The sequence below is a fragment of the Pholis gunnellus genome (genome assembly GCF_910591455.1).
Source record: "Pholis gunnellus genome assembly, chromosome: 20".
Classification (NCBI taxonomy): domain Eukaryota; kingdom Metazoa; phylum Chordata; class Actinopteri; order Perciformes; family Pholidae; genus Pholis; species Pholis gunnellus.
The window spans coordinates 5,604,132-5,748,310 of record NC_136547.1 but is presented as its reverse complement, the minus strand read 5'-3'; the positions used below and the strand labels follow the sequence as shown (position 1 = coordinate 5,748,310).

General features: G+C 42.6%; 1 protein-coding gene across 1 annotated transcript; it reads left to right on the top strand.

The window, feature by feature from the left end:
• Positions 1–62,400: 62,400 nt before the first annotated feature.
• Positions 62,401–130,693, top strand: LOC306711900 (cadherin-20-like; the record flags this gene model as incomplete). The annotated part of the gene is made up of 12 exons (XM_079180982.1): positions 62,401–62,467; positions 109,282–109,584; positions 113,636–113,930; positions 114,250–114,369; positions 117,004–117,171; positions 119,031–119,218; positions 119,445–119,698; positions 124,016–124,152; positions 126,323–126,444; positions 127,284–127,401; positions 128,349–128,600; positions 130,179–130,693. Exons 2-12 carry the CDS (start codon positions 109,369–109,371, stop codon positions 130,691–130,693), a joined length of 2,385 nt encoding a protein of 794 aa, XP_079037108.1. The 5' UTR covers positions 62,401–62,467; positions 109,282–109,368.
• Between the last annotated feature and the right edge of the window lie 13,486 nt (positions 130,694–144,179).

The window sequence follows — 144,179 nt, the reverse complement described above, 5'->3', positions numbered from 1 at the left end:
GAAAAGAACTCTGTGGAAATTGAATTTTGTTGAAAGAGTCTGTGATTTGAATCGTATTCTGTTAATATTCACACCGTTATGAACGTCAAATATGTTTCACCCCCTACTTTCACATGTAAATAAAAGGCTACAATTAAGTTTTCCATTTTTGACACAGCGAATTGTTACCACAGTCGGTGGCCTACCTGTGTGTGTGTGTGTGTGTGTGTGTCAGGAACAGGTCTGGTGTGCTTACACTGAATCCTGCACGCGAGACTAAAACACCCCTAACGCAAAGTGACACCTTAAATAGTCTCATTTCCTTTCAGCTCCATTCACGCATGAAGCCCCTGAGATATTGTTTATGAGACCTTCCAAAAATATGGATCAACTTCATAGTCACAAGTTTTCCCCTCTTGCCTGCATCTCCCCTAACCGAGCTCCTGTCTTTCCTTCCAGAGCTGCAACATTTGAAATGTTGTCGCTGTCACAAGTGTTTTAAATGTCACCCGGTGTCGCTGCTTAGTTGGGTGTCAGGTGAGAAAGGGTACCAGCAATAAGAGCAGAGCTAGCTGCCAGCTCTCACGTCCTTTTCCATATTCATCTCTCTATAGTGGAGCCGGAAATAAACTGATTAATCTTTGCTTCACCTCTCCGGGGATGTGTTGTTTTGAAATACCTGATATTTTAGTGCTTTAGTGTGTGTGTGTGTGTGTGTGTGTGTGTGTGTGTGAGTGAAGTGCTCGTGTGCAGCGCTGTTTGTTTTGCATAAAGGTTTATGGAATGAGTTTAACACATGGAAGGACTACTGAACGGGTCTACGAGCATTCGTCTGAAGTGACTGTTGACATTTATGGTTGCAGAGTCAATGAAACGGCAAAACACAAAACGACAACAAAGAGATGCTAAACACCAAAAGGCCACAAAACGCATAAAACCCCCAAAAAATAGATGCTATATGAGCACATAAAGACATACAACAACAATAAAGAGATGTAAAAACACCATAAATAGATACAAAATGACTAAACTGACTACAGAGATGCAAAACAACCAAAAACAGAACGACCTGAAAGTATGCAAAATGACCACAGAGAGAACCGCAAACGTCCAGAAAAAGCGCAAAACTACTGCAAAGAGAAGCAAAATGACTCCAAAGGGATAACATTTCCATTAAGAGACCCATAACAATCAAGAAAGAGCACAAAACGACTACAACGAGATTCCACACAACAAAAAGTCATTAAACATCAACGAAGAGAAGCGAAACAACTACAGAGATGCAAAATGACCACAAAGACACATCAAATTGAAGCAGAGAAGCAAAAAAAAACGTGAAGCTGAGTGTCCATGTAGCGCTCTTGTTATTTTGTCCCCCTATTGTTCCCATTGAGGAGAGAGAGAATGCTGCAGAGAAAAAGCGCTGCACCCAGCGTCTTATTTCCAGAGCGCTGCAACCTTTGTGTACAGCCGCTCCGAGCGCTTCTAAACGAAGATCTCTGAACTCAGAGAGCTGCTGGCGTCCCCAGCGCCTGCAAGGGCTCTTCTGATGGCAGGAAAAAGCTGTGTGGACAGAAAAAGAGGAGCACAACATCAACAAAGTGACATAAAAAAGCGTTGTGCCTCTGTTAGTCTGGTTCTCATCATCCGATCATTAACAGCATGCAGACGATGACAGTCAGTGGTGTTAATCCCACACAGACAAACACACTCACATGCATGCACGTGAAGTAGGGAAGTGTTCTGTCTCTGCAGGCCTCCAGCTCTCACCTCGGCTGCTCGCTCTGCTCTGCTTGTTAATACCACTGTCAAGGTAGCACCCCCCCCCCCCTCCTTTGGACCAGGTGATTAGGAACTTACAGAAGTTCCTCGTTCTCTTTGCACTTTCTCATTCCTTCACCTCTAGGCATCAAGGGAAATGAAGGTAATCCACTGACAGTTTGCCAGGCGAGGTGAACAATGGGAGAATGGAAGGAAGAGGAATGTGGATGTGATTCATCACGGGGCTCCTTTCATTTTGCGGGTGTACGCCTGGCACAGCTGTTTGAAATGGCACCCCTCGCCTGCAGACTTTGGGGAAGGGCGCTTTATGAAGATGCATGAGTCGGAACACAGACTATTAAAGTTAGTGAGAGTTCATTAACCTTGTAAAAGTAGGCTCTGGCTCCCATAAAGCGCCATATTTCAGGATTTCGCCCGTCATTTTTTATCGTAAGTGCTCTTGGTAGTTCATTTCGCACGTGACAAGCATTAAATGAGACAAAGACAATAGGAGTTGGAGCTACGCACACGTGAAGGCTAATGACTGATTTTGTGGCCTGTTATCAAAGAGGAACTAAACTCAGCACTAACCTCTCAAAGTGTGGGTTTTCTTTTTTTAAACTCAAACTTAGCAACACCACAAGCTGAGTCTAAATTAGAAAACACAGAAGGTAATTGCAATCACGCGCGTTGTTGCCGGGCTAACATGTCTAATCATGGACGACTCGTTGGGGGGTCCTGCGCGTAGCGATACGGTGCTATTGGTGCACGAGGAAGGCGTCGCAGAGGAAACGGGAGCAATGAGTGAACCAGCATGGCAGCTTTGACTCAGAGACAGAGCGATTATAGTTTCTCTGCCATCTGGGTGAGTCGTCTGCTCTCTCTCTCTCTCTCCATACCGGGTTCTTATAACCATCATCATCATCACCATTTACACTGCCGGATGTTCCCCTTTGGACCGACTCCACTTCTGATTTGTTTTTATCTTCAGAGCATCACTGTCACTGCTGCTGCTGCTGCTGCGAAAAAAGAAGTAGTTAAAATTGCATGCTTTGAAAATACAAAGTCTGGAGAGTCTCAGAGTTTACAGCCAGCGTTTATCGCGGTGCATCAGGGCGACCTCTGCCAAATTACGGAAAGAAAATAAAGACTAATTCTGAGTACAAGCATGATTAACAAATAAAGTTAATGTATGCAAATCACGGCTTGGAATGCGAGAGGGTAAATAGCAGAGAGAGCTCGCTGCACATTGTTTTCTTGATGTGTGATTTCTGGTTGTAATCTCCTCTGGGCCCTCGTGACTGAAAATCAGCAGCCCGCGAGCCAAACAGGCCTGTAATTGAGAAGTCGACTGACGTCTTTTTTAGCAGCGGGGCCGGCTCCCTCTCACCGCGCCCACAATCAGCATCGACAACCAGTTGAGACAAATGGCGGCCGAGGCGCAGGAGAGGCTGGGTGTACTGTATGTGGGGTGCTAATCGCTCGGCGTGCCCCCCCCCGCCCCGCAGCTTCCTGGGGAAACTCCCACTGTGGCGCTAAACAACCGGCAGCTGCATCTGTCTCTGGGGAGCGACAGAGGTTGGCCGTCCAAAAGTGGGTTTAGTCAGCAGGCTGATAAATAGACAACGCACGCACGCACACACACAAGGAATCATGAGAGCTGCACATGCACATCTTTGTGAATGTCCCTGTGTGTGGGTTTATGTGTGTATTTGACTGTAAGAGTGTCTGAAAGTGTTCAATTATGTTTGTATGTGTGTTTATGCTGTTACAGACTTTTATAAGTGAAAATATACATGTTTTAATGTGTTTATTGCTTATTTTTAAATACGCTTAAATATTAAGTGCTTATTATTTATGCTGTATTACTATTAGTGGTAGTGATCGTAGATGTTTGTAATACATTGTTTTTGAATATTTATGTTGTGTATGTACCCCAAGGTCCATTTGATGTTGACTTGAGTGCATTTGACTCGTGTTTAATGATGATGGTGTTGATTCATACTATTGTCATTATTTCTATATGGTAATACAGAAGCTATTTTTTTTTCAAAGTACTTCAAAACGCCGGTAATGCTGCCAAAAAGATAGTCGGGAAACTTCTAATCCACCAGACAAGCAGCCGTGTTGGGGAACACAAAGCACCGCTGTGTCCAGAATGTGAGTGGAACTGGTCTTATGAGCCGCCGGTTGTAGACAGAAGAGTGGTTTCACTTCATGGGAATAAACACAGCGAGCAAAACAACAGCAGGACTGTTTATAATATGCTAAAGTCCACCCTATTCCCTTTCATCATTTAAAGTTGTTTAATTGAAGGTTTCCGCATGAGACAGAGCGATGTTTGTTGTATTCCTCGGTGAACGCGACTCAGATCTGCACTTACCTCGCCAAAGCTGGACGCCAGCTCGTTATGCACATCCCTTGCACTCATTTGCGTGAAATCAGAAGATGAGAGGAATTAGTTCCCTGTCTCTTTTACCCCCCCCCCCCCCTTCATCCTCCTCTTCATCTTCCTGTAGGAGTGCAGATGTGGAGGGTCCTTTGAGGGCCCATCTGTTGTGCTGTCGTAGCTTTGGCCCAGCCGCTGTCTGACTGGGAGCCAGATGATTAGGCTGCCGTCCAAGGCAATCCACCCAGGTAAGCCGCGGCGCCATCGCCCTGGCCGGCCCTATCGAGGAGAGGCAGGAGACGGATGCTGCAACAAACACATCATGCAAAGCCCCGAGTCGAGCAACAAAACCAGAAAAGGTTTGACACGGATATACTCGAGTTGATGACGAGAAAACCAGAGGAGGTGCAGCGCCTCTGCTCTTTCCACTTTTAGCGCAAAGCACACCGACTTTTCCTGCATCTGCCAACGAAGCAGATGTCTTAATATGAGTGCTGAGAGAAAACATGGAGGGATGACAAAGCCACTGCAGCCTAAAAGGGATATGAAGTGCACTTTTTGATGTCTGGCAGCGATCAGAAACTCTTCAGTCAAATATACAAATGAAATGAAATGAAAACAATATCCCATTTTATTTTGTTACACTAGTCTATTTTATTTCTTCCAGCTGTGACCAACAGACAAATTAGCAACCAAAAAGCCGTGATTCATCATCATAAGGGCTAAATAGGCTAATAACGGCCCGTTTAGACTAACAAATGAAGGGGCCGCACGGACAATTAACAAGTTCAAGAGACCTTGTTGTGTAAGTGGGAGATCTATTCAATTTATCATTGCTTATTATTTAGTCTTTTTGTGGTATTGCTTTTAGTTTTTATTTCATTTCACTCTTATTTTACTTAATTAACATGTTGCTGTTTTTACCATGATCAATTTATTCTGTTTTTTAGGGTTTTTTCTAAACTTAATTTGTTGTGCATTACTCACTTCCTCTTCTCTCCCTTTTTCCTGTTTTTCTAATTGAACATCCTGTTTGTGCCAATCATTTGTAAAGCACTTTGAATTGGATTTGATTAGTTTGAAAGGCGCTCTACAAAAAGAAACTGGATTTATTGATTGATTGACTGACTATCCTAGAAGAGGCAACTTCACACCGTCACACCAGTATACAAATAGCTTTTGAATAACTCATCATAATACATGTATCCAACTATTTCCTTGTGTGAATCTCCATCTGTTCTCACACTAGCTAGGACATATCGTCCCCTTCACCGTCATATCTCCACCAAGTCTGATGTGTCCCGATTGGAGACTCGCAAACAAAATCCCCAGCAGAGGTCTGATCCGCCTCTCCGTGCTCCTCTCGACAGCAGCAGCTGCTTCAGTCTGAGGTGCTTCTAGATCACTGAGCTCCCCCGGGAGTCGTGGAGAGAGTGTCCAGATGCCCTACAGAGAAACCTCTTTTCGCCATCGGCGAGGGTCAGGATGAAGATTAGAAGCAGATTCGAGAACAGCGGCATTTTTCAGCTTGGCTCAATGTTTAGTACAGAGACTACGGCTACAGAAGACCAGCGATGAAGCTCATGATCAACAGACTTCAAAGTTTGATTTTGTGGAACTTTTGTACATCTGTTTAATAGTAGAGCACATTTTCAATTAAATCCATGACAAAATTGTGTTTTTGAAACAAGAACCGTGAATTTGTTCTGGGGATTGGTTCCAGACCCAAATCGGACATTCTGAACTTGGCTAAGGCCTAGAAATACAAATAATGACTCCAGAATAACAGAGCCTGTTTGAACGCCTGTGCTGCAAACGTTGTTAGGGAATAAAAGGCTGTTTTTTTATTTGATGGTGAGAGCGTTCATGGGTTTACTTGTGTTCCCCAGATGGGATGCTTTCCACCTGACTCTCATATCTAACCAAATAAACTCAGCAGGCCACAATTGCATCCACATCTCTTTTTACTCAGAACAGAACTACAGACTGGACTTTTCAATAATATTTCATCTTGCACCTTGTTTTCTGAAGACAGAACGCCAAAAAGAAGCACTAGAAAGACTTCTGTCATCATCTCCAGCCGTGAGTTATAGATTCCACCACCAGACATGTCATTGATCCTGGGCCTCTCTGTTGAACTTTTTAATTGCTTTTTCAGTCAGTGCACATACAATACTCTGGCCTCGGTCAACACGGATTGACCATTGTGTTGTCTTGATCAATTCCTGGGAAATGTTTAAAAGTCATTGGAACCACAGGGTTGGTGCAGGTGCCCCGATCCATCGTGTTGCATCCATCAACGCTCTTAGGGAAGCAGAAACAAAATAACCTTTCGTTATATTGTAAGAACTGCTGTAGGAGGAAACGTTGATGGGCGGCTGTGGCTCAGCAGGTAGAGCGGCTGGTCCACTTATCGGGAGATCAGCTGTTTGATCTGATCCTCCAGTGTGCATGTCGAAGTGTCGTTGGGCAAGACACCGAACCCCAAATTGCTCCTAAAGGCTTTCCCATCAGCGTGTTAATGATTCGAATCTGATGTGCAGGTGACACTGTGTCTGCTTTTAGTGTATGAATGAATGGCTATATGTTGACATGTAGCGCTTTGCGTGCTCAGAGGACTAGAAAGGGGCTCTGTAATTGCAGGTCCATTCACCATTCTTTGTCATGTTGTTCTAGACTCACAGGCTGCTGCAGATTGATTCATCTTTTTTGCTTTCAATAAGGACAGCTTGCATGGAAAATGATGGGATTTGCCTGTGCCGGGCAGCAACTTTGACCTCAACAGAACACATTAATGATATAATTGAAATCATCGTGGTGTTTGAAGAGACGCTGCTGTCCTGCAGGTGTTTTATGTTTTCATTTCAATGTTTTCATTTGTGTGTATCTCTCCCCAAAGAGAGCTTCTAATAAAATCGTGGCTGGGTATCTGGCGATGCATTTTAGAAAGGATATTATGCAGGTTAAATGGTTGAGTTTCATTGGCTATTAGCATTTATTGTTCTCTGTCTGCCTGGACTGAATACTGGGATCTCGGTGGTGCCGGCTAACATTTTCAAAAATGTACAACTATTGGCCGAACCACGGCAACATATTAGGTAATATATGTCACAACAGGGCAATACATTTGTTAATAATTGACCCAGGAGGAGACCGCAGTGGAAACAAATCGAAATGTTTACTGCTGCAAGTTGGTTCCCCTGCGAGAGTTGCTTCTTTTTCTTTCAGACATTTAAGTGTTGTCTGTATTTTAGTTTTTAACATTAAGAAAGCAACATCAGCGTAATGTCTTAAAATATACACCACAAACCCCAAGTTAAAGTGTCAACTGTCATTGACTCCCATTTTTTTTATTATAATTGGTTTGCAGCTTTCTCCCAAGAAGCATAGACACTTTTACTTTTCTGTATTTCTTAGTTCGGTTATTGAAACAAATCAAATCACAAATCACGTTAAAAGACCAAAACCAAGATTGTGTTGGTTGGTACATCTTGACTTCCCTACGCTGTCTATGGCCCCAAGTCCATTCCCTCCCACTGACGGTCTAAATATCTAAAAACAGCTCACACATGCATAGTTTCCTTCTCCAAAAATAGCCTCAGTCATTACATATTTGGGGGACTATTTTCAGTGGTGGATTAATCCACATTGTGTGGCAGCAGGACGGTGTACTGAGTCATAATAAACAGCGTGTGTTAATAATAACCACTGCAATCACTGATGTGTATTTACTTGCGTTCAGACAACAATGGAGCTCAATGGTACAAAGGAAGAAGATATTTCAGAAAACCGACACAATACTTGTTGGAAGGAACGATTAATTTTGGTCTTTTCATCGGATTTGTTGATGCAAAAAAAAAAAGAATATTTAAGCCAAAGTATGACAATATCCACAACATATTAACGTATTTGCTGTTATTGCATGTGACAAATAAACAGAAAAGTCGAGTAGCAAACTCATGACCCCCGAAGAAAAACAGGAATCCTGAAGGTGCTTCCTGCTGTCGCCCCGGGCAACTTTACCACCTAATCAACCTCAGACAAAGTGACTCTGACGGCCTGTATGCTACTTTACCCACAAACTCATCTCACAGCTCACAGCTCCACATCCCAGAACTGCTACAAATGTAGAAATTACGGGACACCAACATGACTGTTTACCTTCCAACTGGCAGCAGTTTGTGGACAACTCACATTTTTTTTGAGGAGACTTTAGCAGCATTAATGCATTTGTGTTAATTCCCTGAAATATTATATTCTCCATGCTCCCCTTAAAAGCAAAGGTGCATTCGATTCAGAGGCCCAGAGGCACAGATTATGCATGAATCACAGATTGCCACCTCAGTCATCTTCCCTCAGCTCAAGGGCATATTTACCCACGGATAATGCAAACAATAATACACAAGTAAACATCTTCGTTTACAGTCATTTCTGAAGCATTATATCCTTTCTCATGTAAATGCAGAGGGGGTGGAATATTTCCTGCAGCTTTTGTCTGAGGTTGCTGTGTGTGTAGAAATTGCGATCATTTCCATTCTTCCCTGTGAATGCGGCGTCTCTCCAGTGGGACCTGATTTGGCACCACCCCTGTCGAATAGGGCCCTGAACACAAAGGTGGTGATGCTGGTGCTTTCGGAGGGTCTCTTTGTTAAGCAGGTGGGAGTTTGATTTTCCACGGGAAAGAAATAAGGAGGCATTTCACAGGGAGCGTGGCCCTGTTTTGATTGCCCTTATTGCAAAGCATAAGCTGCAAACAGGAGCCTGGGGGGGGGGATTGAGGAGGTCAGGAAGCCTGATCAATACACACATTTTCACAATAAACGTGTTGAATATGTATGAGAGCGGTCTGCCATGCAGCATCTATTTCCCCTCGTAATTCCTCGTTGAATGACACGTTTGATGGCGCGCCCTGGCACCGGCCCATGTCCTTCGTAAATGGTTCGATTTGGAAGTGAGATATGTGCGCCGCAGTGAGAAAAGCCGATATTTGAACACCCACCTGAACGCCACATCCTTCACAGTAACTGAAGCATCTTGTATGGATTGACTTCCTTTTGACAAAAGACATCATGGAATAAGTGGAGTGGGATATTTCTTCTCACTCATGGTATGTGTTCATGAACAACAACTTGGGGGTAGAGATGAAACTGGATTTAATATCTAATCCATACAATAACCAGACTTCAATGTCAGTTTTTTGTGTAATCCATTGCAATCCTTCATTACATTGATGCAAACGGTGTGTTAATGCAACATATCATCATAATGCAGTCCTATTTGACCCCTATGTTTTGTACATTTTTTTTCAGTACAGGAAATATTTTTTAGTTTTTATGAGAAAGACAAAAAATATATATCTTTGATATAGAATTGGTCAAACGTAAAAATGATCAGCTCAGTCTATAATCTTTAAAATATTGACACAGGCCTTGAAAAATCCATTTCCACCAAACCCACGGGCACTTGGTTTAATTATGAATTCAAAGTGGAAAGCTCCTCATTGGCTGTCTGATCCCCTGAGACTTCTCTCTTGGCATTTAAAAAACAATCAACCTGTGGGAAACTTTCAAAATATCACCGGATTTAAAAAGAAAACACCCTCGAGCTCTCGCGGCGCTGCGTGCAGCGCACCCCTCATTCTGCATGTCGTTGTCATTTTCGTATCCTTCCGACTGCGCCTCAGGCGTTTTAATAATTGAATTCATTATATTGACACTGTTGAGTATCCTCCTCTAATTATAATAGAATTGCTGGGAGGACAAGAGTGTCTGTCAGAGTCCGAGCTGCTCACCTGGAACCCATCTGGTCTCAGTCGGGACACGTATGAATACCAAAACAACAGAGAGGCTGCAGACGAGTCCAGCAGTGTCGTATAAAATTGAACTGTGTGAAGGCGGATTCCTACTGTGTGCGTGGGCATTCAGTACGCGCTCCTGATGGCCTGTTCGTACATGTTGTTGTATGCACTCGCTTTGGCTTTTGTTTATGTAAACAACAAAATCCTATTTATTATTCTTATGTTGAGTTCTTATACCACCTGCTGCATAACTGCTGGAAACACAAAACAGTCTCACGGTCTGTTCTGCAAATGACCTACCAGCAGTTTGCCCACTTTCACGAGATGCTGTATGAGCAACAACAGGAATCTCAATGTTGATTTAGTCCTCCATAAATTATCAATAGAAAGTCCTTTATATGACTTTTCTGTGGTCCAAACAAAAAGAAACGCGAGCGCCAGTGCACCATCAGATTGGAGCTCAGAATATGTGGGTCCACACTTTACATATTTCACAGGCCTGGTCAGACAGAGATGGATATGTCTTGTGGTCAAAGGTGCATAAACACGTTTCATTTCCTATAAAAATGTTATTTTTGCTGCAAAGTCTTCCTCCCTGCAGTATTAGCAGACTCGTTTCATTGAAGAACAGCAGTTAACAAAGCACCTCTCATTTGGTGATAATTATCATGTTATTTTGCTATTTAAAAGCTTGTATTCTGAAGTACCGCATTCAGGAAAGCTTGGGTTTTTATTAACATGACTCGGGTCCCGGTTTTTCTTTTCTCTTCCCTTTGCTATGATGGCGACCTACGTTGACCGCATGAACTGTTCGGATTGCCTACTTGCTGTCCAGAACTCACTGAGATCTGAACTCAATGTGGCACGTGGTCTGGCCAAAACACCGAACTCAAGGTTTCAAAGCATCAGTCCACAAACCAATGGATGACGTCTAGACGACTATGTCCACTTCTTATATACAGTCTGTGGTTATAATTGGCTATCTGATCCTGGCTGGGTGACACCTGTCTTTTTAATGTGACTTTTGTTTTCCAATCATGGCAGAAAGCATTAACTCTCAAGTTTGTGGACTGATGCTTTGAAGCCTTGAGTTCGACGTTTTGGCCGTCGCCATCTTGTCTATTTTGCAACCGATGAACGGAAGTGACCATATTTGGATGGCAGATAACTGATGTAGAGAAGGCAGTGGCGGGCCGTCAGGGCCTTCAAAGCCTTCTCTGCTGGCCTAAACAGAATCACAAAGTTATAGCTATTTTATAATTTAATATTTTTTCTTAAATACATTTAATTTTTTCTTATATGTATTATAATTTATAAAAATATTTTTCCCATTATCTTATTTTCTCATTGCACAGCTACTGTGCTCCTCAGTTGCTCTGCTTCCAGTGCAGCTTGTTTTAAGTAGAGCTTTTATCCAATCAGATTTCACCTCTGTGTCTCTAGTAAGAAGAGAGGCCCCAGCCTGCAGACTCACCCAGTGCTGGCATGTGCAGATTAAGTTGAATGGGGACGATATTGTTGATCAACCAATCAGATCTTTAGTTTGAGATTCATGGCCGGCACCAGAGCGGTTTGCAGGCCTAGTTACGTCAGCATTACTGCAGCTCAATGCCTCTCTCCCGCAAGGTGCAGAGTGTGCTGTGATTGGTCAGTGGGCGGGCACGTGACTATGTGCCCGCGAAACATGATTGCTAGCAGAGCTTTGTAGCAGACAGAGTTCAAGTGGAAATATTTGAAAGACATTTTACCTAGCTTTGTTTTTTTAATATCAAATGGCGGAAGGAGGAGAAACGGATTTAGTGGTGGAGTTACTGGGAACGCTTTTCTCAAGAAGGACATTTCTGAACAAACTGGACATAGTAAGAAACGACCCCACAGCTAGCAGCCCTGACCCAGCCAGGAAAAGGATCTGTATGCAGCGTCGGAGAAGCGTTGCACATGTTATGGCTGGGAATGTGTTTCATTTTAACTGAGCGTCGGTACTTTTGGAGAGACTCGAGTGGATCTACAACTCAACGACCACGTTCGCAGGGAAACAGCTCCACAACCGCGGCCCGCCCTTCACCGGTCCACGGCCGGTCCACGGCCGAAGACGACCACCGGCGGTGGAAGACTGACTACCATCGGCGAAATATAACTGGGGAGGCTCGACTGGCGTCGATGAATCGAGTAGGACTTCTTACTGGAACTGATGTAATGGGATTAAACTCTTTGTCAACAAAGAAAGGAGGATAGACTGCATTTGGTAAGTGAACTTCGTTTGTTTACCTCTACTGTTCACTTGTCTATCGTGGCGTTTTTATGAATAATATTTGAATGGTGGGTGCTGCTGATCGTAAGAGGAGCGGCTGTTGCCGGACCTTCGTTGGCGGGGGCGGTGCTTGCGGGAGAGCGACTGCTGCGTCAGGCTGACTAATTAGCTGGCGGAGTTTTGCAGTAGCTTGCGCGGTTCACTGTGCATACGTGGTGACCCGTGTGTTAGAAAAGAATGGCATGCGATCTACCGGCACTACCTCTGCGATCGCGATCGATGTATTGGGCACCCCTGATTTGGACTGTATTGTCCGGTAATGACGCAGCGTCCCGTCATGCTCGTATTCATGTATCTGCACTCTGCATTTCGTGTTTTGTATGATAGGTGTTGAACTTCATGTAACATTTTATTTCATTTGTCAAATGTTGCAGTGTTATGTGAATATGCGGCTTTTACACGAAACAAATAATAACCCGTAGCTGTGACGTCAAAATGAGGTTATTAGAAGTGTAGAACAGCACTGAAGGCCCAGGTATAAAATCCACGGCCCGCCACTGAGAGAAGGCGTATCCAGCTCTGTTTGGGTAGAGACCTGACAAGCAAAAGGTACCCCTAAAGCATACCCTGCTTTATGGTCTGTTTGACTCTAAATGGACCATCATTTACTAAATGAACATCATGCTGTATTAAAGAAGACTTGAAACTAGAGATTGAGACCATAAACTCATGTTTACAATGTTTACTGAGCTTATAAATCAAGAGAGAAGTAGAGTAGTTTCTCATAGTGCTGAAGGCTTGTTTTGAGAACTCACCGTCAGAAACATAAATCGGATCGACCATGATCAACCTTTTTTCAAGATCTGGAGACCAATACAACTAATTAGCAATAGTACATTTTATATTGACACTGCATTCCTCCAAAACGTACAATCTTGCAGTATAATTAATAAATGACTACATTTCTATGGTTATATAAAATGACTTAGAGCATAAGATACAATATGAAGATTTAACCAAAACCACGATCTTTATAGAACTTTAAAGCTTTAAATGCTTTTTTTCTTTCTCATTTCAGTGTGAAAGACTTTTACCAACATTACAGGTGAGCCACAACTTCCAAACAGAAGTCTCACAGCCTCTCGAGAAACTCCTTTCTTTTTAGTTTTGATGAGCTGTCATCCAGCCAGGTTAGAGATTTTGTCAGCAGGGGGTAGCCAGAGGAAGCCGATTAATTCCACTCCTCTTTCTTAAGTATGACGGACTTATCTGCACTCTCTGCTATAACTTCCAAACTTTGATATTCACACCGGTTGGTAAGTGTGTTGATCATCTCCACATCTGCAAGTCTGCTGCCATGAGGAAGTCCTCATTTACCAAAGCATGCTGTGATTCCAGTACGTGGGCATAGTTTGTAATTCATGGGTGTCAGTTGTATGAAAGTGAAAGGCAGGAATAAAGTGATTTGGATAAAAGTCACCTGAAAGAGGAGATTTAAAAGATGAAGACGAGGCGAGTAGTTCCAAAGCCCTCAGAGTCCTGACAGGAAAAGCTCTCTCACCTTTAAATGCCAGGTCTTACCTACTTATACTCATAATTCCTTGCATTATGGATTGTTTTATACTATATTGCTACAGGGCAAACACAGGGTTAAATGTTGTCCTATATGGCACAGACGCACAGACAACCAGAAGGTATTTCTAATGACCACAGGGGCTGATAACAGGGGCACTCTGGGGAAACCAACGGGCTTTTGTGCCAACAGTTCCTTTTAATGTTATGTTTTCAAAGAAATGGTACACTCAAGTGTCCCTGGAGGGCACAGACTTTTCCTATTTATAAGAAAAAAAGCCTACCAATGTAAGCATCTTAACTTTTTTACATCGTTTGTGAACATTTCCAAATGCATGCTGCAGATTTGTAAAGTCTTGTTTGTATTAGGTCAAAGTAACAATAGCACACTGTGAAATCACTCTCATTACAAATGAAAGCCCGGCCTTGAAAAGTCTGCACAATGTATCAGAAATGACCCTTGTGAGTGTAACATTATTATTATATGATAGGTTTGTTAGTTCTGTTGTACTCATGTGACAGTAAATGGACTAGAACATTTACTCCTATGGTCCTTTATAACCAGTTTCCAAGGACACTTCAACACTTCACCCACTTGTGCATCGCTTTCTTCTCATTTCTAATAAACATCCCTGCAGTTCACCTCAAAGAAGCCAAGAGACCTTTTGCATTTTCACACGTCGACTGTGGTTATTTCAGTGCAAGGTCTAAAATGAAAGCTCCCAAATGACCCAATGGGCCATTTCCATAAAGCAAATAACAAAGCCGACGCCAAACACGCTCGCGTGGAAGCACGCGTGTGGATTCATTTGTCTAAAAAAGCAGAACTCACCCAAAAGGTTAACGCCTCCAATGTTCAGCCACAGGACAGCTGCTTGTTTGCGCCAGACAAAGTGTCATAGTGCATCATGTCCAAGGTCCTGGGGAGAGGGGATACAGCAGACACCCAACTGTAATGGCCTGTAATTAGAGAGCTGATTAGTAGAACTAATGACCCAATAAATGATCCTTCTCTCGTATCTCAATGTCTTTGGAACGAGGCTGGAGCGGGAGATAGGGGACGAACAGCGTGGCTGGACGACGCCGAGGACAACCCCCCCCCCCCCCCCCCCGCTCTCGTTAAGCTAATCCACACAGGTGAATACGTGATGATGGAACATCATGGGGCAGTCCGGAGGTGTTTTGCGAGATTTCAGGTGACAGCTGGGCATCTATTGCTGTCTTTTTCTAATATTACTTTTTGCACAAAAGGAAGTTCATATGACAAAGATCCACCAAGGCCACAAACACATGCTCTGTTTTTGGATGTTTTTTTGTATTAAAACCTCTGCACTCCCTCCATGTCGAGCGAGGATTTGGCGCCGCCACAAACAGAGAGCTCCCCCTCTCTGTATTCAGCAGAGTGCTGCAGGCCACGGGGTAATAGGTGGCTTGGGGCACATCAGATGGGGAATAACAGTGGTGATTATCTTCTCTACCTCCTTGAAGTAATAGATGAAAGCCTCGCCATCGTGTAATAGGCTACTTAAGTCTGTCAAGGCGGGGAGAACATTTTTTGCCCCGTCCTTATTTGCCTGGCTCTTCTCTCTCTCCCCTCTTTTATGGTTAAATACGCTTTGTCTGAATGCCCCTGACAAACAGCACAGGGCCTTTTCTTCCTCCGTCCCCCGACATGATAATAAAAAACCACACAGGCGATGTGCTTTTAGCTCCCTTCAGGCTAAATCCCTGCAATCAAGAGTCATTTAAGATATGACACATCCAGGCGCTAAAGAGCGGCCCCGGCCAGCCAGGAATAATCACACTGTTATCCATACTTTGACATCATTAATGAGGCGGAAGAGAGGGACAAACCCCGAGGTGAGGAGGAGTAGAAACGAGGCAGATAAATGGGCTTGTTTTTCAGCGAGATCATATAGCTGATGTTTATGCGTGATCATATCATTTAGCCCTCTGCGGCTGCCTCAGCAGGAGCTGTTGTTTGGCTGTTTTGGAAGAGATGAGGCTGGTTGTTAGCAGCAAGCAATGACACCTTCTGTATCTCTGCAGCAGTGATCTGAGAGAGCGAGTTTTTAAAAAAAAACAGCTCACCTCTAATGACTGCTGATGCCTCAGAATTTGGTTTTAATTTGCATCAAGCACCACGCACCCATATGCTAATCCCACAGCACCTGCTGTATCTTTGCATAATTCTGCATAAAATCCTTATCTTACTCTTTCACGAGATGCGGAAATGTCCTTTAATGTTCTTATTGGAACGACAACGCAAACGAACGTGTCGGAATCAACTTTGCAGAGCAGATAAAACTATCTAAATGCAAATAAACAGCATAATCGTGGTCACAATCGATTCAGAGTTTATCATACGGCGGCTCCTGCAGGGCACATTGTTTTAAATCAGACACTCTTTTGCTTGTATGATCACAGCTACATCATTGTTTGCTTTGTTTATTTACAGAGGACCATCATTGCGCCATAGCCAGCAAATTGTAAACCAAGGCCTGCAACGCAATGAGAGGCAGCTTCCATCTATTCTTAATCCGTCTGATCCTCTGCAACTCATCTTGCTTTTCTCTGTCCATGCTGATTTTCCAACCCCCCCCCCCCCCCCCCCCCCCCCCCCCCCCCCCCCCCCCCCCCAAGACACCCCAGGCAAAAACATTGTTTTTCATGCACTGGTCCATTTAAAGATTGTGCTATGTGAGGCTATTTTGCTTCCATAACGTGTCTTCTCTTAGACTAGTGGAAAGGAAACTTCCAAAATACACATTCAGGTGTTTATGCTACTACTTCGTCTATCTGCGTCTGTAGATTTCACCAAAAGATACCATTAGTTAATGCCTCTTTTGCATATTTAAACATAACATTTCTGAAAACAATTTGTCTTACTGTAACCATATAGATCATAGTTTTTACGATTTATGATGAAACAGATTGAAACTTTGAGATCAATAAGATCCAGGTGGAGATTTTTTTACACTAAATTGATTATTATTGATTATTATCTCCCCGCGATGGCGTGCGTGAATGAGTGAGCACCGCTGTCTCTGTCCACGGCTAATCGCGCATTCTGCTGCAGAAAACTGATTCATATTTTTGGGTGCCCCAGATATGGCTGCATGCTCAAAGACAGCTCGTGGTAGGAGTGACTCAGACTTTCTAAAAACACCTTTTATTGACTGTTTTAATAAAGTTATTGACAGCCTGCTGTTTCCTCACTCGCTTATCTTAACTGGCCTGAGTGAACACCCAGCCGCTCGTAGAGGGAAAACTGTTTGCTCACTTTTGGATTTGAAAGGTGTGTTTGGCTAACGGAGCTAACGGAGCTAACGGAGCTACACACTGCCGAGTGTGGAGAATTTAAGAATTAAAAGCATTATTTAGTAGAATTTATAGCACCCCTAGTGGTGAATAAAATTGTCACAATGATGAGAATGTAAATTATGTTAAGAGTCACAATATATTTACTTATGGAATGTAATATAGGTTTACAGGATGTTTACTTATAGAAGATATTATATGTTTGCAATAAGTTTACTTGTAGGAGTCTTTTAACATAATCATTGGAAGTGTTGAACCAAAGTACAGTCACATAGTTATGGGGGTTCTGAGCCATGAGGCAGAGACATCAAAGGGGACACAGAGGTGCTGGACAAATGGCCAAGGAAGGAGGAGGAGAACCGGAGACAACTGAAGGGAAGCAGACGGCCATAAAACAGAGAGCACTCCTGGGTAAGACCATGCGGTCCCAGGTCAGAGGTGATGTCAGAGGTGATGTCACAAGGGGTCTAGCCATTGAGATGAGCAGTGGATCGATGAAGGAGGCGTCAGAGCGATTGGAAGCCAATCACTGACCCCCAGAAGACGGCCTTTGTGTTTTACGACAGATTTCGGACACTTTCCGACCATCAAAGGACATAAAAGGACTGTTTGCGAGGACGTGCGCCAGGCCATGGTAGTTCGCTTTGCAGGATCCGACTTGGTCGGGCCTGTGAGTGGAGTTGCACGTGGTCTCTGCTCTCGAGATGCATACTATCGATAGTGTATTATAGTTTGTAATTGTCATCATCAGTTTACAGTCGTCATTGTTTAATTAAATACTGTTTTGAATTTGGACCGGATCGAGTTACTTTATGATGCGCCTGCGCAGAAAGAAGTAAACACAGCAGCGGCCTTGCGCTTCCTCCACCAGTTTCAGCCTCAACAATTTGGCGCCCAACGTGGGGCAAAGGGGCTTCTTCTCCTCTGGGCTGCTTTTCAACATGCGGCCTTCCACAGTTCTGAGAGGTTCTGAACCTAACACGAGTACTTCGTCGCCACTCAGCCTTGGCGAGTTTCATTTTGTTCATGGCCAGATTGTATGACGCTCGTTTTCGAGTTTGAATGAAATGTGTTTTACAACGCCTTACAGCGCTTTAGTTTCTCGGTGTGGGCTTTTATTCGTTCAATCACACAATACAGCAGTATTTGTTACACACCTTGTTGACACACCTGGTGGAGATACCAAGTGCACATTTTCTAAACATAGCACAACAAGTAAGGACATTTGTGTTTGGTAGATTATTTGCCAAATCTTTCATGGGTACAACCCACATACTCAGCTCTGCTGCTTATCCCACAAATGCATGTTCCTTACAAATGTGGCACCATAGAAGGGAAATAAACAGGCTTTCCAACGGTATAAGATTTATTGCCAAGAAGCATTGTTAAAACAAAGAAATAATCAACCAAACACAAATTTCCTTACTTTTTGTGCTATGTTTAGTTAATGGTTCTATTACAAAGACTTAACATCCACAGGGGCAATTGTTTAATGGCTTTAATTCACAACAAGCATAAAATAAATGGATGTGGCTTAAGGTTAAAGTTATCAAAGTTCAGAGTTCATTGGAAACGGTGTTGTGAAGAATATGATTCCCTTTGTTGGCTATTTTGTGTTCACGGCTACAGAGATGTCAAACACGACGCTGAAGCTGTTTTTTCTGGCTATTTACCCAAACCAGATTCTCAGATGTGATTTGGTCTTGTAACTGATCTGAAGACAGTTTCCCAGTGTCGTGCTGGCTCAGCTAGTGCTCATTTGATAAACAATATCTGTATGTGTACATATTTATTCAAAGCAGCTATGAAGGGGAAAAACAGGGTTTGAAAAACACATCTGACTGCAGCGCATTCAGACAGCAGGGAGAGGAAAAATAAAAGCACGGATCTGAAATGGGAGAGAAACTAATGTAACTGGCAGCGTGCTTTGTTTTTGTGCACAGAGAGTTTGCCCTCACAAAGGCCTCCCGCATGTGACCGGGGGAGCTCATCAGCAAAAAGTGAAAGCATTAATTACCTGAATAAAAGCAGCCGGCGTGGCACTTTAAAAGAAATCCTCCTCTTTCAAGATACACGCGAAAGAAGAGAAGAGATTCCAAAGTGTATTGAGGAGGGAGCAATTAAAAAGTCATTATTCTTTACACAGTTGACGGAATTGCAAAGATGATATGATTGAAAGGAGGTGACAACAATAACAGTTTCCAGTTTATTTTCAGCTAAATCACCTATTAGCAGCGCGACAAAGAAAATTTCCCTTGTTGCAGTGCTGAGGGGCAAGTTTCAGCATTTATTCTTTCCGACTGCTTCTCTTGTTCATAAGAGTTTATGATTACTACTTGCTTCCTCCTGCTTATGACTTCTAGTTAAATTGGTTTTGCACCCAGTTCGCTTCTCAAAATGAAAGCTTTCATCCCAAAACGATCGTCCTTTTTAGGAATATATGAAACAAACTTATCATTCTGTAGTTTCATCAATGGAATCTGGTTGGAGAAGATCTGGCAACACAGTTGGTAATAACTGTTTCTACTCGAATGAGTTGCTTCAGACAAAAAAGAGACGATTGCACGAACCTGCCACTACAGAGCACAACTCACACTGCATGTCGCCGCGTGTAATAAAGCTGCCACGATGCTGTTTCTTGGGTCCCACGGTGTCGTGTAGCCACTCATTACATGTCCTGGGTTCCAACAGGCACCTGTAGAGGAATCACGCTGCTGCAGTAATGGAGCTTCAGCGGTGGGAAGAGTCGGGGGACTTTAATGGTCACACATATCAAAACACACTCCTCCAAGTACATTTGAAGGAGCTTTCTGTGTATTGAGATCTACAGCCGTATTCACAAACATTCTGAGTGTGGTCTCAGAGGAACCTTCTAGCGAGGAGGAGATCGAACCTTTTACCTAGATAAGGAGGTTTGGTTGCTAGGTGACATTGTTTTAGAGAGGTGTGATTGTTTGATCAAAAATAAGAAAATTGCACTCTTGATGATAACGAGCCGAGAAGGAACAGGGAGATCGATAGAATTCAGTCTCTATTTAGATGGTGTAAATATGAATACTATTTTAATGAAAGGACATATACTTGTTGAATAAATTGCCACAGGCCTGCTTTAAAAGTAGCCTAGAAACTGTTTGAAGACACTTGTTCAGTAGCCTATTCAGCAGCGTTGGTCAGCATGCAACTCTACAAACCAGGAACAGTTTTTTTCCAATTGCGAAATATCTCAGCGCTGTGACATCTTTCATTTCTGGTGTTACAGCGTTGGGTTTGAGATGGGTGCACATCTCTACGAAAATCGACCATAAACATCATCCCTGCACAATCTAGTCTGTAGCGTTTCATTAAGTCACCGTGTTTCAACAGTTGGAGAATATTCCTCCCACTTTTTTGTCTTTCCCTTATTTCCTCCTCGCTTGAGCCTCTTAAAACTCCTTCTCCCTACTCTGAAACGTTCATCTAAGGAGCTCTCTTCAGGGCTAAGATGCTTTCTGAATAACTTGTTTCTTCATCAGGATCTTGTCGGCTAAAGGCAAGTGTTAATCTTCATCTTTAGCAGGAACTGGAAAGGTGAAATTCTTAGAAAATAATTCTAAGTCACAATGGAACTCACAAGGAACTCTTTAGCCGTATGATTTGAAAAGGACTCTGGAAATACATTTAGAGAAGTCTTTCAAAGATTGCCAGTTAGTAAGAAGCACACACTGGGGCTAGTTGAAGGCCAGGTCAGATTGAGATGCTGCTTTTCTTTATTCTGCTTTGTCTGTGTGTCCAAAAGTAACCACGACCAAACATAATAACCATCTCTTTCAAAGGTCACCAATTATTTGGACTGAGCAGAGATGCCTGTTAACCAAGCAAAACAGGAAAGCTGCTATTATATGACGCATGGGCTGCTTGTCTTTTTTTCTTTTCATGTGCAAGATGCCCCATAATCAACAGGCAGTAAACTGGAGAAAAACAGCACTGAGAGCATAAATCACCCCGATGTACTGTCACAAGCAGGCTGGGCTAGCATTAAAGCCTTGTTAGCATCTATGTCAGTGCCCATTCAAATACATTATTCTGTGTGTGCAATTAGTAGCAATAAATTCAGTTAGCACAGGGACTGTTGCCTTATGTCAGTGATATGTCCCTGTGATATAGATCACAAACCTTGAACACCTTTTGTGGAAGATGAGAAGTACAAGTAGTGGGATTTTGAATGTCTCTTATAGAATATAATGTAAAAGCGGCTCGAGTCACATGCTAGGTAGCCGGGAACAGCTAGCATAGCTAACAAAATAGGTTTATAACTAGCGTGAGGTTCAGTGCCTCTGTCAGCCATCAACTCTTCCTAAAGAAGAGTCAATTTAGTTTGAGGGGTTTTGAATTATTTCAGAACCACTGGGGATTTTCTATGTGAAACATGTGCAGGAAGTGTTTAATTTCATTACAAAAATGTGCAAAACAGAACAGACTGGATTTAATTAGTGATTAAGAAAATCATTTTAAAATTTTGATTTAATGAAACAGGGCTCTAACATCAGCCTGTTTCAAATAAAGGCAGCTGCAGTCGGGAAAAGCCTCTGTCACTATTTGAGCGTTTAGCATAACCTGTGAAATACAGACCCTAATAAAAAATGAATTCAAACAACTACAGTGTACCAAGTAGCGTGACAGCATATAAACGGTACATTAGTGCTAATAAAGATCCCCCACACACCCTGCAGACTCTCTGATGAGTCAGTCACCTTCAGATCAGACTGCACAGCGAGGAACCAAGAATCAAATAAACATTCAGTGCAGGTGAAAGTCTAACTTCACCTCAAGTGAGTTGGATGCAGAAGTCAGGCCTTAGTGGCAGCCTGTGTCCTCCCAATTCCAGTAATCAAAACTCTGTAAATTACAATGCCTCGGGAGATGAACTGTTTTGAAACCTTGCCATGGATCAAATGGGCAAACTTGATTGAAGCCAACTACAAAATTAGCCAGGCAGTTTCAGTTGTTTTTCTTTTCTTTTCATGTTCTCCTTCCAGAGAAAAGTCCAATTTAATTTCAGCCCAGAGAGGTCGCTCAGACAGTGTGATCAATTGATAATACGGGCCAAGCAGGATAGAAGTTTCATTTTTAATTCTGCCCTCAAGCACAGAGTTACATGGATTCAGGTGAGCAGAGTATATATCGATTACATACATGATTAAATGTAACAGCACTTTTGAGGACTTCTGGGAATTATAAACAAAAACTAATTGTGAAACATACGTCATGAAGCCGTGAGTCTGTCAAAGCCGATTTGAAATGTATTTGTTGGGCTTTGTTTTCCCATGATGACTTGAGAGCCTTGTTGTTATATTCTCAGTCTTATTGCTATGTGTGCGGCTGTTTAGAATACATGAAACAACTGTTAGTTACTTATTTATACTGCATATTACTGTAGACTATGAGCTCGGAGGATGAATCACAAACTTTGTTTTAATGTTAGCTGTAGTATAAAGTATAATGAGCTGCTTGGTTCCCTTTTGTTTCTTCGAAACCTGATCAGTGTGATGCACAGCGTGAAAGAAAACAATTCAGTGGATTGAGACCAGCCCCCCCCCCCCCCCCCCCCCCCCCCCCCCCCCCCATTTATGTCTGAAATGAAAAGCTAACACTGGCAACAGACTGCATCAGTGGAAATACTTCTAGGGCTTTACTGAACGTTATTTTCTCTTACATTTTGCATAGATTTGAAGCTTTTATTGGGGTCTTCAAATGAAACTTTGAATGTCTGTTGCATATTTTTGTATTTTATAATGATAAAATTCTAATTTTGTGTTAAAGTGGGTATATATAAAAGTAATGTATGGTGCTGTTAGATTGCTGCTAGACCGCCCCTACAGGGGGAAGAGCAAACAGTTCCTCAATAACAAATATGGATGGAAGCAGAATATTTGATTAGATAAACACATGTTGTGAAATTTGGAAATGATTACATCTATCTTTCAATAAATGTTGACTTTTGTACTGAAGACAAGTTAGGGATTCATCAAAGTTATTTCATTTCTTTCTAAGGGGGACATGAATATCTGCACCACATTTCACGGCAATCCATCCACGTGAAAAATGTAGGCTGATAAACAAACGTGATGTACAAAAGTATGAGAATCCCACAACATTACACTCGTATGTGATTATTCAACTGAAACGTTTTAGCACAAAACAAGCTACAAACGGCTTCCACTCAGCTGGTAGAGGGGGTCAGCAACTCATTACAGGGTCAAAGGGTCCTTGAGCAAGACACTGAACTCCAAATTGCTCCTGATGTATGTATATATGTGTGTGTGTGTAGGTGTGTGTGTGTGGAGTGTGTAGGTAGAGGTAGGAAAATTCAAGATGTAAGGCAAATAAATGTAATGCTGCGTAATGTAATGTAATGGATTTGCAGCCACAAGAGCATGAGTGAGGTCCAAGACTGATGTTTTAAAGATCCGATCTGGCTCACGGTCCAGTTCATCACAAAGGTGTTGTTTGGTGTCAGGGAGCTGTGAAGGCCAGTGGACAAAGGTGTGCGCTTACTTTTCCAGTAGCTGGCTTTCCTACTGCAGAGAACGTAGCCCATGTTGGAAATAAAGTTGTTAAACAGCATGTTGTTGTCAATATTTGTACCGCCAGTATAAAAATAGGATATAGACAATTGAGCAGGGCACCAGCACCGAGCCCTCAGGCCTCTTTGGTGAGTCAGTCTAAGTTTTAATATAAGAAGCACTCACAGGAAGAGGCAGGGTACGCCTTCAGGCTAAACAGAAAAAAGCAGGGAGAAGCTCTCATTTGAGGAAGGTGCTTCATCTCAGTGTGGTTCTGAGCTGGTAGTTCTTAGCAGCTTGTCAATATATCACTTCATCAGTGATGGTTTCTTCCTCTCTACCATGGTGGGCCGCCGCAGTAAGAACATGGCCACGTATTATTAATACGTAGAATCACATCAAAATGGCTACAAAGCCTTTTGGAGCAGCAGTCACTATGAAACAAGCATCTGTCCCTCATTTCTTCTATTGTGGACACCTGGACATCATTCAACTCCCCCGGATCACACTGCACCATCTCATAGATCAGATAACAAGCTCAGAAAAGTTAACTTCTCCTTTGGAATCTTTGAAAATCTGACTTTTCCAATTTGTTCACTACACTGAGCTGAAGAGTGAAATAAAGCCTTTGACATTTGAACTTGTTATTTGACAAAATAATGATGTATACCGTTTGATTATTCACCTTTAATAGGTCACATACACATCCACCAACATTAGCTTTTGCTTATCAAATGGACAGAACTGGTGTAAACACTGCAGGTTTATTCTCACATCTCTTAACCTTCGTTGTGCTTGTGACCTGTATATTGTTTTTAGTCTATATTTCAACCTTGCAAATCATTTGTGAGAATAAAGTCATATGGAGTCAACCTTGTGACGAAGGTTACCAAAGTAAGAAGCTTATGTATAGTGTTAATGTTAGCACAAGCTGAGTCATTGTTAGCTCTGCTAAGTTTGTGAAAAACTGAAAGGGTTAGTTTGGATTTATTAAAGTGGGATTGTATGTTTACTCCCGTCTTCTGCAAGTTAAATGACTAAATTAAATGCAAGTTAAATGTTTTTGTCAATGAAGTCTGGTGAATTAATCAAAAGCTTAAGTAAATGCTTCTTCATTGCATACATTACAGAGTTCCTGTAGCTTTTAATACTGGATTCAAACAGAATGTGTGATGGTGTTCTTTCACACAGAAGAGTCTCCAAAGTGGTAGATATTTCTGATTGTGAAGACATTCTGAAGAAATCAAGACCTTTCTAACAATAGCAAATCAAATGTTTCAATCTACTACTTAATCAACAGCATACTCCAAATATCAAGTGCGGTTTAAATGCTGATATTTTTAGTGGAAACTTTCCAGGCCAGACAGAAGCTGTGCAGTCCAGACACACACTTGAAGGGCATTTAGTTATTTTCATAATCCTACAAGGACACTGCAAAAGCTGATTTAGGAGCATTATTAATATTCCTATGAGACCGGTCCAAGTGTCTTTATAACTTGTCCATTAGAGAAAATAAAATCCTGAAGACAAAAATAGAGCCAGAGCAAACCAATCTCTCAAACACTCAAATTCATCCTCATATTAATGTGTTGTTGCAGTGATGGCCAAGCACCTAAAACACTCTTTAAGTCTGTCGAATCCATCTCCAAACATTCGGCCTTACAATAAGACAAGACAAGAAGGTTGCAAGACAAAGTGAAGACCACACATCATTATTTAAGTCACCTGAAATTACTCTCACTTAGCAAAATGACTGTCACCCAATTTCACCCCGATGGAAAACAGCCAGAAAACGCTGCGGAATTAGTAGATGAAAAAGCATTAATGAAAGACAGTCGTCCTTTTTTGACAAATGTCAGAAAGAATGAATTTGTGGAGAGAAAGTCGTGGATTCAGGACAGTGAGACGAACATCAGAAGTCTGGAAGTCAAAAAAATGAAAACCTTGAAAAACATTTTTTCTTGCCTTCAAGCACTAGAATCACACTATCATGCCAAAAGCTACTTTGTATGAAATTGCCCCAAAATCACAGTCTTTGTGATATCAAATGCAGTTCATCCGACAGGAAAATACAAATCTTTGAATAAAAAAGTATATTCTCGGAGCTGGAGGGGATGACGGCATCGTGAATCATGGTTTTGAGATGCTCTTAGTAACCAGTTTGGCATTGATTTTTGCCTTAACATCACACTATAATACTTCAAATATGTTTTTATACTGACAATTTATCTAACAGTGTACACTCTCATGAGCTCTTAACTGAGTTAGTGGTAGAGTTATGTTTAATTGAGGTCTGTTGGGAAGTTCAGAGAGAGGCTGCTGTCGCTTTGGGCTGTGGCTCAGTATGACATCATGCATTAGTTAGTGTGTTTTTTCACTGTGGGGATCATGCTGCATCCTGTTTGTACACAGTAGCTTACTGAACATTTCCACTGCATGTTTACTTTACTTTTGATAAACACTTTTTTTTAAGATTTTACGTAAAATACATATGATCTGCTTATAAAGCATGATCGGTTGGTCGGTCTGCCACGTTGGTCTGGGCTGAAATATATCAACAACTATTCGACGGATTGAAATTATATTTTATACAGACACCCGTTCATACCCGATAAATATTAATGGTTTAGTGATCCCGTGACGTTTCCGCTAGTGCTTGATGTTGATTTTTTTGGCTTGTAGCAGAGATGGGAAGTCATTGCTTCAAGTGAACCATTAGTCTAAGCACTCAAGTCCTGAGACAAGCTCCAAGACAAGACCAGGCGTCCACCGACGGGTCTGAAAAGTGCCTCAGACTCGCATTCCTTCTGATAGCCAGTAGGGGGCAACTCCTCTGGTCGCATTAATAAGTCGGAATGTATAGAAGTCTATGAGAAAATGACCCTACTTCTTACTGGGTTTAATACGCCAGTAAACATTGTGAACATGAGTTTATGGTCTCATTAGCTAGTTTCAAGTCTTCTTCAGTAAAGTAAGATGTTCGTAAAAGCAGGGCATGCTTTGGTGATTGACAGGTCGCTGTCACGGCGTGGTCCGGTCTGGGAGTTGTCCGTAATTTCGTCTTACATCTTTCATGGTGTGTTTTTAGTTCGCAAAAATTCAGTTAAACCTTTTGATCTTACTCAACATTCGTTTGTCATTCATGTGTACGTGGCTCCACCCCTCTTGTGACACTTCTAGTGGCCAAAAACCAAGATGACGACAGCCAAAATGACGAATGTCACGGTGACTACGTCCACTTCTGATACACATTCTACGTGAAAGACTCACAAGTCCCAAGTCAATCCCTAAGTCAAGACAGGAAAGCCCCTAGTCAAGTCTCAAGTCTTAAACTTTGAGTTTCGAGTCCTAAACAAGTCATAATGTGCTCTTTACCATGTGTGAGCTATACAAAAATAAATTGAATTGAATGTGTGGCAAACTTTTTCTATCATATATTTTTGAGTTTGGGGGAAGGTGTCCAGTATTTTCAAGTCAAGAGGCTCAAGTCCGAGTGAAGTCACATATCAATGGTGTTAAAGACCAAGTGGAGTTGCAAGTCTTTTTTTTGATTTTGTAAAGTCGAGTCTAAGTCATCAAATTTGTGACTCGAGTCTGACTCTAGTCCAAGTCATGTGACTCAAATCCACACCTCTGGTTTTCAGTGAAATGTCTCCACAGCAATTGGATGGATTGAAATGGAACTTGGTAGAAACATTCATGTCACCCTCATGATAAGAGCTGAACTCTTAACTTTTCTTCCAGCACTTACCAGCAGGTTACAAATACTTATTACACTATTGACATTTTTCAGCCGTAGTGCTGATTTGCAAAACTTGCTGAACTGAGACGGTGAACATGATAAAACTGCTAAAACATCAGCCTGATATAATTGCCATGTCTATAATTAGTATATTGCATGAAACCTGGGAGACTGAAAGACATTCATGTTAACAGATGCACTTCTTTGCAGCCACACTTTGGATCATACCAGTAATGTTTACTACCTTTCTTGGAAAAACTTGTGTCTGCATTCAGGGAATGATTTACTCAATCAGAAATCAACAAAACACAGATGGAATGTATTAGTATTGAAACAAATATGAACACTGAGCAGTTGTAAGAGCTGGAGAGCTTTCTTCCCACAGAAGGGAATAGAAAGTAAAATGAAGTACTTTCCAACACTGCAATAGCACTACATAATTGGACTTGAGAAGGTTATACAGCAAATCCCACAGAGTTCACCTAAGATGCAAGGCTCGATGTTTGGCTATGCAAGAGGTGTTTGTCCCCAGAGAGCCTCCACCATCTTTGTTAATTACCCCTCGTCTTCCTTTTACATTCGAGACGGCTCCCATCTCCTCAAGTCAAGATGAGGAGGGAAAAGTGTGAACCTTGAAGTGGGCAATTATTCCTCACATTGTTCAAGTTTCAACTGCAGTCAACTTTGGAAGATAAAAAAGAGAGAAGCAGACAGAAGGGTCCACAATATGCGTTTGAAGGGTCTATCCAGGATGTGAAATGCCTCAGCAGCGAAAAACAGGATAAAGATAGAAGCTAAAACCTTCGGATCACATTGTGAAAGTGACCCACCAGAAGATCGAGACAGAAGACAATGAAATGAAACAACACTGTTCCTCTTTATTCACTGTCACAATCATTAAAAAGCTAAATCAGCATATGTAAACATTCAACAGACATTCAGTAGATAGTGTAGCATAGAAATGCTTGTGCTAGTTAATTATGTGCTAGTGTACTCTTCTAACGTTTGCTTCATAGGTTTTTACTTCGAACGGTAATGTTTTTAACCGTGACATAACTCCAAATCAACTAAACCAGCCTGAAAATAAAGACAAATCTGAACGCATTGATGAGAGTCTATGGAGCAGAGACGGATAGTTGTCTTGCCCTCAAAAAACAGATGCTGCGTTGGCGTTTTGTGAAGTACTCGTATGTGTCAGTCAGGTCCATTTAGGCAATCAGTGGAATCAGTGTTGATCCCACAAAACACAAGGTACTGACAGCGGCATTAAATCAATATAGTGACTTAAGAGCAATAAACGCATGTTGCAGAATGAGGTGTTTAATGATTAATGGAAACCATGCTGTTAACACTCACCTGTTGGATATCAGTTTGCCTAATGCATCGCCTGGAGCACAGCGTTTGATTCGTCTTTTAACACGCAAACGTTGAAACTAACATTAGTTTTCTAGGAAATATCAAACATAGCAGGTGTTTCTCTAACCTCAGCTTCATATGTTCATCTACTCCATGTATTAATTAACTGATTAAGGATATGTTGGGTGTTACTAATTAATAAGGTAACACGATATTGTATTAAAACATGTAAATGTCACTTAGATCTGCCTAGAGAACCTATTTAGATATAGTTCTGCTTTATGGCTTCCTAACCTTCTCCAGTGTTAACGGAAAAGTGTGGAAATATGATTAATTATTTCACATTTACACAAACAAGCAACATAAGTGTGATGCATTAAAATAGCATGGCAGATTTATTATAGTTTCCATGTTCCTGCACATTTTGACAAATTACGCAGTTATTTTAAATTAAATCTATATGTAAAGTCAAGCATAACCAAACTGCATACAAGTCCTGACCCACAACAGTTAACCATAATTACAGCAGGCTTGGCTGCCATCATCTTGTATGTTTGATGGTGGGGACTTCCTGCAGCAACTTCAGACATTCATTTTCGAAAAGTAGGACTTTAAGACTTTAGGGTCACCATTTTGACCCCTGCTTATATTCAGGTCTTTATTGTTTTGACTTAATTTGTACTTAGTAGTATCGAGGGCTCTCAAAAGCTGTCAGGATAGGCTAAAACATTTCACATATTGACAGAGTTTTGCTATGCTAACTTACCCTGTTTATAGGCAACTGGCACCAAAACAATGTGGATTGATAATTAGCACTACAGGTAAGAGGAAAAATGTGTGTTTTAGATTTTTGGATGATCTGTCCCTTTTCAGGTAATCATTAAAAAGTTAACTTACTGTCTATATAGTTGGAGATACTAGCTGTAGACATTTCTGACTTTTGTTTTATATAATAGGACTATATAGCAATCGGCTTGTGGTGCTCAAAGCGCTCACAAAATATAATTGAAAAAATGAACAGTAATATCTTACCAGGAATCACAACCCGGTAACTTACAACAGTCCTTTCTGGAAAGAGACATTGATGTTAGGTTTTTAAAATGTATTGTTTTGACACTTGGTGTGCCTTGGTTCGTCCTATCAGAAGCTGAAGGACACTGACCAAAAAAAGCGGTATTTGACGAGTCGGGAGTGAGAACAGCAGGTTGCTGTCGGGTCCATATTTAGCTACAGCCTACCGTAGTCATTTTTACATTTTGTTTTTTGTAAGTATTAGACAAACTAAAATATAAAATGTTACTTAGTGAGCTTTAAAGGTGCTGTAGTTTGATTTTGTTACCTTCAGAGAGAGCCAGGCTAGATGTTGTGTTGTGTTATGCTAAGCTAATCTAACTGTCTTCTGTCTGTAGCTTCATAATTAGCGCACACGCAAGAGAGAAGAATAAAATGTCTATTTCTCTAAAATGTATTTAAAACCTGTTGAAATTAATTCATTGGACACAATCTTGTAGCGTAAATTGGGGTTGGGGCATGACTTCACCTATAACTATACCTAACCCCTTAGCGTTTTTTAGGGGCTACAAATTGCATTGTGTTGAAATAAATAACTTTGCAACATTGTAACCTTGTACTAGCATTAAGCTAAACCAAATATCCAGATTAGTTAATCTAGTCTTACAAGTCTAGCAGAAAGTATTCCATAAAGCATTGAGTCATCTGGCTAAATAGAAAACTTTAGTTGTATGCTAAAAAGTGTGTTTAGTGTTTATAGTTTAGATTTGTCAGCAGATGCAAAACATGCTGTCACATGCAAATCCTGAGTAGGTTGCATAACAAACAAGTAAAGGTTGACATCACTTATTGCGGTGAGTTGTGGAAGAAACACACATTTTCTCTACCCCCTACATATATCAAGCATCACATTTATCTTCTAGCACTATGTACTTATTTGTACCATAATGTGTACAGCCTGAGCTGGTTGACCTTTCTAGTTGATCTGCCTTTTCCAAACCACTAATTAAGACTCTGAAAAGAACCTGGCACCTAACAACTGAATACACCATTAAAAAACCCGATCTTTACAGGAACACAGAGCTCAGCAGTCCAGGCATGAGGCAAATGTCAGCTGTTATTAAAGGCTGTTATTACCCTGTGGAATAACAAAAACTGTATTGCAGAGAAATAATCAGAGTTAAACAACAAAAAAAGAAAGAATAAATAGAAAACAGTTCAGCAGACATTTAAAACATATAAAACCTTCATCATCATCATCATCTGCCATGTGTACCTTTAGTAATTAATTTGTGGGTGTTTATAAAAATAGTTGTCTTGCCCTCAAAAAACAGATGCTGCGTTGGCGTTTTGTGAAGTACTCGTATGTGTCAGTCAGGTCCATTTAGGCAATCAGTGGAATCAGTGTTGATCCCACAAAACACAAGGTACTGACAGCGGCATTAAATCAATATAGTGACTTAAGAGCAATAAACGCATGTTGCAGAATGAGGTGTTTAATGATTAATGGAAACCATGCTGTTAACACTCACCTGTTGGATATCAGTTTGCCTAATGCATCGCCTGGAGCACAGCGTTTGATTCCTCTTTTAACACGCAAACGTTGAAACTAACAGTTTTCTAGGAAATATCAAACATAGCAGGTGTTTCTCTAACCTCAGCTTCATATATTCATCTACTCCATGTATTAATTAACTGATTAAGGATATGTTGGGTGTTACTAATTAATAAGGTAACACGATATTGTATTAAAACATGTAAATGTCACTTAGATCTGCCTAGAGATCCTATTTAGATATAGTTCTACTTTATGGCTTCCTAACCTTCTCCAGTGTTAACGGAAAAGTGTGGAAATATGATTAATTATTTCACATTTCATCATCATCATCATCTGCCATGTGTACCTTCAGTAATTAATTTGTGGGTGTTTATAAAAAGAGTTCACTGCTTATAATGACAAGTCACCGTGAGCATCTCCCTTTGTCTTTGCGTGAATGAAGATTTGTATTATTATTTAATATCCAAAAGTGTTTTTATTCACAGCTTCTTTGAGTTAGTCATGCACTTTTGTTTCCCCCAAAAGGTCCTGATGTTCTCGAACTATCCCCTTGAACGGTATCTGACGCTGTGTATACATGCAAACATCTCCAGTCTGTGATCATCGGAGGCTCTGCAACCCGTGCTCAATGAGCTCCTGTGTTTGAAGCATAATGGCTTTATTATGAAAATGTTCTTTCATCTCTGTTAAGAGAAGTAATTTTACTAATGAGCCTCTGGCTGAATTATAATTGACAACTGCCAAAGACCAGGTGTTTTTCTGCATTTGAATATCAAAATGATGCTGGATAGATGTTTGCTTAAAGCCCGTATTCAAATGCTGAGTGTGTCGAGATGAAGGACCAGCTTTGGCACCAGCTGCCTGGCACTACGGAGCCCCTGATTACTGCACCGGGGGCGACATGTCAGCTTGAAATACTACGCCCTGGGTTAGCATGTTTTGAGGCCAACAGCTTCAGTAAAAAAAAACAGCTGGATCATGACTTTACTCAATGTGTGATGGAGTAGGCGAGAGTGGGCTGCAAAAGAAGCAATCCCAGGCAAGGGCATCTGCAAGGCCAATAAATAATGGGGTGTATAAGGAGCTGGAGTGATGGCTGGCTGTATTTACTCTCTGCTCTTCTCGACAGCTCTGTGAATGTGGTGTTTTTCTTCTTCTTTTTAAACTCTTCTCGCCTGCAGAGGGACAATTAAAGAAGCCCATGCTCGGTTTCTAGACTCAGCGAATGATTATGGAATACTGATGAGAGGTGATGCCCAGCCAATCCTAACAGAGTTTCACTGCGGAGTCCTGCATTGATTTGTTTCTGTTCTACTTTTATTTGGCTGACTAGATAAAAAATAAAAAAAATAAAATGCTCCACTCGCTAACAGTCTGCTGGAATAAAAATAATACATTTGCTTTTGTCTGATGAGGTAAGAAATAAACACAGATAAAGTACTGTGCTCAGTGAGTTATTGCCCAGGAAACAGAATATGTGAGACATTAAACATTTCACATCATATGTTGTGCTGATTGTGCTCTTTATGCAGAAATATCTGTGTTTACTAAAGATGGGAACAGACAGAAAGACTAGTGCATGGACTGCATTCAATAGAGATGCAAAATCCCTCACATCCGGTGACCTTATTTCAGAAAGAAAAACATGTACAGTTGTCAACAAGGAGAGTATTAGGATTTTAATAAATAGGAAATTTCGGATGTCATGATAAGTTAGATGATGAGTTAGGTTTGCTCAACACAACCATTTAGTTTTGGAAAGACATCATGCTTAGGCCTAAAATAAGTACTTAAACAAAGTAAAACGTAAACAACGAAACATACAGTAAGTACGGAAAATATGTCACAACTTCAAAATAACCCAACAACACTTTAGGACCCGAACAACGATCTCCTGGTTGAAAGTCCTGTGTTTGTTTGACCCACCCACCATGAGGAGTCTCTCTTTTTTATACAGGCCACTTGCTCTGAGCGAAGCATATTCACGCTTATGCATTTGTAATGCAGTCATGCAGACTGGCGTTGTTATTGGAGGCTAAATGACTTACAAATTGCTGTGTCATTCATGCGCCATTTAGTGAGATCGGACTGGATAAAAGACAAAGACATGGCAGAAAAAGACACATTTTGAAATAGATGGTGTGTGGAGAGATATGGGCAAGAAGAAGTGTAAACTCTGAGGAGAGAGTGGTGAGAGGTGAGGGAACTTTGTAAACCTGAGATGAACTTCAGCTTCGCACTGACCTGACCTGATGAACTGGGTTCTGAAATAACTGTCTCACATGGCACAGTGCAATATCTTTGTTTGCTCTCTGTTTTCCGGCAGGTTTCATTGTTATTTCTCCCACACACACACTTCTAATATCAACTTCCATTATTTACGTCCTAAAAATATTGTATATATTCTTAAAAGGGCGGAAACTGCAGCGAATCGATTGAGGCAGAAGATAGAAGAAGAAGACACGGTATGATCTTGTCTCCTGACTGTCAACAACAAACTGGACTCCGGCTTGGTTTCATCAGTCGCAGCCTCCAGTCATGACATGAGCTTCTGGATCATGTGACAGTAAAACATTCTATTGAGGGCTAAAACCTTTCAGTGCCTCCTTCTGCTCTTCAACAGCAGGAAAAACTATGAGCTGCAGCCTGAACCACCGATCAAACATCAGGATTGTTCAAATCTTGGCTGCAAAGGGCAGTGCAGACCTAACCTGAACTAAGCTGTTCACAGTGTACGTGATAGGGCACATGAAGGCAACGGATCACACACCACATGTTCCCACTCATTCAAACTCCACAATCAAAATCTAGACATTGTGGGAGAAGCATATAACTGCCTCACTCTTTAGGTAGAGGAATGGTTTTGTTCGAGAAAACTAAGGACATTAATCAGGAAAGTTAAATCGTACGACACACAGCTGTGATTTTTGTTTGAATTAACGAATTAACCAATTTACAATTTCTTTGTGAGTTTTCAGATTTTTGACTGCGAGATCTATTTCTTTATCCCATTAAGAATCGAATCTAAGTTGTCCCCATGAATAGAAGTTAATGGTGAAAGTGATTTCTCCTCCAGTTCATTTCCTCGGTTTTTCTCCTCTCAGAACTTGGTGAGCCTTGGACCACTTCGCCCTGCATGAGACTGGGCTCGTCAAATCAAACAAAGTTATTGTAGGATTTCAGCTGCTCTGGACTCAAGTTAACCCAATCACCCGTTATGAAGCTGTCCGTGCCACTGGAAAAGCTCCAGACCCGACTGGATGGTCGGGGTGGGATTAGAAAAACTTTGTGTGTGACCTCGACTTTAGTCTATTTGAACCAATCCTCCAGGTGAGTCGTCCTGATTCGGTCACTCTGCCGGCCTCTCTACTGTCCTGTTTAATGATACGCTTCTCATCTGATCTACATAACGGCACAAGAGTGTTGTGCTGATTAAGGCTGACCCTAAAAGTAATTGGCAGGCTGCTTGCCAAAGCAGGGAATTCATTTAATGTTTTGGAGCAATAATGAATCAAAAATCATTCAGAGGGATAAATCACAAGAGGCCACAAACACATGACAGTGACTGTAATTATCAAAAGGACTTTGTTTTGCAGCCTCACCCCCAAGGACTCTGTGTACTGAGAGAAAGGCAATAAACCGCTTTGAGGCTCGAGGACGCAGTCTCAGCAGACTGCAGAGCTTTCGTGTAAGTCGATGCCCCGCCAGGATGAGCACATTACAAAGATGAATAAGGACTAATAATTCATTCCAAGAATATTGTATGAATTTACCTCGTCAGGTGTGTGAAATTCATAAAACCCCTCATTGACATGCACTCTATGAAGAAGGATCACAAGGCGACGCTGCTATGTCTTCAGGGGTCACAAGCAAAATGGGTTGGGAACCAGCGGACTGTTTTTTTGCAGTTGGTGTACAAAAGAGGTTTTCAAAGTTGTTACTGATGTTCTCTGTGTCTCTGGGCCGCAGCTGCAAAACCACATCCTGGTGATGCATTTGGATACAGAAGTCCTACAGAGTGATACTCTCAGCTTTGGTAGCTGTGGGGCGCAACGCCGCTCGAAAAACTTCCTTGTTGTCGTCGCTACTATTACGTTGCCAAAAGCAAAAATAGTGGAGGGGAAGAATTTACAGTGGGGGGAAATGACTTTTGGAATCAACAGCTAGCTCTCTCTGTGTCTTCTCAGATAAATAAAGGTTAAGATGCTGCATTCCCATTTGCATTTGTTTATAATCATCTATTATTTATGTATTTTGAGTGTCATCAATTGGTGGATGCAAATTAAATTTAACTGGGCGGCTGTGAAATCAAACAACGTTGATTTCTTTCCAAATCCAACAATAAAAAACATTTTGAATCCAATTATCAATCATGACTGATGAATTATGAAAATGTGTCCGCAGAGGAACGCCCAAAAAAGCAGGCCTGTTAGTTAGTCAGCATGCTGTGAGGCTGTGCTTGGTGTGGTACAGTTTGCTCTCCGAGACACTCTGGCAGCCGCAGAGAGAGAGCTGCTCTTCCTGCAGACAAAGTGCTGAAGGTGCTGCTTGTGGATCTTTTTAAAGACCGTGAACATTGGTGTTCGTGAGATTCCGGAGAGCTTCCTGAACGCTGCAGAGCTGTCCCTCACCACGGCTGAGACAGTCACAAAATACCTGAGATTAAAGGATGTTGGGCAAACACCTGAGAGAGAGGGAGAGAGAGACAGAGAGAGAGAGAGAGAGAGAAGCAGGGGACAGATAAGAAAGAATTGAGAAGGACAGAGAAAGGCGATCGAGGATGCAAGCCAGTGCTTTCATGTCCTTCCAGTCCTCCCCATAAGGGTTTACTCTGAGAAATCTGCAGCCTGTGGTTCATCGTAGAGACTTCATTTGGACTGGGATTATCACAGGCCCAGACCTCCGTGTCTCAGCTCAGTGCAGCAGCATGCCAGAGATGCTCCTTCTTGCCAAACTCCTGCAACTCTGAACTGAATCGGTGTGCGAGGAGCTGTTGTAAGGGCGCTATAGGCCTACTTAGTGTTTAAAGAGGTGGGTTATAAGAGGTGTATTTTATATGCTTCCCAAAGCACAAGAGCAAACGTGTAACGAATGGATCAAACAGTGTGTTTAACTGTTGTTTTATAAGCTACAATCTTTAGCATGTCCGGCTAACTAGCTCACAACCTACAGTAGTTACATAAAGTTATGATATGCTAACTGTAGCTGATATGCTACACTTAGCATATGAGCTAACTGTAGTTTGTGGGTTCACAGGTTTAATAAAAGCCCTAGTTTACGAAGTGTTCAGTGTTGTGTGGAAACTGGTCCTGGATGCTAGTTCTTTGAATTTAGAGACACTCCGGCAATACCAGCCACATTTGTTACTCGATATAGTATTGTTACAAGGCGGCAACTTCAGGTTCTCCCGAGTGAAGCAGATGCGGAAGTGTCGTAAAACTTGCATTCTATCTACTGGCCATCAGGGGGGGGGCGACTCTCCACGTCACTCCTCCGCAGTCCAAATATGGTCACTACAATGAAATACCTGTCTCGACTTTCTTATCATACTAATGTGAAAGTAACTATATTCATTTGAATAACAGAAAACAATGGTGACTTTTGGTTTGTGACCCATTAACTTTAGCCTCAGTCTTTTAGCCTGAAATGTAGCCTCGCCATCAAGCACAACCAACTTAGCTTGATTAGCTAGCTAGCTGCGTCTGATAGAATCTGCTAGTGGCAGTTGAACCCAATTGTTTGTAAAAGGTTAATAGCAACAGTGACAAAAGCGCACGGTCTAGCGAACGTCAAATTCCAGTGCTCTCAGTTTAAAGTAATTTAAATGGTTTAAAGTGAATAACAATCATGTTATATTTTTAATGATTAAATCTGTTCAGGAATTGCAGATGGAAATTTGTCGCCTGGTTCAGATAAGGAAATGTAGAAATAAGTATAAGTAAATGTTGTGCCCAGGAGCTCCTGTTAATGCGCATCCCCATTTTTCCCCATCCTTAAATTAGGTCTCAGTGTTGCACCGTTTCTTTATTGCTAACTGGAGAAAACAATGGATATTTGCAACAGGAAGTTAAAAGCAGCAGTGTTTTTATAAGATAACTGCTGCCATTAATTGCGAGATTACAGTGTCAACATCTTTTTGCGGTTGTGTCTCAACCATCTGCTGTGTATCATGAAGTACGCTGCGTAGAAGAAAACAAGCAAGGAAAGGCGCTGATTAAAGGAAATTTGGTGAAAAAGAGGTTCTCATTAATTTGAAGCAGTAGCACAGAACTCTGCATTTCCCCATTGAACATGAAAACTGTGCAGCTGTTTATCCAGCTCCAAACCCCTCCCCGAAAAAAAACTAAACAAAGCGTTGTCTTGTAAGATCCTTTCAATCAGATTTCCCTTCAAAATGTGCCATTGCATCACATCTCTTAAAAAGCATAGAGATGTTATTCCCTCTCTGCTGGTGTATTGTGGGGCTGAACACACAGCGTCAGGGTAACGATCTCTTACACTGAGAACAGAAATAAATAAATGAATAGGAAAAATGCTGGGATGCTCAGGGGAAGACGGAGACAATAAAAGTGAGTCGCGGAAGATTTGTAAAGTGAGAAATCTGCTTCACGTTGGCAGAGCTTAAACCCTGAGGCCGTTTCACTGCCCTTTTCTTCTGCCTCTCCCCCTTCTCCTTCACATCATCTCTTCATCTACCTCATGTTGCTGTTCCAGTTCTGAGCGATGCCATTGTGAGTGTAATGGCCTTCCGAGGCACAAAAACACATAAGACGGAGGCGGGTGAGGAAAGAGAAAAGGATGCTCCAGAGGCGGCGCTGGTCTATTGTTTGTTAAGCTTCTTGATTGCATGCCCCACACATGTACGAGAGGAGATGCAGCTAACAGTACCGTGGAGCAGGATCATGTTTGCCTCATTAAAAAAAAGATACTCTTGGTGAGGTGAGCGCAAACAGACAATGGGATTAATAAGAAGCCCTGCAGCCACTCACGTATTCAAATAAGTGGGATACATGCAGATTTTGCACTTCATTATTTAAAAATGTTCCCTCCATGCTCGCTAAATACGACCAGCCATCAGGGTAAAACTAGCAGAGGCGAAAAAATGAACCAATTCCAAAGTACTTCCTGTGAAACCCATTAGTCTCTAGAGAATTAGGACGCATGTACTCTGCACTGTGTCGTGTGCAATATGAAGCTGAATACAGCGGCTAAAAAGGTGAATTAGTCAGTTAATTAATCAAGAAGCGTTTCAGTGAATTACACGCACACAAGTTTCAACAACTCAAAGGGGATGAAAAAAGAAACGAAAGGAGTTTGAGTCCCTTGATATCATTACATATGCATGTTCATCTGCATCAGCAGCAGTCCGCCGTTCTACTGCAGTCACACGCAGCAAAAATACTTTCCTGAAAAGTTTACTCGGAGAACCACCATTTAAATTTCAGTTTGTTCTACTGTCCAAAAATAGTTTTGTGTTATTCCATAGTGACTTATTAAAATACGTATATGATCACAAAGATGATTTTCTCTTTATCAGTATTAAACATGGAGGGATTAGCAAACAGGTCTACTGGACACTGGCCCAGGGACTGACTCGCCTTTTTGCCCATGTAGCCTCTGTTTGAAGTGACCGCTCACATTCCTTTTTGGGAAGTCACAAAATGACCACAAAAAGGTGTGAAACAACTAAAAAGAGACACAAAAAGACCACAAGGAGATACAATATTACTATAAATAGATACATGATGACAGAAATACCTAACGACCAAAAGGGACACAAAGTGACCACAAGGAGATGCAAAATGACTATAAAGAGATGGAAAACAATCAAAAAGAGATGCAAGACGACCAAAAAGACATACGAAATGACTACGAAGACATACCTAATGACCAATAAGGAACACAAAGTGACCCCAAAGGACCAAATAACAACCAACAAGAGATGCAAAACGACTACAAAGAAATACAAGGTGACTACAAAGAGATGCAAAAATGTGTCTCTTTGAATCTTTAGTTCTTGTTCTTATGTAGGAGGGGTGGTGATCTGTTACATGTCTGAGCTCAGGGGCCCATTGTCTCATAATGTGTCCGTGGTATTAAATGGTCACTAAAGAAATAATGTTTATAAAACTCTCCCTTTCAGATTTCAACTTTTTATTTAGAAGTTAGCAGAAAAGTAAAAAAACAACACGTTAAAGATAAACTAAGAACGTAAAGATTATATTGAAAAAAGAAAAAACCTTAAGAAAAAGACAAACCTCTGCATTTTGTGCCACATAAGAGCGGTGACCCATTTTCAGTAATGTCGATGTTAAAGTCCTGCTGCGTTAAAGAGGAGCAAATTGCATTTTCTTGTAGATCATAATGTGGGATATTGCTTTAACCAAGGGAGCTCTTCCTCTGCTACGTGACTTGATAACAGGAAGCTGAACTTAATCACAATCCTCAGGTCCATTTATTCCTGCAGAGAATCATGAAGAGAGGCGGGTGGATTTTACGTCCCGTCACCAGGACACATGGTACGCAGTAACGGTGGCATCTGTCTCAGCGCGCACTTATTTTTGTAAACACCATAACTTGGTAACAATACACAGGAGAAATATCACACGGGCTCGCACTGTGACTCTTTCGTCCAGGCAACACATTGTTCTTTTACCGACCATAAATGAGGAGACTTATTACAAATGTGGACTAATTAAGGATTTAATTGGCTGAATCAATGACCAAATTAGTAGAACAGGTTATTGTTATTATATAATAATGATTCTAAAGATTCATTTCTTTTTCGTATTTTAGGAACACTAAGCCCTGCATGTGTATCTATGCTGGTGGATGGCAATGTTGGTCAGTCAGAAATCTAATCTAAAACCTTTTTATGGATTGCCAAGAGATTTAATATGTGTATATATGCATATATATATATATATATATATATACGTATATGCATATATACACATTTCGGATGAGGAAAATGGAGCTCTGCTGATTCAACACATGAAGAAAAGGGGTTGGGTGTAAAATGAACAGTTAATTGATTGCAGAGCTTTTTTCATTATACAGTATGTATATAATGAAAATGAATATTTCCATTTCTATGCAGCTGTGCATACTCTTCAGAGAAATCCTTTTACTACTGCAGTCACTCGTGTACCTTCGTCGTCGCCGTTCTGCAACTTTCAAAAACTGTTCTTGTGGGCATTTCTTTCGGGCATGCATGTCCACAAGCGGACCGTACAAAAGCAAGAGGCCACGAGTCGCAACCTGTTGTAAAAAGCCCAGTTGAGACGCATATTCCCAGTGCTCTGTATGTGTCCAAAGCGTGCTCTTAAAACCAGAATAATATCGGCACATGCCACGAATATGCTATACAGAATAAGGCATAATTCAGAACATCCAAATGTAACATGCCGTTTAAATGACCGTTATTAAATTCAGGATCCTGTCATATTCTGAATTAAAGTGGAATATTTGTGCGCACGTAAACGTAGAACAGTCATTCTGTGCTTTGTTTCAAGGTATGCCAAACAACAAGGCAGTAAATGATGTTTGAATTATGCATATGTGAGGGAAGTGCAGCGCAAAGCATTAGAAACAAGCATTAGAAACAGGTCCTCAAATACTGGATGTTGTAATAGAATTCCACTCAATATGCAAATGTTCTTCCATGTTTACAAGACAACCACAAGTACGCTCAGCCGTCCCTCCTTGCTGTTCTGGACATGGTCTACTTTTGTATTGAATGCAAATGTGTTTATTTGTTTTCTGCTCATTGAAGTTAACAGCATCCAGGCGGAGGAAATGTTTTTTTTTCATGACACAGAAAAACACTAATAGCGATTAAAGGACATCAAAGTTTTCGCGCGATAAATCGATTATGTCTGTTAAATTTCACTGTAATCCAGTTTTCCTTCCGTCCAGTCTTGTGTTTGTTAGAGTTGCAGAGCGTCAGGCCCTGCGTCCCGACAGTCTTTAGTCTGCACTGTCCAAAGCAGAGAGGAACGTATTTAACAAATTGCTGTTTGATCAGGCAACTATTCTGAAATCATGACAGTCCTCCGATCAGCCCTGTGGGGATGGAGGAGTCTCTCCTAAGGGTGTCATTAGAGTGACGCGAGAAATGATTCAAGCATTCAAACCTTCCTTTGTGTGTGATTAAGGGGAAATTATCCTTCACAGTTTTGGCAGGGCAATGGGGTTGATGAAACTTTCGCCTTCGTCAGACTAAGTGCATAGAGGGGGGGGGGGGGGGGGGGGAATAGCTCTGTCACAGAAAGAAAAGTCAGAATGACTCGCAGACCACCTAATGTTTTAAATTGAGGGTCTCCTGTCAGATAAAGTAACGCTACAGCGACTTTGAATTATGTGGCACAAATTTTGCAAAAAGCAGTTAGATGGCACCGACAAATGTTCTTTTTCCTTCAGCATGAATACCCATTTTAAAATGCCCTCACAATAAAGACTAAAACATGAAAAATCATTTTTATAACTTAAAGGTAATTATGGAGAAGTTACAAATAAAACAAAAAGGCTTGGCTTGCTTTGTCAAAAGAAGAAATGAATACAATTTGATTGTAAAACACAATCCTAATGTGATGAAATGTTAAAGCTGTATGTTTTCAACGGTGTAGCCAATTACCATCTGTCCAATTAAATGATAAATAACTTCTTTGTTGCCATCCAATTTAAAGTTTCAGTACAGGCGACAATGTCCGTCGGCATATAGAGTGAGAACTCTTTCCTCATGATAAACACCAACAGGTTGTGTTGTCTGACTGCACACAAGCACAGCCGCGTTTACCAGCCTGCCTATATACAGTATGCTCATGCCAAAGGGACCAGAGGTGTAGTGGTGCGAATGAACAAGTGCACAGCATATGCCCACCTCTGAGTAGGTGGATGTTCCACAAACCAAAAACATGTGTACATCTTCCAGAGCAAAGCTGAAGCCAATCATGTTACGGTCTGAGAAAAAGAGTTGCGTTGCTCTTTTTGGTGTCCTGCAGGTTTAAGGCATCGAGCCTTAACATGAACTGCAACATTCCCCGTTTTCGAGCCAGGCAGTTTTGTTGCACGTCGTCAGCCATCTCTTCACTGTACAGTCTCAAATACAACGCACAGAAAAATGCCCCTAAAATACTTTCAAAACTAAAAAATACATATCTGGTGCTGTAGGCTTTTTCCATTGCACCAAGCCTCTTGACAAGTTATGTCATAAAGGTCCAGTCTGTAGCATTTAGGGGGATCTATCAGCAGAACTTTAATACATTATTAATAACTTTGTTTTCTTTTGTGTATAATCACCTTAAAATGAGGATCGTTGTTTTTTCGTCAGCACAGAATGAGCAGTTTCTATCTACATTCGGAGCAGGTCCTCCTCCCAGAGTCCGCCGTGTTTCTACGGTAGCCCAGAACGGACAAATCAAACACTGGCTCTAGATAACGGCATTCTCTTAGATCTCCTTCGCGTTTGACACACGAGAGAAGTTTAAGTTACAGCTAGACGGCGTAAAATCCTACACACTGACCTCAGGAAAACTTCAACATGTTGGGATATACGCTCATTCAATTTGTTACTGCGAGTTAAATGAGAAGATCAGTCTCATGTCTGTGGGTGATAAGTATGCAGCTGGAGATGAACGTGGTTAGCCTAGCTTAGCATAAAGACTGAAACTGCTTTGGTCCAAAGTTTAAAAATACACCTAATATTGTTGTCCAAAAACTATTAATAATAAATCAATGAGCCACACTGTTGTACCTGCGTCACCATGAACACACACTGTAGTTTATTATGACTCAATGCCACAGACGCCGTCCTGCTGCCACAAATACTCACTAGAGCGCCAAATGTGGATTAATCCGCCACTGAAAATAGTCCCCAACAAATGCACTCCTTCCTCCTGCCTAAGTAGCTTTTGCTAAAACTTACAGAGCCATGCTGGTTTAGAAATGTACTAAGCCTGGTTTTAAATGAGACTTTATATTTTAAGATGTTTCGTCTTCAATAGGAACAATCGGGCTTGGGGCTGCAAAGGTCAAGGTAGGGAGCACTTTGGGGATTTTTGGTCTTTTCATGGGATTTCTGACAGTAACAAAAGAAAACCACAGAATAAAAGAAGCCTTGCCGACTCTTAAGGACATGTCCAGGTCCTCTGGTTCAGGTAAGTACCTCTTTGGTGCCTTGACCAAACTACACAGACAAAAGAAGTGCAACTTTCCCTGTTTTGAATGGACGACAGTAATTATTCTGAAGTGTGATGAGCCACATGCTTCACCTTGACTGGGTGAAATTCTCACACGTTTCCTAATAATAATAATTCTTGTCATTATTAGCCTGTCGGCTAAATAATGGCGGCCAAAACTATCAAGAGAACATTTTCACACTTCTTGTGCCCTCGCTGGAAATCTAAATAAAGTCCAGCTGCCTGTTACAGAAAAAAAAACTCTATTGTTTTGTCATGTTAAATTTCCCATCATGCTTTCTTTGTTGTCTCACTCTGAGGCTGGCAGAGGTTTTTCTACATTCATAGATGAACACACAGGTCTGCCAGATCCCTCCACACCACCACCTTCATCGCCACACTCCTCTTCCTTCCCACAGTCCTTTTGTCTTCCCAGCAATGCCGCCTCTGGCATTTTGATCACAGCTTCAAGGTCCCCGACGCCTGAGCTTAAGTTGAAGAGAAAGGAACTCCAATTAGGTTTTTTCCTCTTCTCTCATAATTTATTTTCAATCAAGCGACAAGAATAACTCGGTCTTTAAAAAAAAGAAAGGGACAACATCTGTGCTGGTTTGTGAGCTCCTGGAGGTACTGTAAGTTATTTCACATGAGTTTGACAATTTCCTCTCGCTCTACATGAATTATAACGACAAACATTGACAGAGTGTTGTACAGCCTCTGCTAGCTGCTCTCTGTTGGCATTATTTCCCCCTCGTTCCTGTTAGTTGTGATTTGTAATTTACCAGCCTACTGTTAAGCAGCAGGCGTTTTCCGCAGGGAGCCCAGGGATTCCCAAAATGAACTGAATTACACTTGAGCACTTATTATTTTTGGCTAATGCTTTTAAATATAGACTGCAGAGGAAATATCCACTTCAGTATACTGAAGGGAGCTGAATGCTGGGCCTCCCCTAAGACAAATGTTCTTCCTGAATCTGGCCCAAAACCCAATTTGAATGCCAAAACACTCTTAGTCTGCTGCTACAATCCTAATAATAGTAGTGACGGGACAGATTCCAATCTTTACAACAACTTGAGACAGTTGTTGGATAGCAGAGCTGTTTATATGATGATTAAACATACTGTGCATTGGCAACATTGCACTACAGCATATCCATAAAATGTGGATTTAATTACATCAAGCTAATTAATTTGGGAAATCTGAGACGTCAACAGTTTCTCTATTTTTGCAGGCACTTAATATTTATAGTATAATATTAAACCCCAACTCTGAAGTTTTAGAGATCTCCGACAAATCTTTTTTAAGTTGTAATGATGACTTGGATGTTGATGTGAATGGTATTTACAAGCTTTGTTCTATTTCCTTGTCCCTACAGCCTCTAAAATGACCAAAAAGTCCAATCAGCAGCATCTCTCTTAATCAGTTTCAACAATGTGTTAAATGATTGTGTAATGTAAAAGGTGTCACACGTACTAGTAATGGAGTACTGTCATCCGACTCCGCAATCCCCTCTTTAACATCTTTCAGCTTGTTTTGTTCATTTACGTCCAGAAACGTTCGTTACAAACTAAAAGAGCTCAGATAAACCCACTCTACAACATGTGCCCAGCACCAAACAACAGATAAAATGAACATCTACAGCAAAATACTTTTTTTTAGAACTTGGTGGAGACCAAAACGGTAAATGCAAGGCATTTTTAGACCAGCAACACATCTCAATACTAATGTTGGTCTTTTGACTGCCGGATGTGTAAACACATTCTCCACAGAAAAAGGAAGTAATAATGTATAATAGCTGTTTCTAGCTTGTACTGCTGCCCCCATGTACTCAAACACTAAATGAATGCCGCTTTAGTATCTCTTCAAAAGAACAATAACTTTCAGGACTGGCATCAAGACACACATTTGAAGAAGATTGATACCCTTTCCACTACTGATGGAAAACAAATATCTCTTGGATACCCCTGGAGAAAAGAGGAGTTTTTCCAATTACCGTAACACAATCTGGGATATTATTCAGCTAGCACCTGGTGGGCAATAGAGGGACTGCATTTGAGGGCACTTAGAGAAGGCAATTTAGGGAGAAATTTATATGTTTAATATGTTCCATTTTTTATTGCTCATTTAGACCGAAAGTACTCATGCACACATGACAATGCCCAGCTTACACATTACAAGTGCATGGCAAGGTTGTACTCGATGCGCATTTTCACATCCTCGTGGATGTAAAGCACCTTCTTCTTTTCCACTTACCGCAGCGTTTCACAGCACTTTCTTCCACTTATTCTACAATAAACATCATCGGCTCCAATTCCTCATCTCACAAAAGGCACTCACGGTGTGTATTCTCATGATGCTTGGAGAGGGAGAGAGGTAGCAGGCGGAAAAGTCTAAGCCAATCAGTGTTACCCGGGCTCCTTTCTGGATGTTCAGTACAAGGTAGCCTGGAAAGATGACAAAGCCAATCATCAACAAAAGGCCATGCATACCCCCGGAACCTCCCCCTTCCCGTCCTCGTCATGTCACATTAACCTCGTCCCGCATGGCGGAAGACGTGCGTGTGTCCCACCAACCTGAAATCTAGCTTCATCTGAGGAAAGCCGTCATCGACAGGATCGTCACGTTGCAGCATTTCAGCCCCCGAGGCAAATAATGTATCTCCTCTGAATTACTTTGTCAGACACGATAACTGATTCAAAACGGGTAACGTCCACTCCTGAGATCTGCTAAGAAGCCATTCATGTTATCATTTGATATGCTATATGAAAAGGGCCCCGCGTGATATTTCCTTCCATTAGTTTGAGGATTATTCACTCGTAAATATATTTAAAGGGAGCAGTGTGTAGGATTTAGTAGCATGCAGAATGCAACCAACTGAACACCCCTCTGCTCACTCCTCCCTCTCCAAGCCTGTCGGAGAACTAGTGACCGTCAGGTAACGTAAAAACACAGAATAGGCTCTCTTTTAGAGCCACTGTTTAGTTTGAGCATTCTGGGCCACTGTAGAGACGTGGAGGTGGAACATGGTGGACTCCTTGAAGAGGACCCGCTCCCTATAAAGATATGAAGGGCTCAATCTCAGCTGAGGAAAACACAACAAGTCTTACTTTCAGTGGTTATACACTAACGAAAACATTCGGCCAATATACACAACTAAATCATAGACAATGGTCGTTTAACCCACGGAAGCCCAAAACCCGCTGGCGGGAATGAAAAGCATGTTTTCTTTAAACAATCGCCAAAACTACACCGTTTATCACAGCCAGAAGCTGTGATAAACTATTATCATCTTTCTGATTGTCCTTGAACACATCATGTGCAACGAACGCTTCCGTCAGAAGAAGCAGCCAAATCGAAGCTTAAAATTGTGATATTTCATCAAAAACATTTTATTCTACAAGTCTCATTTAGAATCTCACCCTGAATAAACCGTTTAAAGTAACCAAATCCTGTAAAAACATTAAATTCTGAGCTCGTCAGCGCAACTATGAAGCCATGATTGATTTGCTCGTGACCAACATTGTGACAAAAGAATTCTGTGAAGCTCCTCGTCATGATTGTGCTGTTTCCATAGAGGAGCAGGACTTTTATATTCCAGTGAAAAACGAGGCCACAGAGAGTAAAATGTGACGAGAGCAATAAACATCCCAAACTGCTTGGGGTTCAGAGGGTTTTTCATTTTTAAGAGGTTGAGTCATTGATTTAAAAATCAACAATTTTTGTTTACATTATGATTTATTGCGTCTTTAACTGTCCCGCAGTAAGCTTTTGTTTTTTTCTTGTATAAAGACAGTGGACAAGCTGCTTTAGAACTACAGTGAAGGTTTATTGATGTTCATGGGCAGATTAGGTTGCTGTAACATCACAAGTATTAGAGGATCAGAGAAGCGTTTAAAAAAAGTCTCACAATGTACGTGAAACTCAAATTTATAATGTTTCCTTCACGGGACAATTTCTTCTTTCATTATTTATTCTAAAGGCAAATATCTTTACAAAACTTAATGTAACACGTTTGTCATGTTGAACAGATTGTTGTTTCATCAGCTCTGTAAATCTTTTTGAATCCCTGAAGAAGAGTTTTTCAGATTAAAGTTTCCTGTTCAAGAAGTCTCTTTGAAATGTATTTCCCTGAACACAAGTCAAGGTTGTTTTTCTTCTGGACCTTAGGTTTCCATGATGCTTTCCTAACTTCAAAGGGAAGTGTAACTTCCACCACGTCAGTGTGAGTGCACTCACGTACTACCATCTTTGTGAGGTTCTCTACACCTTTCGACTGGCGACATTTTGGCCAGTTTGTTCAAGGACAACAGCCATTACAAAACAAAAAACGTTTGACTTAATCCCGCACAAACTCTTACCGGTTTATCGGTTTAATTAAAGCCAGAACTACATCACACATTGGTTTGTCATGATAAATAAATTTATGCAAAATGGTATTTCTTGCCTCGTTTCCTTCCATAGACTGCACATAAGAAGTGGAGTCATCGTGAGGTCACCCATTGGTTTGTTGACGTTTTGAAGACTTGAGTTTGGCTATTTCGCCGCCGCCGTCGCCATCTTGGATTACGATCGTCGCAATGTTGTTTTTTCGCAACCAATGAACGGAGGTTACCATATTTGGAATGCGTAGGAGTGAGGTAGAGACACCGTATAGCGACCTGTCAATCACATTAAGCGCGCCCTAAAGCATCCCATGCTTTTTTTTACTCTAAATGGACCATCATTTACTAAATGAACATCATGCTGTATTGAAGAAGACTTGAAACTAGAGATTGAGACCATAAATTCATGTTTACAATGTTTACTGAGGTAATAAATCAAGAGAGAAGTAGAGTCATTTTCTCATAGACTTCTATACAACCAGGCTTCTTTTTGCCACTGGAGGAGTCGCCCCCTGCAGGTCAAGAGAAAGAATGCAACTTTTAAGACACTTCCGCATCGGCTTGACTCGGCAGAACTGGAGGTTGATGCATATTTCCTTCAGTGGGAAAATTATTTTTTGTGTTTCACAAAAAAATTAAAAAAAGGATTTGTCGTATTCTGCTTTGTACACAGGGAAAACGAATACATGTTTGTTATTTTTCCGCTATCCAGGGAGGCTTGAAGTATGTTTTAATAAGTAAGACATGCCACTGGGTAACAGAAACTGCCTCTGTTTCTTCTTCTGTTTGTTTTAGAGAAACCTTGTTATTATGACGTCCCCTCAGTGAATTGCAAAAGTCTGCCAAAGACAGGTCACAGCTCTCCTTGTATTTGCACATTAAAAAGCCTCACAGTTTCCTCTCATTATTATTCTTTTTCTCTCTCTCTCTACAACAGTGAAAAAGGTCCCTGCAGATGTTCCCTTGGCTTTTATGTCAAAAGCTATCTGACTGATACGAGGAAATGTCAGCCGAATCCAAAAGTAAAAAACAACCTGATTATTCCTTTTCCGTGAAAGGTCACCTGTGACACAGTATCTCCAAAAGTGTAAGATAAATTTGTACATTAAGTGTACCCAGCCATACCTAGGCTGGGCACATGCGCCTGACTCTGCTCAGCCTAATAACAGAAACAACTGGCTGTAGACGCGCTGAAGTTAAGCCACGGGAGTCACATGTTTTTTCATTTGTTTATAAAATCTATGGGTTTCTGATAAGCTCCATGTAATTCCACAGCAACTGCAACTCATCACAGGGCTTTTGTTATGCCTTCACAGTGAACGTACACACTATCAGCGGCTGTACGTTAGTGTGTGTTCGCACTACGAAAAATCCGACGTCTCCATCAGGCTGATTGTGCGCATGCAGTCATTTTCTTTTCATCCACAGGTGACCGCCTTGTTCACTCGCACAGGCAATGGAAGATGTAAGAAGATTGCTTTTTATGGATTGCATTCTTAACAGCTGGGAGTGATGCTTTTTCTTCTGGCTGGCTGGGGGTGCTCTGTACCAAAAAACACTGTGTGAGTGATGGACATTGCATTGCAGCAGCCAGAAGGTTCTCCTCTGATGGCAAGCTGCACATTTAACTTTGCAGGAAAATGGCAACGCTGCAGTGATATTTTGTTGATTTACAGCATATTGTCTGTAATATAAAGCACAATCGAGGACCACAGAGGATGGATGAGAAAAATAGTTACGCTGGAGGTGTTTCATGAGCCCCCCTGCTGAGTGTGGCACAAATTTCCATTGGAACTCTGACAGTGAACGCAGCATAGCATGCCTTTCCTCCTACCTAATGATGCAAATTATTAAAATGATTTCCCTCCACAACCTGTACGGTGCATTTCCCTCCAGAAATAATTGAGGAATCTTTTTATGTTTTTCAATTAGCAGGGTTTTTTTTACTCTCTTCCTCCCAGGTTGACATTTGTTTTAATTGCAAAAGATTCAGGCTTTACTTGGAAATGTTGCAGGGCATTGCAATAACAGGCAGTTTATTTTCCCCGTCAATCTTCTACAATGGGAAGAAGAAGTGAGAGGGAGTTTACTAATAATTACTGGAGGGGAAAAACATTTTTTTGCCTCGTTCTGCCTCTGAAAGAAATGCACACAAATTCCTCTCAGGGAGCAATTAGAGTCTATATTGACATATTGTTGTTTTCAGGAAACTGGCTGCAGTCACACCTGATACAAATACATCGCTAATCCTTAGATTTATTATATTTTCTGTGGCCTATAAACCGAAACCCTCTTGCATCTCGTTTCAGTGTTTCATTGCTTGCAGTAAGTAGAGGTTTGACACCAAGCGATATCGTGCACTTAAGTACCTTCCACACTCAACCTTTGCAGGCTGGAAAGGTGGTTATTAAGAGTTGGCAGTTTTGTTCTATAGACAACAGCAGCTGTGGTAAGTTTGAACATGTGGTTCACAATGAATGGTGACTCAGTGGATTTAGGCTCTTCGTGGTCATTTCTGTTTTTAATAGTTTTTGGTCTCTTGTAAGCCATTTTGTGTGATGTTGTTGCCATTCTGTCTATTTGTTGCTATTTTGTATCTCTTTGTGGGCTTTTGTGTCTCTTTGTAGTTGTTTTGTATCTATGTGTAGTTGTTTTGGTCTCTTTGTAGTTGTTTTGGTCTCTTTGTAGTTGTTTTGGTCTCTTTGTAGTCTTTTGTGTCTCTTTGTAGTTGTTTTGTGTCTCTTTGTAGTTGTTTTGTATCTACGTGTAGTTGTTTTGGTCTCTTTATATTCTTTTGTGTCTCTTTGTAGTTGTTTTGCATCTATGTGTAGTTGTTTTGGTCTCTTTGTAGTCGTTTGTGTCTCTTTGTAGTGCTTTATGCATCTTTGTGGTCATTTTGAGTCTCTTGGTACGTGTCTCTTTGAGTAACATGTTTGTAGGTAAGGCCAGTGTGACCCTGAAACTTTGGGCCCCATGGCCTGTGCACGGTAGGTCTGTTCAGTGATCCATCCATGAGTATCAGAATGTTACATGGATACAATATCCATCAGAAAGCATCAGGTATCCATTAAAATAAACGATTTCAATTAGAAGTTAATATTGCATTCATTACTTTTTGTTATACTGCATTAATAGAAAGAGGTATATCCAAGCGTGTTTATCTATTTAATACTTCTATCAAATCAAAACTACTCCCTAGGATGTAGGGGGGGGGGGGGGGCAAACCGCACACATATGGCCATATGAGAATAAACTCACCCTCCTGGCTCCTCTCAACTGTCCTGATGGAGGTGAAAACTAGGCTAACCTTCCTGGCTGTTCCCTTGGGAGGAAGTGGCAGATGTACAGAACCACACTCAGCCTCCCTCGTACATATACAACACACACAAACACACACTAAACCCAAAAGCTCTCCAGGGTTCTGTCTCAAGCCGTGCCAAAATCCCAAGCTGGGGTAATCCCAAGGGAGCTCAACTCCACCACCGGCTCTCCCCTCAAAGCCTATTGGGTCAGAATAAACCAGAGAGCAACTGCTCCCACCACTGGAGGGAGGAGGGGGGCGCTTGTTTTGCCCACAGTCCTGTACGGTTACGTTGTCCCTGTGGAGACAGCGACAGAGCGAGTGACTTAGTCACAGGGGCCTTTTTGTGACTTTGAGGCCCCAGCTGAGAGTGGCCAGCTGTGAGCATGCTCTGTACCGTGGTTTGAACACGCACACATACAGTATACACACTGTCACTCCCCCCGGGGTTTAGCAGCACATCCCATACATTTTATAGATCAGATTCATCACCAATGATTGCGTCACATAGGAGAGGCGGAAGCAAAATCAACGGAGAAACAATTTCTGTCATCACTCAAAGCATTCTGGAAGCACAACAATCAATCCAAGACTAATCAGACCAAACGCCGCGGTCAACTAATCAGCAGCGAGGACGCCAGGTTTGCCTCGAATCATGGCACGGCAGCGTCACGCCGGATGCCTGGTGCTGGCATGGAAAATCAAGAAACACATCACAGAGCCAAAAGCGTGCAGAAGAGGCTATAACATTGGCAAAACAATATTGGAAAAATACATCAACTGAGCTGGAGAGTGAAGATAACACAGACAGATACTGTAGGAAGTAATCAATAGCCACGGATGAATTATGAGACAATGGACCCCTGGGCTGAGACATGTAAAGGGACACCTCCCCGACTGGCTCCTCCATAAGAGCAAGTGATTTTTGACAAATCAATCAATAGAGACATATTTATAGTCGTATTACGTCTGTTTTTTGGTTGTTTTGTGTCTGCATTTGGTCATTTTGCACCTCTGTTGTAGTTTTGTGTCTCTTTTTGATTGTTTCGTGGGCTGTAATTCGTAGATATCCCACAAAATCATTTTGTATGTTATCCAAGTAACCATGAACGACGAAGTATAGAGACCGCAAAAACCCACAGGAGGGTTGGCTGAAGGGGAAGTGGACGGGTCCTACAGTGATCTTTCAGCCAGGAGGCGGCTGTTCATTCCCCGTGTGAAATGAGTGTAACTTGCATACTTCAGTAACGTAACTTACCAACAACAAATGTTAGCAGGAACTTCAAACAGAGGCCCCCTAACCTGTTGGGCCCCTGGGCCTTTTCCCAGTAGGCCCGTTCCAGAATCCATTCAGGTCAATATCAGGAAATCAGCCAGCACTAATAGCAGCCAGTGGAACTATTATTAGGAAGCCACGGGTAGGAATCAAAAAGATTTGTCAACTCAGTTTCCATTTTCTGGATCTAACGGCATTTTATGTCAACAATTATGCGTAGCTGCTGGTTTTGCCGGTGTCCTAAGAGTTGTGCGGAGCAAAGTAAAACAAACTATGATGTTCAGCGATATTGTGGAGCAAAGCTTAACAACCCTTCACAACAGCTGGACCACGGCGTTAGTCCCGCCCCTGGCACTGATCCTCCACGCTCATTGAACGATTATGTTTTAACCGAGTAATTGTTGTTACGATGTGTCTCGATGCCAGACGAATCAGTCAGCTCAAACTAGGTGCTTTGGGTGTATTCAAACCCAGTTTGTTTCTATAAATGAGCTATTAAGTGACATTTTCCTATCATAGAGAGTAATTAATGTGAGCGTGTTTCATTTGCTCACAATCAATTCCCTAAAAAAGATTAAAAACAACATATTGGGTAAAATTGCAAGTTTGTTGATGATTCATTTGATTATCTTTAAATCAAATTGAGTACACTTGAAAAAAACACCAAAAGCCAACTATGCAGCATTGGTAATTAAATTTACATGACAATGATATTCAGAGAAAAACCCTTCATACAAATTACCTCCCAGCATCAAAATATGCATGAATCGAATGAACTTTGGGGATCCATTTAACAGCCTGTGCAGATGTGATTTACAGTCATGAAATATTTACACCTAATATTCACATACAATTTGTGAACTGCTGGAGCGGCCTAATAACACCTCATTTGCCAACCCCCCCTGTGCAAAGCAACCAAAGGTCAACATCTGCTCTCGTCGGTTTGGCAAACACTGGGAGGCAGAGGATGACTGGGGGGGGGGGGGGGGATGACATTAATTGGCAATCAGAATCTGAATCTCAATCACTTGATTTGCTCTGTGCGATAAATGAACGGAACATTTGTGTAGGTAATAATGATGCAGAGATAGATCAGCGGTAAGTATAGTAATTTGTGTGCAACAGGTGCTCAAACATGTCTGCAAATGGATGCATATACAGGACCTCTGCATTCAACTTTGGGGCAGTAAAAGGGGGGGGGGGGCGTGGGTGTTAAGCCTTAGTCCCTTGTCATGTGTGTCATGAGCTGAAGCTAAATTTAGTCTTTTTAAAAACCTGATAAAAGGTGTTTTTTTTTTTTTTTATCTTCTAAGGACGTCAGGGACGGTGTGACAGTTTCCACTCGTTACATGCATAGTGCCTTTTCAAATTAACCTTCCACGAGATTTACTTACACAACAACCACTTAGTTAGGTTTAGGCAACAAAAGTGTTAAGTTACGTAGTAAAAGTAAAACAAAAGAAGTCAACTTTGGTTTCACTCGGGACACGAGCAGTGGTCTCCTGGGTGAAAGTCACATGTTTGTTTGACCCAACCATCCTCCCCAGCGCCCATCACTGACTTTCTTGTGTATTTTCCCAAAGTCAGTTGCTTTGAATGGCTAATAGTCACATGGATAGGTTTATACTGGAGTTACACATTCATTCTTACAGCGTTTGATGATTGAAACACGTGTTTGTAATCAAGGGTTGAAAGGTTAATATGAGAGAGATGATCACTTCAGGCAGAAAATTGGCATAATGTGAGCTGCAGTGGACACATTTGCATTCTCATGACCCCCTCCCCAATAACAGCAAGCGGTGATTGTTTCCTGTGGCTCCAACTCTTCAGTGCCCAGATGTCTGCACCTCTCACACATCACTCATGTTGGCCAGTGATGCATTGTATCAAAGGAATCCACAGGCACAAGAAGGGAGGAGATTTGTAGTCCTGTGTTTTGCAGTCTGAGTGTGTTAATTAGACTAACAAGACAATGGAAACCTCTTCAAGACTTTCTCCCCCCATCTGCCATGTTTGGCTGTTACACCCAGCATATCTCATCCGCCATGCAACACTTATTCCAATAAAAATGTTAGATATTGGATTTGCATCCTCGTGTGCACAGCATGTTTGGATCTGTCCTCGTGGCGTCTCGAAATTTCACACATCTCATCGCCGCGGAGGAGAGAGAGAGAGAGAGAGAGACAGTCCCTGTGGTGAGACAGCAGCTTCTGCCATGAGTCCATCATAAAAATACATACACAAACACACATCCGCTCAGTCATGCTGAGATCCTGGAGCAGACTGACAGTATTTGGCTGAGGTAAAAGCACAAAAATAAAAGGCATTGCAGTTTACTTGCATATGAGGTTTGCGAGACAGAACGCTACGTGTAGAATCAGGTCATGATCAAACTTCAGCCCGGATATTCTCTGATCCTCCTCAAGAGTCGTCCCAACCGTCACCTCTGGGACCTGCACACCTCTCTCTCGCTCTCTCTCTCTCTCTCTCTCTCTCCCTCCCTCTCCCTCTCTCTCTCTAGCAATGTCCTAAGTGAGCGGCACTCCTTCCAAATTATTCATCAAGCCGAGACGAGACGATCTGCTGGAAGATGGGGGAACTGAGAGAATGGTAACTAACTGTCATGAAAGAAATTGGCGGAGGCCCTTTTTCTCCTCTGCAGTTTCGACATGCCGAAAAAAAACAAAAAAAAACAACAACACATCAATCTTGCATGCTGTTGACGGATTTCTGAACACCTTTCCAGCAACATTTGGCTTGTCATTTAAATTATTTGTGCCATTGTTGTTTGATGGTTGGACCACATCAACAATTTACTGTACAGCAGCTGTGTGGACTCTCGCCGCCGTGTCTTGTTTGGTATTTCAAACAGTGACAAACTTTATGTGACAGTTGTGTTTGCTGTGTAACACTAATTCAATATAGAGAAATGTGAGGCTCCCAAACCTAGTTTGCCATATATGGCACCCTGGTGGCTCATTTGTTTCTTGCGCCACACAACCGCTTTGATTTATCTCACGACTGCATGGCCTGCGACTCCACTTTTCATCTCTCTAATTTCAAATTCCCTGTAGATTTGTGTAAAACTGTACAAATCAGAGAATGTGTACAATAATCATCAATAGTAGCACTGGACCTTGCGCTTCTTGTTCTACAATTGCTTTCATTATAAACCATTCTGTGACATAAATCAACTCCTGTGATTAAAATGTGATTACTCGCATCTTAAAACTTTTCATTGTGTATGGTTCAGTCCGAGTTCACTGCCAGGATGAAAGGAAAAAAGTCCTCTCAGCCACAGCAGTGATCGGTTTGACAGGTCCAGTCCAGTTACTTTTTTTTTTGTTTAGCTGCTTCTTACTGCTTCTCCTGCAAGGAGCTGAATCATGAATAAGACAGACAGGACAGCCAGCGCACATGTCCATCACAAAGCCAATGGCAGTTTGCATGACTGCAGTCCAGAAGCCACTGCCAAACCACCAGCAAGTCACAAAACAGGCAACCGTCACAAGGAAGAAGGAAGAGCTGACAATTAGGATGCTGTCACTGTTATTCACTTCCAATCACTCACATATGAAATTGACCAGTGGTCCAAAATGGGAGGATGGACTTCAGTGTATTTTTTTTTACTTCATCGTTTTCTCTCGTTATCTCCCGTTGATGCTACACAGAGACTCTATCCACTTGTCAATTCTCACAAGCGATTTGGCCATCAACCACAGCATGCAGAGGGCATCTGGCAGGAAACCACTGTGTCCATGCGCAGTGGACGAAGCAAAAAGGAAATGGTAAGAAGCTGGGAGAGTGTCATCTAATAATCTGAATTGCCTTTAAAGGAAACGCTGTGTTTTGACTTAAGCTTTCAATCATTATGATACATTTAACTTGAGGTCTGGGGATGCTGCAACACCAGAGACAAAACTTTTCAATGGAGTTCACTGACAATAAGATCAGAGTAACCTCAAAATCGGATTTTCACTTTGTTATGTAGTCACGGTAAACTTGACCATCCTAGACATCATTATCAGTCAGTACTGAAGCTGTGGTAGCTGTTGCTAACTGTGGTAAGTTAACTGTGTTATCTTTGCAAGCTGGTTTATAACAATCTTATATCTGTGTCTCACCTATGCTTGTTATGATTTCCATTTAGAATGGAGTCTGGCTCTAGCACAGGACTAAGATAGCACAGGACTATGATGCCCCCATGCTTATTGTACATTGAATTGTAAAAGTGTATCTGTATCCAGGAGGTAGCTCCGGATAGGTTCCATTCATTTACGAGATGGTTTAAAGAACTGGAGACTTGTTTTAAAAACAGGCACACATATACAGTTAAACTTTTTTTTTTGCAAGGCAACGTAATTACTTAAAACAGCTAGTCGCTAGTTTTTATTAAAAGTTACTCAAACTGGAGGGAAAAGTACATTTGTTGGGGACTATTTTCAGTGGCGGATTAATCCACATTTGGTGCTCTAGTGCCAGATGGTTTGTTACACAGAACCATCTGAGAGGCAGTCATTGGAAACTGTTTGGAAAAAAATACTTGGCAAGTGATTGGATGAACCATCTGTCAATCAAACGCTTGCTGAAGCCAGACGGGAGAAGAGCGAAAAAATATATTTTCCAGGAAGTAAAGCCTTTAGTGGAGTTCTTTGCTCTTCTATCAAAGAAGAAAAACTCTACAGTTCTGATATAATGGATGCTACTGCAGCATCTACGCTAACCTCTTTAGGAAACGGCATTGTTGTTTTTAACAAAACATTTGCCTCTTTGAGTCGTCACACGCACCTAAACCACGCCATAGTTGCCAGTGGCCCCCATAGACATAGCAGTGGACGTAGTCATTGCAACGTCACCCATTGGTTTGTGGACTGACGTTTTGAAGCCTTGAGTTTGTCATTTTGGGTATCACCATCTTGTTTTTTGTCCATCGCCATCTTGATTTTTGTCCGTCGCCATCATGGATTTTGGTTGTCGTTATCTTGTTTTTTGGCCATCTCCATCTTGGGTTTGGCTGTCGCCATCTTATTTTTTGGACGTCGTAATCTTGTTTTTAGAACGTTACAATCTTGGTTTATGGTTGTCACTAACTTTTTTTTTAGTCTTCGCCATCTCGATTTTTGGCTGTCGCCATCTTGGTTTTTGGCCGACGCCATCTTGGTTTTTGGCCGACAGCATCTTTTTTTTGCAAGCAGAAATGACACAAGAGGGAGACTTCAGACGACCAAAATGTTACGTTTAACTTTCATGACGTGAAAACGGGTTCAAGTTGAAAGACAAAAACATGGTACGCTCCCAGAGCAGACAAGGCAGTGGTAGCGACCTGTCAATCACCGTGTAGCCCCGCCCTAAAGCATACCCTGCTTTATGGTCTGTTTGACTCTAAATGGACCATCATTTACTAAATGAACATCATGCTGTATTGAAGAAGACTTGAAACTAGAGATTGAGACCATAAACTCATGTTTACAATGTTTACTGAGGTAATAAATCAAGAGAGAAGTAGAGTCATTTTCTCATAGACTTCTATACAACCAGAGGAGTCGCCCCCTGGTGGACACTAGAGAGAATGCAGCTTTAACACACTTTAGCATTGGCTTCACTTTTCTGAAAAAGGACGTTGCCACCCGTTAGCTCTTTGCAGGACGCTGATTGGTCCGGACATTACTTGAAGCCTTACAAGATAGATTTTTGTGTAATCTTGTTATATTGCAAGAATCCAGCTGCCGTGCAAGGTAAGGTACACGTTCATTACCATGAAATGTGTTTTCATGGTAATGAAGGAACGTGTCTCCCAGTGCAATAGTGTGATTCATTGATGTGTTTATAATGAAACTCTATAGCACAGAGGAAGAAGAGATATCAGGCTTTGGGCACACAGATTTTTACACTTGCTTGAATCAATCAATGTTGGTTTTGGTAACAAGCATTAAAAGGTATTAGTAAGGCCTTTTCCTTAAACGTGGATGTCTTTTCACTGCATTGTACTCAATGATTTAAAGTGGTACAGTAAAATAAATAAATAAATGATGATAATGGTAAGAGTTATTTAAAAAAAATACCAATAAAGACAAAGTATCATAAAATGGCTGGACCATAAGACATCATTAGCCACCTCTGTCAGGAAAACTATTCTCCTCCCTCTCTCTCTCTTCTTTTATTCTCTCTCATTTCATTCTTTTTCTCCTCCTCTCCCCCTTATTATTCCTAAACACCCCCCACATACACGCTCACAGGTCACTAACACACACCCGCACCACAAAATCTAACTTCTATTATTTTGTCTCTTTTTGTTTGTTTAGCCGAGTCATGTTAATTCCTGTCATGCCACCCAATGTGTTAAGCTCTGTAGTAACGCCTGTCCTAACTAGATAAATATAGAAAGTGAAAATCCAGGATATAGTGTTGAGATGAGTCCAATAGATTCCACAGGTCAAAGTAAGTAGGTCAGGGTTACCAAACAATGTCAGCAATGGTGTGGGAAAGATATATATATATATATATATATGAGGAAAAACTTGCTCTGCCCTATATTTAATGATTTCTTTCCCGAACACTTTCTGCACCTTGACAGTTCATACAAGCATCATCCTCATTTTTCCTTTTTTTATTGTGTATCTATATCTTTCAATCTATCTAGGTCTTACTTTTCATCTGTGTCTCTGTGTCTGTCACCATGCTCTTCTAATTGTTTTATCATCTTACTCTCCGGGGATATGCAGGCATGGCCTTATTATCCCAGCTGATCAATGTGATTTATAGGTTTAGGGAGCGAGACATGCTAACTTTCTCATCTCCTGGGGATAAACCGAAGAAATCAATCACACACTCCCACTGTGTGTGTGTGTGTGTGTGTGGGGGGGGGGGGGGGGGCAATCCAGACCTGAAAACTACTTTCCACCAAAGACCATCATGGAAGCCGTAGCACTCTTCAAATCGAGCTTCTGCCTAAGTTCTTCTTTTCTCTCTCAAATACATTTTATTCTTTATACTAGCATAGTGCTCTTACATGTATGCTAAAAATATACACAATCTTGATGAATTAGCTGCAACACCTGGAAACACTTTTTTCCTCCATGAGTTTTTATTTTGTGTGCATGTCACTACATTTATGCTGATTAATGTGTTAATGCCATTGCAGTATGCAGTAATTCTCTATGATGCAGATGGCCTCCTTGTCAACATAATCGCGTTGGCCCTCAGGAGAACAGCAGGAAATCATATAGCTGTGGAGATAATTCCCACCAAGATTTGATGGTAATTGCCGACTTCTTTTTTTCTCAAACATTCATGTTTTTTTGAATGGCATTCAGCTCCATTAGAGAAGAAACAGCAAGAAGAACCAGACTTGATTCAAACCTAGATTGACTGTAGACTTGCAGCTTGTGTTTTTATTGATTGCCAACATGACTCAGACCGGCTGATAAAGGCTTAGGGACAATGCAAGCCCTCCAACGATTGTATTGGATTAAAGCTACTCAGATTATTCTGAAACCTCTCCTTAATCCATTGCTGATGGATCACACTGTGCACCTTCCAGGTGTGTGACGTCAAATCAACATACGGCAAGCTGTGTTACTCGCAGCGTGACTTCCACAAGATCGATACCAATACAGTTTAGTATTCAGAATAAGCCTTAAACCCAAACAGAATGAGTGTTATGTGTAGAACATATTTCAAATATTCTGAATCATCTCTATCCAGCTCAGCAGAACTCTTCATGCAGTAAGGTCAGGGTTGTTTTGTCTTCTTTTAGCACTAGCCTTAAGCTAACACCACTGACAAGTGGTGTTTGCAAAGTTGTGACAGGTTCCTGCTAGTGCAGCCCAGTCTCACCAAACACTGTGGGAACAACACAACAATTTGTAAGTAATTGAGCGTGCAAGAACACCACCATCTGCTCCTTACTCCATGTAGTTTGTACTGACTGCAACGTAATGCATGCAATATACTACGCTCAATAAAGTGACGAAGTATGTGTGTAAGTGAGAAAGACTACTTATTGTGGGTTGGAGGGTCAAACACACAGAACCCGCAAACCAGAAGACCAGTGCTCATGTCCCAAGGTGTTGTTGAGTTATTTAGTTTCGTTAGTGATGTCTTTTCCATACCCATGTTACGTTGTTTATGTTTTACTTGGTTTATGTACTAATTATAAGCCCAACCGTGATGTTTATCCTGAATCTAACCAAAGAGTTTTGTTGCCTAAACCCAATATCCAAACCCTTTTGGTCTGACAGCGAATAAGCGTCTGAGGCTAAAGTTCTGGGTTTCCATTGTAGCCAGCGGGTATCCGGGCCAAGACTTCCTTTTGCTTGCGCTGCTGCTCATCGTTCACGGTCCGATTAGCAACTTGGGATGCAAGACTGGAGTTGAGAGACGACGTGTTTGACCAGATTAATTCACAAGTAGCCAGTTTACAAGCTAAATCATCGTCCGATGACGATCACCAATGATTTTGAGATTGCATTCCGCCTCTTTTGCACTCCACACGGACGGTTTACCTGCATTCAACTAAAGCCTGCTACTCTGATTACAAACAGAAACCAGAACGCTTCCAATACCAAAAATATTGTTCTGTTGCCTACAGATGCAATGCAATCTCGGAACCCACCTGCTATCGTCGGACGATGATTTTGATTTGACCTTACCAAGTAGTTGTGTTGCCTAAACCGTATGTATACGTAAAATAGCTGGTGTGATACATATATTTGGTTCAGAAATGCCGGGAATCAACGTAGCCGTGGTTTGTAGAAACGTACGATGCCGACATTTCATTCTGGTGACTGGGTTGGCCTAAAACACGTGGAGAACCACACAAAGAGCAGCAGCAGAGCATATGACAAAGCCTACATGTCACTACGCTCCTATGTTGAGAGCTATTGACAGCTAAATTGCCTTGTCAACATAATTGGCCAATAAAGTTGACTCTGGTTGTGTTTCTATAGAAGGGTAGATAATTGGCAGTAATCACGCTGTAATCAAATCACAATTACAGCGACTGTCGCTGGATGATTTTTCTAATGGCTCAATATCTTCAATCAACTCCAGTTAGACTCGTTTAAGGACAATTAATCATTGATTAATCAAGGGAGGAGGGTGGTAAATATTTACTTATTAATCATACACATTTCTTGTTTTGCTCATGATTATTTTATGAGCCAATTTTCTTATAATGTGTGCTCATGTGCGCAGCACTCTTAATGGGTGGGCGTCCCTGATTGCACATTCATCATGGATGTTGGACCATAATCTTTCATCCCTGCTTCAGACGGTCTGTGGATATAAAAAGAAGTGGCGAGCCGGGACCACAAAGTTAATAGACTATCACTGCCTGTAAAAAGAACCGATTGTACAATTCAGGAGGGTCACATTCAAAGTGTGAGGGGGTCGTCACAAAAGCGAGGACAAAAGAAAAAACTGGGGGAAAGTGAGTGAAGCGAAAGAGTGTATTTTGAGTTCTGCGGGTTAATTCGGTGCCTGTCAGCTACAATTGCCGTGTCTAAACATTCATGAGCCGTGGAGGGGATGGAGGCAGGGAGGGAGGGAGAGGGAGGGAGGGAGGGGAGAGGCTGAGAGAAACGTGGGGAATGGATGGAGCAACAGCACAGCGCTCAGACACAAGAGGGAGAGCTGGAGAGGCAGCTGCTGCGAGAGCTCGTCCACAACGCTTTGAGCAGGTAGAGCGAGCACGGGCGACTGAGGGAGAGGCGGAGAGAGAGAGAGCAGGCGGGGAGCAAGTCCTATCTTTTCACCTGAAGATTACTTTGTCTTACACTTCTCTCACCCTGAGCGCTGGAAGTAGATGATCAGGAGGTGCCAGCTCTTATCTCGTGTTCTTGTTTTTTTTTTCCCCGGGAGGTGGGGAGGTTCAGCTGGACTTCTCTACAAAACCCCGGTGATCAGCCTCTCCTGGAAGGACTGAGAAATAGAAACCGGCACGTGAAGGAGACAAGACAACAAAAAAAAAAAAAAGAAGTGAGAGAACTGCAGTAAATGGCTCTCTGGCTGCAAGGGAAGAGAAGTTACAAAAAAATCAGCTTTTAAAAGGTAGGATTTATTTGTTTAATATGCATCTGGTAAAAACTGTATTGCCTCAACTGGTGACTGACTACTTACATGTGGATCAATATAAAATATTGTTTTGTTGCACACAACGATCAGAGCAACCCGTTACAAGGTAAGTCTTTGTACACTGCCTTTTTAGCGCTCGCACACTGTCTCCCGTCTGTGTATGTGTTGCAATCATGAACATCACATATTTACTTTGGAGAGCCGCCGCATTTTCACTTGTTTTATTTGACTGAGCCACATGTGGTGAAAATGGTGCGACAACAAGGTAAAGTAGAATAAGAGAAAAGGGGGAGAACACAAGAAAGGTGAGCAGAGAATGAAGAGAAAAATCGTAGAGGGAGAGGTGAAACAAAAAGAGATATGTGGGAGAAACAGAGTTTGAATGGGAGGGCAGGGGAGGGAGGGAAATACACAAGTGTGAAGGAGAGTTGGGCTGATAAAGATAGATAGAAAGAGTAAAAGAGGAATAAGAGGAGGAGGGATGGAGGACTGGCGTGGCGGAGGGGGCTCGCTGGCAGCCACCTCAGTAACCAAGGCAGCTGACATGAGGGAGAGCCAACGGGGGACAGTGGGATTTCTATTTTTCACCCTTGCCGAGATACGCCAGGGCTCTGCCAAGTCCCCTGCTTCATCCCCCACGGATAAAGAATTCATTGTGCGGAGCTGTGACCGAATTCATTAAGCGTCTACATGTACTCTTTCCTGGCCACTCTTACTCACTCTCTCTCCCTCTTTTTCTTCCCCGAACTCCCTCTCCGGCTGATACTCACTCTCTCTCCCCCTTTTGCTTCATTATACAGTCGTCTGAATTGGCCCGACGATCAGCTCGACTTGTGTTGCATCAACAGTTGTATTTTGTAAAGCTCTGCAGAGAATAACAAACACATACGGTCGGGTTGTTGAGGGAGGATAATCTGTCAATGGGGCTACTTTTGGCAAGACTGGCCCCAAAGTTTATCCGCCTTGGCGCATCAGCCTTTATGCAGCTAAGGGTCATGGGCGGTTAAATACGTGGAGGCTCGGTGACATTGCTGGCGTCATGAGAATTTTGGGAATTTTAGGCCAGTTAAGGCTGTGAAATCAGGTTGACTTTTTGCAGTTTGAATTTCAAACTGAAATGCTGTAAATGGGGAAGAAAAAACAAAACTGTGTATTCAGTATTTTCTTTGTGCAAACATTAGAGTGATTATAACATATTATTTAATACTAACAGGTGAATCACAGGACTACTTGTGTGTGAAAGGGGTTGCTTGCAGTGACAAACCCACTGAGAGTTATCACCCAACTCTGCAGTTCCTCTCAGCTCTATTGAGGTTTTTTTTAGTGTCTTTCAGCTTAATTTTTTGGGGTTTTACGACCTGCAGCTTTACGGTTTTGGTCATTAAGTTTCTTTTTCAGCAGCAGGCAGCTGTGTTCAGTGTAAAAGCTCTGAAAACCAACTTTCAGCTACCTGCCGAGCACCACACAAAGTTACATTTGAATGGCTTCTCACAGTTTTCTTTGAATAAATGACTATTTATCTAAGAGGTCATAGTGAAAACAAAAGGTAGTGCAAATGTGCAAAGCTTGGTTCAAATGGTTGTTGCATGTATTCACTTGATGTATTGGTCTTTTCATGCCTCTCCAGTCATTATCCCTTTAGGTTAAAAGGCTCCTTATTGTTTCTGGGACGTGAGACACTTTCCTCGTGGTGAAATCAATAGCCCAGTAAAGTCCTAATTGAATGACTGCAGGGCCTGGTGGAGCTTTATGGGACACCAGAAGGCGCCTTTGAGAGCATGCAGAATAACAAGGAGGCTGCCGGCATTGTTGTGGTCTGGGAAACAACGTCCTGTCAATCAGCCAGGCCTGGCAGGCGTCAGCGGCAGTGTGTTCGGGCTTGTACACCTGCCATGTTACGCTTGAGCTCGTCGCCGGTGTCACATTACCTCTAATTAGCTTTTTTGATGTTTTGAAACATGTTTTTTTTTTTTTGGGAGGGCTGATTTGATCGTTATGCAGCACAGTAATCCCAGTGCTACGCGATACCGAGGAGTGGTACCGTAGATGTCATCGCGGTGATTTAAGACGGAAAACACACCCTTGGCGCGGAGACATAGTTGACAGTAAATGGACGAATGTCAAAACTAGATTATTTTTTCTGTGCAGGAAGCCGTCTCATGTTATTTAGCAGCAGAGCGAATCCTTTTGTCGGAGCTGAAACCCATCTGTTTGAGCTGTTGATGGATTGACTGACCTCGGGGCTCTCGTCGACACTTCAACACAAGCGTGAGACTACAATGCATACTTTGGGAGGTTCATGCTCACGCTGCAGAATCTCACCCATCACTCAGTTAACGGCTGTAGATGCTTCATAGTGGAAATTGTATGGTGAATTAGAATCATTTTAAACTGAAATGAATGGAAGTCTTGAACATGTTGTGGATTGAATAGTATTACTAAACCAATTGAAGACGAATGTTTTACTAAATAACTTTAAAGGTAGAGTTCGCAGGATTTGGTGGCATGTAGCCTTGTGGCTGCAGATTGCAAACTCCCCCCTGTTCAAGACTGCGGTAACATGAACCACCCCTCAGAGGACAGACACCCTTACCTCAAAAACAATATTACTACTACTTTTGGAGCAATGGAAGTCAGATAGCAGCTGGTGGCATCACGTTTTTTTTACTCAAGCAAGTTGGATTGTCCATTCTGGGCTACTGTAGAAACATGGCAGACTCCGTAAAGAGGACCTTGCCATATTTCATACAGACTAATTATCTATTGAATTATCAGAACACATGCTATAGTAGGATATATAGCAGTACTGAGATGTGAAATGACCTACGGTGTATATTAGGACAGAAGATTTTGGATATATCGCCCAGCCCTGATCAGTTTTAGCAAAACACGTCTGCACTTTGAAAAGATTGCAGTCAGCACTTTCTCCAGATGCATCTGTTTAGCACTCCCAAGTTAAAGAAGAGGCACATGGTGGACAAATGGACTGAGGCAGCTAAAAATACAACTGTAATTTAAACTGTCCGCACCAACAAATCTAATACAACTCCTCCACCTTAAAGAACACCTACAGCAAGTAATAAGTTCATTCCCGTGACATTCAGAGTTCCTAAACACAAGCAACACCTCCCCCCTCCCCCCCTTTTTTCCCCCCTCAGTGTGTCTAAAGCACAATAATGCGTGTGATTCACACGTGTGCACGGCCCATTGTTTGTGTGTTAGTCGGAACAAATTCCTTAATGCTGGAGCCTGATCACGCACCAGCAGATGCAGGTTTTCGTTTCATTAAGCTGCTCCTGCAACTCAAAACTCAGACAGTGAATTATTCCATCCCCTCTTGGGTTGAAGAAAGCAATCATGTTTTCTTTTCCTTCTTTTTACCAGAACTGACTCTTAGGCAATGCCTCCATTCAAAATGAGGGTTGCTCAAAGTAAGAAACACCTCGTCTCTGAAATTAATTTGAATTGATTCGCCCTGGTCCTTTCCCCCCTTCTGCTCTGACAAGGTTTTTAGAAGGAAATTTCAAACGGTAAAGGCTACATGTAAAAATCAATTTCTAAATGAAGCGGATCCGAGAGAAGAGCCGTCTCTCCCAGTAGTCCTTCCTGTGGACAGGAGAGCAGGCTGAGCACATACTAAACTGGCTTTTACTGTTGCACGGTAACTAACACACTGTAGAGCTCATTAGTTTTCTCGGACCAATTGGGATTTTGATGTACGAAAAGACAGCTTTGCCTATGTTAATTAATTTATTTGATTGTCATTATTTGTTTGCACTCATATTGCTCATTTTTTATGATCAACATGACAAATTGGTAATAAACCGGCACGACGGAGGTTAAAGACGGTTTGATGCCATCTGGTCTGCTGTAATAATTTTTAGTGCAGTGTACAGACACCTCGTCATCGCCCAAGGAAAAACAATGGCTTTGCTACAGCTGTGTTTCATGAGAAGACCCTATGTTCCCTCGGACCCTATGCTCCCTCAGACCCAATGCTCCCTCTACCTTACGTCTCTCAGTTTTGTGGTTTATCAGTTTTATGTTCCATCAGCCCCGTTTCCCCTAACCCTCATTTTCTCAGACCCAATATTTCCTCAGACCTAATGTTCCCCTCAACCCTGTGTTCCCTCAGCCCTAATTAAGTTGCTAGGTAGTCTTACCACGAGCTATGAGATTGTAAAAACAAAGATACATGCGTCTGTAGAAGCCAAAATTCTGAAAGCATTGCACACAATGATGGGATTGGAGGACTGAAAGTAGACAGAAGAATGTCAAAACTGTCTTACTTCTGTCGAAAGAGGACACAGAACAGTTGAGGAGGCTGCACCCTGAATTCAAAATCACCAGCTTAATTCATGCAACAGCAAATGTGCTCACTGTCAACCTGTTCAAACAGTCTACCTTCCCAGTTATCACACTCTGGATTAGAGCACCTGGAAAAACACCTAAAATATAAGCACAAACTACGGCTCCTAATTATATCCAAACATTCCCTATTTCATTTTTAACAATCCATCTCTCAGGCATAGGCGAAGAAATAAACAGCTAATCGACCTTCAGCGAAGACCAAAATAATCATCACATTGCATAAGGAATATAGAGTGACCTTGGTCCTGGCAGACAGCGATTATGTTTTATTGGCCCAAAAAAAATCAGCCCAATACTCACCGATGTACTTTGGCTGAATAAAATGGAGCGCAGTGGAGGATGAATTATAGTCTCTGGAGTCGGTGAGCTCCAGTCAACTTTCTTTCCCTCTTATAGCCGTGGAGAGGATGAGCCGCTATAAATCTGACCAAGAGATCCATTAGGTTTCTGTTCTCTGCAGCACCCGGGAACGGCTACTCTTTTTCTCTGTCCACTGCTCTTTGGCTCAGCCCCGACAGAAACATAATATGTAATGTTTATTAAATGCTATTTAGGATTATGTTTTGAGAACATACAGAAACTGTCTCTTCAGTATGTTGTGTGTTTAATTACTTAAGTTGTTCAAATAAACCACTGGAATACCAGAAATCACTCAGATCACTTTCCTCTGTCAAGGCCACACTAGAGGTCTTCATGGTTCCAATATTTTGGACCTGATCTGAATCCAAATCCATTGTACTGTTCGTAAGTTAAAATAGGGATCCAATCTAAGGACAGTCGGAACCTCTCCGAAATAGACTCGAGGATACCCCAAGAAACCATAGCCTGTAGAAAATATGTCTCCGTAACGTCACCCATGAAGAGCGTTTTTGAAGCTCAAAGTGTGCGTCTCCGTCCGTCGCCATCTTGGCACACAGCCTAACTCTAAAGGTGGATCGTTGGTGGAGCTGAGGCGCGCCAGGGTGACGACCTGAGAAGAAACCCAGCTGTTACTCAAATTATGCCTAACCTTAAGCTGTAATATCATTTATATGCTCTTGTGAAATAAGCCGCTTCTGAAAAGACTTTTACTGGAATCAAAACAATGTTACGCATCAAAAGTGGAAAAGATTGGAAGAGTTGCAATCGTAGTGAAAGTCGTTAAATATTCTAAGCGGTGGTACTTAGGCTTTGTCTGTACTGATATATTCATATTTAACCAAGCAATTTGGGATGAAAAGGATTTTGCTGAAGGAGTTCAGCACCTGAAAATATTGAGTTATTAAAAAATGGACTCTATTTTTTAATAACTATAGTTCTTCCTTGGATCATGGCCAAATGATCTATTAAACCAAAAAATCTGAAAGATTTAATAAGTATTTTCTAAGATCGGTGTTTTCATCTGGATTCTGGTCCAGGCTTGATGTGAAAGCTGCTACTACAGTACTGTATTTGAGTATATGTCTTGTGTGTGTGTGTGTGTGTGTGTGTAGGTGTGTAGGTGTGTGTGTGTGTGTGTGTGTCCTTCCTGTGAATACATGTGGGGGTGGATGTGTTTGCATCAGCGCAGACTGCTCATGAAATATGACCTCTGGAAAAGTTTCCTGTCCGCATTCTCCTCCCTTGAACTCCAATCCATTATCTTCAGGTATCAAATTCACCCCAACAGGTGTAGTGTGTTGAATGATACGGGCCCGTGGCAGCCTGCCACAGACGCAGGGATGAAAGAGAAGCAACGGATCAGGTGCCGAGTGCTGGCTCTGCTTATACACACAAAAACACGTATACCTGCATACCTTTCACATTTCACATTTCACAGAGGCCCCATCCCGCAGTTATCGCCCGCATCATCTGCAGCTGTGAGGGAAGTGAGAGCGTCACGCCATGACAGTCATCTGATTGAAGTTTAGTGAGGTTTATTTTTCCCCGTCTTGGAGGGGATGTGACTTAAAGTTGTGAAGGCATATTGCACTGTAAGATACAGTTTGCTCTGATTGTCTGGGAGGCTTTTATATAAACTTTATCCTCAAACATCTTCTTTTTTTCCCCTCCATATCCCGAAGCATCCAATCGATCGAGCGTGAGTCATGTAGACAAAGTCAAAAAAGAAAAGTCTCACTTCTGTTTCTTTCCTGCTGTTTGCTGAGACACACAAGAATTTCTAGCTGCTATTTTTTAACTCATCCACTCTTGCCAAACTCTACTACACCGCAACATCTGTCTGTTAACGTAAAATATATAAAATCATTATTTTATAGTAATAATGGATCAAATGACAATATGTACCATAATGTAAAAGGGGCCGCTTGTAGTTATAAACCCACAATTATCAGACTCTGCAGGTGCTTTGGCTTCTTTAAGCTCCCTGTTTTGGGTCACGCTCTCACATTCTCTGATTTCAGACATTGTTTTCAGCTAAAAAGCTCTAGAAACCAAATACACACTACATGCTCAGCACCAAAAGTCAAGAGACAGACAAAGTTAGCTTCAAGGGTGTGAACATAGCGGAGCATTTAGCAGCTAAAGAGACAAACAAGTCCCTCAAGAGACGGTGGAGACCAAAAATGAGGGAAAAGACGAGTGAAACACGACTCCAAATGAATGTCAACGTTGCTCCGTGTCTACTGGATATGTAAATGAGCAGCTGTTTGATTAAGTGTTTGCCATTAAAATATGATGAAGGGTCAATGTTGTGTTTACAGCTTGTTGCACTGCCGCCAAGTGGCCAAAAATCACTGAATACAAGCCCAAGAAAATGAAAGATGTTCTGTTGTTCCTATTTGCTCATATTCTTTATATAGACTTGGATATTATTACTTGTAATGTGAACACTTAGCATGGATGGAAGTTTAAAGTTAATGGTGGCTGATGATCTGCTGATTAAAGTGTTTTTTCAAAGATATGATGGTAAAAATTAGATGAAAACACAGTCTCTTCTGATGTGAGAATAATCCTCTCACAACATAAAATAGTTTCATTAACAGTATTTTGGTTTGACCAAAGTTGTTTGATTTACTTTACTGAAGTGAAAAGTTGCAATGCATTACACTGCATTTATAACGCATTAGATCGGTTATAAGTTTGATAAATATTAAGCTTAACAAATTAATGCAAGACAAATTGAACCCTGACTATGATGTTAAATTGCCTGAAATCAAACGATTGTTTCACTCTATTTTAAGAATAATGAGATTTTAAACAGGATTCATGATGAAATTACTTGTAAGGACATTATGTTGTCTTGCAGTTGAATGATACATGCTGCTGAGTCCCAGTGAAAGAGTTTAAGTCAGAACCTATTTATTTACATGCCGACGTCACTGACGCCTTGTTGCAGTGATGGAGCCGGGGGGGGGGAGTGGTTGGGCGGGGCATCTACCACGCCCCCCCCCCGACACACAACCAGAGATGAGCCTTTTGATCTCACACAGAAGTGATCTCCCCTCAACAGCAGTCCTAACCCCACCTGAAAACACACATCAACACCCGTCCTCCCTCACATCCCTCCTACTGGTATCGCTATATACTTCCCTTTGAAATATCATTACCTGAGATGAGACGGAATGGAAGATGTAGAGGAGTGAAGAGAGGAAGCAACCACAGCAAGAGTTCAGTATCGGTTGTCGACAGGAATTCCCAGTAAGGTGGGAGGATCAGTTCTTCTTCTAACTGTATTCAGAGTCTCGCATGTCTCCAGAGGAGATTTAAGTGTCTCATGTGGTAGCCATAAAATCGAACTTGCGGAAAAGGTGAAGCAGAACCTCTGATTATTTCCCAGCAAGCTCAGTTTTGATTTGCAGGTCAATAGTTGTCTAGAAGCCTAGGTCAAAGGTTTAAGAAATGCAGGAAGCATAACATTATTTGAGACACTTGAGGCAGCAGTGTGTTACAACATGTGTCAATTGAATCATAAATGTATTAGTAGAGATATTAGGGTTAGTTGTTGTGTCTTTCTAGCCAAACAGCTAACGTTGTGCTAACGTAGGAGCAGGATTTTTAACAATATCTTGTTTAAAAGGGGAAATAAAATTGGTAAAACTAAAAAATCTATCTAGACCATTACATGGTTGGTCAGTGCTTACTTTATGCGTCATATCCAAGCGTACAACTCAGCCAAAAATGAATTGCATGAATATATCATTGCTAGATAATGGAGCAATGCCACTCAGGGACACACACACAATGGTTTGGCTTCCCATCTTAGCTTCAGTGCCGAGCTCCAGCGGCCATATGTTTGAGTAAGTGCCTGTCTTGTACAACAACCTACCTCGTCTTGTCAAGTGGGCCTCGAGTTTCATGTTTGCAGTCACTTCAATTCTTAAATCCTACCTTTTAATATTTGAAAAGCCAGACACGAATTAAGAACAAGGAGAGGAGAGGCTGCACATACAAGAATAGGAATGCATTCATAATGAATGCGCCTCAGATCCCGCTCTTGATTTATTTCAAGGCGAATGAGCATAGTGAGTGAAATTAACTTGTTTTTCACACTTAACATGTGACGTGAATGGCAATTGTCTTCTTTACGGAGTTGGTAATGCAAGAACTTTGTGATTATTTAAAGGGAAATTCTACATTTCCTTAGCCACAGCCTTTATTTTTCAGGTAAACTCACTTCCCATGCTTATGTATGTCAACCTCAATTTGTCATTTCCCATAATACGTTTTTCGACAAGTGGCAGACAGGATGCTGTATGTATGTGTACCTGTGGGTTACATGTGAGCTACAGTCGAGAACAAATTGTAGTCATGTAGTGCTCCCATGTCCTGTAGCTGCATGGCATCATGGTCCACTGAACCCGCTGCTGTTTGAGAAATTGCTCTGCCTTACAATGGATTTTCCTGTTTGATGCTTGAGGTGACTGAGAACGTTGCTATCAGTGTGGTTTCGGATATTTTATGGATCACATCATCATGAATGAAAAAAAAAAAAAGACATACGACCAAACAATAAGAGATAGATGTTCAGCAGCGAGGTGGTTTAGGATGGACTTTCTTCTGTAGATGACAACATATTATTCTAAATATTAGATATAATCTGTGAAACGGCTTCTGGTGGAGACAGGGTGGGTTTATCGTTTAAGATTCTGAACTACACTCTATCAAAACACCGAATCCCTTCCTGTTGACTCTCTGGTGGGCGAACAGACCAAGAACTGCAATAAAGAAATAATAATAATAATGTTTTTTGTTTGTTTGTGCAATGGGAATTGGAGGCACACAATCATTTGAAAAGAAAAAGCAGTTCAAACCTTCATGTTTTATTTGCTTAGTGGACACTCTAATCTGTCATTTCAACACAGACAGCTTTACACATTTGGCGTTGCCGGGCGGATTTGTTTTTATGGCTGAATGTTTATTAGAGCAACTGAAGTAAATTACTTCCCTTGAGGAAAACGCTACTGGGGCAGTTTATTCCCTGCTCCTACAATTACACAGAACAACTTAAGAACAATTTACTGCAATTTCTATTTCGACAGTTTTTAAATCACAATTTGCAATTTTACAGTGTTGTGTTTTGTCTCGTAAGAAAGTCGGAAGAGTGTGTGCTTCTGTTTATGGACAATCCATGCGAATGCGCCAAGTTGAACAAAGAAAAAAAAAAAAAAAGAAAAAGTCACAGAATTGATATGGTGCGAGTAAGAAAGAGACAGACAGGCGTATGTAAACAAAGCAGGCAGAGAAAAAGCAAGTCCACCAAGTGGAAGCCTGCTGAGTGTTGGACTGTGGATTTGTCTCCTCAGCTGCTGGCTAAGTCTGTCATCTGTTCAGTGGTTGAATCAACATCTGGTGAAACGTGCGTAAGCACAAGCTCTCCGAGGAGGCAGCGAGGGAGAAGCTTACACACTCGACTGGGTGTCACAGATGTAACACACACAAGAGTGAGAAGCAGAGAGGAAGTGATCTGCAGTCTATTCTGTTGGTGGTAATGCATTGGAAAGCACTGTGATCGCATTAGTGTTTCCCGTATTAGAGTCATGCTGTGTATCAAAGGTCTACTTTTAGTCGGCACATCATATTTACTGATCTTATAAACAGGTCATGGCTCATATTATGTGCACAGAATTGTAAGTAATTCTGAAATATAATGCCTATTTCAGTCTTATGCATTTAGTTTGCTTTGCTTCTGCATTACAACAAAAGAGCACTCAGAAAGACGAGAGGCGGTGTGATGAGAGCGAGATCAGACCTGATAGAGGAAGAGGAGGAAACTCCTAATGGCCAGAAGAACAGATTTAGTTTGGTTTATATCATCTGGCAAAAGCTCAGTGGGCATTTCCAGGGCTGAGGGGTTTGGTGAGTGGATCTGAATTACTTTGCATGTTAGTAGTCAAACCAAAACTCTAGACTGTTTTCAGTTCGAACCCCACTTTAAAAACTCCGCCCTACCCCAGAACAAACATGGCACGGCATTCAAAACTTGCTAGGTTGGCGTTGGTGTACTTGTCAATATCATAGACTGTATAGTGAAGTCATCGTAACGTCACCCTTTGGTTTGTGGACGTTTTGAAGCTTCGTGTTCGTCGATTTGCTTCCAATGAACGGAGGTCACCATATTTGGACGGTGGAGTGACGTAGAGACGCCGTATTCGGCTCTGGTAACGGCAGCGAGCTGTCAATCACAATTAAGCCCCGCCCTAAAGCATACCCTGCTTTATGGTCTGTTTGACTCTAAATGGACCATCATTTACTAAATGAACATCATGCTGTATTGAGGAAGACTTGAAAATAGAGATTGGGACCATAAACTCATGTTTACAATGTTTACTGAGATCAAGAGAGAAGTAGAGTCATTTTCTCATAGACTTCTATACAACCAGAGGAGTCGCCCCCTGATGGACACTAGAGAGAATGCAGCTTTTAAGAGACTTCTGCAGTGGCTTCACTCGTCAGAACCGGAGGTTGCCGCCTGGTGAATATTCACTTCATTGACCCGCATTGTAGGACTGTCTTGCACCCATTATCTTCCATCTAGTCTGCATGAGTCAGATAGTTGGGAATTCACTTGTCCAGAGAGGTAACCAAACCAAGCTGTGATGCCGTATCTAATCATGCTTTCAAAGATTATTTTTGTTATTTTGTTTGTCATTTTACACCACAGGGTTAACGTTGTGAAACGGCTTTTTGCTCGTCATTAAACAACGCATCGTTACCATGACACGGTTTAGGCAACAAAATCACTGTTAGGTTTAGGAACAACATCATGGTCAACGCAAGTTGAATCAGATTGAATTTGGACCCAATCAAAGAACAAGATTCTTAAATGTCCATCCAGTTTGACCTCCATAAGGAAGCATTGATTATTGCATTGCTGCAGCTGTGTCACTATCGAGCAGTAAGGTAATGTGATTGCATAGTTTGTAACCGATACAAAAATATAAAGATCGTTTTTCGTCTCTCTGGCTGGAGTCAGGTTGGTTACAGAAGGCGATGAACTTGTATTTTACACTTTTGGTAGCTGCAACAGCAGCTGCATAGTTTGCATGAAATCGTAAAGAAAACGCAGGAAATTCCAGAGAATGGGTACCACAGTGTTTGATAAGTGATTGTTGGAAAGATCTCAACATTAAAAGGCAACACACTACCAAAGATGGCGCCAACATAAAATAACAATCCACAGATTACCACTTAAAATGAGCGTGCAGACAGTGTTTCAGTCGGAAATCACAGGCCATCCTCAATGCATCAAGCTGTCGCTCTATTTCTGGGCCGTGGTAGGAGAGACGTCCTCTGTATCAGCGCCTGTTCGGGCTTTATGGGAGACCTCCCCCTCCTGCAGTTCAAGTCAATTGTCAACATGATTTATGGAGACGTGAGCTATCTCCAGACTGTCTCCTCAATCTTCCCCTTGACGAATTGGTACCATCGGCCCTTGTAACCATCGTTTGTTTTCCTCAACGGACAATTTTCATCCACGCTAACAAATTAAACCTGCCATGTTTTTGAGGAAGCTATTTTTCCCTCCTTTCCCTTTTTTCCCCATATATGAGCTGCTCTACAATTACTGGAGATGTGAGATTGACACAGAGGAATGAAGTTAACAGAGCAGTTTTTTCCCCTCCTCTCAGGCTCGGATATAAGCAATATCCAGATTTTTAATGGAGATATGGTGTCGTAACATTTAATGGTTGGGAACACGTTCCGAGCGTCGCATCTCTCAAAGACACGCACCACTTATTGTCCCAATCATCTCGTACAGCTCACCAACACCGATACAACTTGATTAATGTGGCTGGCTTTTTATGAGCGGGTTTAAAGGCTCTGGATATTACCGAGGCAGTTATAATACCCCAGGAAACTCTTCTAAAAAACAATGGGAAGCTCATGCAATCAACGTAAGTGGTGGTAACTTTTTAAAGTTTAGCTATCTAAGTTTATAATTGACTCCTCCGTACCACCACTGAAAGGAAATTAGGGTCCACTGAGCAATCAGCTGTATCTTTATCTTTGCTGCCCTGCTCTGCCCTGACCTGCCTGCAGATTAAAGGAAATGAACTGCGGTTGGTTGAAAGGCTGGAGAAAAGTGAAAAAGCAGCAGGTTTGACCCTGGTAGTGACCAGTATGTCCGTCTGCAGTCTGTGAACGTGTCGACAATCAGAATGCTGTTCATACAGACTTAAAATGCTGCTTGAAGCTAAAAAGGTTTGTCGCCCGGAACCTCAACAAGTTGAAGATTCTTCAGGAAGGATTGTGTTCACGTCATGTGATTTCATGAGGTTTACTTTATCATGAGCATGTCAGATGCCGATTTTACTTGCACATTTCACGCAAAATGAAAGACCTTTCATTACAAATTAAAGTGTTTTTTTTTGTCCTCTCTCCTTTCTCAAACCGTACCAGAGCCTATGAGGTTATGAGGGGAAAACAGAAAGTATGGCCGTTATTTTGCTGCTCGACGCTTTACAATGCTCAGACTATAAGGAACCTGTATAGACCGTCGCTTCAGCGATTTCTAATGTGTTTGCAAAGTACAGCTGAGACTGATGCCAAAGTCATTAGTTTTGCAGGTCAACCAAAAGTATAAATTGACCCGATGTTGGCGTTACATGAAAAGTTAAGGGACTGCAATTCATCCTGATGGGAACCTGAATGTCTGTGGTCGAGAAATTGAACTCAAAACTGCAAGAGAACACATTGTCACACCAATGCGTCAAATATCGCAGCTCGGTTAGTGGCACTAAGCATCAAACTGTGACGCTCTATGTTCCGCTCTAGCATCAGTTTTGGACTCGTCAGTGAGGGCGTGTCAACATGCGCTCGTTATGTGCTTTTCTAAATTAACTTCCGTCTTTCCAGGAAGTTTAGGTTTAGGCAACAAAACCACTAACTTGACAAGCGAGTGACGACTGACGTGACAAAATGTCAACTTTTACTTTTAGTTGAGAAAATAAGCAAAAACTAGCAAGCGTCAGTAACTAGTCCGTCTCCACGTAGATTCAAGAATGAGCTAAATGTTCATATTCCTGCAAAAAGCATCTTTTCCAGGCAGCATACCATGATCTGCCAGAACAAAAACGAGGCGGAGTCTCGCTGCAAAAAGGATTATTGTAAAAGTCCTGATTTGTAAGAATGAAAAGTGATCTCTTCACGACTTTAAAGTTGAATGCGTTTTTTCATCCAGCATTTTTTCTCTGACTAACAGCATAAACTGTATCTCTGTTGTAGCCACCGAAGGCTCATGTAGAAATAAGTTGTGCAGCGCTGAAAGAAAAGTAATCGGGCTAAAAACAGCAGCGCTGGTGATTCATGGGCGCTGTGGATTTCAGGAGACAGGAAGCAAAGCTTAAGGCTTTTAAGACTCTTCATCAACCCCACCACCTCACCCCACCCCCCTCTACCCTGTTCTTTCTCACCACTTCCACACAACACAAAACAACACAAACGCTCCTGACAGCACGCACATTCCCCGCACAATCACACTCCGGAGTATCTCCACCTATATAGTGCCAGCTGAGGGAGATGGATGGGGCGGCGATGGTTTCTGATTTAGTCTGCACAATAAGGCTGAGTGATTTTCTCTGTGGAGCATGTCTTGCCTCTCTTAACCCAGCGAGGGGGGAACTCGCGACCCTGCTCAGGAGATTGCCTCCCCTTTCCTGGTGTGATTGAGGTGATAACCACTAATGGATTCGGAGCACTGGGTGCATTTAGTAGGAGAAATGTTGGTGAATCGTACTTTAACTCCATAATAAGCAGGGCATGCTGGAGAAACACGTAAACCCGCCGCTGTATGGTATATTGATTTGAAATATAGAAAAGACACACAGAGAGTACAAACTCTTCATACCCTTGAATGAAGTCTAATACAGGAGCACTCTCCTCCTTCACATGTTCCTGTACAAAACACTTGAATGAGCAGGAAAAACAGCAGCTCCGCGAAGGACAAACCTGAAGCTATATAATCAGAAATCCATACATAAGTAGCCACAAAAAACACAAGCGGATGAGTACAAACACTGGTGCCGCTGCACAGCATGATCCGTGCATATGTTTGCTTTTAGCTCGCCCCGGGGGGGGCAGCCCTCATTGTCATGTTGAACAAATGTGCCGTCAGAGCTGCACTTTAAAGATGGGACGTGTCACAGGGGTTTACGGGAGGAGGAAGCAAACACAGCAGGCGGCGGAGAGACAGTCTCTGGTATTTGGCTACGAGCACTCGTTTTCAGATGCTGCTGAATACATCGTCTGAGCAGAGGAATGATGAATATCCTGAGGAGGGAGGGAGAGCATCAGAGTTACTGGGTTGGAGTTGAGGGGACACACTGGGAGTCCTTTTGACTCTGGATGATGGCTTTGTGCTCCGAGGCGCTGGTCCACAATGCTCTCCTCACTTCATAAACGCCACCCAGGGGTTTCTTTCATGGGCTTTAATCTTAGGGCTCTTTATGTTTAGATTTATTTTCAGGGACTTTTTCTACAACGGAATATTAGGGCCATTGTAGGTAAAACAAATTTTAAATAATAATTACAGAGCCAGAGAAGGGGGGTCAAACTCAAATTTGCAAGATTATAAAGTCATACATTTAGTGCAAAAGTTTAGTTGCTACAGTGTTATTATGGTAAGGATGGAAGGTCCTTAAAGATACATACACATTTCTTTCATGTTCTTTCTGTGTACTTTAATAATCATAAATAAAGACTAATATCGTAGAAGTTACAGAAAAGTAGAAAAATAATAACTTTTATCTTTGACTACTCGAATGAGAGTCTTTTATTTCCGCCCAGCTAAACCCAAAAACCAACCCTTACTCCGAACAAACGCTTTTAAGGGGCCGTGCCCAACTGTGAGTGTGAGTGTGACGGAAAACGAGAGAGAAAAGGCTGATAACAGAACTGCTTGTGCTGAGCCACAGATCATGGTGAGTTATGTCCCTCAGAGTTTTCTGGATATCCTGCTGCTCCTCCGAATAAGTGTTTATGAGGATGGATGGATGGATGAATCTGCTGCAGTATATCATACGTCACCGTGGTGTTTAGAGGTGCGTCTGGTGCGGTCAGGTTGATCTAACCTTGCAAAGTGAAAAAATATGGTTCCTTAAAAAAAACACCTCTATTAAAGATAACCATGCTTTTTCAATAAGCTGTATTTACAAATATTTTTCTCGTAAATGTGCCTCTTAATTCTCAGAGAACTTTCTCTGAGTATTGCCCCCCAGTGTTGGTCTTTTATCTTTTTTGGCTTCTGATGCAGCACATTGCACCTGCCACTGAACACTCGTGGGTATAAGTGGGCTGGTGGGGGAGCCACAAATCTCAGCACTCCGCAAACTACCTGTTGCATGATGTGAGGCTCATTTCGCGAAATCTGCCAGAGATCGCTTTAAAATGAGTAAAACAATCGGTCAGTGGATTTTACAAAAAAGCAGTCTCCGGGTGTTTTCTTCAAACAAGTGATATTATCTCGCCGTGGCATCAAGATTGCATCTTTTGATCCTCATCTAGTAAGAAAAACAGTGATGTTATCTTATCGTTTGTTGAGATACGTTTTTGTTTCCCGGGTCTCCTACTGTTCGTCTCCTCCCGTTATCCTATTCCTTTGCACCTCTCTCTATTCTGTCTGTCCAGCACGCTGCCTCAGAGGGCTCTCATGCTTCAGTCGGTGTACATGGACCGAGATGGAGCTTCTTAAATGGGCAGATGGTTCAAACACTAACAGAAGTAGGAGTGTAGTCGATGCAGGGCTTAGAGCTGGACGCACGGGCAGTGTGGCCAATTATATTTTTCCCCCCTCTACTCCATGTCCACTTCTTTCCCTCTTACTTTTCACATGTACAAACAGACTGATGAGTCCTGCTTCAAAGGGAACAGTACTCTTATCTTGTCTATTCAAAGCGCGTTGAAGGGTGTGGGAGGAAAGCGTTTTTTGTGTGCGTCTTCTTATCAGTTTCCATCCATTCTGACAAGTTTCCCTGCTACTCTGTAAAAATGCTTTGGCATCGGAGGAGGAAACCAACCCGTGTTGGCCCTAGTAAGAAAGTGTGAAAATCAATGATGTTTAGATAAGCTCGCGATCAATCCAGACATCTTCTCTGCCGCCTCTTCAGCTCTTCTCTCTGCGGAGCACAACAACAAGAAAAACAAGCCAAGTGCTTTGAGTGCGTGTGCACGCACGTGTCGGGGCAAGACGGAGAACACAGGGACGCTAAGTATTGGGGAAGTTTGCGGGTAAGGGTTGCAAGCTGGGGAACACTCGCTCTAAATTATGCTAATATCACTCAACTCCTGAGGGGATCTGAGACGCTCAAAGTCTGCGAGGAGAAAGTTTGCCGTTCTCAGATCTCAATGTGAGAGTGATGTGGGTGCACAGGGATGAACTGAGGATGGACACGCACACCTGCGCGCGCGCACACACACACACACGCGCGCAAACTCAGCTGGGACTATGGTGTTTTCTTCAATTCATTTTATTCTTATTGACTTATTTTTAGGAATTTTATTTTCTATTTATTTGAAATCATCAAAACGCAGGAGCATTGTATGAGATTCTTTATTTCATAATTTATTGATTATATATCCTATTTTATTTTAAGCATTTTTTAAGTATGTTGTTTAAGGGATTGTTTTATCATTTAATTAATTTATTCAAATACAATTATTAGTTTTATTTTTCAGTTTTAGTTGATTAAACTGAATTTCATATCTTCTTACATAATTTTGTTTCATGTCATTATTTATTTTAAATTCATTTGATCTATTTTCATACATATATTCCAACTACAACTTCATTGGTTTTATTATTACCATCATGATTATCATAATTATTAGTATTTTTGTTCTTATTTTAATATAATTTGACTTTTTCTGTCTTCTTTTGTTCTATTTCTACATGTCCTTATCACTTTTCTGGTATCATGATACAGCAAGTATCCCCAATCGCTGCGTCCATCTTAAATCAGTGATGAGTCACGTCTGCTGGCTGTCAACCGCCCCACGGACCAGGATCAGAGAACTCATCACGGCATTCTGCTCCTGAGCTTTCTTTTATCCATAGGCTCTCCCTTCAGCTTTTCTCCATTTCAGAGGTGCTGTGAAGGGATTGAGACCCAATATTCTCTCGCCCCACCTCGCATGGGACATGACAGGAGGCAGGAGACGGAGGATTCCAACCCCTCTGCAGCAGAGTAAGCCTCAAATTACCAGATAGATTAGACGCGAGAAAAAAGACGCAAAAAAGAACACAACAGGCCTCTCGGGGAATCTCGGAAATACCTGGCGTGAAGAGATGCAGCCACAGCTGCATACGGGCCCTGTTGCCGGTAGCAGATGGCTTGTGGAATTACAAGTAATGAGGGATACTTGGTGCAGGCTGGACGATAGGCTCTGGGGTTAGGGTGAAGGATTGCAACCGGAGAGCAGGGCAGCGTACTCATGTCTAATTCAGGAGGCTCAGTGAAACACAGAGCTACGTTTCTGGATGGGAGATGGTGTTGTTTTTTTACATGCCGTTATTATATGGCTGAGTGAGAGGAAGGTGGACTGAGGGCTACATGTGAAGATGTAATCATGGTTGGGCAGCAGCGGAGAGGTAGATGACACTACAGCTGTACTGTTAGTGCTTCACTTGCATTTTTTCAAGTGTTTAGAAACAGATTGTTAGTTTAACAACAGAGCTGCTCATGGAAGCAGAAATAAGTTATTTTTAGAAAGTTTCCAAAGAATCAAACTTTTCACCATCAACGACACAGATGGTCGACAGGATGTCGCTAACCGGAGCTAGCACGTGATTGGATGAAAGGTGCAACAGTTGTCTCGCATCTTGTTGAGATGCGTTTGTTTTTGTTGATACAATACACACCTTAACTAACACTTGGGAGTACAGCAGCAAGGTGCCAGCATTCATCATGTCATAGTCATCTGTCGGTCGAAATGTATATGATTTCACTTTTAGTTCAAGTGTAGCAATTGATCGCTTATAGTAGTCGTTTGCGAAAATTAGTCGATTAGAGATGTTATATTCTTTCCTTCTGATATACCTGAACCTGAACCTACGTAAAGGCCAATACGAGCACTGATCTGATAACAGTGTGTTAAAAACTAATATCTAATATCCATTTTATATTGCCGTGAAAACATCTCCTTCAAACAACTGGATTTATTCAAGTTTCTTATCCAAAAATTGATTTCACAAGATTACATTTGAACCCATCATGATTATAATTTCCCTTCGCCCAATACTAATTGTTGCTGAATAGAGCTTGATTGCATCATAGTGTAACTCGATACCCAATACGTTAGTTGTTAGCTCCGTTATTTAGCCAAGCAGGACTGTGCTGCACTGTGGCTGCTAACCGCTAATGTTAACCAGCTCTTCTCCTGCTGTTGGACTTCTCTGTAAGTCCAGCAATGTTTGAAGATCATAAGAGTGAGTTTATTGCAGGTTCTGGATCCTCTCTTATTTATACAAAAAATATATATTTACATGAATATTGTTGATGTTATGGCAGCATGAAAAAGATAATAAGAGCTAATGATCAAGCAATTTTCGTTTTATAAAACCTTGATTATGTTCTGGCGTCACAGATATGTAAATTGAGTCATTTAGTGACCTTTCGTGTAGTCTTCAGCTATTTTCCATTGAAAATAATTGGCAGCGCTGGCGAAGCTTTGCATGTGGTGTCAGTTTGCCGAGGCAGAGCCTCAGGGAGGATAGTAAAGCACCGTAGAGGCGGGAGCTTGTGTGGAATTTAGAGCTAATTTAGCCAGACGTTTTGGAGATAAGCTAGTTAGCCTTGCTGACCTTCCAAGATCATGTATTTAATTTATACCAGATTTCCTTCTGTACAAGAAGTCTTTTCTCCACTGATGTTTGAAGGAAAAGTTCAATATTTGGGGAAATAATGCCTTATTCACAATCTAACCTATACAGTACATATAGAGTTGCATCCAGGAGGCGGTTATCTTAGCTCTTCATAAAGACACAGGGAACATAGAAGATAATGGGAAAAGACTAGTCTGGCTTTGTTAAAGTTGGAACAATCAATCTACCAACTCCTCCTAAACTTCTGAACACATTATCTTCATAAAAAGCTACTTTGCTTAACCTCAGTGGTTTGATACATTGAGCAGCTTGACATCTGTATAATGGCACATTTGCACCAAGCAGTCCAGTCCAGCTTTTTTTGACACATTACGACGGTTATTGTTGACTTTCCATGAGCAAAAGTTGTTATATAGAACCAGTCCATTCTTGGTATCACCTCGGTCGAGGTTGCAGGCAACCTGAGCCGACACCACATGGTGGAGTTACAACACTGCAGACCACTGATTGGTCCAAAAAGTATTGTCACCAGCGCGACACGGGACATCCTGCACAAAGCCTTCTGAACTGCCACCTTTAAACAATATGAAATGAAAAGAGTTTAATGCTACAATGAAAAACAAAGTGATCGAACTAGTCATGAAGTAGAGAGTAGTAGACATAGGAAGAAGAAAGTAGATGGCACCCCTAAGCCTCTGGTGGTGTCATTTAGTTGAAACCCATCACTGTGCCAGCCCTCATTCCCTTTGGGCTCCATTACAGCCGATACCAGCTCCTGCTGCCCCGCCAGATACAAACATAATCCCTCTGTGGTATAGTGGAGCCAGGAGCTCAGGGAAGGGCGCATGTTTAACATCTCGATTCTTCTTATTCCGCTGTGTGTGCAGAGGGGGGGGGGCGATCTTGGCAAAATCCCGCTCCAAGATCAACACAAGGTTGACGGCCATCTGGTCTACAGCACTGAAAATCCCCAAATGGCAAATACCACCCACAGCCCGGGCTCGGTCTCCTAACAAACACAGCAACAGCAGCAGGATCCAACAATCAGTCAGGCAGGCCGGCCCAACAGCAGACCACCGGCCCCCAGACCAAACTAGGGAGATTAGATCAAACAAACGATCCCTGTGTTTGGGAAGGTGGCACTTCTCTTTAAACAGAGAGGTGATTGGCTTTGTGCTCCTTTTTTTTATTTTATTTATTGCAGCGTTTATCTGAGGGAGAAATAGACCCTGTGAAGGCCAGGAGGCTCAGTCATCCGAGGGGGGGGGGGGGGGGGGGGCAGGGTTTGTGGGGCAGTCAAGGCTGTGCACCACACAGCGCCGTGGTGGGTGGATGGTGGGTGGAAAAAACGGAGCCGTGCACGGTGGGGGTACTATTATCCTCCGTCGCAAACATGCCCTCTCTGGATCACCATTTCTATGAGAGCCGCTGTAAATCATTTTTACTGCAATGGAAACATCTATTGTGATTGCCTGCCCTTCTATTGGCAAAATGTCATTGTCATAATAACACCCGGGAGGGTTCGCTTTACAGTGATTATGAGTGCCACGCAGACGCAGCTAGGTGGGCAGCGCCGAATAATCTGAGGGAAGAACAACCTGAGGGGGAGGATGACTTTTATACAGCAGTTAACAGCTCATGTGTGAAGAGTTCTGTGTGGAAAGTTGAGAACAAACGGGAGGAATATCAACAGTAACCCCGTGGTTACTTCCATTAAAGGCCCATAAAAGGTATCGTCTTAGTCAGCTTCTTTCTGGAAAAAAAACAGGATTGACATGAGCTGTCAACTAGACATGTGACTCAAGTCACAAGTCTTTTCTTCTTGGGCAAGTCAAGTCCCAAATCACATCACATATGTCAAAAGTGATATTGTATTTAAACTGAAAACACAAAATGAACACAGACAAGTCATTCGAGTCGTCGTGTCTCAAGTCAAAACCGCGACTCGAGTCAGTCAAAGTTAATTCTGTTATTTCACATTTCTGTCTCTGCTTTTCTCGATTGTTTAAAACGGTCAAAGTTCCATTGATGCCGGGCCGATTCGGTTCGTTAACGGTTTACTTTCTAGTCCGTTTACTGCCGGTTGTACAGCTCCTGACCAAACTGTGCTGTCGTAGAGTTTAGTTCACTTAAAATACGCTTGATGACACAGTCAACAAAGTAAATACTGGACCCATTTTTCACAAGCCACAACTCTGAAAATGAACAGCGTTGCGACACACTCTGAAGAGATCTGGCCACGAAAGTTTGCAAACGCCTTCGCTAACTAATTTTTCGTAATGCTAAACACGGCTGTTAGCTGTGTAAACATTTAATGTTAGCAAAAGGAAATATCACAACTTTATGCAAACGTGACTCAATCTGCTTTTTTTCCAGGAGCTTTTAAAAGGTCATGAAGTGAGTCCCAATACCTCGCAACATACTAATAATGTACATGTTGTACTGCACACTCATTTTCTATCAGAGCATTTCCATGACCACTGACTATACGTCTTCAGCTGCATTCCTGTCTGAATGAAGAGGTGAAAAAGTGTCCTTTAAATTACTTCAGCTGAGATCAGAACAATTTAGTCTGCAAACTGACATCTTACTGAGTTTTCTATCACTTTTCCAAACAACACACACTCCTAGCCTGCTTGGTATTAGTATTCAGTAGAGAATTAGGACAGAGCAATGCACATTCTGTGTAAAGGTAATTACCGAAAAGCTATTATTTGCCTAAGTGCAGTGAGACGTATGAAACGGGCAAATCCTGTGAGCTGTATGTGCAAAAAAAGGAGAAAATGGCCCGAGTTTTGAATCTGCAGCATGCAGGACACCAGCTCCCAGCGGCTTTTTGTAAACAACATCTTCCAGGAACCTATATGTCAAACATTAGCATGCGGAGCAACTGACTAGCGCACAGAGGAATTCTGTTGTTTGGGACCTGGGACGTGTCATCCTGAGTTAAGGATATGTCAGCTACGAGGGTGGCTTCCTGCTTTCCCATCACCCTCCACTGCACCCAATACGTCCATGTAACTTTGCTTCTTCTCCGTCCTCCAGTCTGTACAGTCACACATCAGGTTTTTTCTTTACTTACACCTCCCTGGTTAGCTGTGCACAGATCAATCCTCTGCTCGTTAGGCTAATTGCCGGCTATTGTGAGCGGTGTGTAATTCCTCCCACGGCGTGATCCATCAGCCGATCGATCGCATTGACGCGCAGAAGTCTCGACATGTGTTTATCACAGTGCCGCATGAGAACACATGCAGGGGGAGGCTGACGGGCGTTTGTCATGTTGATGAATATGGAAGAAAACACAGGATTTCAATGTTTTTATGAATATTTAAATGATTTATTCATATTTTGTATTAACATATCGGTTCTTTTGCACATCCTATTTTGTCTTTGCGAGTAATTTGACATAGCTGGTGTGAAATTGTGACAAATAAATTACTAGTATGTAGTTTGACGTGAAAAGAAAGCACACGTCACTCAATGTCCACTTGCTCGCTTTTTTGAGCTTTCAAAAGGCTTTTAAAAAGCTCTGAATCTGGTATTTATAATTCTGTGTGCTGTATGTATCCAGCAATTTCTGTGTGTGTACTCTATAGATATACGTTCATCTTTCTATATATCTTTTTAAATGTATGCATGCAGTCGAGGTGTTTTCTTTAGCTGGATTTACAGTATCTGTATTTTTGTTGCACTATAAGTCAAAAGGTAAAACTGAAAGAATTCGGCGATTAGTTGAACAACGAAACAACGTTTCAATCGTGATTTAACAAGAAAAAATGCCAAAGATTTGCTCGTTCTGTCTTTTCAATTTGCTGCTTTTCTCAGCTTTTTGTCATAAATTGAAAATTGTAGTTTTTTTTGGACTATTGGTGAGAATAAATCAGACATTTTAGAACGTTACTTTGGGCTCTGAGCGCAGGCAGCGATTAAGCGATTAATAAAAAAAAGAAAACAACTATTTGCTGAGTCAATAACAAAAGTAATTTTGGTTCTATGACAGCTGCCTGGTTCTGTAAACAACACCTTTCCTGACAGACATACAGGCTTTAGAAACCCTGAAATCCTTCCCACAAATCACTGTGGGAGTAATGAACAACTCATTTTTTGATGGAGATGAATTACTGACAAAAAAAACAAAGAATGGAAGACAAAAAAACAACAACAACAACAACAACAACAGCAGAGACACCAACTCACAACACAGCCTCGGCGCTCATATCTGAAAGTCCAGGTCTCTGACAACAGAGATGGCAGCGCCTGCATTGGGTGACGGGCCCGATCCATTTGGCGCCGGCGAAGACACAAACACAAGCTGTCTGCAGGGAGTAAGGTAGACTTCAATCAGCTAAAAGGTGATAAAACATAATTAATTCAATCACCCACTCACTCACCCCCCTTTCTCCCCGTCCTCTGAAAGAAAAGCTAAATACAAAATAAAAGAAGCAGCAGTGAGTGGGGAGATGCATACACAAGCGAGTTAATGGGAAACTGCTTTCACAATTCCTTTCAAAAGAAGCCGGCCCTTTCCTCTGTATTCATCCAGTACCCGATAACAAGCATGCATCTGATTCTGTGGCTGAGAGGTAAAAGACTGTCAAATGAGCGTAGTGTAGACACGTCTGTTGAGCGCCATGCAAAGTAAACCAGTGAGAGAGCGACCGTTAGCGCCGTCTGAGAGGCCATTAACACCCCAAACCCAGGCCAGACTTCCTCCGTCAGGGTCAAGTAGGCTGCGATTACTCCACCCGCTCCACATCTCTTTGGAAAGACACTGAGATGGAGAAAGGGAGGGAGGGGAGGATGTAGCCTCTGCAAATGAGTTCGCATCAGATTTCATGTCAGGCAGGTGTGAAATATGCACCGGGAAAATTAGTTGTCTGTGAAGATCACAACGGCCTGAAGGTAGATGTGGAGAGATCAGAGAAGCGTGTGATTTGTTAATGTGTGTGCGCACCGAAAATGAGTAAGCGAGCAGGTTCATTTCAAGCCATACAGGCGGCGGCTATATATCCCTGAGAACTGGTGCACCCCCCCGAGGCTTCTCCTCTCCCACTACAGCAAGGTGTGAGGAATGAGAACAATAGGCGTTGAAGGCAGAGTTATGTTTCTGCACAATTGCTGCCCTCTGTAATACACGGCCACTACATCCTGTCTCCCATGACTACCGAGCCCTGATACGCTCCAGGGACTGGTTAGTAACAGGAAACTGTTTGTCCTCTCCAGTGTTAACCTGACCACAGCGACTAGTGATGTCATGAAGGAAAACAACAACCTCCTGTTAACACAAAGTGTCAGAACAAGTGAAAGTGACTTTTAGAGTTGTTTTCCCCCATAAAAAGACTCATGGTTTTCATTAGTCTGACACTACTTATTAGACTTTGGTCGATATGCTTTTCTAAAAGGCCGAATGTTTCTGTAATGTCTCTTCCACCAGCTGCAGTACGCCTTGATTTATTTTAAAAGCTCCACAAATCAATATTCATTCAATTAATCAAATGGCTACAGGCAATGTCAATGTGTTGCTCACAGCTGACTAGCCTACTGAGAATTAGCACCAACTACTATGTAGCTCTGCGCAACTTTTAGCAAGTTTTGGTTTTTTTTTACACCACATACTTTGTGTTCGGTACACAGATCTTTTCCAGCGATGAAATTGTTTTAAAGGATTAAAAAGCTTCGATAGACCCTGGTGAAGAAAGATGCTAACCAGCCAGAAATGTCTTCTCAGGCGTTGGTGGAGACCAGAACAGAGCAAAAAACAGTGTGAATACTTCACTTGTGCTCATAATCTGAACACAATTTGTGGAACTTTAAAAATGCACTACTCAGTATTTTTTTATATTAACACTAGAGGTCGCTTAGTAGTAGCCTAAGTAGTACGTTAGCGACTTACGTTAGCTAGTGATGGTGAAACACACTTTGGAGACCAAACCAAAGCTAAAAGGGAAAAAAAACAAGCACAGGACTTTCATCCAGAAGACCACTGTCCGTGTCCCGTGCAAAACTAAAAGTAAACGTCGACATTTTGTCACGAAAGTCGTTAGTCACATAAGTAATGAGTCGTCAGTGTCGTAGCGATGCGAGTCGTTTATCCGTCACCTTAACGTCTACTACACTCCTGAACCCAAATAAGTGGTTTTGTTGCATAAAACCTCACTTCCTGTTAAGAGTGGAAACTGACACACACTCTACCGAATGAAGCCAATGCTGAAGTGTCTTAAAACTTGCTTTATCTCTACTGACCAGCAGGGGGCGACATTTAGAGTAAAATAGACCATAAAGCAAGGTATGCTTTAGGGCGGGGCTAACTTATGATGGACATGTATCTACCAGGCCGTATACGGCGTCTCTACGTCACTCCTCTGCATCCCAAAATATGAATCTGTTCATTGGTTGCAAAAAAAACATGGCGACGACTGTAATCCAAGATGGCGATGACGAAATGGTCGAACTCGAGGCTTCAAAAAGTCAGTCCACAAACCAATGGGTGACATCACAATGACGGCTCATCATACTTTAAAGCTAAGGGCCACTGACCGGTGCGGTATCTGACGCCAGCTTTATGCTCCACGCAGGAATAACGTCATCTAGTCTTGCGCGTCGGCTGTGCAAGTTGACCCGACCATCGCAGCACGTGGGCATGCAACCTCCCACTGCGCACCGTGGACAGACAGGCAGACAATAGGAGAGACGGGAGCTGGAGAAAGGGCAGACATTGGAGGAGGTGGTCAGCTTATAAAGAATAGACACACAGTTACTGACAAGCTCATACTGAGCACCAGCTCATTCAGGAAAAACAGGGAGAGGGGGAGAATGTGAAGACGGCAGTTAAAGCCTGCTGGATGCTGCAGCAACAATAGAGAGCACTCACAATAGGCTGTAGAAGATAAAAGGGGAGACCTGGATTGGAGCTCTGAAATCTTTACAAAAAGCATGCACTTATTTGTCTACTACAACAGCAATGTTTCCAACATCTCAAACTTTATCACAGAATTTATAAAGTGATGTAAAATACAAGGCTTTCCACTGTTACAACTTGCCCCGAAGCCGGAGTCAGTTAGTACAAAGACTTAAGAATGCTACGAGACCGTAACACAACTTCACTAAATGTTTCGCAAAAAACATCCCCGTTATCAGACATTTTTATGTTGATCAACTTCTGAAAGGGGTCACTTGTAGTGGTAAGTAGTATAAACAGCGCCGAATTTAAATAAGACCAAACCAAAGCTAAAAAGAAAGATCATGGTGCTCCATTTGCTGAACCGTGAAATTATCTTTAAGCTAAAATAGTTAACATGTATTCAGTATTTACCCCCCCCCCAGAGAACAACTTATTGGTTCAATAATAGAAGTCTGGCATATTGCTTTGATATAAGAACTTATTAGCAAACAAAACGTATAATTGCATCTTATACAGATTTATTTCATGTCACAAACGATAAAATCTTAATTTAAGCAAACTCATACATTTTAAACTCACTTGACATGGATCTGTTATGACCACAAAGGTTTTTGGTAAAATATTGAGCGAGACATTATATTAACTGATTTTCAATGGCTTTTACTCTCTACCTGATGATAGATATCCGCATCATAGTGCAATGTAGCGCAGCCCGCTTGCATTCAAATCTCATTATATACAACTAATTCAGTTTGAATTGAGTCTCATGAGCTTGTTTTCCTAAAACCAGGTCAAAATGCCTCGCCAGTTGGGTGATATCCTAATGAATACAGTCATTTAATTAGTTTCTAACGCAGTTTTCCTTGTTATGAGCATTTCTAAACTGTAATAAATGGACTTAAAAAAAACAACCTACAATGTGTTTTAGAAGCCATTAAAATGATGGGATGGATGTTTTCCAAAGCTGAGTTACAGTTCTTGTTCTTTTCTTTTTTCTGTGCACCAGTGGGTGATGCTGCCCATCAAGAAAGAACTAAAGAGCAAGAAAGAAAGGAAGCATAATAGTTACAGACTCACAGAATGAGACAGAGAGCGAAGGGAAACACGGGGAGGTTTCTGTCTCGGTGTGGATAATTACATTTCTACCTTTCTCTGGCAGTTGCATAGCCTTAATGCTCGTAATTAATTTAATTATTTTTGGCCCTGGCTGTTGAGTGCAGATTAGTTCTCTCTGAGTTGTGGGGATAAACACACGGTAATTGCTTATTACTCTCAGAGCCCGTATTAGATTATACTAAAGCCAACGAATTAGAAAATATCCAATCACCTCAAACTGAAATTCTAAATCTGTCGTTATTGTCGTGGCTTGTTTTCATTTGTCCAATTCGTCTTTCACTGTGGATCCACTCTGTTGCATTATACCTCTAATATCTGAAGGTTATCGTCCTCATTTCATCTGTATTGTATTTCACAACAATGATATTATGAAATGGATGCTTTTTTATACTGTTCACATGTATTCATAGAAACTTTACAAAACTCGGTTCATTCTCAGTAAAGTTTTCCATTCCAGTCCTTGAGTCTTTCTGGACCTGTACTATTTTCAAGGAGATTACCTTTTTTAGTCTTTAGCCTCTTTCACGGTTATATTTATACCCATTTATCCAGTCCGCTCCTGCTGATTACTGCGCAGCAACAGGGATGACGAGTCTTGCTCAAGGGCACCTCGGTGGTTGTTTATCAGCAGCTTATCCCTGACAACTTCTGAATAAACTTCATTCTGCAGCACTCAGACCACAACTCTTCTCAAACATCAGTCCAATGGATGGATTACTGAACGGGCCTACCAGGTACAGGGCCCGGGGCCCGTTGTGTCAGGGACCCCACCTACAAAATGTCACTTGAAGAGACGCGTACCAACCAGGAAAAGACTCAAAACGACCAAAAAGGAACTTAAAACAACTACAAATACACACAAAGAGATCAAACCAACTACAAAGAGACACAAAACAGCCGCAAAGAAACACAAAAGAGCAGAAGAACCACAAAAGAGACTCAAAAGCAACTAAAAAGAGACGCAAAACGAATTAAGAAAAGGGGCAAAAACAACCACAGACAGAAAAATATCAAAACAATTACAAAGTGACAACAGAGAGACAAAACAACCACAAAGAGACATAACAAATAAAGATACACAAAATGATCCCAAGATGACCACAAAGAGTAAAAAACAACTACAAAGAGACACAAAAAGAAATAAATCACCATAAAGATACATGCTAATATTAAACAACTACAAAGAAATACACAATTTTAACAAAGAGATACAAAACATCTACAAAAGAGACCCAAACAGGCTTAACCACTCTCAATCCTTTGTCTGTGCCCAGGGAGCCGTTACCGTCTCATTATCCACCCACTTGGCCAACAATTAGCAGGTGTGTAAAATAGGTTTCTATGACAATTTCTTCATCAGCACGTGCACCAGTTCCTCTGACATCATAGGGATGTTAATAGATCTCCGTGGCAAGTTGTTCCCCCATCACAACGATTAACTCTCTCTAAAGTCTAGTCAACATCCTTCTCGTTCCAGAATGAGCAGAATAATGAGCGAGTTTGTGCAATTTCAGAATTTCTAAATTGATCACTGCCACTCAGACCTGAGGCTATCATCAGTGCTATCTGCCAATAATATAGTTTCAAGACTTGTATACACCTGGTGATGGTTATTGTTTCCACATTTTCTATCAGTTCTGTGCTAATGCGATTACAGAGTTCTGTTGCAACGAAACGATCAAAAGAACAAGTAGATGCTTGGTGCCGCGTTCAAAGGGAAAGACTTCCAATCCATGATAGTAACACAGCAATATAATGTTATCTTTATACACATTCCTGTTGTCCAAACTAATGATTCAGAGCTTTGCTTTGAACATCACTCATTAGGATTTTTATATTGATATCTGAAAGAAGAAAGAAACGCACCCTAATAAGAAAGCAGTACACGTTGGCATGCAGCATGTGCAGTAACATCTTTCCACGGTGAAAGAAGCTCTCAGACGCCTTCTGACAGCGCTCACGGCTCAAGTGTACAGTCATGCATATTCACACACACACACACACACACGTGAAAGACAGTAGACTTAAAATGTGCTTCGGGTTACAGTTACAGCCCGTGAAACGTGAGCAGTTTCAGGGATGAGCATAGATAACTGAAGATGTCTGTCAAACCACAGTTGAAAGGGGTGTGAGGCAGAGCATGTGTAAGTTGTAGTGACACAAAAATTAAAAAGTTGAGCGTATGACCTACACGTTCTGTAAAAAAACTACCCAAGAGCAGTCGAACACAAGCTTCTCCCCTTTTCCTAAGAAGCACCCTAATATCTAACTTTACTCCACTTCACGGCTCGTTATGGGGTTACTTCTGCTCAGAGACAGCCACCCACTTATCTGTCACCGCCACCAGCAGAAAATCTACCTGAGAAGCACATCGGAGTGCAGGCTGTTGTGAATGGATCATAACTCCTGTAACAAGACGTTGGCACGGACACCTCTTCCATCAGACAGGAGGAGAGTTTGAGAGGGGCTGAGGGGCGGGACTTTCTTTGTGTGGAGACAATCTTCAATCCTCAGTGAGAAGGCAACGTAACGAGATCTAGCAGAGAGGAGCCAATGACCCAACACAGACTAGGACAGAAAGACACGCATCACTGTTGCAATGAGGGAAAACATATCCACCAAGAACATGTGTGCATGCCTCCATTTGTGTCCGACTTGCTGTTCCGTTTGCTTGTTTTGGGGAACTGGGTGAACCAACCCTTGAAAGATTTCTTTTTAAATGATCTCTTATCTACTTGTAGTTATCTGCATCTCCTCCACCTTTTTTGTTTCTGGACATTTTGTTCTAATCACCTGCAAGCTAATGAAGCTAACAGACGTAGCAATAGGCCCCTTTGACAGCTACAAAAGCGTGTTCTTCTTACGGAGGCTGACAGGCTGAGGAGCAACCGACCCATCAGCTTAACGTATCTCGACTTGCAGATCAAATCCATACCGCCGGTTTTCTTTACGTACGGACGCACGTGTGCGGCGTGCGTCCTGAGAGCTGCGGAGCGCTTTAGAGCCCGACTGCATTGCTTCAGAGGAACAGGGGGAGCTCTCCTGGGACGCAGCAGCCTGGCCCTGCCACTAAAGGTAATAGGGTCAGACAGCTGCACATTAGCCGTGGATCATCTCCTTTGACACAGCCGTTGATCTCACTGGCGGCTCCTGCGCAGAGCCCATACCTGAACCTGCCGGGCATATCTGTGCACACTGCAGAGAGGGGGGAGGAGGGGGCAGGAGGGTGGGGGTATGTTAAAGCAGCGGGCAGTGAGCGGAGCGCCTTTTCCCCCTTCCTGCTTCCCAGGTACACTTCACGCCTCACAAACTCTCCGTGCAGCACTCGCCTTTTTTTTCTCTCGAAAGACATCCGCCAGTCTTGGCGTGTGCAGGATGGCAGGTTTGCGTCCTGCAGAATGCACCGAAGCAGGTGTACACACACACACACACACACTCTTATCGTAGGCTACACTCACTCTAATATTCAACACCTCCTCTCCATCCATCCGTACGTTTTTGTGAGGAGGATTAAATTCATGGGGAAGACGGGAGGCCGGGCCCCATTCATCTCACAGAAACGGATCACACGGAGAGAGCTGCCTCTCCCGAAGGCCCCCCCCCGATTGGAACAAGACAAACACAAGGCCCGTAATTAAAGATGTAACAAAAGCTCTGTCAATTGTTCCTCCTCTCGTCTCCGCCGGCGTGTCGCCTTGCATTACGGCACAAAGCTTAGTCTGGCGTGCTCCGTGCAGGAGGCTGCTTGCTCAGGTTCAGCCGTCCTCACATCCACTCAGTTTGAAAATAAAAAACCTCCCGCGGTCCGTCGAGAGAGAAAACAGCACGACGGCTTCGGTGTTGTTCTTTTGTTTCGAGCCTCAAAATATCAGCGATGGAGATAATGAAATCCTTCAAAGCTCGCAGCGATTCATATTGCATGAGTGAGCAGGGTGGGAAGTCTGACGGGGCGCATGGCCGTTGATGGACGTATGCAGGTTGTAGAGGGAATTGAACCTGTGAGCAGATATGAGTTTTTGCTTCAAACATTTGCTTCGAGCCGGAGCTGCTCTGGAGGTGGAAATAATCTCAATGATTAAGTTAAACCTCAGTGGGCAGAGACAAAGAGCTGCAGGGTTTCAGAGCAAGGAATATTGGTCAATAGGATTTTTTTATGTAGTTCTTTATATTTAGTAACCTTCTAATGTGTCCACATGGGAAATGTGGATATTTGAGATTTTTCCAGGTGATATCTACTGACATTAGTGTCAAAAATGTTCTACTACTTTTAAAATTGGGATGGACTTATGTACAGAATGTTGATGCACTCTCCTAAATCCATCGTCCTTCATGTACCTCTCATTGAACAACATATCTAATATGCCCCAGCAAACTGACTTTATTTCATGGACTTTGCGCTGTCAATCAATATCACACTTAGGTGTTATTGAGATACGTGAGATGTTGAGTACTTTTTAAACAAACTGGACATGAAAACGTGAACATCAACACATATCGATACGTGGCTGGAAAGCAGTTTTTCACCGACTCAAGTCTGTTGCGCCTCTGACCGAACTTAACGGATAGTCTCCGTTTATTACAATTTAAATTGTACTTTTGTAGGTTTAGATTAAAAGGTTAACTGCTGAGATCTGGAGGACGGCATCGCTAAGAAGAAGTCAAACGAAACATGACAGTGAGGCGATCAAACAGTTATGAATAATCATCCTGGTTCGTCTTATTTGGACAAAACAAATAAATGCGAATGTTGAAATTACCCTAAAACAGACAACTTCCTGGTTAAACTGTGATCTACCATACGCAACAAACAGCAGGGACTATTACATCATTTCAATGTACTCACTCTGCCTCCGTATAAAGGGGTTTAGATATTCTGGTTGAACTGATACTCATATGTCTTACTCCATCAGACTTTGTCAGGAGTATTTTAGGTCTTGGAATCCATATCTCACCCATTTATCAGATGTTTTCATAACAGAACGAAATCTAAACAAAGCTAGAAAAATTAACATTGTGAATTCAAACAGAAACATCATGAGCTCAGAATAAGTCTGAAAACTAAGTAACATATGTGAGGAAAACAAGTCACAAACGTCACCAACATAACTTAACAGTTACTTAATAATACTTTGGGACTGGAACACTGGTCTCCTAGTTGAAAGTCCTGTTCGTTTGACCCATCAGACTCCTCTTCCTCCCCCATGTGGGGTTTTCTGTATTTATACTAAGTCATCACACGTCTGGAGCATTTTCTCCAATATTGACTTGGATGGGTTTACATTGTAGTTACTTGAAAGCCTTGTGCGTCAGTATCAGGCACCGAGGAGCATGAAAAAGCTGGATGGGACAACACCAACCACAATGCTGAATTGGGCCAGAAGCCTAAAGTTCCCCGCTTCCTACCCTACTTCCGGCTCCCTTTGCTTGAACCAAATCCGTCTTCGCCTTTAACGCTATCGGAAACCTCTTCTCTGGTAGCTCCCGCTACAGTTCGCGTCTCCGGGACCATATTTTGCAGCGAGGGCTCACAAGGTGTCCGCTGTCACGGCTGGTAAATATTACAGCTCCATTGCAGAGTAAAAGGTGTGAAGCTGAAACTTCAAGGAGCGTCTCTTTCATCAGTGCACCATAGTTGCTTCATTGGTTTTTCTGTAATGAAATGTCCCCATACTAAGACAGGAACAGGAGTTTGTTTGCAGCGTGCACATATTGCAGCATGTCACTTGGGGGCACTTTTCTCTCCAGCCATGTACTGAAATACTCTGACACAAACTGATATTGTGCTCTTAATACGTCATGTCACCCTGACTTCCCGGGTACAGCATCTCCACCACATTTTGCAGACGTCGATTCGGTGAATGTGGAGGTGTCACATTATCCTATTTTGTGCATGGAATGAATTTCTGATTTAATTTTCCCGCAGTTAATGCCCAGATCAGTCCCAGAAGTGTCACATCTTCAAAAACTCATTCACAGCAGCAGCAGCGGTGATGGCAATTAATTCTGACTTTCGGAGCGCTGGCCCCGCTTTCTTCTACTTTCGTCAATACCAAGTGTTTCCACATTCTTGGGGATAGTTTTTTTGTCAGCTCTGTAAATGAGGTATTAAAATCCAACGTTGCTCTCCGCGGCTGTCTATCGAGCACACAAATGACTCTCTTTTAAGAAATAACTGATGCAAGCGCCTCCGGATTTCGGCAGCCCAGAATGCTGCTTCACCGTTGGGGCTGAGCACAGCGGCGGAGTCATTAGAGCAGTCAGAGAGAGAGATGATTTCAGATCAGTCTGTCACCAACCCCTGGGTTGCAACCCCAGCATAGCGTTAATGGGGACATTATTAAATCAGCTCGAGAAACAGGTGCCAGATTTTACTCTGAATCAAGCAGCCACTTATACCTCTTAGTTTCACCCTCCTCTCCTCTCTCTCTCTCCACCAGCAGTGCATTACAATTAGATTATGTTTAGATAAGATACAAGATCAGAATACTTCAATTCCACTTGTGATAAATTAAATGTCTAACATAAGATTTCTGCAGTAAGACAAGGACGATTTTAAGAGCAGAGACCCTCCGGTTCTGAAAGGTGAAGCCAATGCTTCATGTGTTAAAGCTGCATTCTCTCTAGTGTCCACCAGGGGGCGACTCCTCTGGTTGTATAGAAGTCTATGAGAAAATGACTCTACTTCTCTCTTGATTTATTACCTCAGTAAACATTGTAAACATGAGTTTATGGTCTCAATCTCTATTTTCAAGTCTTCTTCAATACAGCATGATGTTCATTTAGTAAATGATGGTCCATTTAGAGTCAAACAGACCATAAAGCAGGGGATGCTTTAGGGCGGGGCTACACGGTGATTGACAGGTCACTACAGCGGCTTTGATACACTATGACATGTTGGTTTTTTACAACCTACCTCTGTCTTGTTATCCCTCCTCCATGATGTTGTGTTCATACTGGACATTTCATTTAAGGCCGATGAAGAGGCACAGAGACCGGCTAACAGCTTACAAAGCCACACACATGAAGTAAACAGCTTTTATCCTGCGGCACATTGTGAAGCCACCGACATGGGTGTAAGTGCACAGATGAGGAGGTCGTGCTATCTGGTAAAAGGGTTCACAGTCTACATTCCAAGATATTTTAACCTCCAGATAGCCTCTTTGTTTGAATGAAACCAAAGCAAAGGTTTTGGGATGTAAGACCTTCTGAGATGATTGGGTCCTTTGAAGCTTTTAGTTGCCAGGTGACAGAGAAATAAAAGATTTTCCCCCTGCACAACTCAACCGAGCATGCGGTGGCAGACCTTAGGAGCAAGACTCCAGATGGAAGAAGGACTTTATAACTATCCTAATTGATTTTTTTTTCATGCACCAGCAGTTAACGAGTAATTGGCCAAGATTGGGCAACAGCATCATCTACAGTGCAGCACAAGTTATAAGAGATTACTATAACGGAGTAAACACAGCGTCCTCTCCTCCTGCTCTAGCTCCTGTTCCCTTTCCTCTGTTTACATTTGTCGTGTTTATGTAGTTGGAACAGAAAACGGAAACTTGTAGACGCACGTAGGGTGAGAAACTGTTTTTTCCCCCCCACTGTGATAAGCCAGGTTTGTTTGGAGGTGGAAGGCGAGCAGCTGAACTATTTCTTTCCTCTGATCACTGGATCAGTGTGGAGCTACAAACACAGAAACCAACAAAGGAGACATTTATCCTGTGTGTGCTTGTTTCTGGTTCGACTTGGCTGTCTGTGCATACACCCCCCCCCCCCTCCTGCATACCACATGTGTAATGGAGCGCTCCCTCTACTTGTTATTCTATTGACTCCAGGTAGTGGGGTTAGAGACTGAGGCTTCAAACCTGCTGATATGAGACGCACGCACTCGCAGAGTGAGTCTTTTTAACCCTTAACATTTTTGTTTAATTAAGTTAATTAAGAGTTCAAATACTGGAATGGGATGTTATTTTTCATTTGTAAAAACATGTTTTCATTTCTTTCTTTTTTCCACATTCATTTTTGTTGCCTACATGTAAATAATGAATCCAGACTGCATTCATAATTCAGGTGTTTCATGTTCTGTGTGCATTTGTGTTTGTAACTCACGACGTATGCGCCCCCTCCTTAATTGCTACTTCAAAAGTTACTTTCGTCTTTCGCTTCACATTCAGCAGCGCAGACAAGGTTACGGGGACGGAGCCGAGAGAGTCGGGGTTATGGGGAGTGACAGAACAGAAGGGGGGGGGGGGGGGGAAATATCAGAGCGAGGAACGCTGTGCCTGAGGTTTGCGGTCCTGCTGCTCCGAGGCCCCACGTCTCCTCAGCTCCTGTCAGCTCGTCAAGGCCAAGTCCCTGCCTATCCCCCCGCCGGAATACCGCATCAAACGGCCGGGGGAGCCTTTTATCCCAAACAGAATGCCGCCTCTTGTCACAGCGGAGGCTCTGCAGCGAGCGTGGGATGGCAAAGTTTACCATGGCGGAGTGAAAGTCAATACCCTGCCGAGGTGCCGTAGCTCAGACATAAGAGGGTAGGGGGGGGGGGCGGGGGCGAGCGGCGAAAAGGTCACCAGGATCTTGAAAAGAGACACAGCTTGTCTAAGACAGCAGCACGCAAAAAGCAAGGGGAAGCCAGATGATGCCGGGCAGGCAGTTTAATGTCACGGTTCACTCTTTCAACCCTGTGCCAATTCCGATGTCTCACAATTAAGGCCAAACATCTTATTTTTTTTTTGGTCTTTTCCACCAATTACTGTAAAGGTTACCGCTTCAGTTGTGAACTTGGCTTGTGTGTACGAATCCTGCTTCTACATCTCCCCTCAACAACAAGAGACAACTTCCTCAGTCTAATTTCCACGCTTTTTGTGTCAACCTGTAGCCAAAAATCAGACATGAAAAGGCTCGACTGCGCACCCCAAAGACACAGAAGAGCTCTTTGTACTCGAAGCTTGTTCTGCTCCATGCCATTTCTAATCTCGGGGCAGAAGGGAAGAGAACTGCTCCTCTCATCTTAGATGACATGGAGGCTTTGCTCTCCTCCTCCTTCTCTCTCTCTCTCTCTCTCTGGCGCTCTCATCTTGTTCTTCTGAAAACGTAACCCTCTTTCATGCTTTCCCCTAGTGGTCGTTGTGGTGGCGAAGTGGCGCACTCGATGAGACCGGCTGAATGTTGTTTAGGTTATTCCGTCTGATGGCTGTCGCATGACGAGCAGCGGGTAAAGAACGGCCTGGAATACCTTCCTGGGCTGTGTTTTTCGTCGAGTCTTGCTGAAACCCCAGCTTTTGTCATTATTTTTAATTGCTATTGGAGGCACAGCACTTTTAAGAGCTTATTTAACTTTCAATCTTGGGGAAAGGAGTCGGGAGTGTTTATTCAGTGGAGGATCCTCTTGTTTAAAAGTCCTTAAAAACGTCTCGCATAACTCTGGTGAATGGTTGTCCATTTTGCTGGTGACACAACAGAACCAATCCAAAGTTTTATAAGTGGTACTGAAGTTGGTATTTTCATCAGATTTTAGGCAGATTGATCGAACTATAGACGTAGTGTTAGTCATAGCTGTGGGAGTGTGTTTTCAGTTGGGGGGGCTGTGCTCTTGAAGCCAACGGGGGAAGTTTGTGCCGCTCCTGAGAGTCCTGGGAGTAAGACTAATAGTAACGTAGCTACTAGCTTGCAAATGTTAGCCTGATAAACTCCTCCGAGCAAACATTAGCGCTAATGCTAATGTTTCATTTGAGATGAGCCAGAGAGGATGTATATATACCAACAACATTTCATCAACCGTGGCGTCAGTCTCAGATCAGTTGGAAGACCAAATGACAGATTTTGGTGTGATTCAAATGCAATAAATGGATCAAAAGGATGCAGAAGTAACTAAATACTGATGCTGATTTGTAAAAAGTCAGAATTCATGCTTTGTCAGGTCTGTCCGCAAGACGACAAGCGAGCAACTTTTAAAATGTCTGTATTCTGATTGGAGTTCCGATTGAGCAGGGCCAGGCTATGCTAACATCGTAGCTGCTCAAGATAACGGCATCTAGGCATAAATAAGATCCTTATTGTTTATGGACTATATTATGGTTCATGGTTTATACACGTTTCACTTTCTCAATCAAGTTAAAAAGTTTTAACTTTGACGTGCACAAATTTGTGTCTTTGCATTGACTTTGTATGTTACAGCGCTGCGCCAAAAGCACCTTTCGAATTTGGTGTGAAAACACGATCATGAATTTTAACGTGAGCCTCTAAGTGAGTCAGTTCATCGATAAAGTCGATTGACAGAATGTAAAAGGCTGACGACTAACTAATAGTTAGGATTTGCTGAATTCTTAGAAGACAGAAATTGTATGTCTTTTGGTTATCGACAGACATTTGAAGACACCAGGGCTCGAAATTACAGTAGGTATTTTTCTCTTTCTAAAATCCTAATCAAACGGTTAATCAAAAACAATTAATAATCAATAAAAGGATAATAAATAGTAATTGTTTGGTGCAGTGCTACTGTGCAAGACGCTGCCGGTGTGTGGCCTTCTATTGACAGTTGACGTTGCGTGTTGACCTTTAGTTTGCGTTGCGGAAACAGTTTAATTTTCCTATATTAGGATACCAGATTGTGCAATATCTCCTCATTTAACCAACAGATTGTCTTTATATGAGCAGAATTACCTCTATATACTTGATAACTGCCTCTGCCAGAGCGGGCTGATACTTAAGTCACAGATGACTGCTTAAGGGGAAAGAAGTGGTAACAAAATGGTAATTAAGAGGATACTTGTCCAGAGAGGAAATGTGACTCTTAACAACCATGAAATCTGCTTTTCCTAATGAAAGACCTGAGCAGTGTGTCGGTCAAAAGCAAGGTACTCTGAGGTGACAGAACAAGTCGTGGCCCTTATAAACCTACAGCCCTCAACCTTTAGAGTAGGCGTTCTTCATCCGCAGCGTGAAAGCACCGTGTCCCTACAACATCCTGCAAATTATCACCAAACCAAAGTCCAGCAACATGCAGAACGCAACTGTATCCAATCTATTTCTACGGCGGATCTGGGCCTTTGTGAAGGGACCCGGAGGGACTTGTTTTGCAGACGTCTACTACCGTAGCAGACTTTAAAAAAGGCCCCCCCTCCATGAGCCCTATAGGTTCAATTTGTTCTGCCAATTATTATCCTCCGCTCTGCCACAGTGATGGAAGGTGTTTCTCAATGGGCCTGAATGCCACCCTCTCAGCGGCCCGCCCCGACAAAGAGGGAGCCCCTTTGCCTTTATTTTTCTGGGGGTCCAGTCAAGCATTCGCTGACAGATTGGCTGGGGCGCTAACCAGTCAGGTCTTCAAAGAAACAAAGACGGTGGTGGGGGTGGGCAGCGGGGAAGGGAGGCGGGGAGTGCTCGTGGTGAAGAAGAATGACCTGCCAAATGAGAAAGAAGACATATTGAAAGGGACAAAGTGGGAGAAAGAAAAAAACATATTGAACCGATGGAGAGGTACAACCTTTTGACCATCTGGCTCGGTGGGTGACAACAGCCTTCATCTGTATTTTTAGAGCTGGACAACAAACTAAATTACTCTGTCAGGATGATTAAGGAGAGTCAAATTGCTCTCAAGTGGAGAAAAAAAAAAAAAAAAAAAGAGCAAAGTCGTCCCTATGAATAGTCTGGAAACTCGCTGATATCTGGAGCTCCATCACTTTCAATATAATATGAAAACAGCTCAGACTATGTAATAAAAATAAGAACCCGAGCAGCAGCCTAGAACACTTCTCGACTCTGTGTAATATATTCTCATTTCTGTTTAAACATGGTTGAGTACATCCCCGATATGATTTCACTTCCTCAGTCCTTCTCCTCATGAGGGGAAATATGCAGGAGACTCAACCCTGCATTAATTCCATGATTGCTTAAATGAAACACTGCCATTTCCTCGCACGGTGCTAAACAGGGATCAGATCTCCGTGACCATGACTAATCTTCCGCTGTGCTTTTTCTGTGTGGGTATTGGCGTGCGCCTAATTTTTCTAGATCTTTTTTTTTTTTTTTGGGGGGGGCAATTTGGAAAACTAATTGCTTTGACTCCGACTGGGCAAATGTGTGGAATATAATGCAGTTTAAAGCTCCGTCTTTTATGCCCATAAATCCCTCTGCATATCCAGCCGTGTACAACGCCGACTCATTCAAATGCATTAGGGGCAGGTAGGCTGCCGTGAGAGGGAAGGTGATTTCCACCTCCACCCTCCACCATCCTATGAGTTTTCTACATCGCTGGTCAGTGATCCAAGGACCCTGCACTCAACCGTCACACATTCCCAGGTTTCTCCCCACCGTGCTGGGTCACTTTTTTCCCTCAAATACCTTGCGATGAAATGCTTTTGTGGTGCGTGCAGAAGCATTTCCCTCCATTGCTTACCATCTACCACTGCATGGTTCCCTCTCCTCATTCCTCCATCCCTTTTGCTTGCCTGATTTCCCTCCACCCCCCCTCCTCTCGCTGTAATTTCACCCCCATTCCTGCTGTCAATCTACCCCCCTACGACTCTCTTCCCTCCACCTCTTCTCCGTCCCTTTGCTCCTTCTCAAATGCTTGAGGGCTGTGGATGGCTGGATTACACTGGAGCCGGGGGGAGGCCGTCCCACTGATTGTAAAGAGAGGGACAATTGGTCCTTTAGTCTGATTGGGTCCCAAGACAGGCAACACCCGGGATGAGAGTGTGCAGACGGCTATGAGAGCAGCGTAGAGGCAGCTACACACACACACACACTTACTTGTGTATAGATGGAACGACGGGGAAACTTTACAAAGAGGACGGTTAGAGAGAGCGTGGACTCAAGGTGACTTTAGGGAAACTGATGCACTGCAGGCAGCAGCTTTCACAACTTTTACAAGGGAAAATTTAGGGAGCGTGCAGGGAAAAGAAGAACAAAGACATAAGAGAAGAAGAAAAAACTGCATTTTTCCACACAGAAGGAGGACCGGAGAAAGAGGAATAAAGTTGAAAAGGAAAAAAGGTAGGAATTTCTGCTGGAAAAAAAAAAAAAAACTTGACTTTCACCGATCATGTTTTGAAACGGTCCCAACGAGAAACGGCAATAATACTTTAAATGTTGAGGATGATTTAAGGGTGACTGGGGATTTGTCAGCTGTAACCGAGTGCTGAAACTCAGAGTGGAGATGGAGAGTGCTGAGGTGAATATTCATCTGAAATCCATGCTACGTTTTTTGTGTGTGCCTTAATTGATAAACAATGTTTACAGGAATAAATATATATATTGTGTGTGCGTGTGTCAAAAAGTAGGTCACGGTGAATATTTGGATGGCCTTGCCTCAGCCGGGGGTCTGGTGGCACATTAACAAAATAACTTTTGTGAACAAGAGCTCAAGATTCCAAAGCGTGGCTCCAATTCTCAGCACGTCTGCACTGTCGCTACTTCAAACAAGTCACGCTGAAGGAGAGGAATGTCTATCTGCTTTTTATGGACCTCTGCTTGGCATTCAGACCTCATTCCCCCAGCCAAGGTTCTAGTTTCTGAGAACCCGAAACATTTTTTTTCTTCTATAAAATCCATTAAGCTGTCGCCGGTCTTGTAAGCTCCAGCCGACAGATAAGACACTGGATCGGCACATGCGGCATCGCCGGGGACAGAGAGACTTTTCTGGCCATTATCGGTGTCAGCGAGAGGCGGCGGAGAATCCGTCTGAAAGATGAGCGTCTCCACATAAGCAACACCTTTCAGGTTTGCTGTGAAGACATGAAATATCACAAATGGCATTCCAACGCAGGGAAATGGTCCAAGAGGAGGAGATTACTCTCCAGCTGCAAGAGCACCCAATTCTCATTCGAGACAAAAGAAAAAAACCCAAAAATCAAAAGAGATTAGGAGTTCGATATTAATTTGAAAGGATCCGTCCCCAAGACACCGCTGTCTTTTGATCGCGGCGGAGTGACACTGATTGCAAACTTTTCCAGATGACACTCATGCACGGTGACATCACTTCCATGCACCAGTGGCTGGGATGAATGCCAGTTTGTCTGATTTAATTTCGCCGTAAATGACAGGGCTCCTTTTATGGCCCTCCACCGAGCAATGAATGAACTAAATGTGCATCGGGGAGGGAAGAGAGAGTCCAAGACGAAAAGGGAAATGATTCAGGAAGAGAGGTGGTGGTGGGGGGGGGGCTCTAAAAATAGTTTGAATTATACACAGAAAAGAAAAATAAGAGGCGGGATAACACGCAGGCTGCAGAAACAGGAGTATGAGAGGGTTGAAAAAAAAAAAAAAACTTCTGAAGCTCGCCCAGCACACACAAAAAAAGGCGAGATAGGGAGTGGAGGGAGGGACGAGTAATTAAAAACACCTTACAGTAAAAGGAGCCGCAGGGAGGGAGGCACTCGTCATGGCACAGCGGTGGCGGCGGCGCACACAGCTGCACACATGCCGAGGCCCGGGGGGAGCTCCCCACAATTAGAGAGCACGACAGAAGCAGGTTCAAAGCCTGGCCCACGCCAGCGACTCTGTCCTGGGGGTTGGGGGGGAGATGAGGACGAATAGAGGGTAGCAGTGACACACACACACACACACGCTGTGCATCCACAGAGGACTCATATTCATACTCACACACAAACAACTGTGTGATCTTGAGAGAGTTTGGCCAGAATACACACACACACACACCTACACACATACCTCCCTGAGTTGCTTTGAAGGCTGCCATCTGAGGGAACAGCGTCCCTGCTGCAGGCGCACACGGTAGAGACCCTTTGCTTCAAAAAAACAGATGACCTGGTCACAAAACTCCCCGGAGGCCATACTGAGGGGGGGGGGGACGGCCTGCTTATTAAAAGTTACTGCAGAATTTAATTACGTGTAAACAAACATTCAGAAACTGAACTTGGTGGAGGAATGCGGCGTCACGCTCAGCACTCGGCAAAGGGAAGTGACATTAGATTCGGTGGCCGTATGAGAAACCGCTTCTACATTTTTTGCAACAGCGCCCGCTCGGCTTATTGTGCTCGGCTTACTGAAAGACTCTTTGTCATGCCGGTGCTTCTGCATCTTTAAAAATACATTTTCTAAAAAAAATTGCATCGATGCAGCCTCTCGTCTGGGTCAGAGATTTTGCAGAGCCTTCGCGGTGGCATCCACCGTGCAGAATCAATTGTGGTTAACAAATTGGCCGTGACGTTTTGGCCTGCTAGGGTGGGTGGGACCCCTTTTTCATGGGTCCACCCAGTTTTTAAAAAGGACCTTTTTTTCACAGTCTGGGAGGCCTCTTTCTATTTCAGAGCCGAGGTGAGAGGAGCACAGACATGGCCACTGTGAAATCAGCACTTAATAATGCTTCACATGGCACTTAAACAGGGCCGACCCACACTTAATGCACCACACACTGAGTTGGCCCCTTTAGTAACCTCACTCGGTGAATGAGACCAAAAGGTCTGGGTGAGGTTCTTGATAACATTAAGGCTGGAACTAATGATTATTTTCCAGACTTTTGCTGATCAAGTAATTATATGGTTGATTAAAATCTTTTTTTTGTCCGATAAACTGTCCCAAACCCAAATATATAAAGTTTACCGTTACATTAATATAAGAAAAGCCACAAATCCTAACATCTGAGAAGCTGAAACTAGGAAATGTGCTTGAACTTTGATTAAAAATGATTAACAATTAATGAGTTGTACTAAAAGAAGTTACATTTTTTGATTAATTCGCCATTTTCTTCAGCTCTAGATTGCAGTTTATGTTACATTTCTATGCACAGATGACTTTGTTTAACTTCTGATACAAAACCAATACTTGGAGGAATGATGCCTTTCCTACAAAAAGCTTGTTTGAATTAACAAAATAAGTGGAGCGTATCAAACGCATCAGAGTTTCATTTCATCTGAAGAATATTTATAGACAAAGCATCCGATCCAAACTTTTCGTCCAACTTTTAAGTTTTACCACCAGTACTCGAGGTCGGTCTTGGTCTCAAGACCACATTTGGAAGGTTTCGGGTCTCAGACGAAGAGGACTCGGACCACCACTGCACTGAATGTCACTAAACTGCCTGTGCATTGTCCGATTCATCTGACTGCTCATAGAAAAACCAAAGGGCAACACAAAAACTTCGCCACCTTTTGATCATTCTGTCGAAACATTTCTCATGCTACACTTATACTTACACACACACGCACAATGTATATGGCGCTAAAAGAAGCGAATGAAGAGGAATCTTTTGTTTTCTGTGGGTGTCTTTGTGTGAATGTGGATCTTTCAGATTAATAGCATTGACTCTGGTTTGCGTGCATCATGCAGAGTGAGACTCTGGTCTTGACGTAGTCCCAACCCCTCAAAGTCTTTGTCTTGTCTCTGTTATGATGCCCCCCTGGTCTTGGTTTATGTGGTCTTGACTACAACTCTGTTTAACACATTACAGTCTGTAGCCTTTATTCACTGAACAGGATTAAAATGTAGTTGTTGTGGTCATTACCGACGCAATAATCTGAACAGGTGTCGCATCAGCACCGCTGCCAGTTGGTCAGTCGCGTTATTGTCGCAGTTGTTTCACTTCTCTCTGATCGGAGCGGTGTCATGCAGTCTGTTGTTGTCGGATCGCACGTTAACGGAGCAGCAGGTGGGTTTGGAGTGAAATGATGAGACAGTATGGCTTGTCATTTTTCCTCCAGCTGCTCCCCCCGCGTCAATCAATCTCTTTCTCCTGCTCCACAAAAACACCTTTTCCCTCTCAGGGGTTTCCTGCTCTTTGAAAAACAAACAAATCAAAGTCAGATGTTCCATTTCATTTTGAGTTAACTTCCTCTTTCACATAAAACGCTAAATTGGGTCTTTTGGATACAAAGACACATTTTCAGCCACGGTGGGAAAATACCTCAAGTCTTCGACTTAAGCTTCGTCATGTGATTGCTCCTCCACCCGCCACCTCGCTCCTCATCCCCTTCAGCCACCCGTCCCGTCCATTCACAGCTTGTACGCTAAACGCGCCAGCTGCCCCCCCCCCCCCTCCCCTTTTTTAAACAAGTAGAAATACTTGAGAGAGGGATGTGTGAAATGTTTTGCCAGCACAATTGCGTTGCATGTCACCTCATTAGGGATGACAAAAATGGAGCAAAATGCTCGGGTGCGAGCCGTGACCTTTGGGTGTGTGTGTGTGTGGGGGGGGGCTGAGGGGTTTGTGAGCAAAGAACAGGGAGCTAATTTCACTCCATAATGGCAACCGGGCGGCTTGAATGGACCGAAAAGAGGGGAGCAACGGGGTCAAGTGTCACCCTTCCTGCCAGGCAGCACACACACACACACACACACACACAAGCACACACACAAACACTCTCTCTCTCTCTTGGCCCAGCCACCCACTGACAATGCGGCCACGCCCCCCCCACCCTTCCCTGCCTTTTGTGCCGCTTCAACAATGATTAACTGAGTTTGGCGATTCAGAGAGTCTGCAGCAGCACAATGCACTCTCTTACAAAACATAATGGAGTCAGCCCGTGAGTCAAACAGTCTCTCTTTTCTTCCGCTGTTTTGTTTTTTTGTATTTCCAGGCCAGAAACAGTCCTCCTCCCTCTGCTAACAGCCCCTTTATGCTTTTCTTTTACCGTTCTCTCCCGCCCTCTTTCTGCCTTTTCACCGTAAATCTGCCTATTTTCCCCACAAGCTTGTTAAAGCAGGAGGAGCCGGCAGATGCGGTCGTCCTCCTAAACACATTAAAAAACAAGATGCAGATGGAAGAAATGGGAAGCGTAGGTGACATGCGCTGTGAAAGGGTATTGATTCAGCCAAACCCCAAACAAAAGCATCTCCTGAAAGAGATTTATAGGATTGACAGGCTGATCTTAAAGAATATGTTCATTTTAAAAAGAGCAATACAGATAGTAGAGATAAGAGATGTTATTAAAAGGCATGAAATCAAACAAAAAACCTGAGACATGGAGCGAGAAAAAGACCTACAGTACACTTGTAATGAGCGGGGTGCAGCGCTGAAGGGAACTTGTACAACACGGTGTGAGTAAAGCTGATCATGGGGTGTTAACAGAAACACTACAATGTGAGAACATCACACCCCCGGGCCTTTTACAGGAGGTGTGAAAGAGCTCGCCTCTCCTTGTGACAGGAGGAAGAGGGAGCTAAGGTAAAGACTGTGGCGTCACTTCTTTTTCAAAGCGCGCGATCATTTCGGTTTTGACATTCGTTACGTTTCCTTTTCAAAAGGTTTATGGAAATTTCGGGAATTTCAGCAACAACAATCGTGTGTTGATGCGCGCTTTTGCCGACTACCATCAGAAGTTATCAGCAGTTTTTATGAATGTATGCTTCCTTGTGGAGAGTTGGGTTCTTCTGTGTGTTAAGGATGGAGCTTAAGGTGGTGGGCGATTAGCGTAGCTTAGCATAAAGACTGGAAGCAGCGGGAAACCAAGCGTCCGGGAAGAGAGCCAGGCTTTGAAGAACATTTGATATAGTGCCCAAACCATGGAATTAGAACTTCGAGGTCCATCACGTGATGCCATCGGGCCCAAAAAGATTTGCCCATAGACTTAAATTGGGAACGAGATGTCTGTAAGCGAATAGTTGGGTTTTTTTTCCAGGTAAGAAGCTGAATCAAGGAAACGATAATGCATAAGATCCGATTAATCGTATCTGAATTTTATACTGCTTCAAACTAAACAAGCATCACTGACTTCTCTTTGTACATTTTTTTTTCCGAGTTCATTAGAGATGTATGATTTGAAAATGAATTAAACTAATTAAGACAACGTATCGTGTGTGTGCGGTTGCCTGGATATCTGGTTGGGGAAGGGCCACAAGACTCCTGGCTGAAATAGTCACAACACATGACTCCCCGTATGAACCACACCGGGGTTGTTACAGTTACACACCTCCTTGGCCTCCCCAGTCTTCTCCTTTATATTTACTGCAAGTCTCTCTCTCTCTACTGTACCCTTCTTCCTCTCCTCCTCCACCTGGCCTCATCGGGAGTCCCATCATTCAGCTGCGATGAGGCTCATTATGAACTCAAACAAAAACCCAGTAGTAGAGGGCTAACCTGGAGGCAGGAGAAAAGAATGAATATGTTTTCATCTGCGGGTATCCCACAGCGCAACACAGACCACGACAAAAGAACGACAGCGTCCAAAAGGAGATAAATCTGAGACTAATCTGTCTTGTTCTTTTCTCTTCCAGGACGGCGCCAGTAGCCAGAAAAAAGAACCAGGAAACAACTGCACTCGTGAAGAAAGAGGATTTTCAAATACGACTCTGTGCTTCACAATGGGAGGCCGGAATCCTCCAGCAGTTGCCAGCGCCTTGCTCCCCGTGGCCCTCTGCATCTTGACCCTCCTGCCCCACGGCCTTGTGGGTGAGCCAGCGGAGGAGGGAAACGCTGGTAGCTCAGTGCCGCTCCAGAGGGTGAAAAGGGGCTGGGTGTGGAACCAGTTCTTTGTCCTGGAGGAGTACACCGGACTGGAACCGCTTTATATCGGAAAGGTCAGTGTTGCCTACATGCTGTACAGTCAGAACGAGCACGCAGAGGTTTAACCTGGAGGAAAGCAAAGGGAGCCGGGGGGGTGGGCATCTTTTGTGCATGACCTTTCCACTTGATGTACGTAGTTGTTTTTAAAGAGATCTAAACCACGACAAACTATCAGATCTGCAGGGGAGCTCGGCAGCCTGGAGGTCATCTGCTGCTTGTACAGAGCGAAGCTGCAAAAGAGAAGATCATGGGTGGGCAGAGGGGGAACTTCAGCCACAACACACACACACACACAAAAAATCCCAATGTAATCCCAGGATGCACTGCGTCCATGAAACAGCCTCTCCTCTGTCCACTTTGAACCGGAGCCAGACAGCAGTGATCAAGTTAATTGACTCGAGCCGAGGCTTCACTCAGTCATTCCTCCACTTCCTCCGTCTGCAACGCGACCGACATGCTCTGAAAAGAGAGGACGAGGGATACTCGCAGAGGAGCACTTTGATCGCTCAGTCGCTGAAGTGAATTGAACATTTGATCAATAGTTGTAAGGCCAGTCATCATCGGGGGAGACAACAGTCCTGGAAACTGCCATGAAAATTGCCATTACGTCACTTCAAACAAGATAAAGTGGTCCTATGTGTACAGTGTTTGAGCCAGAGAGCGACACTGCAAAAATGACCCCATTGAAACCATAAATATCCTTCCATTTAAAAAAAATATATATATATATATATATATGTCACTTTCTTCATTAGTGGAAAACTGACTGACATTTATTTAGAATATTATTAATAAAAAAGCGAGTAATTTGGTCCCGTTTTCAAACTATTAATGAACTTTAAACTCTTCCAGTAAAATAAGGATGAAATATCATCAGTGGCACATTTCAGCATTGGTGAAACAATACGGTACCGTACTTTATTGATGACCTTATTTTTATCCATTTATCCATCCACAATCAAAATACTTCCTGAGGGGAAGTATGTATAAACCACCTCAACAAAAATCACTTGAGAACCAAAAGTTAGTCTTTTTGTGAGGGTAAATATATTTCATCTTCCAAAAAGAATCTTCATTTTAATTTAAAATTTGAGTTCTAATATACGTCAAAAATCAATTCTCATCGTTTTATTAATATTTTGCTGCACCCAACAGTTTGTACAGTCTTGAATGACCAGTGATCCCCTTTAGACCAGTACCAATGGACTCACTGTATTGCATTGCATGTAAATGCAGATCAAATCTGTGACGTTAATGTGAGCGTGTTTCCCGCAGTGTGGATGCAAGATCTCCCAGTATGTGAAGGCATTAAAAAAATACTCTCTTCACAAAGATGCTTCCTAAAAGACAGATTCCAGACCTTTGGTTGAATTTACGATTGCCTCAGAATTCCTTGTCGACTTTTAAAATCCTGCTTCAAACATGCCTAATTAGTCTTCTGGAATAACTTCCCCTCTACCGCTTGGGAATACTTGGGGGGTGGGGGGTGGGGGGGAGCCGAATTCCTAAAAGTCATGCTCTCGGACCAGATAGAAGAGTAACAAGTCCTGAGGGAGTATCACGTGATCTGCTAACAGTCGCTTTCCCATTTAGAGTTTCTTCTTCCACTTTTTTAAAATGCTCTGTAGGTTTTTAGTCTCAGTTCAGCCTACCTTGCCACTCTTCCTGTTGAGGAGCTTAGTATTCAGAGCCATTGGGGGGGATGTCGGAGGTATTGGGCTTTCTGGCGGCGGAGACGGAGCGGGTAATTGATAGCCCGAGTGTCAAACTCTTTTCATAGGTTTGAGTGTAAAGGAAGGATCACTGCAGGAGAAGGAGAAGGCACCGGCGCGAGATATATCGCCACGAGACACGAAGGGCTGAAGCCCACAATGGGGTTGTTGATTAAAAAAAATATATATTCTCCAGGCCCCGAGCTCGGCACTTTTTTTCAGGAGAGAGTGCAGGTGGGCACGTTGTCCGACAGAGATAAGAGCTGAAGCTCTGGCTGCTTTCGGAAAGGGGGGGGGGGGGGTGATGGGTAATGTAAAGATTGCTGCTGAACTATCGGCAGCAATAACAACGAGTGCTGTAGCTGCAAACTTTTAGCAGTTCCACAACCTCGCGCTTGGTCATTTCAGTTAGTGGCCCCCAGACAGCGGGGGAAAGGCCAAGCAGTTTGAGAAAGAGTGATTTCAGAGTCAGCGGCACGGGGGGGGGGGGGGGGGGGGGGGGGGGGGGGGGGTTGTTGGTGCTGTGTGTTAGTGTGTTGATTATATACCAGATAAGACATCAATGGGGGCATTTAATTCCGCTCTGCCAGCGTGATGGCAGTAAGTACTCATCGTATGCAGAGATCCTTTAAGCACAAAGTGAGGAGTGATTGCACATCAACAGGCTGGCGTTTGCACTTTGAGGCCACAAAAGACCTCTGATTGCTCTGCAGGGCAACGTGGCAACAAACAGGCTGTGAGCTGTGATTAGATGGCTCCTTACAGCTACAGTATTAATGTACACACACACACACAAAAACACACACCACTATGTTGACTTCGATTGTTATGTACTTTTGTGTAATCAAGCACAATAAACATTCATTGAAAAGGATTTTAACTTTGAAATAGCAAATCTGGGTTGTAGCTTGTCGAATGAATAGAAATGTCTCAAGTTTTAGGACTGTGGCACATTTTCGTTGTCGTGTTGGCTCTGAACTCCAGCAGAAATAATTGCTGTAAACCTGTTTACTACAAAACTACGTTCACATACAACTAAACTGCATTCATGGTTTGGCTTAAAATAAGACCATGTTGTGTGCTGGACCAGAACAGTGGTCTCCTGGGTGATAGTCCTGTGTTTGTTTAATGTCACCATACCACTCGAATGCTTTTACTGCGATGTTTCAATAGAAACTTATTTTCTCCCTGGTTACAATCGCAGTTTTAAGAACAGGTGATTGACATTGTGAATTGAAACAAAACAAAAACGCAACAAAACTACTTGGTTAGGTTTAGTAAAAACAACATAGTTTGTAGTACTTTGATTAGAAACCTATTTGTGATGGAGCAAAAACTAACTTTATCCGGGCAATGATAGGTTTCTGAAGTAACAAGAGAGGATGGATCTAAGTGGAAACAAATGCTGAATACAACATTTTTAGGCGACAGAAAATGTTACAATTATTAACTTTCATGAAGTGAAAACAATGTGAAAGGGTTAAAGTTGTAAGAAGAAAACACAGACAACTGGTAGCAAACTGTCAATCACTGTGTAGCCCCGCCCTAAAGCATACTCCACATTATGGTCTGTTTGACTGTAAATGGACCATCATTTACTAAATGAACATCATGCTGTATTGAAGAAGACTTGAAAGTAGAGATTGAGACCATAAACTCATGTTTACAATGTCTACTAATAAATATAAAAAATTGTCATAAATACTAATTATTTCCATTGAGAAACTCGTCACTTAGCTATACGATGTCTTCAAATTTCTTATTTTTTCTGACCAACTCTCCAAAAGATATTAAATTACAATGTTATAAAACAGATAAAAGTAGCGTTCCAACTCTGAAGCCGCTGCAACCAAAGACCGCTTTCCATTATTATTGTTGATAGATATCATAACTGTAGATTCAGTAGTGTAGACACTTGATATATATAGCAACCAACGTCACTGACACATTTTTAGTTGGATTCAGATCATGTGATTGATTTGGACACAAGAACTTTCCACTGGTTGTCTCTATTGTTTCGGATCACTGGGCTGCTGCATTGTTCTAAAATTAGGGCATGTGACCCAATTAAATGTCCTGAAAATGCTGCCGCTGTCCTAATACTTCTGGAGTGAACCATATGCGTTATATTCCCGTTGTTTCAACTTGTGATCACTGTTACATTTATGCTTTGTTGATACAGTCGTGATTTTTTGGGGCACAAGTTTGGGCACAGATTTAAACATTTTTAGTCGTCCCATGCTACTTACAAAACCCTTGAGATGTCTCTAAAATAACACATAAAAATATGGATATTTTCCTTGAGAATATGCTTTGTGGAATAAAACATTTTTATGGGCCGACATTTCCACAGCTCCACTCAGATATGGATAAAGGCGACGGCTCCATTAAGTACATCCTGACGGGCGAGGGCGCGGGCACCACCTTCACCATCGATGACGGCACGGGGGACATCCACGCCATCCAGAGGCTGGACCGTGAGGTGAAAGCCCAGTACGCCCTCCGCGCCCAGGCCCGCAACCGCCTGACGGACCGGCCTCTGGAGCCCGAGTCTCAGTTCATCGTGAAGATCCAGGACATCAACGACAACGAGCCCAGGTTTCTGGACGGGCCCTACCAGGCGTCTGTGCCCGAAATGTCCAAAATAGGTGAGCAGGTGGATAAAGAGGAGGCAGAAACTAAACTGCCTGTGCATGTCTGCGGTGTTTGTTTTTTTAAAAAGGGAGTGGCTGCAGCCATCGGTGAACAACACCAAAGTACATAACAGCCCTGCAGAGTTATTGTTTGTTCTATCAGGCTCGTTTCCAATCTGCTTCATTCACTATTCATAAACCAACGTTTTGTGGTTACTTTGAAGTAGCTGATGGAAAAAAATAAAATAAAATACTCCACCCACATTATTTCTTTTGATTCACTTGTTGATAATGGCCTCTCTTTTTTTTTTTCTCCTCTTCATCTACAACCCAGGAACATCTGTGATCCAGCTGACCGCTACCGACGCCGACGACCCCACGTATGGCAACAGCGCTCGCGTGGTCTACAGCATCCTGGAGGGCCAGCCTTACTTCTCAGTGGACGCCAAGACCGGTACGACCTCTCAATCTGTAACCACGGTGTCCATGCCTTTCGATGCATTACATGTAGACGCTGATTGATTTCACTATTCACCTGCCACTTTAGCCACTTTACGAGCTCCACATGAACTACCACCACCACTGACGGTTAACACTCTGCTGACAGCTACTGCTAATTCACAACCTCGTTTCTAACACCGTCATTGCCACCACGGTCTGATTTTAGCAGTCCACACTTTGACGCCCCTTGTGTATTATACCGGCTCTGAATGTGGGAAGCTCAGCATGGCTCCTGTTGTTGCTACGAGACAAGCGAACACTTGTCTGAAACACGACGCTTTTTTGTTGCAACTGGCAATAACTCGAACTACTGGCACTCGACATAAAAATAAAAATAAATTAGTGTAACACACTTCTTTGATGAAAATGAGGACAGAATGAGACAGGTGGGCCCTCGTAGTGAAGTGACTCAAGAAACTGCTCAGAGGTTTAATCCCATGAAAATAGATCTGTTTGGCTTTAAAATGGACAGTGACAATGATTTAGCATGTTTTAGTCTGAGTACTACAAATCAAATATTTAGCCATCATTGCTATAATGATTAATTAACTTTATATCGACATAAGCTTATTTGCATTCTGGTTGAGAGTTAGACAAAGACTAATACCATTTTCATTTGTCTATGCTGTGCTGGAACCAGTAGGCCATTAGCTTAGCTTAGCATGAAGCAGGACGAAACAGCTAGCTTGGCTCTGTCCAAAGGAAAAAATATCAACCCATACCAACAGCTGTAAAGCTGACTAATTCACACGGTGCATCTCATTTCTTTGTTTACTTAAAGGCGAAGCTAACTGTTCCCTACTGCTTTCTGTCTCTATGCTAAGCTAAGTACCCAAGCTTGTCTCTAGCTTCATGTTTAATGCACAAACGGGAGGAAAGTGAATAAGTGCATCCCTGAAAAAATATGAGGTTACGGAATAACTGAAATATTTTTCTTCTACGTAAAAGCCTGTGGAGCTAGCATTAGCAGATTACACTAGCACTTGCGTAAGCACTTGCGTAAGCACTTGCGTAAGCACTATGCTACGCTAGCTACCGAACGCATACTGAATGTCTACACACGTTACTTTTGCTTTTTAATGATCGTAAACCGCGAATAAAGATGACCAGGGTTGTTCCTTCATTTCATTGTCTTCCGTCTCGATCTCCAGGTGATGCGATGGTTCACTTTCACACTCTGATCTGTCGACGTTTTTAACGTGTTTTGGCTAACGAAGCAGTTTCACATCCCGGATATATTCTTTAAATGCATGTTGTAGACTCTACTGTCTGCTTTTATATTAAATCCTTTTTTAATTTTTCAAAGATTTGATCAAACGTATTCAGTGCCATTAGTGACAGTGTGGGCTCCATGGTAGGTCTGACAGTTTGACCGTGTAGAGACGGGTGGGAGAGGCTTAGCGAACGGTCCATTTCAGAGCTTCAACTGTTTTAATTAATCCGTGTTAACACATGATCATGTCACCAAAAGAGTGGAGGTGTGATAAAAGCGGCACATTATTCATGTCTTATTCAGGTTTTAATACATAAAAAAAAAAAATCAAGCAAGATGTTAGCAAAGAAAATAAAGAATAAAAAACGTGTAAATAAGAAGCTAAAACATCTCACGCTGTAATATCTAGCTGCAAAACTGCAGCACATGCATGTTAACAGCGTTCATAACTCAAACTAGCACTACCATAAATACATTAAGATTCTTAAAAGCAGGGAGCCATGGTCTTTTTTAACCACAGCTGCCTCATTTCATTTGTCAGCACAGAAATCGGTTGCCAATCCTCTCAGGCTGCGCTGCCCATCAGCAGCCGGTCAGACCGCTGCTGCTGTAGGTTCATCCATCACTGAAACACAAGTGGCTCTACAGCTATCAATCAGCCTGTAAGCACCCAGGCTTTTATTGGTGCGAACACAATGCAGGACTTAACCACATATTGCTTAAAACCCACACAGGCGCTCCTTTCCTTACTCATCAGCAGAAAAATAACATCACTTGACCTTGGTTGGATTCTGCTGCATCTGGCGAAACTGTCTGTGTATCAATGCGTTGGGGGGGGGGGGGGGGGTATACAAAATGCAGCGCAAACTGCAAAACACGTCTTTGAAGGTTAAGCACCAAGTTAAAGCAGGTTACGTTCACTGCAACAGTCTGGTTAGTGTGCAAAGTCTACAGGTTTTATGTGTTTGAATTTCACAAATCCTCTCCTGTCCAACCATGAACACTTATTGAGTCTAGAAGCTGCTCTTCTTCCATTTTTTTGTCAGTTTCAGTTCAAGCCAAGGTTTAGATTTACTCATTTTGAGTGAAAGCATGTATCTCTCTCATGTACATATGCAAACGTGTATATAATAATGGTTTTACCTGCAGAAATGCTGCTCATGATGATGATGTGTAAAGTAGAATAGAGCGACTAGTTTGATTATAGAATCACTCATGCAGCCTGTTGTCCGGTCCGTTGAGAGCGCTGACATTCCAGGACGCCATCGCTCGGACACATGACCCTAATCTGTGTCACCAGCTCCCTGTTGCTGACCTTTACTTCACCTCATGCATCTTTGTTTGCCCTTTCTTACTCTCTCTCCCTCTCCTCAGGCATAGTCCGTGTGTCCCTGGCAGACATGGACAGGGAGACCAGAGAAAACTACACTGTGGTCATTCAGGCCAAGGACATGGGCGGCCAGCTGGGGGGGCTCGCCGGTACCACCACTGTCAACATCACGCTCGGCGACGTCAATGACAACCCGCCCATGTTTGACCAGAGTAAGAGACATGACAACAGTTCCTCCTTACCGCACTGCTGTCTTATTCTCATCTTCTTTTTATTTTCCTTTTATTCCCTTTGCTCCCGCCCGACCTGAACCCACATCACCCTTTTCTCTAAATCGCTCCTCATACTGAAATAGCTCAAATCTGTAGTTTTAGAAAGTTTCTCTCAACAGGAGAGAAGCAAAGCAGCCAGGGCTATGACGGCATAAAACAATCACAAAACAAAAATGGGACTAAATACATCAAGGAGCTGAAAAATGGATCTCACTATTAATTAAATGTGACGAGTTATGACACACAAAAGTTACAAATTATTGTTTGACTTGAAGGTGCTAAAAGTGAAAAGCGTATCTAATCGGCTCCACACGGCTTTCAACATGGCGACAGCCGAGCAGGCACCATGTGCACCAGTGCTGACAGAGCGAACCTGTAGACCTGAGGGGGAACCTGGAGGGCGGGCGCTGCTCTGTCCCGACGCCGTGGGCCGGGACGGCGCCATCAGCTGTAACCGCCGTATGAGAGCAGTGCAGAGCGGCGGCCGTGAAGCTAACCCGCTTGGACCCGCTTACAGAGACTCTCAAGCCCTAAAAAAGGCGTGCACGGTCAGAGCGGCTATGTCAACAAAGCACAGCGATGCTTGCTATACAACACACACACACACACACACACACAGAGGGATCGCTACTTCCTGAATGAATGCTGAATAGAGAACCTTAAAAGGACTAACCAAATATCAGTTTATAGTCTCAAAAACTACCTGAAGTGTTTGTAAAAAAAGATCAGATGTTTGAGGAAATTGTCATACATGTATATTTTTTATTATTCAGTTTAGTGTTAAGCCGTGATTATAAAGCAGCTGCTTTATCTTTGTGCAAGGGATTCTTTTATTTTCATCAAAACAAAAATGTGCGCTTTTGTATATATAACGAGTATTCCCTTGAAATCATGGGTATCATGAACCCTGTATTGTTTATTGTACCACGCATCGTTGATGCCCAAAACCCTCCATGAGGCTGAAACGCGACTCAAGCCTCAATCCAAAGCTCTCAAATAACACTACAGTTCACTTTCATTACAAAAGCAACACGTCGTTACTGATGCTGGACTCGTTTGCAGCATGTGGAAGCCATGTGTTCAACGCTTGTATCACACAAACGCCACAAGTTTACCGTTTTGTATGGATGAGTATCAGCCCCCTGAACCCCACTTCTATCCCCCCTCATTTCTCTCGGGCATCCGAGCCGTTAGCCCCTCTGCCCCCTTCTATCTCTGTCCACGTCGAGCCACCAGTCACTATTTACCCCCCTGGCCTCCTCCCTCCCGCCGCTCAGCCGCCAGTCGCCCCATGCTGTCTCTTTGATTATCCCCATTTCTGCTCCTCTCATTACCGTCCTCCTGAGGTCAGGAGGGTAGTCTGGTTGTCCGCGGTCATCTCTTCCTGGCCGACGGGTGGCTCCACACCGAGACAAAGAAAACACCCGCCGCCAACTTCCATCACTGGTCCCCCTGACCAATTAGTGCCATCACTTCGATGAAACTTTGATCGGTTGTGAAGAGCTTCAGGAATTCCCCTCTGTCAAGCACAATGTGCAGGCATTTCACTTTGGACTGCAGGGAGCGCCACAAATTGGGCAGCTGTCACCTCTTCTTTGAGGTTAAACGGTAGATGAAATTGAAGCCGACCCACGAGACGGTATATAACCCAATTGTGAGGCGTTTATGGAGCCATTTATTTTAAGCTGTCTGAGATGGGATTTTTTCAGAGAGAGAAGCGGTGAAAGGTGATGGAAGAGGGTTTGGCTCCCTCTAGAGGATCGAAAAGGGATGATCACCCTGTTTGTTTATTTCCTCAGGGTTGTATCAGATGAGCATCCCAGAGGCGGCTCCTGTGGGCTCAGTGGTGGGGCGCATCTGGGCGAAGGACAGGGACGTCGGGGTCAACGCTCAGATGGAGTACAGCATCATCGATGGAGACGGAAGGGACACATTTGACATCAGCACCGACCCCACCAACCTCTTCGGCATCATCACAGTGAAAAGGGTACACAGATGAACCGATAAAGAAGATATTAAACTATTTCTAGCTGTGTCACATATAACAGATAAGATCCTGTATTATTCGTTCATTCATCTCTCTTTATTGTATGTTTAACTAAGAGAACTTAGGATTTATTATCTGCCAACTTGTGTTAAAAACTTCAGCTAAACTTCAGTGACCATGACAGGCTTCGTCTGTATAATGCTTTTATTCGTGTTCCCCGCTCCAGCCGCTGAACTTTGAGAGCAAGCCCAGTTATACTCTGAAGGTGGAGGGCGCCAACACCCACCTGGACCCGGCCTACCGCCACCGCGGGCCCTTCAAGGACGTCACCATCGTGCACGTGAGCGTGGAGGACGTAGACGAGCCCCCGCTCTTTGACATGCCGGCGTACTACGTGGCGCTGTCAGAGGACGCCGAGATCGGCACCGTGGTGAAGACGGTGTCAGCGAGGGACCCCGACGCTGCCAACAACACTGTGAGGTGAGGAAGACGTGGCGACAACACCGTCTGGGCTTCATGGCGTTGTCACAGCTTCGCGACTTGTTTTCAAAATGATATTCTGTTGTTTTCCATAGAATAAAACAACATTACACGTTTAGCGTCACTATTAACATATTTGCTAGTTGTGCAAGTCTGCAGTCCAAACAAGCCAATAAATACGCCAAAGAAATGAACCTCAACAGCACAAATCATGTCAGGTGTAAATTATACTGTTGTGTTCAGTATTATTTCCATTCGAAAGTCTTTTAGGAAAATGTAGCTAACAACCACGTTTTGATTAAAAAAAAAGGTTGAGTGTTGAGCTGCTGTCATTAAATGTCATCATGACAATAGCAGAATATGCATCATCAATATTTAGATAAAATGACAATATCAAAACAAAAAAAGTCAGGTAGATTGGAGCATTTTAACTACTGAACTTTAAGAGTGTATTCCTTTTTTCTGCTGGGACAGGCTTTAATAGTAGTAAATCTCATCAAGTCATTAAAACATTACATTCAGCTGAATTTTTGAATCGAGAGGAATTTGCCACGAGTTGGCAGAGAGGGTGTTTCTGGCTCTGTCGATGTAATGCAACCTGATCACCAGCAGGGGGCAGCATCACGACATGACTCCTCTTAGGAGGCGACGGCTGCAGACATGGCCGAGGCGTTCATCAACACGTGTGTTTGAGAGCTCCAAAGTGTGGACGGTCGATACAGATGGAGGACAACCGTCATAATGTTAATAACACAAATTCAAGAGACTCGAGAGGCTTTCACTTCTCTCAATTATCGGAGAGTATGTTTTGTGGTTCCAACAGAACAGATGCAGCGTGGTGGGTTTACTGTCCAGACTGCACCTCTTATAAACTAATTAAACCTAAAGCCTGTAATTAGACTATTAATCATGTGAAGGAATCAATGACTGCGGCAGTAAACGGGTGTTTCACATGGCACAGGCTGCACCCCGTCCCAGCTGTCCACTCCACAGCCTCCATTAGGGCTGAAAGTGGCGCTGTGGATGTGGATGGAGATGACACGATGGCTGCTTGTGTGTGTGTTTGCTGCTAAGCTCTGTCTGCATGGACACTCTGCATCATTTCCATCTTCCTGACTTGTAAAATGTCACATAACTGTAATTTGCACAGCGAAAAGCAAACCATTGCATTATGGGTTTTTCCACGTGCTATGGAAACCTGATTTTTTTTTGTTCCGTTGCAGGGACTTTTAAAGACAAAACACTTAGAAGTTGTACTCCTAAAGATTCCCTGTGGAGTTTTAGACCAGTAGCACTATGAGAGGGTCGTACATGTGACGCAATACACACTCCTGCCTATGATTTCACACTATTCCACTGATCAACAGGTGGTGGTAACTCGTCAAAATGTGCTAAAAATGCATCAGCAAAGTCAGGGAGGAAGAAGGCTGCAAGATAGTAGACCTGAATGCAAACAATGCTGGACTTGAAACACTGCTTTGCAAAGGTTTCAAGAGGAAAGAAATGCCTTTTCTGCCACCTTAACATAGATACTTTACTTACAGTACGCAAATGAAGTATGCCCTTTAGGCATGTGCATGCATACCAACTGGAAGTTATATTAAGAAGATGTATTGCAATGTGCCAGAAGTTACAGTAAATGTGACTGTGAGTCCACTTGGCATGTCCAGTAAGACCTCAGCAGCCTCCCAGTCTACATGGTGTCCCCCCTGGGACAAATCGTGGATGACTTCAGTCACAGCCTCCGTCCAGTTTAGCCAAACTCCTCCTCCCATCGAGGGACAACCCTCTCATTTCCTGAAGGCAGAACCACTGCTGCAGCTGAATCCCCAGAGCTGGCACTGTATTCCGGCGGTGAATCTGTGGAGAGAGATTTTTTTCTTAACAAAAGACAAAACCAAAAAAGCCAGTTTGTGAGGAGAGTTACAGCACAAGTAGCAGATCGCTGAGGAATCAGTTCAGGATGACAGTGAAGAGCTGAGATGCTGCAGCAGCAACATCAGATGACAGATAACAACAAGCAGCAGGTGACCTTCAGTCTCAGTCTGTCTCATTTCCATTTGACATATTTCCCGTCCTTTACAGACTGCAGCATGACTGGCAGATATATCTGAACACACACACCTGCTATTTGACTGACACACACACAAAGCCCCTCCTCGTGGCTGTGGAGGAGTGATATTAATAGAGATCCTTCAGGGAGATCTTGGCAAGCTGTGGATGTGCCAGTCATGACTGATCCTTGTTGGCACATAGACACACACACACACACTAAAGTCAGTCATTTATTAAACAATAATGGGTCATTTTTTTGACGTGTCAACATTCTGTATGTACACATTTCACCACAGAGCTCTGATGTCCAAACCAAACCAATTAAATACATTTCTAATGACGGGCTTTGCAGCCTGTGCATACAACCGATTATCCTTTTTTTAAATAAGAAACAGCTTTCCTCACTAGAATGAACCAGAAAAGAGGCCAAACTCAAACAAACAGCTGGACACTGCGGCGAGCAAAATGAAGCGACATGAATTAAAACAGCCTCCACTTCTTATAGAATCAACTGCAGAAGAAAACGTCACCAAAAGCAACAACACAGAGAAACAATAGAAACTACACAGCAGCAGCTGCAGCCACACACACACACACACACACACACAAGCAGTTATTACACATTGCGCAACATGCACACACACACTAAGTGTGTTGTCGACTCACCTGTCTCTCAGTGTGAGTCCTTTACACCTGAAGTCCTCCTCAATCTGCTTCAGGTTCAGCTTCTCTACTCATCCATTCCCAATGCTACAGTCCACTCGGCCTCTGTGGTCCTTGTGTGACCAGTCCACTCGGCCTCTGTGGTCCTTGTGTGACCAGTCCACTCGGCCTCTGTGGTCCTTGTGTGACCAGTCCACTCGGCCTCTGTGGTCCCGGTGTGACCAGTCCACTCGGCCTTTCTGATCCCAGTGTAACCAGTCCACTCGGTCTCTCTGGTCTCAGTATATCCGGTGCACTCAGTCTCTCTCTGCGGTCACATCAGGGATTATTGTCACAGCAGAAATGCCTCACATACACATTACTGTAGATCCAATCCACCTTTAGCATATCAGCAAGCTGATCAGCATTTTAGCATTTAGCATGTTAGCCACAGTTAGCTAGAAGGCAAAGACATGAGGCAAAACAAGGAGAGTGTAGGTAAAAAGGGCTGGTTTTAAACTGCAGGGCTGATTAGGGGAAGTGGAAACAGGTGTTGCAGGTGTGGAGGGGGTGACGTCAGGTGATGAGCCTCTAGTGGACGGTTGGAGGACGGCAGATCGTCGGGGGTGAGAGAAGAAGAAGAAGAAGAAGAAGAAGAAGAAGAAGAAGAAGAAGAAGAAGAAGGACAAACATCTATTGCATCTCATTTTTTTCTAAATTTACAAAAAATCTGAAAATGAAAAAAAAAGAAAATGCCTCACGTTATTGACATTTGTTCTGTAGTTAATGACTTGAAAGAAGTGGAAGTAGCCACCGTGACGTTACCGCCTGTGGTTTGTGGACTACATTTTCACTTTCATGAAGTGAAAACACACCAAAAGGGTTAGACCTGTCAATCACTGTGTAGCCCCGCCCTAAAGCATCCCCTGCTTTATGGTCTGTTTGACTCTAAATGGACCATCATTTACTAAATGAACATCATGCTGTATTGAAGAAGACTTGAAACTAGAGATTGAGACCATAAACTCATGTTTACAATGTTTACTGAGGTAATAAATCAAGAGAGAAGTAGAGTCATTTTCTCATAGACTTCTATACAACCAGAGGAGTCGCCCCCTGGTGGACATTAGAAAGAATGCAGCTTTAAGAGCTTTTAGAGGGAAGCAGCTACAAGTGTATTTAGTCCATGAACTCACAGGATGGTTTTCTGTTTTTAGGACGTGCCCTGCATGCTCCTCTTCTCCGTGTGTGTGTGTGTGTGTGTGTGTGTTGAATGTCGCTCTCAGAAGAGTGTTTTGGAAACGAGGCCGGCGGTGGCAGAAGATGAGCCAAATCTGCAGGTCTGTGTATCCCCGGCGTCAGTTTGGCAGAGGAGCCAGATACTGTGACTGCGCATTATCTGGAGCCCCTTCTTCTTCTTGTGCCTTCAGACGTCGCCAGCCTTATTGCACTGATACACACATGGTGCACATGCTGGATTGTGTGTGCGCGTGTGTGTGTGTGTGTGTGTGTGTGTGTGCTCACCCCCCCTTCAGATAGGATTACAAGCTCCCAAAAAAACAACACAAATGTGCACAGATACTTTACACATGGACGCTTGTCATTTTCTGTGGTCGGCAGGTATTCCATCGAGAGGTCCAGCGACCCCGAGAAGTTCTTCTACATCGAAATCCCCTCCGGGTCGCTGATGACGGTGCGCTCGCTGGACCGAGAGCAGGTCGGCTGGCACAACATCACCGTCCTCGCCATGGAGATGAGTACGTCACACACACACACACAGGCTTTCTCGTGCAAAATATCCACCTCATGTCTGTTTTATTATTGAGTCCTTTGAACCATGTTTGTCTTTATTTCATGCCGCTGCAACGAAAATATTTCAAACTGTTTCTATTAATCATAGAGAGACATTTTCCTCTTTTCTCCTCTTCACTGGTTGTGTACCAGTTAAATGAGATAAAAGACGACTTTCCCTTGACAGCGTTTAATATTCTGGACGAAACGTTGTGATGTTGAGTTTGAATTCAAAGCTTTCTGTTGATTAAACGCAACTTAAATTACTTATTTTTCTTGAATACAGTTCGGACCAAATAAGTAGAAAATCCCAAGAATTTCCACTGAATGAATGAAGTGACATGAAACGCAGGAGATTAATGTAGAACCAAAGCTCAGAATAAACAGACGGGTGAACTTTCTGCCACAAACGCAGAACCAGTGATTTGGGAAAAAACAAACTCCTGCAGAGTTACGTAACGTGGAGCAGATCTGCACACAGCTGGCGGCCCCGAAAGTCACCTTCACCCTCCTCTCCCTGTGCTCTGTTTGTCTCTTTGTCCCTATGTTTGGTTGACACATGCTAATTGAATTAATGACTGATAAAATAACTTTTCGCACGGTGGCTAATTAAAGATGTGACAGAGACAGAGAGGGCACAGATAGGAGGGAAAGGAGACAGGAAGAGCAACATTACATGAATCAAAAGTTATTTTCACTCGTTTACCACTTACTCTGTTCCCTTCAATGTCTTTTACTTGTTCAGCTTTCTCTGTTCTTATTCATTAGCTTAGAGGTTCGCTTAGTTTTAAACTTTACTTAGACAACAAATAAGTCAACGTTGACGTTGAACATGGTGAAAGTCCTGTGTTTGTTTCAATTGTGTTTGTTTAACACGTTTCCCATGAAAGGAGAGCGCATTTGAGTTTGTACGGGAATGACATGGGTCAGTCTGCACGCTGTGTGTTTGCACGACTGTTGGAGCAAAACTAAATCTGAGATTCAAGGAACAAAGATTATGCGAATAATCTTGTTTTTGTCTTTTTTTTGTGGGACAGTTATAATTTGAAGTCACACTATTATGCCTGAAAACATAATTTTATTAAGACATTAAATTGAAATTTTTACAACGATATTCATTATGTTATGAGAATTAAATCGTAGTTTTATGAGAAAAATGCAATTATATCATAATAAAGTCATAATTTTAAAAGAAAAGTGCGTTACAAAAAGCGAGTTGCGTTCACTAAAGAAAAATCTCATAATTATAATTACGAGAAGAAACCTCGTTATTATGATATCCAAATCTAAGAATTATGAGGAAACTATCTGGTAATCATGAAATGTAAATCACGTAAAGCTACAGTTGTGATTTTATGTAAAATGTGATGATATTAAAAGAATTAATTTATAATTCTACAAAGAAAATTGTGATTAATGTCTTTTTTAATGAGGAAAAAGGCATTACATCGTGACGTAAAGTCATAATATACTAAAGTATTATGAGGATTAAAAGTTGAAAGCAATATTCACATTTTAATTAAGCTGCTTCTTACTGTACTTTTGACTCAGTTAGATTTCCACACCACTGATTTCACTTCACTCCAGTTAAAACGTCAGCGAAGTTACAGCACTTTCACTTGAGCCGGACCTTTAAGTGCTCAAACACACACACACACACACACATACACATACACACACACATACAGTACAAACACACACACACACACACATACAGTACAAACACACACACACACACACACCTACAGTACAAACACACACACACACACACACCTACAGTACAAACACACACGCTTCGACCTCTAGAGCCAAAGTCACGCCACTGATTGATCGATCATGTGATGAAACCTGAGAAAGTAGTTACTGCCCACTAATTGCGCTCCTATTGCCTATTACACAGCTGGTTAAGATATGCAAATTGACGATTGGTAACGGAGAATAATAGATTTGTAATCTGAGGCCTGAAGCGCCGCAGGCTCGCTGCAAATGAGGGGAAGATTAACGGAGGCACAAACTGAGCTCAGCAGGATCCTCAAAGACTCGTTTATCTGAGTGTGCGTCAATGCATCCTGCAGCTTTCTGACCAGTGTTGTGCATCTCCTGTGTGTGTGTGTGTGTGTGTGTGTGTTCCTGCAGATAACCCCACGCAGATCTCCAGCGTGTCGGTGGCTGTGAGGGTCCTCGATGTGAACGATAACCCGCCCTCGCTGACGCAATACTTGGAGGCTTACGTGTGTGAGAACGCCAAAGCAGGACAGGTGAGAACTGATCGGATATGACAACATGAGACATCACAGCGTGACGAGGGATGTAGATGATAAGTGGTGGAAAAGTATTCACTCAAAATACAAAGTGTGAGGCTCGTGTTTATGCTTCTAGTCCACCAAACTCCAGAGGAAAAAACACATGTTTTTACTCCACTAAATCTATTTACTTCTAGATTTTAAATACAAACAGTAGTGGAAAAAGTCAAATGATCAAGTAAAAGCACTGGAGTACTCCGTTTCAAGTAAAAGTCTTTCATTTAAAAAGTATTCTTCTTAGTGTTAGCATTAAAAGAAAAAAAAGGACCAAAAGTATTATTATGCAGAATTGCCCATTTCAGAATTATAATATTATAATTATTGATGCATCACTTTAATGTTGCAGCTGGTAAAGCTCATTTTAATTACTTCATGTACTGCTGGGTGGTTTAATAAATATTATATAATGCTATATATTATTTATATATAGTATTAATATGCAAAATATGCAAAAGTAACTAGTAACTTAACAATCAAATAAATTAAATGGAGTAAAAAGTACAATAATTGTACTTAAGTTCAGTACTTGAGTAAATGTACTTTAATACTTTCCACCACTGCATACAAAATAAATGATCATCTTTAGCAATATGATGCATTGTTATGGCTTATGCTCCTAAAAGTGCTTGAAATTGTTAACTAGCTACATTACACATTAATGCGTCAGGAACATTGTACTAATCAACATAATAAGAAGAGATGTTAATATATTGTAAAGATACAGAAGCTCATGTTATCTGAATAAGGGCCTTTCCTCCTCGGGGGTCTAACGCCGTCTGTCTCTTGTAATCCAGCTGATCCAGACGGTGACGGCGGTGGATCCAGATGAGCCGCTGGGTGGACAACACTTCTACTACCGCTTGGCTCCAGAGGCCGCCAACAACCCCAACTTCACCCTGAGAGACAACCAAGGTAGACCAGACCAAGTGTTTCGAGGACTTGACCCGATCGAAAGAAACTTGCAACTTCACATGGACTTTATTGCCAATAACTCGTGACTTCACTTGGACATGTCCCTTATTTTACTGAATCATGACACTTTTATTTACATAAATAATGCTTTTAATGTTTTAAGCATTTCATCTGGTGAAGAGTCATTACTTGTTTAGGACTCGAAAACTCAAAGTTTAGGATTTAGGACTTGACTCTGGACTTGCCTGTCTTGACTTGGGACTTGTGAGTCTTGGGATATGACTCGGGACTTGTCAGTCTCGATTAGGGACTTGACCCGGGACTTGTCAGTCTTGACCCAGGGCTTCACATTCTTGACTTGGATTTGACGCAGGACATTTCAATCTCGATTTAGGACTTGACCCGCGACGAGTTAATCTTGAATTGGGTCTTGACCTGGGACTTATTAGTCTTGACTTGAGATATGACTCGGGACTTGTCAGTCTCGAATAAGGACTCGACCGGATACTTGTCTGTCTTGACTCAGTATTTGTCAGTCTTGACTTGGGACTTGTTAGTCTTGAATTGGGATTTGACTCAGGACTTGAAAGTCTCGGCTTTGGATTTGACTCAAGACTTGTCTGTCTTGACTTGGAACTTGACTTGGAACTTGTTAGTCTTGAACTGGGATTTGACTTGGGACTTATCCGTCTTGACTTGGGACTTAAATCCAAATATTATATAGGATTCAGTATTTTTCCACAGTCTGCTCAGCACTGGTCATAATAATAGTAATGTCTTAAATAACAAGCGATGACTAACTGGTGTTGAATTGCTGCGTAAAGCCCCTTCGTCTTCAGAGCTGTATGACTCTTCATCACCCCTGACCCCCGTGACTCTGTACTGTCCGTACCCTGAACCCGTCCATGAACTCGACCCTCTCCTGACCTCTCCGTGTCCTTTTCCAGACAACACGGCGTGGATCCTGACGCGGCGAGGAGGCTGGTCTCAGCAGGACCAGACCGTCTTCTACCTGCCCATCTTCATCTCTGACGGCGAGCAGCCGGTCCAGACCAGCACCAGCACGCTGACCATCCGCGTGTGCAGCTGCGACCACGAGGGCAACGTCATGTCGTGCAACGCCGAGGCGTACAGCCTGCCCGCCAGCCTCAGCCGAGGGGCACTCATCGCCATCCTGGCCTGCATCTTCGTCCTGCTGGGTGAGCTGTGAGGATGTGCAGAGAGGAGCCAGTGCTCTTCTGTCGAAAAACGATAACGCTGCAGATTCACCCCTCGGAAAACTTTTTTAGGATCAATGTTTTTGTTTTTTTAACACAGCAAAGACAAAAACATGAATAATGAGCATCACAAAACCTACTTACTTACCTTACTCCTATTTAAATCTAACAACATTTAACTTATATAATCAATACTGCTACAATTTGAAAAAAGCGATTCAATGTTCTTTTATGATTACAGTTATCAGCTAAATAAACATACAAAAAGCATAAATAACCATCACTTAATGGCACATTTGATTATGATGATTATGGTTATGATCCAACAACTGTAACATTTTAAAATCAGAATCATTATGTGTATTCAACACGACGAGCTCTCGCTTGAAGTGAGCGACGGTGTGTTTTAACTGAATGCGTTGCTGCCTCCCGGTGGAGCCGAGTGAGTCGACCAGCTGAGCCCTCCTGCTCACATGTACAGGTCTGCAGGGAGAGATAACGCGGGTCCATGTCGGCCTCCTGGGGAGAAGACGGTGTGAAGCTGGAGGGCAGCTGGTGCTAATGAACGCTAGACGTTTGCCAGGATGCAGGGAAAAAAAGAAAGTCGTATTTAATCCTGCACACTGGGGGGGGTGCCTTAGCTGGCTGCTTCTTAATGCTCCTGTGGTATCTCCTTTTACAAACGGAGAGTTTAAAGACGGGAAACTCTTTTCCCATCTCCTTCTGATGTGGTTAACGTATTCTTCTTCAAGGTTGATTGCTCTCGAGGAGGTTTCAGAATACTCAAAAGAAGCACAGCCGAAAGGTCGGGCTGTAAAACAAAGAGCTTCTGTCGACGCTCAGTCTGTCCTTTCACATTCTGCTGCACAAGTTTTTAAACACAATCTGACCAGCAAAATGTTTTCTAGCTGGAAAGTCTAGTTAACTGCATTTTCTGGATTATTGTGCCGTCACGCTTGGCGTGTAATGAGGCATTAGTAGAAAATGAGAGAAGGCGTTACACTTCATTTATACACACAACGCTCTTCTCTGCAGTTTTACTTGTGGAATAATGGAAAAGAAGTAACTTCAGCTCTTAAACTTTTTAATTTGATTTATTTAACTGCTTAAGGGGAGACACCCCGAGTGAACAGGAAAACTTCTCATTCCCTTATCTTATCTTTCCAGAACATAAATGTGAACATTGGATAAATTCAGGTTCAAGGTTTTCTTTCTGAAATGTTATGTTTAAATATGTAAAATGAGGCATTATCTAACAAATAGACAGAGTAGTCAAATAAAAACCTGGATGTGTATTTGGGATGTTTTCTTTCTACTAGTCTATTTCAAAAGTGCATGAAAAAAGATGCCTGAATTAAATCTAGACAATTTATAAAACATTCTCAAAATCAAAAGTCAAATCTAATTGCTGGTTGTGTGAAAAAGATATTCACTTTGCAATTACATGAGATAACGCGTTAAACAAGTAGCTTAATTGAAATAGTTTTGCGACTAGCTAAGAATTCATCAAGTCAAAAGAACCATTTAAACTAACTGTTTGTAATCTCTTCCTCTAACCAGTGATGATTCTGCTCATGCTCTCCCTGCGCACTCATCGCAAGAAGCCCTACCTGTGCGACGAGGAGGAGAACGTCCACGAGAACATCGTGCGCTACGACGACGAGGGCGGCGGCGAGGAGGACACCGAGGCCTTCGACATCGCCGCCATGTGGAACCCGCGCGAGGCGCACCACCACCTGGGCAAGATGAGGCAGGACATGCTGCCGGAGATCGAGAGCCTGTCGCGATACGTCCCGCAGGCGTGCGTCGTGGGCGGCGGGGACAGCAACGTCCACGGGTACGTGCTGGCGAAGCTCCTGGACGCCGACATGGACTCGTGCGCCCCGCCTTACGACTCCCTGCAGACCTACGCCTACGAGGGGGAAGGCTCGGTCGCCGAGTCGCTCAGCTCGCTCCAGTCGGGGACGTCCAACACGGACCACGAGTACGACTATCTCAACGACTGGGGGCCTCGCTTTAAAAAGCTAGCGGAGATGTACGGCGTGCTGGAGACAAACGCTCCCCCGATGTGGTAGAACAAAAGAGCCTTTTAGCCTTTTTCTTTTAAATCTGAGATTAATCACACCAAACAAAAAAAAAGAGGGACAAAAAAAACCCATCAGAGGAGTGACACGAACGTGTGCACGACAAAGCCGGGGATGTGCTCACGCACACATCTGTGACCGTTAGCGCTTGAATTCCTGCCGAAGCCTCGACCCTCCACAGCCCTGAAGGCGCGAGATACCCGCAGCAGCAGTGTGAGCTGGTTTTAAATCTGCCCCCCCCCCCCTCCAGAGACCGGAGGCTTGGATTGGCAGCCTTGCGAGGCCGGCCGCAAAGGAACGGCTTCAAAGCACATGTTAACTCCCCTGCCTTGACCGGGCGAGCCACAGGCTCTTTGGTTCAAAGCGTTGAGCGATTCAAGCCAGAGATGAAAACCAGCGAGACCTTAACTCAAACTCTGGAATGCTGGAAACCACAGAGACAAAGTCATTGGCGATGTGGGTTGTTTGTTTTTGTTTCATCTGTGGCAGGTCTTAATTTATTTCTTTGTTCCATGTGCTGTATTTATATATATTTTTTGCTAATTTATTTGGGTACTTTAAACCAACACTGTACTTAAAACTGCCGCTGCGTGGGGAAGTCTTTAAAAGATCACATATATGTTGTAACATACATGATGTAAAAGCTCTTGTTTTCCGTGTGAGTTGCTCTTGAATGTCACATGACGTGCACAGGAGCTGGCGATTGGTGTAATCCCATGTGGGGTTTTTGTTCTTTCTGCAGGTTGATATGTTTATCGTATTGTTTTTGTATCATATTTGTATCGTAACTGTTTTTCTCCACAAAAGACAAGAAGCAGTTCATTGTCGAGGAAACGAGGGAAGCCATTTTTTTTTGGTGGATGTTTCCCAGCAGGCGGTCCGATGTCACTCAAGGCGACATCTGGACGAGCACGTGACCCGAGTCGCCTTTTTAATTTCGGATCCACCGCCGTGCCGACCGGAGGCTTCTCGATGCGTCCTGTTGGAGACACTGTGTCGCTTTTCTGCCACCACACAAACGTGGCTTAATCCTCCGATCCGGTGGACTTCAGAGACGTTGATAATCTGCATTAAGTGCCAAATGTAAAAAAAAACAAAAAAACAGACGTTTTGGATGACAAACAATAAATAAATCAGCAAAACACAAACACCAAAAGATTTTAAAAAGAAAGGATTTTGCAAAGTGGGAAGTAAGTGAAGGTACATTTTGATAATTAGATTGGGTGAAGTTTACTTGAACTCTATGTGGTCAGTCATGCTGCAGTACGTGGTATGTGAATGTAGATACTTTTTTGTATTCTTGGTAATAAAAAGGAAAAAATAATGTTGCTTCTCTCTTGTAATTAAATTACCTCGAGAACACTGAACATCTGGGTGGTAATATTCAGAGCGCTTGGTGATAATAAACTGCTTCTTTTTGGTGGCGAGGAGCATTATGCTTCCTTCCCCCCGAAGCGTGACAGAAATGCAAGTCCTTCAAAAGATAAAGCAGCTATTTAAATTCTCAATCATACGGAGAATTGTCCTCCAAAGTGTTATTGCAGTTGAATCACTTTTCATTACAGTTTTCCCCGCTCAAAGTGCTTAATTTGCTTGACTTATTTTGTTTAGCAGCGATAATGCTTAGCATTGATTAAAAGCTCCGAGACGCACCGCCTGCTGTACCTGAGCCTCAGGAGCACATCGCAAGAAAAAAATGTTCTTCATTTGATTGCTTTCACTGTAACATTTATGGATTTGCCAATGGGATTAAAAAGTATAATACATAAGCTACTTAATTGCTTTTGTCAGTCACAGTGATCCCAGTGAAGGACAGAGGGGGAAGGCAACAGGAAAGGAAAGATGAGAAGGTAAGAATCTAAGGGATAAACTACCCTTAGATGAATTTCCGTTGGCAAAACAAACCACGAGTCTGAAATCGGTGGCTCTGGTTTACCAGCTGGGTGGCATTCAACAGTGAAATTGCACAGAAGATGAGCCGGTAATATCCCCAGGATTTACATTTTCCCTTCCCTATCCCCCGCATCCTGAGCACAACACTTCCATCACACTACTGGGGATTTACCTCTAATTTGTCTCACTTTATTTTACACATTCGACAGCCAGCACAGGCTTCACAAATCCTCATGTTTCGCCACCGTGCATCAGATCAAAGTTTCCTCATCAGTAGTTTGGAGAAACACTCTCTAAGCTCCATCAGGCAGAGTTTGTGTTGTATTTCTGCCCCCTGGTGGTCAAAGATAGTTTCATACAGCTTTAACGCGAGACGCCACAGGAGATCAGGTTAAAAGTGACCTAATAGATATCACCAGGACACTGCCCCAGTTGACTTCTTACATTTAGACAGTTTTTGTATTTGATTTTCTGAAATTGTATGTTTAAATATGCAAATGAGGCATTATTTAATGCTAACCTTTGGCGAGTATAGCAGAAATCTACAGACACAAATAGACAAAGAAGAAAGAAGACGTGTTATGGAAGAAAAATAGACCAACTTATTACAATTGACCAGTGCAAGAAAGTGTATTTTAGCACTTTGGACTGAGCCAGGCTAGCTGTTTCCATCTGCTTTCCAGTCTTTATGCTAAGCTAAGCTAAATGCACCCTGGCTCTAGCCTCTTACAAAAGACTGGTATTTCTCTTCTCACCTAACTCAGTTAAAAAGTAAGGAAGAATATTTTCCGTTTTATGAAACAGTGCTGGTAGCAGACTTTATGATTTTTAATTAATTTAACTCTGATTGACGAATAAAAGGATATGACATCACCTCTTTCCAACAGAGACCTGCTCACTTCAAACCAATAAGAGGCACAAAAACACAGAAATCCTTCATATTAAATAAGAAATGTTCAAACTGGCAGAAAAAAAGGGCCTTTAAATATTCAAAATAGACAAAAATATTATGCATGTTTTCTGCAATTCCTGCTCATAGCTAGGCTGAAAGTTAAGCTTATCTTTACCCCCCCCCCCCCTCTCTTTCCTCATATTCCACCTGCTTAGTTTTGCTTTGTCTTTAGTTTAATTACTTAAAGTTATCAGATTCCTTATTTTTTTCTGAAAAAAAACTATAAAAACCTAAATGCATTCGGTTCATAATAATTTAAGATAAAGAAAAAAGCTGCAAGAAACTTTTGGTGCCAGAAACGTTCTATTTTTACGCGACTGTTTGAGGCTTTTCATTATTCTGTGAATGTGATTCTCCAGGTTACCGGACTGTTCGGTCTACTCCGCGAGGAGGTTCTGCGCTCGCTGTGACCTTTATTCCCGTCGCTCCTCACCACAAATCCCTCGTCACGAGCGTTTTGTCTGCATATAGAGCTCGTGTCCCGCGGCCTCTTTTCCTCCTCGGTGCCCTTGCCCACACTTTGCCCCCATCCCGCTGCATGAACTGAATCCTAACAACTCCTCCAACCCCCTCGCGCACAGACCTCTCCTGCCCCATATTTTGCCCATGTTACCAGCCTCTCCCCGGGGGGGGGGGGGGGGGGGGGGCCGTGGCGGTGCCCTCCAAAAACAAAAAAAAGAAAAGGCACCGAGGGGGTAATTTGTCTTAAGCTCCACTGCTCTTTTCTAACAGACGAACGGAGCTCAAACGGCAGCGGATAATAAGAAGCCTTCCAGCTCTAATCCTGCTGAGGGTAAACCGCAGCAGACCCAGTGAATCATCCCCTAATGCGAAGAAAAAACCCACATACACTCTGCTCTGCTGGAGATGGAGGGGTGGAAAGCAAAAAAGGCAAAACTCCAGGCGCTGGGAGGGAAGAGCAGGTCCAACCCATTTGACATGTGGAGTTAGAGAGCGAAACATACATATACAGAGCCAAGTCACTGCCGGGCTTTCTCTCCCTGATCCTCTTCTTATCTCATTCTCTCTACCTCTTTTCATTCTCTCTGCAGTTCAACACTTGCTTCTTTCTCTCATACAAACGTCCTTTCGTGTCTTTTCACGTGTTTCTTTCTCGCTCTTCCGTCTTTGTCTCCCCCTCCTCGTCCTCCCCTTAAGCTCACGAGTGCAGCGATGGGGGTTATTTCAAGCTTTCATCTCTTTAAGCTGCAGCAGAACATCAGCTTTTTGGACGTCGGGGCCCGAGCTGTCGCGAACAGATGAGCGTCACATCATCTGCGTAAAAAAGGTTTACGGTAACAGCTGCCAATGCACTTGTCTTCCATTTCAACCAAGATGCCGCGTTTGCACAACGAGCGACAGCAACAGGCTAACCAGTTTTCGTTAAGAAAACACATTTCTGTTGTCGTTTGCCAGTGTCACTGCTGCTGACAGCTTAAACCTTCAACGGCGAAGGTCGCGTATCAATGGACAGACAAATTGAACTCCTGGGTTCTTTTCCTTAAATTAGGAAAACTTCACTCAAAACCACATCTATAAGGATACAAATAAACCCTCCTTTTGTCTGGACATGAAAGAAAACCTTCTGAATAATATTTCAGTTTGTTGCAGCCTTTGTGAATGATGTTTCAGGAACACCGTCGTGGGTAACGTGCTTTACATTTGGTGCGATTGCATCCACCTGCTGTGAATTACAAAATAAAAAACCTTGAAGTATCCCAGAGGTTTTTACACTTATCTGAAGTGGAAAAGTAGGTGCTTCAAACAAAAGCAAAATGTAGCAAAGTGCAATGAAAACAAAATAAATCGTGACACACATACATCATGGGACTCAAACTGAAGAGACTGAAAACGGCAGCAGAGTAAAACCTCGTATCTGTTTGAGGTGATGAGGAGACAGTAACCTCAGATGCTGCAAAAGCCAAATTGTTTGCTCGGACATAGATAATTCTGGAGTATTTGCACAAATAATTGGTTCTTGTCCCCTGACAGCAGCTATGACTAACAATTATGTTCTTCTTGTCTTTATTCCAGAAGTAAAGCACATCGTTTCCTAACAAAAACCCACCAGACTTGCTTTAATACTTGTGATTATTACATAAACTAAGTGATGGGAAGCAAATCTGACACTTATTTTTGTGTGGATCCCTTTCAATCGGTGCCATTTTAGTAACATCTTATTTTCAACAAAAGAGCCACAAAATCTAATAAAATGCAGCCTCAAAACATCCCACATGCCACCCACTCCCAGAATAAAATAACAGAGAGAGAGAGAGAGAGAGAGAGCTGAAGAATCACTGGAGGTATATAGGAGACACTGAGTCGTCTCCACAGGTAAAGATGACAAAGCAACACAAGTACATGTTCTGCTTTTTGTCTTCTACCAAAAAGAATTATTCAAGGCAGGGAAGACATTTATTATTCTGCACTTCAGAGTGTTTTCTTCTTGATCCTGTGAGATTTGTCTCAGTCCTGGCTACTCTGCACATTTTATTATTAATGTCAGTGTCAGACACCTTCGTCTTGGAGCCGTTTGTGAATTAAAATGACTGGATGGGGATGGGGGGGGGGGGGGGGGGGGGCTGAGGTGGGAAGTGATCCAGCAGGTGTTAACTACAGTTGTCAAAGGCCTCCAATCCCTCTACTTCCCCTTTCATCCTCCCCGCAGTGACCAATTTGTTTGTTTGTGTCGTTCATCCCGGGAGAAGAACCCCCGGAGCTTCTTTCTGCTTTGACAAAAAAAAAACAGGAAAAAAAATGAAGCAAGATAACGCAAACTGGATCTGACAAATTGGACTTGGCACACAATGTATTAGGTATCCGAGAAACCTTTCCGATGAATGCCACTTTTCTACAAATAGAAAAGCAGCGAGGGGACTGGAGGGGGCGTGATGGAGGAGTCAGGAGCGGGCTTGATATGAAGCGCTTGTCAAATGGGAGCCGGATTGGGATATGGCTACAGCGCTGGGGGTTGTTCCTGTGATGGTGTTCTTATTGAGCTGCCAATCCAAAGACTCCCAGCAGGACTGTTTGTTTACCGGCGTTCTTTATGTTGTCCGACCACAGAGATCGAGTCCATGTGGATGTGGCTCCTCGCAGAGACGTACCGATGGGGGTTCAATAATTACTAGAGCAAATCTCCATGTTGTGTCATTCACCGTTGTGTTGATAGCCGACATTTATTAAAGAATACTGAACGATCGATCCTTTAAAGTAGAGCTTCCTAACCGGTTTTGACCTGTGATTCTTTAAAGCAATATTACATACCGTATATAAATATATAAATATCAATGTGCTGAAAATAGTTAATGCAGAAACTGATTTATACTTTCACAGATTATTTTTAAAGAAGAGATAAAACAATCAAATATAAACACGTTTTCATCATCATTTTAGATCTTCCTACCTTGACCCACATGTGATGTGATGTCCCTGTAAAAAAAAACAAATGCGTTTTCTTTATAATCTGCTTTTGTCCCACCTACGGCTGCAGGTTTTCACCTCAGCAGGTTATTTCTCTGAAGGTGATTTCTACATGAAGGTGAAGGTGCAGAGTCTCACGATGGTTCGTCCCTGGAGCCTGAAGCCACCAAACATATGGCTGAAGACAGACGTGAAGACACGCAAACTTGTGTGCGTTCGGTCACGCACACGTTAGCCCAGCTGTGCTGACACAGGCTGCAGAGGAAGCTCATTGTGTGAAGGGACTGCATGCACACACGTGTAATGAATATTGATCATATGCACGCTTGTTACCACTAATTAGATTATTTGTTTTTAATCACTGACATTAAAGAGACTTTCTAAACGATGAGCCGATCAGAGAGTAATTGTCAGCGCCTTTTAATCTGTTGTTTTGTGTACACGGAAACACATTTTACATTTTGTGCTTCACGTTGCTCAGCACGACTTTCAAACTGATATATTTAAAGTCAACGTATCTTTTTAACATTCACAAAAAAACAGATAAGAACTTGTTAAACATGCGACAACATATTCATTCTGCATACTCGTGTAACGGTAAGATGCTCGGCTAAAGCTCATGAAAAACATTTTTACCCAAACTAAACACATTCCAACATCACGTTGCTAAATGTGCACACAGCAAAAACCCAGATCCCATATAGGCCAAAAGTCTTATGACTCTACGACCAAAACTCACTGAAACGTTTACACAGCCAGAACTGTGAACGATGTCTCACATGTTTTGTGATCAAAACTTGTGTTTGAGGGGAATATCAACGCTGCTAATGGCTACTCCGATGTCTCTGGGTACATTTTTAATCGATTCCAGCCGTCTGTATTCATTTGCATGGAGAAGAATTTGCAGTTTGCTTTCCTCCGGTGTGGAACAGCCTATCCTCATGTGAAAACACTCTATCTTCCCATCTGATGGCTGAATCCTAAACCTTAAGCATTGGCCTGAGGCACGAGTTATCAAAATGCAGAGTAGCGAGGTAGATAGAAATTAAATATGAAAATGAAATGAAAAGTCAAAGAATCTCCCAAAATATCAGTGGCGTGAGAAGCTCAGGAGAGATTCCTTAAGGATCACATTTAAGAACTGATATTTTCTCTGCAAACCTTCTTTGTAGAGTCCAACAAACAGGACTTTCAACCAGAAGACCTGTGTTTGACACTGCGTTGTGGTTTTATGGTAGTGGTTTTGTTGCCAAATTCAAACTTTCGTTTTTAACGTAACATCATTGTGAAGAAAAGTCGCTCCGAGCGACACAAAAAACATCATGTCATGTCCCTGTAAACGAAACCAATAAATTGCATTTCGTGACTATTTCAAGAACTACCGTGAGACTGTGTTGATCATTATGTAACAACATGTGTTACACTCTGCGGATCGCTGGTTACGTGTCCCGTACAGCACAGCCACGAGGGAACAACAGACCATAATGGACAGTCAATTTGGCTCAAATAAATAACATCCGAGTCAGCCGCAACACTATAAAGTGTTTCCTCAGCCTTTACATCCTCTGTAATCTGTTGGAAACATATTCAACATCCACATAATAATCAGTCCATGCAGTTGACATTTCTTTACTGCCGTCTGTCCAATTAGTGTTCAGCAGGGTCCTGAGACGGAGAGTAATTGTGTGACAGTGGGCACAAGAGTCCTACCTGTGTTTGGCATTTTGAAAAATCAATATTTGTCTCTTCTCGGGGAGTGCCGAGCATCTGTTTCACACATCTGCGGCAAAAATGAAGGCTCATTTTGACTCTATATGTTAATGTATCTCATCTTGTTTGATTAGAAAAGGCACATACGTCTTACAATATTATCAGACTTGTGACAACCAACGTGAAAATCTGAAAGAGACGATTTCACAGACGACCAGAGGAGATGTGAAAGAAGTCTTGAGGGCAGGAAGATGGGAGGTCATTCCCCCCTCGACACAGAGCACCGGAGGTCATTCGTAACAAGCTCCGACATCCACGTCCTCAGGTGGGGCTTTGAAGGGCGCGCCTCGGGCTACATCGCCGTCAGAGCCGGGGATGGATGGAGAGCGAGGGGCCTGTCATAATCAGTCCAGGATTATTTGTGAGAAAGCTCGGCATCACGGGAGCTGCCAGCGTACATCACTCATCGACGCACTTCACGGAGATCCAGCCATGTGAGTGAAGAGCAGCTGCCTCCGTCTGGGTTCTACCTGCCGGCTACCTAATCTACTGAATACTGTTAATATATTGTTTGATAGCGTGTGCGTCTTTATATGAAGCAATGCAACACCAGTTCAGATCATTCAATGCTGCAGGAACAAATGTTATGATGTAGTATGTGTAACTACTTTTGAACCCCCTCACTAAATGTTATGCTGTTGTATCTTGATATGTATCTGTTATTCTCAATGTGTTTTATGCATTATTACTGTGAGGAACTTTTAACTGGTTCTGAAACAGTCTCAGTTTAATACAGATGCCTCTACATGACCAACCTGGCCTGTAGCGCCACCTTCTGATAAAACTACTCTGCAGCCGAGTTTATTCGCTCCAAAGCAGTTGATGGAAACGCACCAAATTTGCTGAAAATCCGCCTGACAGTTGATGGAAACAAGGCCACTGTAGGCTAACCACATTCACAAACCTCATGTTGACCATCTTAGACTGACTCCACATCTCTCAGACCAACAGAAGCAAAGTTAAGGTTAAACAGACTAAACTTCTTTCCTTCTCCGACCGTCAAGGATGTTGCTCAAGGGCACCGCAGTAGTTAATGCGGCTGAATAGCCTTGACGGTCCCGACAGAAGCAGGTCTCTCTATCCGCTATGTGTCGGGATGAAGGTGGAATTTGGGCGGACAGAAAGCTGGTGCATCATGAGAGAGCATCGTATCGGGGCCACAGCCCACACAGAAAGCAGCATGACGCATATTCCCAGGATGAGGCGCATTTGTTTTTTAGTCGAGTATGACCTCCTTTAATCCGTCACGCCACCTCTCCAGCCTCCCCGGTGCATTCATTAAGGCCGAGAGGCGTAAACAGATCGATGGCAGGTAGAAACGGAGCCTCAAACGCGACCGCTGCTTACATGTGAAAAACACTAATCTACAAAAATCATCCTGACTGAATCCTCCACATTAAATAGAATAATTACAATCTATTTAACTCTAGCTGTATAAAGAATGTTATCCATTTACAGATATGACAACACTTGAATACTCTTTGGTGGTAATATTAAAAAACAAAGACCAGATCTTCGTTATTTTGGATCGATATTTATAATTGACCCCTGCTACATACATATGTAGTCTTTGAACGTTTCCACTAGTTTCACAGCATTTTAAAATAAGATATATTATACGAAATCCCTGAAGCTTGTGAAAAACAAGAAAGCACAAAAACAGGAAATATACTCACTGAAATAAGGATCAAAACAAGCTCCCCTGCACGCAACACACGCATACATTTCTAACATTTAAAATATGGTTTGATATTTGTTTTGAGAATCTAACTTGAAAAAAACTTTTGGGTGGAAACAAACTGACAAAACCTGTTTTAGTTTTGGACGTAATTAGATATTTATTCATCTACTTTTGAGATCATGCAAGATTGTTTTCCATCACAAAAGAGGGAAGTTTCCCTCTGGAACAAAAGTACCGTGAGGTTTTTTGTTAAAGCAGCTGATGGATGACGAAGAGTTTTGCTTGTTTTTATTCTACTTGGTTTGTTTTTCCTCATGTTGCTCTGCTGGTGATATTCCAATATGAGAGTCTTGTATTAGAGTCTTTCTCTCCTCATAGAGGTCTAAAATCACTTGATGCCGCCTTAAACCAACAATAATTAGACAATATCGCAATATTACAAATATGGAGAAGGATATCTGTAATTAATGAGCAAATATGTCTTAATGAGCCTGAGGAGACGCTGATGAATATAATATATAACAGTTAGACTGAAATTGGTATTAATAATTAATTGTACTAATCCAATACATTACTTGTAAGAATATTTTTATGCTGTCGTTTGTTTTTTGCTTCAGTGTCATTTTCTATGTACACATTTGTTTTCATTTTTTCTGTATTTTGTCTCATGAGCCTCACGGAGACTTTCTCTCTTTCTTCTTATCTTTCAAGGCATGCAGGCTTGTTGCTGCCTCAAAGGATAATTACAGGCTGGACGTCTTAAAATACTGTGTGGGTTCTGGTGCTTCTTTTAATAGGAGGAAACTCGTAAATACACATTTCCTGCATTCCGGTGGAGCCGCTTGTGCAAATGTTTGTCCTGTTTGAGGGAAGAGCGTGAAAGAGAAGAAAAACACTTAGAACTCTGAACTTTCTCGTCATGACATTTACTTTTTAGCTTTTAAATATATTGTGAGCTGGACGCACGGACATTCCTGATTATTCTCGCTGCAGAATGTTGTACGTTTTCATTGGCAATGTCCACATCAATACATGTTCACACACATCACAGCTGCAGGGGGGGAGGGGGGGGATATGTACTTTAAAAGCACGAGCCAGAGTCTGAAATTAATTCTGACATCTATCAAATGTCATTAAAATGTGTCTTTGATGGAGAAATGAAAACTTGTAAATAGGCTTGAAGCACTATAACCATTGTGTTGTCAATGCACATTATCTCGCCGAGCGGCCTCTGCTGAGAAACGAAGCCAAAAGCTGTTGTTCCTCCAATGACCACTTGAGACTGGCTCCAAAAACGAGTCAGCCCCCGTAGACCCCCGCGTTAAGAAGCCCAACATTACGGCAGCAAGCGAAGACAAATCAAAAAGCTCAGTCAACCATTTTGCTATCTGCACGGTTAGACACAGCGAGGAGTAAGTGAGGATTTTGGTGACAAAAACAAAGGGTGTGTGTGCGGTGCCGTGTTCAAATCGTTTCAGGGGTCTGAGGTGTGGGGACAGGCAGGCCGGGATGATGACTTTGACGATGGGGGATTTAGTGAAAACGGCTGGCCTAGCGCTTTCTCCACAACTGATGGATTAGACAAGCTGGAGCACGGCTGTGAAGAAAAGCGGGCCGTCTCACACTGAGCAAGTGCAGGTGTTTGCCTCCATGTGTGTGTGTGGGCGTGTGTGCGTGTGTGTGTGCATAATCTTTCTTGTCTGCCTTTATGATTGTGAGCATAAAAAATTGCACTGCTTGCAGAAATTGGCTCGCAGGCCTGTGTGATGATGGCACAATAAAAGGTTTTTCTACAGTCAATACTCCAGTATAGTCCAATAATTTGCACCGGGGCCATGCATCGCTGGGAACTATCTGAATCAATAAGTGGGTAAATAAATTAAAACCCCGCGACGGGACGGTCGAGGAAATACATCGGCAAATGTCGAAAACGTCAGTGAAATGGAGAGAGCGAGCGCTTTGCAGAATTAATTTTCATTTTATGCCTCTTTGAACTATCAAAACACACAAGGCTTTTAAGAGTGCGTGTGGGGGTGGAGAACTAAATCCAGAACCACATTCCTCATGTAGAAATATGCAAATGTAGATTTCTACCACCTGCAGCAAAGGTCGTCTCCCAACGGCATTGATCCTCGGCTCGTTTCACAGCCCTGTCACCGCTGACGGGAAAATAATCTGTGCCACAAATCTAATTAAAGGAACCACCAAATTGAGCATGAAATGTTTTTCCGGTAGAAAAATTACATTTAAACACCCTCTTGGGACCAGTGAGGTTCAATGTTGTCCACACGGCGTACGCAAGCTTTTGCTGAATTCAGAGGAGAGGAGGAGGAACAAATTGGACGTGGAACCTTTTTGAGGCCATAGTGCAGAGATGAGTGGATAAGATGCAGGAGGAAAAAAATAAAATAACTGTTGTTAAGAGCAACAGGTGATTGTGTCTCTCCATCAACACTGGCTCAATAAAAAGGTAGAAAGATGGCTGAGATGTGGTGACCAGTGGGATGTCTGGTTGAGGACGAGTGGATTCGTCGGAGGGCCGTTCAGGTCAGAGTGGAGGAGCAGCGATTTGAGCGATTACCGGCGCAGCGGCGGGGGGGTGGGAGTGGACTGCCTGGAATGAAAGGCTGGCCGGAGATGTGTTTTTTCTCAGGGGGGAGGTCACCTGTCATTTGATGGGCTGAGGAGGAGAGGAAAAAACAGCCACGAAGAAATAAGTGAGCACTCCAGTTTGGACAGTTAAGCGCCTGCAGCAGCTTCAAAGTAAAGACCGAGAAAAAAAAGAAACGTGTGTCAGTGGAGGTCGAGCCAAATGAAAATCATACTGTCGTTTAACAAATGAACACTAATTTAGTGCGGCACTAGCTGCAGAACAAAAATCGACAAAAATCAAGCTTGATTTATGCTCGCTGTATTCGCGAGGGTCACTGGTATCCGCACGACCAAAGTGACGTCAGAAAAAAGGCCTTCCGACATTTTCTAACCACGCGGACGTGAACGGGCAAATAGAACATACTTTGAGGAGCTTTGAGAAAGTCGGTTTGCCGCATGAAGAAACTAATTAAATATTAAAAAAAGATCCAAACGTTTGCTCGTCAGCTAATATCCGTGCTGCCGTCCTTGCCTTTGAAAAAGTATAACCGAGGTTTATAAGTGTGCAGCCATGCTAGCAGCTCTGTGAGGTTGCTGAATGCTAACAAGCTCACAATGACGATGCTAATCGATGATTAGCAGGTTTCACCATCTTAGTTTAGCATGTTGGCATGCTGACATTAGTTTATTTGCACTAAACATAAAGTACAGATAATTCTGATGGGAATGTCATCAGGTGTGCATATGTTTGGTATTATATGCATCCTCTGGGGAACATATATGTACTATATTTCGTAACAATCCATCCAAAAGTTGTGAAGAAATTTCATTCTAGACCACATATGTCAACCTCAAGGTGGCGCTAGGGGAACAGTCAGAGGATCACCGAAGTCAGTAGGATTCATCCTCTGGGGAACATGAATGTCAGAGGAAAATTTCATACGAATTTATCAAGTAGTTGTTGAGATATTTTAGTCCAGACCGGCCAACAGATAAACTCATCCAGGTACATATCCTAACATACATTAAATAAATACAATTGTTTTTGCATTAGGACTAAGAAATCTTCATGGATTTGCTGAACTGATGGGGAGCCATAGTCTGTTTCCATTCTTTTCAGTTTGCAATCATTTGTGGCGTGTTCAAGGACGCTCTGACAAACCTTT